At 34.1% G+C, this 144,179-nt stretch overlaps 8 protein-coding genes, 2 long non-coding RNA genes and 2 pseudogenes across 14 annotated transcripts; 7 read left to right on the plus strand and 5 right to left on the minus strand.

Moving 5' to 3' along the window:
• Nucleotides 1–1,469: 1,469 nt before the first annotated feature.
• LOC146958510 (pfkB-like carbohydrate kinase family protein) lies at nt 1,470–6,063 on the minus strand. Of its 2 annotated transcripts, none has more exons than XM_085740032.1 (7): nt 4,858–6,063; nt 3,672–3,880; nt 2,812–3,024; nt 2,525–2,722; nt 2,267–2,407; nt 1,879–1,995; nt 1,470–1,789 (listed from the first exon to the last, which is right to left on the minus strand). In XM_085740032.1, exons 1-7 carry the CDS (start codon nt 4,877–4,879, stop codon nt 1,664–1,666), a joined length of 1,026 nt encoding a protein of 341 aa, XP_085596158.1. In that variant the 5' UTR covers nt 4,880–6,063; the 3' UTR covers nt 1,470–1,663. The 2 variants fall into 2 exon arrangements, with proteins under 2 accessions (XP_085596158.1, XP_085596159.1); XM_085740033.1 differs by lacking the exon at nt 4,858–6,063 and adding an exon at nt 3,974–4,243.
• A 2,559-nt stretch (nt 6,064–8,622) lies between these two features.
• On the minus strand, nt 8,623–12,404 carry LOC146958511 (MADS-box transcription factor 17-like). Its single transcript, XM_085740034.1, has 8 exons — nt 11,998–12,404; nt 10,164–10,248; nt 9,957–10,018; nt 9,769–9,868; nt 9,644–9,685; nt 9,425–9,466; nt 9,173–9,294; nt 8,623–8,969 (listed from the first exon to the last, which is right to left on the minus strand). Exons 1-8 carry the CDS (start codon nt 12,177–12,179, stop codon nt 8,864–8,866), a joined length of 741 nt encoding a protein of 246 aa, XP_085596160.1. The 5' UTR covers nt 12,180–12,404; the 3' UTR covers nt 8,623–8,863.
• A 3,802-nt stretch (nt 12,405–16,206) lies between these two features.
• Nucleotides 16,207–17,959, plus strand: LOC146958512 (uncharacterized). The gene is made up of 3 exons (XM_085752216.1): nt 16,207–16,489; nt 16,719–16,969; nt 17,225–17,959. Exons 1-3 carry the CDS (start codon nt 16,207–16,209, stop codon nt 17,957–17,959), a joined length of 1,269 nt encoding a protein of 422 aa, XP_085608342.1.
• Nucleotides 17,960–18,396: 437 nt separating this feature from the next.
• LOC146958513 (O-fucosyltransferase family protein) lies at nt 18,397–25,044 on the plus strand. 2 transcript variants are annotated; one of them, XM_085740039.1, is made up of 9 exons: nt 18,397–18,572; nt 18,653–18,812; nt 18,901–18,995; nt 19,090–19,160; nt 19,761–19,849; nt 21,789–21,912; nt 22,004–22,287; nt 23,704–23,833; nt 24,013–25,044. In XM_085740039.1, the coding sequence occupies exons 3-9, from the start codon at nt 18,926–18,928 to the stop codon at nt 24,598–24,600; spliced, it is 1,356 nt and encodes a 451-aa protein (XP_085596165.1). In that variant the 5' UTR covers nt 18,397–18,572; nt 18,653–18,812; nt 18,901–18,925; the 3' UTR covers nt 24,601–25,044. The 2 variants fall into 2 exon arrangements, with proteins under 2 accessions (XP_085596165.1, XP_085596164.1); XM_085740038.1 differs by having other exon boundaries at nt 18,901–18,979.
• Nucleotides 25,045–27,263: 2,219 nt separating this feature from the next.
• PGM (phosphoglucomutase) lies at nt 27,264–33,883 on the plus strand. Its single transcript, XM_085740037.1, has 22 exons — nt 27,264–27,609; nt 27,680–27,745; nt 27,861–27,905; nt 27,990–28,082; nt 28,193–28,245; nt 28,430–28,481; nt 28,566–28,634; nt 29,037–29,105; nt 30,703–30,825; nt 30,938–30,990; nt 31,136–31,214; nt 31,307–31,371; nt 31,452–31,519; nt 31,791–31,909; nt 31,989–32,063; nt 32,173–32,288; nt 32,571–32,712; nt 32,871–32,952; nt 33,042–33,088; nt 33,192–33,269; nt 33,362–33,467; nt 33,555–33,883. Exons 1-22 carry the CDS (start codon nt 27,391–27,393, stop codon nt 33,620–33,622), a joined length of 1,887 nt encoding a protein of 628 aa, XP_085596163.1. The 5' UTR covers nt 27,264–27,390; the 3' UTR covers nt 33,623–33,883.
• A 3,985-nt stretch (nt 33,884–37,868) lies between these two features.
• On the plus strand, nt 37,869–38,459 carry LOC146958515 (uncharacterized). The gene is made up of 2 exons (XR_015024659.1): nt 37,869–38,036; nt 38,195–38,459. It is a non-coding gene; the product is annotated as an uncharacterized LOC146958515 (long non-coding RNA).
• Nucleotides 38,460–53,185: 14,726 nt separating this feature from the next.
• LOC146958516 (uncharacterized) lies at nt 53,186–93,410 on the plus strand. The gene is made up of 2 exons (XR_015024660.1): nt 53,186–53,273; nt 92,012–93,410. It is a non-coding gene; the product is annotated as an uncharacterized LOC146958516 (long non-coding RNA).
• On the plus strand, nt 68,435–70,981 carry GA20OX2 (gibberellin 20 oxidase 2). Its single transcript, XM_085740035.1, has 3 exons — nt 68,435–69,116; nt 69,549–69,870; nt 70,436–70,981. Exons 1-3 carry the CDS (start codon nt 68,569–68,571, stop codon nt 70,697–70,699), a joined length of 1,134 nt encoding a protein of 377 aa, XP_085596161.1. The 5' UTR covers nt 68,435–68,568; the 3' UTR covers nt 70,700–70,981.
• On the plus strand, nt 89,023–90,781 carry LOC146958518 (serine carboxypeptidase-like 46). The gene is made up of 4 exons (XM_085740040.1): nt 89,023–89,425; nt 89,536–89,703; nt 90,096–90,200; nt 90,494–90,781. Exons 1-4 carry the CDS (start codon nt 89,236–89,238, stop codon nt 90,601–90,603), a joined length of 573 nt encoding a protein of 190 aa, XP_085596166.1. The 5' UTR covers nt 89,023–89,235; the 3' UTR covers nt 90,604–90,781.
• Nucleotides 93,411–106,937: 13,527 nt separating the features above from the next.
• LOC146958519 (carboxylesterase 1 pseudogene) lies at nt 106,938–108,098 on the minus strand (annotated as a pseudogene). The gene has a single exon (XR_015024662.1). The product of XR_015024662.1 is annotated as a carboxylesterase 1 pseudogene (transcript).
• Nucleotides 108,099–108,813: 715 nt separating this feature from the next.
• Nucleotides 108,814–110,462, minus strand: LOC146958520 (carboxylesterase 1 pseudogene; annotated as a pseudogene). Its single transcript, XR_015024661.1, has one exon. The product of XR_015024661.1 is annotated as a carboxylesterase 1 pseudogene (transcript).
• A 5,587-nt stretch (nt 110,463–116,049) lies between these two features.
• LOC146958521 (PTI1-like tyrosine-protein kinase At3g15890) lies at nt 116,050–118,499 on the minus strand. Its single transcript, XM_085740041.1, has 4 exons — nt 118,331–118,499; nt 118,023–118,179; nt 117,493–117,755; nt 116,050–116,930 (listed from the first exon to the last, which is right to left on the minus strand). Exons 1-4 carry the CDS (start codon nt 118,384–118,386, stop codon nt 116,297–116,299), a joined length of 1,110 nt encoding a protein of 369 aa, XP_085596167.1. The 5' UTR covers nt 118,387–118,499; the 3' UTR covers nt 116,050–116,296.
• Nucleotides 118,500–144,179: the final 25,680 nt, after the last annotated feature.

Consider the following 144,179-nt stretch of genomic DNA (forward strand, 5'->3'; position numbering starts at 1 on the left):
ATCTTAAATAATGAATTTCTAACAATTAAACTACTTGTAAAAAATAAAATAATAATAAATTTTTAAGTACATAAAATTTGTCAATTTAATCTCTACTATTAAAATGTTAAGTACTTGACATGTTTTTATATATTTTATTTTAGGATTAACTTGTCAAATTTCATATGAAATAAATTCAAAAGAGAACGTCCAAAAAAAAAATCAAAAGAGGATGATAGTTTAGAAACTAAATTGATATAAAATATTTATTTGTAAACTTTTTTTTGTTTAAAGAGCCTAATGGTTAAACTCAACCCTAAGTGTTGAAAAGTGGAGAAATGTGATTTCAAACTCATATACCTTTTTTAGACAATCAAACTCATATTCTTGTATATCAAATATCGTTGTAGTTAACATTAAAATCTCGGTTGTACTTACTGTTTCTAAAAGAACTTATTATATATATATATATATATATATATATATATATATATATATATATATATATATATATATAGAGAGAGAGAGAGAGAGAGAGAGAGAGAGAGAGGGACACTAGTAGTTATATACCGATAGTGACTTTTCTTATAATTTGTTATGTTACAAAATATAAGCAAAAATGAGTTAAACAAAACTGATGTATTTTGTTTAAAATTTAGTCTATATACATCAACTTTCTTTGACCCTCTTTTGTTCATATCTTGTAACAGAAGAGTAGTGATTTTTTATTACTATACATCGAATATTTTTTATTACTATACATCGAATATTTTACTGTAATTTGGTAGTGATTTTTATGCTTTTCATTTTAGAGTGTAGTATTTTTATAAAATTTATTTGTTATTTTAATAATACTTTTATAAAAAGCATAATTAATTAATTAAACAAAAAAAAGATAACTAATTGAATTTAATAACTATGCCTTAGACAAACATTGGCCGATCCTTTTTTACATTGTTTGTTTGTTTGTATTTATAGGTAAATGCTAGTAGTTAATCAATTGGTTAAAGGAAGGGGGAATTTAGTAACAGTATAGATGGAATCATATTTCCATATTCATTTTCTTTTAACTTAAAAAAACCTAACACTTTTACACCATCCTGACATATTTGCATAGGCACTAGGCAAAGTGTTCGGTTAAAAGTAATAGGAATGTGATGACTGATGTGATTCATGCGACTTTCAGATCATTGATTAATCCAAATCTGAAATCTGTCAAAGTTTACAAAAATGAACAAAGATAGATATTTATCATTTCTTAATTTTTCTTTCTTGTACCTTGTTAACCAGTGCCCCGGAGGCACTGGTTAAGGAAGCTAAAAGAAGAAATTGTAAGTCAAAAAAGACACTTTAAGTTTTTAATGCATTGATTACACAGCTTTCAATGCAAATATTACTATATTTGCTTCCTTAACTAGTGCCCCGGGGGCACCGGTTAACATTTCCCTTGTTTTATTGCAGAATCTTAAAGTCTACTACAACAATTAATCTGATTCTGAACACTAATCTGTGTTCTCAGCTGCTATGTATGTATAACTATATAAGCCATAGCTTGAGATAGCAACTCAAATTGAACTTATTATGTAATAGAAAAATACAGCCTCGAGGACAATGATACAAAAGAATTGCATCGAATTGCTATAGCTTAAAAAACAAATACTACATTTTATAACAGCTGGGGTTGCTATTTTGCATTGAATTGCAGGACAGCATCTTTTGTAGGTAGTGCAGGAATTGCCCCTCTCTCTGTCACGGTGATCGCACCACATACATTTGCGAAATATAGCGCTTTCTGAAGATGCTCCTCATTCTGCAACATAAAATAACTTCATCAAATTCCGAACGTTCATAACTTTTTTCTGAATAAACAACTAGAATGTGTAAAAATATCTGAATTACCTCGAAAATACTTGGGTCGGAAGCTATGTTGTAGAGAATCCCACTAACAAATGCATCTCCAGCACCAGTTGTGTCAACAGGTTTAACATTGACACCTCCAACTTTGCCCTTAAAATCCTGCACACAAATTTAGTGATCACTACTAGTTGAATGCTGGTCACTCACTTGACAAGATAGTACTGTGAATTATTGAACCTCGAAGCAAACCTTGCTCAAGTTTTACAACCTGCTATTCGTCGTCGAGTATCAAATTTGTTAATTTACATTCGTCACAACCAACATTTCAGTCCACACATCAGAATAAAGAGCAAAGAAAATAATGCAATGAGGGATTATAAAACCTCTTCAGACAATTAAAATCTGAGTTAAATAACTTTGGCAAGCTTACTTTGGTGTAATATCTACAACCCTCTGACCCTTCAGTAACAATTAGAAGTTTGAGATTAGGGTGAAAAAGCTTGTTTAATACAACATCATCATCATAAGGATCATCACCACCAGTCAAAAAAGTAATCTCCTCTTCACTGATCTGCAATAAATAAGAAAATAACACTTCAGATGGACTCCGAGAAAGAAAAAAGAATGACTTGTAATGGCATTTATAAAGCGTATTGTATAAGTAAAAAACTAGACAACTAAAATTTACCTTTATGACATCGGCTAGATCCCATATGCTCATTATACCAGTCCGAGCAGCCTCAGCTGATGGCCATAGTGCCAATCTCAAATTCGGATCATACGAGAGAATGCAATCAGAGTCTTTAGCAATTCTCAAGGCAGCAAGATGAGCTGACTTGCATGGCTCATCAATCAAACTGATGGAACCATAATGGAATATTTTAGCCTGCAATCAGTTTAAGTTAAAATTATACAGACTTAAACCAAAGGTCTTTATGGCCACATTTTATAAACAGAGATGGAAATTCAAGGTACCTTTTCAATGAGGTTATGGTCAAGCTCTGACTTATCCAGAAGCATATCAGCACTAGGATTTCGGAAAAACAAGAACTCGCGTTCGCCATCAGCTCTAAGTGTAACAAAAGCCAATGCGGTTCTGGCATCAGAATCAAACCGCATGCCAGATGTATCAACGTTATTTTGCTTTAAAATATCAGCCAACATATACCCAAATTCATCTGATCCAACCTAAAACACAGATGGTAAGGAATTAAGCTATCACTTTCTCAGCCAATATTGATTCATATTCCTAAAACTTTCTCAGCCAATATTGATTCATATTCCTAAAATTCAGAATTTCTCAGCCAACATAGATTCATATTCCTAAAATTGAGTATACTGCTACAAGAAGTATTATTCCTAGGTACAATCTACAAGTACATGATATTTCTAGGAATATTTTAAAAAATTATTTAATTCAACAATAAAAAAAGAGGAAAAAAGTATAACAGGGTGGAAATGGGATTTATAGTTGGTTAGGTATTAAAGTGATGTCTATTCCATGAGAATAGAAAATAGACGATACGAGTTAAAGATATTCCTCAAAATGAAGGAACTTTAACCAAACATGACAATGTTACATTCCCAAGCTCATTTTTTAGGGAATTTATTTGTATACTTATAAACAAACACACACAGTAGATCAAGCAAAAGTTTATTTTCTCTCTTTTATTCCTTTTTTAAAACAATCATTCAGAGAAGTGAAATCAATTTCAAATAACCTATAAGTCTATAACAATACAGATTTCTTAACTATGGATATTTGAACAAATCAAACATGGAAGGCTTGTAGATAGTAACAAAAAGCCACCTAATAAATAGACATAGATATATACCTTGCCTAGAAATGCAGATGAACCCCCCAACCTAGAGATGCCAACTGCCACGTTAGCGGGAGCACCACCAGGAGCTTTCTTGAAAGCAGGTGCTTCGGCTAGAGACACTCCACCCACTGTAGGCACAAAATCTATTAACAACTCACCAAAACAAACAACCAGTCCACTTGTTTCGTTGTACTCTCCGTTTGTGGGATCATCAGATTTACCTGCAAAACACGAATTGTGGGTTAAGAAAATTTACTGGAAGCACTACAGAAAAGTTTAAAAAAAAAAATAGGACATAATTTCATGTGAAATACCACAAAACATCCTTATGCCAATTAGTATGAAATAAAAGAATCATTTCACATGGGTAACATGACATCCAAAATAGCCAATAGCCAAACTTCATAAAGTACATGTATTTTGAATTCAACTATAACATGGAAAGCTTTACCAACCATGATGACCTTCACATGGAATTGGTGATTAGACAAACCAGTTTGTAACCTAGTTCACAACTAAATTCATTAAAGCTTAATAAAATTCAAAATTTAGACCCTTTTATTAAACTTTATCTTTCACATGTTAAATTCATCACCTAACAAGCAAGCTTAACATATAATCATCTTTTTCATAATAATCAATAATAGTGCTTTAACTTATTTTATTTTTTTGGTATGGCCAAATTATTTAGCAAGAATACATAAATTCATTCTAAAAAGAATATGATCAAAAATTTGAACCTAACTTATTCAATATTAGAAGCTCTTCTATGACAAAATTACATGTTAAAATTATGTAATTTTTTAATTACCCATTTATTTTCCTAATTCAGTGTCAAAAATTAAACCCAGCTCAAATCACATGGATCCCACAAATAACCCCACCATCAGATCTTGACATCAACTACTGTATAGAACACTATGGAAATGGTAATCACAGACACAGAGACCCCACCATTATGATTTTATTTCTATGCATGCAAGCATGGAAATCACAAGAACAAGCGCTATAAAAAGGGGTAAAATTTACTATCTGAGACAATGAAAAAAATCCAATAAAAACAGAAACCCAATATCAGAAAAATCTCAAAGATTCAATCTTTAGCTGAAAAAATCAAGTTCCAATCCAAATAACGAACGAATATACGATGAACACTAAGAAGTAAAAAAAAAAACAAAAGAAAAGAAAGATGAAAAACCTGAGGGGGTAAACTGTGCCATCTGAGGAACCAAAAAAGAGTGTTGGAACTTGGAATTGCAAATGTAGAAGAGGAAAGGCGTGTCTTTGAAGAACGAGTTGAATATGTTAGAGATTACACAATTACACAAAGAAAGAAGGAAGGGATCATGCAATGCAATGAAGAGGTAAATGAGTTGATTTTAAAAGCTTGGAAATTTGTATTCTTCTATTCAAAAGGGAAGATTCGATGATGTGAAGTTGTAAGCAAAAAACAGGATGCTATTTTTTTTCCTTATAGAACATAAATCATTTTTCTCATTAAATAACTCTTTTAAGGGTTTTAGTTATATTATTTTTCAACTCAATCACTATCTTGGCCCTTAAAATTGTAGGATTATAAATTACTCTCTTAGGCTTATAAAACTGCAACTTGATCCTTTAAATTAATGAACAATTGTCGACTTTAGTCATTTTACTAATTCATTATTACCATTAGATATAGGGAAAATTACAATGACCTCCCCTGAAGTTTGTTCAAACGACACAAACTTCCCCTCTAATTTTCTAGTAGACACTAACCTCCCTTAAAGTCTTTTAAAATAGATGGATACCTCCCTTAAGAACATACCACTGTTTGTTTAGTTTAACACTCAAAACATCTTTTCCGTTAGACTTGTAACCAAGCTTCAGTCTCAACTAGAAGATAATGGCAGCTCATGTTTCCGACATTTAGATTCTCTGGCCACGTCTCTCCACCTTCGTAATGAAGTTCTTTCGATTTCTTTGCCTTTGATACTGTCATCGGCTTCAGAATAACACTTACTGCAAGTAACTCATCACGTTGTTATTTTCCATTTATCACTTCTTTCATTACAACCACAGTCGATTTCGATCAAGATATCTCGGTATTGTGTGTGTGTCTCATGTATCTTGGTGGCTTTAGAATCAACAAAGTCTCGCCAATCATTCTACAACATGTCCCCTCTCGTGAGCAACATAGGGGTTTATCTTGATGGGTCTTTTTCTGACAGAATATCTCTAGAGGTAGTTTGAATTTTGAAGATGGGTCGTTTACTCATTTAATATATTCAAAAGTCAGACTCATCTCTTTTTTTCTTCGTTCCCTTTGGCTTGTACTTTGAGTTGTTGGTATATTATGATCAGGTGACTTGTTGTTGTGGCGTCTACAATGAGTGTTGTTTTCTGGCAATGATGAACCTAGATTGGATTGAGGTCGTGGTACAATGGATGAATTTATTGTTGAAATAGATGAAAATCATTTTTTTAATTAAAAATGAAGCATTTTTATTTGTTTTAACGGAAGGTGGATGGAGACTAACGGTAAGGGGTGTTGTTGCTATGTAAAAAAATAGAGGGAAAGTTGGATATATTTACATAAACCTCAAGGGAGGTTTGTGTAATTTCCCCTTAAATATATATATATATATATATATATATATATATATATATATATATATATATATATATATAGAGACCTAAACTTATAGATCTAAATAATAATGAAATGAAAAGGAAATCGTGAACTTATCTCAGTTGATAAGGATAATGCATAATATATGCAATGTCTGGGGTTCGAATCCCAGATATCACCAAAAAAAAAATAATAAAGAAAAGGATAGACATAATTTATAAGACCATCTCTAACGGGAGGGTCTTAACCATTTAAGATTTGGTACCTATTAGGTACCCCCATTGGAGAGAATCTTTTTCATCGTCTTATAAGACCCGGGGTCTTACTTAAGACCCCCACTTTTAAGCGGGACCCTCACTCTTTTAATATTAAAAAATTGAAATGTAATGATTTAATAAAGAAAAGGATAGACATAATTTATAAGACCATCTCTAACGGGAGGGTCTTAACCATTTAAGATTCGGTACCTATTAGGTACCCCCATTGGAGAGAATCTTTTTCATGGTCTTATAAGACCCGGGGTCTTACTTAAGACCCCCACTTTTAAGCGGGACCCTCACTCTTTTAATATTAAAAAATTGAAATGTAATGATTTAAAATTATTGATAATTGATTAGTGGGTCCCATTTAAGAAATTTTTTTGAGATGCTGGGTTGGAAGGATTGAGTTCTTATTAGGTACTACTATTAAAAAATTATAAATAAATGATGTGTACATGTGAGACACATTTAACAACCCAAAAATGGATGTCTCCATTGTGGATGCTCTAAAGCTGCTTTGTTGTGGTAGAAGCGACCCCGCAATCAAATATTATAATTGATTGCAAGGCTCTTGATTAGATGTATTATAACAAGGCGTTGATTTGAATGGTTTTAACATGGCTTTCTATAAACATTTTTTGGATTAGTACTAGGGGAAGATGTTTGTGACTTGCAATAATTAGTTCTATATGGATCTGTTTGGTAAACCCAAAAAAAGAGCTTTTAGCTTTTAGCTTTTAGTTTATAAGCTCATTTGACAAAAAAAGCTCTGTTTGGTAACACTTTAGCTCTGTTTGGTACAACGAGCTTATAGCTTATTTCAGGAGCTTATAAGCTATTTTTCAGAAGCTACTTCAAGTAGCTTTTGAGCTTATAGCTTTTAGCTTCTCATTTTTTCTTCCATATTTACCCTTATTATTCAAAGCAAAAGCTATCAGCTAATTTTACCAAACACTTCAACTAGCTTATCAGCTAAAAGCTATCAGCTAGCTTATCAGCTAAAAGCTAGCTTATCAGCTATCAGCTAATTTTACCAAACAGAGCCATAGTTTCTTATTCTTTGTTGATTAATAAAGATATGTGAGACATTTCCATGTGGAGGATTACAATATAGAGACCCTCTCTTCCTTTACATATGTTTTGTTTGTGGTAAGAGATATTGATTTCTTTGTTTACTACTCGTTTATTTGAAGATGATTTTTTTTTTTTTTCAAGATCATCAAGAGAATCATTTGTTCTAAAGACAATTATGGAGACCTATCAAGAAGATTTTAGTCAATATATACATATTTTGAAGTCAGTATCCAACTCATTATTGATGTTAGACTTGGAGAAGATTATGATATAAAGGAACCAATAAAATGGATGTTGGAACTTAGTATGAAAATTGTTATTTTTGAGATGGACGTCAAGTTGGCTGTGAATGATGTGCAAAAACGTAATTGATTTTTTAAATATTTTTATTTATTTATAAAAGAAACTTGGTTTATTTTTATTATATGCATCAATGAATAATTAACAGAGGTAGGAAATAGATTCCCCCCAATCCCATTGTAAAAAAAAGGGGAAATAGATTCCCCTCATTTATTCATATCTTAAGAAAATTGAATATAATTACCATTGTTGAAATCTTAATCAATCAACTTTAGACCAACATGGCAACATCATTTTGGTTTGAGTGATAATGAGCGCAGATCCCTTAAATAATATCTCAGATTTGAGTTTTATAGATAGATTATCCAATAATTGAAGGAGAAACTTACTTAAATCTCTTGTTACAGATAGTGGTCGTATATAGAAGTTAAATACTTTAGGACATAATTTGTTCTTTACCTACAAGCAGAAATTAAAACCATTTTCTTGACTATGTATCAAATACGCCCTATCTATAATTACATGTTAGTTTGTATAACCATAAACTTCTTATCAATCTACTCCTCCATCAAACCACACTTGTTTAGTTTTTCATGTCTTCAAACTCTATATCTTTGTTATAAATGTGATGTGATGTTCCTTTGGCTTTCCCAGCTCTAGTTGTATACTGTTTTGTATCCTTAAACCATCTTTATAACTACTACACAAGGTGGATTGATTATTATGAGAAAAATAGACCCATCAAATTTTATTTTATCATCGTTTTGCAAATAGACACAGAGGTTAATATGTACACCACCAATTCTGGCATTGGGTTGGCTAGCTAGCTAGCTACAAATACATAATACAATTGAGACTACAATTTCATGCTGGAATTCTGGAAGAAGAAAAAAAATCCCTATTATAAATTAAACCAAATAGGCTCTTATCAGTGAGTATTTTTAGGCATAAATGAAAATTCAAATATTCATCCATCCAAAGTTCTTGTTGCGACTGCTTTGTCCTATGTCAGTCCTTGTATCTGTTGCCTGTCTTTTTGAAGCATCTTGTAGGTGCAGAAACCGCCTGTAACATATTACGCATAAGTCTATATTATATCTGTATTTTAAAATAACTCGATTCTTATTGTATGTTGGTATAAAATTAATTTACATTGATAATGCATCTCATTTTCTCTTTTAATTAAAAGTTTTTGCATTTTTAGCATATGTATGTTCACATGTTTATGTTGTTGCTAAAAAGTAAAAGTGAAAAAAGAAAATACACACCCTGTTGTCACATGTTCAAACGGATTGGCTTGTGCATCAAGCAAATTGGTAATGATATTGTTGTTACTCGAGACGGTGGAATCCGTAGAATTGTCACAAATCTTGGTGTTTATATCTCTATCCTGGAATAAAGTAGCAATGTTTGGAAATTAATGCATACAAATTAATAAAAGGTCACATGAAATCAAGAATTCGAAATATATATACAGCATTCTCTCAAATATATATATATAATGACAATATAATTGATACCTTGGATTCTAATTGTTTGTTGACCTCCTCCACCTTGTGCACCTGCCAATATTTAAATAATGAGAGCTAATTAAAGATTGGTTATGAAATTAAAAATATCCATCTTTCTCTACTCAATTTCATTAGAATAAATGTGAGTTAGAAGTCTCACATTGTTTATAAAATTGAAGGTTGAATACTTTATAAATGTGAGAAACCAAAAATAAAATAATTACATACCTCCTCCCGTAATTCATCAACTCTTTCCATCAGCTTTTGCATCTGAAATTAAAATAACCACATTATCTACACAATTGGTTTGTTCCATTTCAGTCAGAGTTTATATAGTCAAAAAATATATATACTTGGTGTTTTCGAGCTTGAGCAAGCGTTCTCTCCAATTGTTTCTCTAAACTTTGCAAATCTTTTATGCTAAGTGCATTGATTTCTTCCCCCAAAAAATTCCTTAAAAACAAAAAGAGTGTAAAGTAGTGTCCCAGCTAGCATCTTAAACTTCACAAAAAAAAAAAAATTGTCTTATCAGTATCAATACCTTTGTGTCCGGGCAAGAGATTCATGCTTGACTCTGAGCATCAAAAGCTCCTGGTATAAGCCCTGTAATGCACGAAAATGTTCAGAGTAAATTGCTATTCTATTTCAACAAAAAAAAAAGCGAGTAAATTGCTATTTATGAAGCACCCGATTTATGAAAATAAGCATAATCAACTTAATTTGTTACATGGGAGAAAGAAGAGAAAACCTGTGACTCATGTTCTCCTAAGTCACCATTCTCAGACATATTGTTGAAGCAACATTGACGATACTTCTCAATGATTTTGTTCAAGCTGATCAGAATGAACAAGGTATATCAATTATATTGGTTAGTACCATATAATTTTGACTTGAGTTAAATTATTGAAATAAACCGTGAAACAAAAAAAAAAAAAAAGATAATACGTTATAAAAATATAGGGACTAACAACTGCATTCTCGCCCGTTGAATAAAACTAACATCATTGTTTGTATTACAACAAGAGGAATGTTAAAATGCACCCTTATAGTTAAGGCACTTGTTAGTGCATTAAATATAGAAATTTCTTATTGAAAACTTTGTACATTCTTCAAAAAGTTGAAAATTACTTTTTTCAATTATAATTACTATTTGTAAAAATCTTTAACATGTGCTCTTAGAATATAAGCTAGTATGATCCTTAGAACATCTCCAATGACAAATTTGTAAGAAACTCAAATTTAATTTTATAACCGCTATTAAGTTACTCCCACAAATCCACCTCAAACTTACACAACTCAAACACATTTTGATGTTAAAGTCTAACTAAATGGTTGAGTTTAAGTAGTTAGTAAAACTTCATTAAGGTCAAATTATCTTGGAATATTATAGTTCAATCCATGACTAAAATAATCCTTTTTATCGTACTCTACTTGTTTTTTGTCAAAAAAAAAAAAAATACTCTACTAGCTATTCTAGTCAAGGATGTCAATGGGTGGGGTGGGGAGGAGACAAGGAGTACATCTATGTTTCCTCTCTCGCCACTTAAATTGTCCCTCATCCTCATCCCCATTCCCCGTCTTGGAGAGTTTTTCCTCCCTGTCCTCACCCCCGCACATCACCACGGTCCCACAGAGATCCATCGGCATGTAAAAATAACTAAATTTATATTATTTTAAAAAAATTAAAATTTAACATTAAAACAAATATAATATAATTAAGGCAAAAAAAAAATTAAAATTTAACATTAAAACAAATATAATATAATTAAGGCATTACAGTAAACATTACATATAAAAAAATTGCGTAAAATGATAAATAAATATAACATAGGAAATATTTGTATATACCAATATAAAATATATTATACTGAATTGCTCGGGGACGAGTCTCCATGTATCGGGGGGTATGATCGTGTCCCTGCACTATTATCAGAGAATACTTTCTCCCCCATCCCCAATAGAAAAAAATTCTCCGTCTACGTAACTTCAAATTTGATGGTACCCGCTTAGATCCCCATTCAGAGATGAAATTGACACCCCTAATTCCAATCTCAAATAAAGATAAAAAAAAAAAAAAAAAAAGTGCATACTTTTTTAAAATATAATTAAGCTAATATGACTACTTTTGATATAAAGACTCATATCCTAAAATACTACTCTTTAATTTATATATATTTTATTTTTTTAGTGACATTTCATTCTTATGAAACAAATTTTTATGATGGGTACCATTTTTTTTGTTGCAAGAAGATTAATTATATTTACTGAATTTCTTAATGTGTGAAATTAGTTTACTTATAACCAAGACAAGAAGGAATAACTTAGTCAAATGATGAGTGAATGTTGCTAGAACTATCAAGTGGTTGTGCTTTGCCAAACAAGTTGTCTTCTTGAATGACCAATCCACCGGCCGGTAGCTTTTACCTTATGATATTTCTCTTGGCAAACAAAAATGCGCTAAACAGATAATTTTACAACCCCTAGAATATTTTTAATTATGACCAAGCTTGTATTTAAAAAACTAACGAAGAGATAAAAAATTGCTTAAAGATATATATATTAAAAGAAAATGAATTGCTCACTCTGTGGTACTGTATTGAAAAAGCTTGCCAAGACCGGAGAAAATGATAAGAGCAACCTCAGCATCACATAACACAGAAAGTTCAAAGGCTTTCTTCAACAAACCACTTCTTCTCTTTGAAAATGTTACTTGTCTATTGATCTTGTTATGTATTCTCTCCATTACCACCTTCCGTCTTCCCATTTTGCTTTCTCTCTCTCACTCTCTGACCAACTGCAGAAAACGACACATGTATATATAACTAAATATTGAACACCTTTTTCGGTGTTATCATATCCTGATGCTGATAGGGAAACATCGCATGTAGAAACAAAAGTGTAATATTTATTTTGGAAAGAAAAGCCCTTAAATTTATTATCTAGGAAATGTTAACAAATGTATCCGAATATTTTTTTAAAGATGTTAAATAATAAGTTTTTATAAAATGTTGTGTATTCAATATATTAAATATTGAAACTAGTAATATATTAGTCGTTTAAGCGTCCAATTCCATTAATAGAACCGACTCAAAACTTCTAATCAAACACATATTTTTACAATTAGGCAAAACTCTTAAACGATGCCTCTTTATTTCCTCCTAAACTACTTACTAGTAGTTACTACTAGTGCTCTTTATCGGGGCATTCATACCCACCAAAGTTGACCAATGAATTTTGCGGGTAGTGGATACTAATACTTAGGTGACATTGTGGTTGGTGACATTAGTCAACCATAATGTCACAAGTGTTTTTTTTCTCTCTCACTTTTATAAGATTTTTTTTTGTCATTTTGTATACTTGTCATTGTGGTTGGTCAATGCCACAATATCACCAATAATGTCACGTAAGTGCTACCCGAATTTTACCATCACCAAAAAAAGTTGATTGATGAAAGGAGTAATATACGTGATTTGCTTTTTCTTTCATGTGTGAAACACTTATTAGGATATTTGTATTATGGTATTTACCCTAACCTTCCCTAGTAGGAGATGACGCTGATATGCTCCTGATCAGTGGAGCAATGTTCATAGAATTTTGAACATGAAGCTACATGTTACTGTAGATGCCGTTAGTCTATGTTTGTTCTTGTTGTGTTGTGTGAATGTGGCTCCCATCTCTCACGGACACCAAGTCGAATCAATCAATTCTAGTACTACTAGTGGTACTTTTCAATTTTCTTCTCCTTTACATATATTCATTCATGATATATTAACCTACATGTAGGACGTAGGATATTTATTATCTTCTAGTTAATTGGCCATGTTTCAGAACCTCATTGGCTACTTCACTTCGTACCATGGTAATGATTCGTTGGTATAGTATTTAAATGTTGTTGATCCATTAGGGTGTCGACACATTTCAATGCCCACAAGGGTTGCTAATAAGATGACACTTTTTTGTTTGATGTAAGTATGGCCACGTTCCATAGCCTCAGCCGACTGGATAGTGACAGTATATAATTATGTGTGTGCATTGAGAGAGAGTTTTAAGAACAGGACCGAACCTTGGATTGTGCAAACCGCTAAATGGAATTGAGCCACCTCAAGATGTGGATCTAAAAAAAAAATTATAGTCTAAGGCTCTGTTTGGTAAAATTAGCTGATAGCTGATAAGTTAGCTGATAAGCTAGCTGATAGCTTTTAGCCGATAAGCTAGCTGATAGCTTTTAGCTGATAAGCTAGTTGAAGTGTTTGGTAAAATTGGCTGATAGCTTTTGCTTTGAATAATAAGGGTAAATATGGAAGAAAAAATGAGAAGCTAAAAGCTATAAGCTCAAAAGCTACTTGAAGTAGCTTCTGAAAAATAGCTTATAAGCTCCTGAAATAAGCTATAAGCTCGTTGTACCAAATAGAGCTAAAGTGTTACCAAACAGAGCTTTTTTTGTCAAATGAGCTTATAGGCTAAAAGCTAAGAGCTAAAAGCTCTTTTTTTGGGTTTACCAAACAGAGCCTAATAGTACTACTCCCTCCGTCCAGTTTTATCTGAGCCAGTTTGATTTTTCACAAAGATTAAGAAAAATATATAAATAAAGGGGAAAGTGAAATATATTGTATTGGGAATGATGAAAGTAGTATTAATTAGAGTTATATTGTATTGGGAGTGATGAAAGTTGTATTGAAAATTGAAATGACTCAGTTATTTTGAGACACTTTTTTTTAGAAAATGGGTCAGATATTCCGGGACGGAGGGAGTACTAAATGTTAGGTGAGTGTTTTTTTGGGAGGATGGTTTGAGGTTCATCTTACAATTAAATGTAGAAAAATTCACTTCGTTAAGTTCAACATCAAAAATCCAAAATAAAAAATTTGAAAAAAGACTCAACATTTGAAAAAAGAACCAATAAAAAATTTCATTTTAAGAACACATTGTTTAATCATTTTTAACGGCAACAACTGAAGTTGAAATAAATTATGTTTTTTTTTTTATGGGTATTTTGATTGTTTTAACATCAACATTGTTTTCTCCACACAATTTCAATTCTTACCCAAAAAATAACCAAAATACACTTCAACAAAACAATCATTTTTCAGCTTCAGTTGTTAATTATCAGATCGGTTGTTAAAAAATGAACCTTTTACTCCCTCCGTCCCGGAATAACTGACCCATTTTCTAAAAAAAAGTGTCCCAAAATAACTGACCCATTTCAATTTTCAATACAACTTTCATCATTCCCAATACAATATAACACTAAATAATACTACTTTTATCATTCCCAATACAATATATTCCACTTTCCCCTTTATTTATACATTTTTCTTAATATGTGTGAAAAACAAAATTGTGTCAATTAAATTGGGACGGAGGTAGTACTTTTTAAGGTGCATTTCAACTAACTATTTTTTTTTTTATTTTTAAAAGAGAATAAAAGGAGCAACATGTGTTTTTTGTTCTTTTTTAACTGGTGAAGTGAATTTTTTTAGGCAACATGTGTTTTTTGTTCTTTTTTAACTGGTGAAGTGAATTTTTTTAGTTTTGTGTTTATCTAATGGTATTTAATAGTTGTTAAAGATGTCCTCCCGGTGCCAATTTGGGTTGCTTAATTTAGCTTCTTCAAAAAAAATAGTTGTTAAAGATGATGTTTAATCTAGTAATTCGATTGATGGAGAAGAATGGTAATCATGGTGAAGATTTTGTTGCTTTAAAGATTGGTGGGATTATGGATCAGAGGAGGATTAGAGTTTTTTCAAGGTTGTTGGAATGAAGATCCAATGATATACAATGGTTGAGGAGGGGAATGGTGATGATGATGGAAATGGAGATATGTCTATTTATTCTACTTTCCTATAATGGGAATGGTGAGGATGAAGGGGATGAAAATTGCTAGGGTTAGGGTTTATTTTATAGATGATTACTAATTTACTGAATAATTTATAATTTCTTATTCTTATTAAATAGGTTTATTTGATAGTTTTTTTTTTTTGGAAAGAGGTTAGGGTTTTTTTTTTTTATTTGATAGTTTTAAGATATTTAATAAAAATATGGTTACTAATAATGTAAAGGTTTTAATATGTTTTTATAAATATGTCAACTTTACATTTTAGTCCCTATAAAAAATTTCTTCAACTTTTAGTCCCCAAAAGTTTTTCATCTTTACTTTTGGTCCCTCCTTTAAAGTAAACTCATATGTAGAATTCATATTTTTGGATAAAATTTTGCACAAAAATTTATAATATTATAAGAATCTCTCCAAAAAAAATAGAATTTTTTAACAAAACATGAATTAAATATGTACTTTTATATTTTTGGCGGTTAAAAACTCATATTTAATTTATGTTTTGTTTAAAAATTCTAATTTTTTTTTGAGAGATTTTTACAATATTTTACACATTTCTGCACAGTTTCATTAAAAAATACAAAAATTTACTTAAAAGCAGAGACCAAAAGTAGTGATTGAAAATTGTATAGGGGCTAAAAGTTGAAAGAAAATTTTAGAGGAATTAAAACGAAAAGTTGGTATATTTACAGGGAATAAAAACATATTTAACCCATAATATAAAACTAACATCAATGCCAAGTTATGTAGTATGTGAATGGCAAACAAATAAAAAATGTCCACGTGCATGATAGTTTATAAAAGTTATAAAATTTAATATTTAGTACTTACGTGCAAGATCACTACCCTTAATTCCATCTCCGATATCCGCAGTACTACATCTCCTGACAAGTATTTGGGTTTTCCTCTCATTAAAGGCCGCCCCAAGAAAGATGATTTTCTCTTTATAATTAAGAAAATGCAAACAAGATTATCTTCTTGGAAGAATAAGCTCCTCAACAAACCGGGTAGACTTGCTTTAACTTCTTCTGTTTTATCTTCTATTCCTTCTTACTATATGCAGATAAATTGGCTTCCTCAAAGTATTTGTGATAGCATTGATCAAACAACAAGAAATTTCATTTGGCGAGGCTCAAATGGCAAAGGTATTCACTTGGTTGGTTGGGAAAAAATTGCTAAGCCTAAAATCATGGGTGGCTTGGGAATTCGCACAGCTAGAAGAACTAACGTTTGTCTCCTCGGTAAATTAGTTTGGGACATGATTCAGCATTCTACAAAATTATGGGTTCAACTTCTTTCTTATTTATAAGTACTTAACCGCCCCCCACTTTCTTCTTGCCACCGCTCATCCGAGTTGCTCCCCTACTTGGGTAGCCATCATCCGTTCTAAAAACATTCTCTCTGATGGCTTCTCTTGGAGGCATGGTAACGATGCTTCATCCTTTTGGTTCTCTAATTGGAACTTGACAGGTATTCTAGCCACTGATGTCCCGTTTGTCGATATTCATGATCTTCACCTAACCGTCAAGGATGTTCTCAATAGCCCAGTTCCCCACACTAATATTCTCTACACCATGTTACCTCCCGAGGTTGCTAACAATATAAACAACCTCAATGCTCGGTTTAATGAAGCAATCGAAGACTCTGCCATTTGGTCCAGCAACAAAAATGGAGCCTACACAACAAAAAAAGGTTACGAATGGCTTCTCTACCAATCTATGGTTAGTACTAATGCCATTCCCCCTCATTCTTGGTCTTGGATTTGGAAATTGCATCTCCCGGAAAAGTACAAATTCCTTGTCTGGTTGGCCTGTCATGATGCTGTCCCAACACTTTCTTTATTAAGTCACATGAATATCTCCCATTCTGCCTTGTGTACTCGTTACGGTCAGCATGATGAGACCCTTCTTCACTGCATCCGCGACTGCCTGCACTCTTCTAAAGTTTGACGACATATTGGTTTCGGCACTGATGAGTTCTTCGTCAAAAATAACACGCATGCTTGGTTTAAAAATGGTCTTACGGGTCCTCTTTCTCTCGCCTTCTCTGCTGGTCTTTGGTGGGTGTGGCATCATCGCAACCTTATGTGCCTCAACAATGAAGAGTGGTCTCTTACTCGCCTTGCTTTCAATATTCACAATTCCATTGCTGTTAACTGCACCTCCTTCCCTCATTCTTCTCATGCTGCGGACGTGGATAGTGTAGTTAAATGGAATTGTTGTAATCATAATTGTTACATTCTCAATGTCGACGGGAGTTGTCTTGGAAATCCTCAAAGATCCGGTTTTGGTGGCCTCCTTAGAAACCACGCTGGTGGCTTTATCTCTGGCTTCTTCAGATACATTGCTAACTCTGATGATATTCTTCTTGCTGAGCTTTCTGCCATTTTCAATGGTTTACACATGGTTAGAGCTTTGGGTATTACTAATTTTGTGTGCTATTCAGACTCCCTCCATTCTGTTAGTCGCATAAATGGGTCTCCCTTGAAGTTTCATATCTATGCCACCCTTATTCAAGATATCAAGGACATGCTCAACCTCAGCAATACTCCTGTTTTACACACTCTTCGTGAAGGGAATTATTGTGCTGATTTTCTTGCTAAGTTAGGAGCTGCTTCAAATTCTGTGTTGACTACTTATGTTTCACCTCCGGAAGGGTTGTTACTGCTCATTAAGAATGATGCTTGGGGAACCTATTTCCCCAGGGGTTAGCTAGTTTCGTCCCTTTTCTTGTTGTTTTTCTGTCCGTTTCTTTTTCTGTTCTTTTCCCTTGTAACCAAAAAAAAAACCTTTAAACAAAAGAATAAACTTTTAGTTTCGTTCCGTCATAAAAGACCAAAGAAATATATGGAAATGTATGTTTTATTCCATTCTTTCCCCCTTCACTCTATTTCATTATATTTCTAGTTTGCTAATTTAGTGGAAAGGAAAGTGGATAGGGGCAATTACACGAGGTTTTGGACCGATATGTGGATTTCCAAGGGACATTTTGCTCTTTTTCCGAAAACGAAGGTGTATTAGTAAAAAGACTAGGGCGAATAGTAGTCCTTTATTTTCTTTTCCCGATTACTACAGCCCATTTTGAAAACCCACCATCCCATAACCCAATTTCTATTTCTATTTTTATCTCATCAACGAGATTTTGCTTCATCTTACATCTCCCACCACCACTCCTCCACCGTCAACCGCCCTTTCTCAGATCTCCGACACGGTGTCCATTTATCTAACCGTCACCGGCAACCACTGCTCCTCATTCTTCACTGTAAACTCAAAGCACTGAATCCACATAATAAGAGTAGTACTATTAAGTCTCCACCATGAGAAGGTAAATTTTAGACACTGAATCGAATTTGATTTTCGATTTCGATTTCAATTCTCAAAAGTTGAAAATGTCGATTGTTGCAGACCTGGACTTCACCGTCAGAATGGAAGACACATCGGAGGATCAGGATTCAAAGGAATGATTGCGAAGTTATCAATTGCTGCTATCGTACTCTTGATCTGCACGTTCTCATTGTTCTACTCTTCATCAAATGAGAATGTTCAATCCATTTTTCGATCAGAGGTACGTGCAAAATTGTTCAGTTTAAAATCTCTACGAATTTTTGTAATGCGAAATTCAGCGATTTTTTTTTTTGTTTATTGTTGGGCAGATCCGTTTAGAAGAGCTTTGGAGCAATGCTGATTCCGGTGGTTGGCGACCGTCATCGTCGCCGCGTTCTCATTGGCCCCGTATCTATCTGTTCTTGTAGTTACAGACTGTTTCTCATGCAAGAGTTTTTAATTGAGTATGGTTGTTAAAGAATTTTCTGATAATGTGTTATGGTGTTTTTTTTTTCCAGCTCCTCCGAGTAAGACTAATGGCTATTTGCGTGTTCGATGTAACGGTGGACTGAATCAGCAGCGTACTGCAGTTTGTACCCTTTTCATTCTTACTGTAAAATGTGATGGAATTTTATGAGTATATATATAGGGTTGCTATTTTCTATCCTGATTTAGTGCATTCACTGTTAATTAACTAACTGTGTAGTCTATGAAGCCTAGATACTTCTAAATATTGAGAAGTATGGATGTCTGACACAAATCCGATAGACTGATACATGTATTTGACACGTCTCAGATACAAATTCGCGTCCAATACATACCCATCAAGTATCCAATATCGTAGTATTGGATATATTTTTACCTATACTTCTTAGCCATTCTTTTTGGAAATATTTTTACCTATACTTCTCAGATACATCTTTGATACTTCTTACAAAATAGAAACAATACACAGTTGTTATCCATATCTAAGTCGAAATACGATACATTTAAGATATGTCGTACTAACTAAAGACAAAATTGTATGCTTTTGTGACACATTTATAGTAGAAAAAAATAATATATACCGATATAGGTGGGGAAGTTATATGTAACCATGTCTATGAGAAATTAGCTGTAGATTTATATATGTGTGGTGGTTCTTTTGTTCTGTGTATTGTATTTATATATTTGTATTTTAATGCTGTAGATCTCTAATGCTGTTCTTGCTGCGCGGATCATGAATGCTACACTAGTGCTGCCTGAATTGGATGCAAACTCCTTCTGGCATGATGACAGGTATATCTCTAATTGTCTTGAAATTTTTATTCTTAACTTCTGATCCGCAAAACTTGTTCATCAAATTCTCAATTCTTGATTCAAATGGTAGAAGATATGCGAGCTATTTCTTTTTTCTTGAACATAGGAGTATTTGTTGATTCCCAATTTGAATGTGATCACTACTTAACTAGTTAGTTTATTAATTAATAATTACTTTTGTTTATGAATAATAAATAATTACTTGACAAAGCTGTTGTTATTACTTTTATATTTTTTCGGCCAAGTAGCGTAGTGGCTAGAAATTCACCCTTTAAGGTGAAATAGTGGGGAATCTGGGGTTCAAACCCCAGCCCCGGCATACCGTAATATCCCTACCAATTGAGCTAAGCTCACGGGGACAAAGCTGTTGTTATTACTATTAGGCATCTACTAACATATTAGGATACGACGAACTCAACAGTTTGTAGTGAAGGATAATGCTTGTTCTGGTGAAATAATAAAACAAGAAAGACAGAATAGATGTGCTCCGTTGATTATTATTCACCCACTACATGATTTCCATACAACAAGGAGATAACTGTTTTAAACTCTTTACAATGTTCCACGTGCATATTCTTGCGTTTCGTCTCCAACTTCCTCCGTAAAATTTAGAAGCACTCCTGTAGTGAATGCATTACAGTGTATTAATTTTATTATAAATGAAAAACACTTCCACGTATTTAAATACATTGACTTATTATTGAAACATGGGTTTTGCATAAATTTGTGTTTGTGTTTAGTTTGCCTAGAAAAATGTGTTTAACTTATAATAAAAGGTATTTAGTTCTTTTTAACATGTCTACTTAGACCATCCATTGAGAGACCGTATGGTTATATTTGTTGTTACTTCATTGGGAATATATGATATATTATTTTCCCAACACGAAGTTAAAAGATAGTTTCTGGGTAAGTTCTTGTACATCTGATAGCAAGTAATTGCTGGATTAACTTTGTGTCGAAACAATATGCTAGGATTATTATCAGTGGGGAAATTTTCCATTCGATTGACCTTGGGTGCATCTTTTAATAAACAAATTTGAAATGTTTGCATGTGTTCTTAATATCTTATACCATTTGCATGTTCTTAGCAAGGTATCTCAATTTATACTTTTGTATAAAACTAGCATTAGATGCTTGGTCATTTATCAGATGGACTTCTTATTGAAACATGGATTTTGCATAAATTTGTGTTTAGTTTGGCTAGAAAAATGTGTTTTACTTATAAATTTAGTTTTTTTAACATGTCTCCTTAGACCATCCATTGAGAAAGACCTTATGGTCATTTGTTGTTACTTCATAGGGAATAGATGATATATTATTTTCCCCACATAAAGTTAAAAGATAGTTTCTGGTTGAGTTCTTGTACATCTGATAGCAAGTAATTGCTGGATTAACTTTGTGTGTAAACAATATGCTAGGATTACTATCAATGGGGAAATTTGCCATTCACTTGACATTGGGTGCATCTTTTAACAAACAAATTTGAAATGTTTGCATGTGTTCTTATAGCATTTGCATGTTCTTAGCAAGGTATCTCAATTTATACTTCTCTATTAAACTAGCATCAGATGCTTGGTCATTTATCAGATGGATTTATAAGTTGGGTGCTTGTTAATTTTATTTAAGCTTTCCTTGTAGAAATACAGAAATGTGTTTAATCTAGAACAGAAATTGTTCTACTTTTGGCAATTGGCATCCAAAATTCACTTGAATATCCAGACTAAGTTTCTTATATTTAATTGTTTTTGTTTTGGACCTCTTGGTAGTTAGAATCTTATTCTGATTTAGGAGAAGAGGCACCTTTTCTTTGGTTGCAAAGATTCTGGTCTCATCGATTGTTAAATTTGTGATGAATTGGCGTCGCTTTATATGCAATAGGTCATATATTTATTTGTTTGTTTGTTTGTTTTACATGCAGTGGTTTCCATGGTATCTATGATGTTGAGCACTTCATTAGAACACTGAGGTTTGACGTAAAAATTGTAGAAAGCATTCCAGAAAATGAGAAAAATGGCAAAAAGAAGAAATTAAAGGCATTTCAGGTAGATTATAATATTTGGGAATTGATTAGTTTGAAATCATTTTAATTTCCTGGATATTATGTTCAAAACTTCAAATGTTATTTTGAAACAGATCCGCCCCCCTAGAGATGCTCCTATAAGTTGGTATACTACTGATGCTCTCAAGAAAATGAAGGAACATGGTGCCATTTATCTTACTCCCTTTTCACACCGGTTAGCTGAAGAAATTGACAATCCTGAGTACCAAAGGTTGAGGTGTAGAGTTAACTATCATGCTTTAAGATTCAAGCCACATATTATGAAGCTAAGTCAATCAATAGTTGATAAGCTACGTGCACAAGGACCCTTCATGTCCATACATCTTCGGTTTGAGATGGATATGTTGTCATTTGCTGGGTAAGTTATCTACTTATCTTGAATGCATATGCGTTCACATCAATTGAGATATAGGCATTTTGTCATTGCTTTTGTTCGTTGTTGAAGAAAATGCCTGTTTTTCTTTTGATTCAAAGCTATGGATATTTATGCCAATTTTTGTCAGAAAACATTGATCAAAAGCGTGAAATTTCAATCCATCAGTGGATCTGTTGTAGTTCTTTTTTATTGTTTCTAAACATCTCTAATGGCCACTCCAAAGTCCTTTTACTCTTTCTATTTCTGTTGTAGTTCTTTTATATTTCTAAACATCTCTCTAGGAAAATGACATTTTTATTTGACAAATTGTAATTTGCAACTCTTTCGTGGACATACCCAGACGTGTTGTGCACACACTTGATGCTTTCATGCGTATTTGCTTTGTTAGTTTTTTATTTCTTACCAAGGGTACATTTGGCTCTGAACTAGTTGTAGCTACTAGCAATCTTGATGGTATAGTGGATCTGTTTTCTAGCACCATAGCTATAGAGTTATACAAGCAGCCTCATAAATTGTGGTGATTTCTCAAAATCATGGTGTTAACTAGTTTAGTTTCTGTCTGTTTTCCTAGATCCCGGCTCCAGCTGTGTTTGATATAATTAAGTTTTAATCACATTTTTTGGGCTTAACTTAAAGGCCTTATTCTGTAAAGAAGAGATGAAGAGGTTGTCGCAACTTGGGAGGGGTTTGGAGCTAGTAAGGTTATATAAGAAGTGAAATGAGAGAACTTCCATTTTATGGTTGAGTTTAAAGGTTGTCAAACTGAAATCATACCTAGATTGGACCAAGTGTACTGTCAGTTGATGACAAGGAGATTGTTCATTTAGGACATTTGACCAAGAAATTGTATACGGATCACCAGATTTTGTGTCCATTGGTTACACACATAATGGAACAACCTGTTTTCCTCAACTTATTCTTGCTTGTAATGTTTTTCTCAAAGAATGATAAGGCTTTAACCCAATTCCGTATTCTAATCCACTGTCACTTTTTTTAATGCAATTGAAACTTATAATAATAGTATAGAGAATTTCATAAACTTGCTGGCACACTTTCTCCCTTAAACTGTTTTTGAATGTTCTAGTTAACTTTGGCTGCGAGCTTTCAAGTCGTCCCAGTTGATGTGCAGCACATTTATTTGTGCAAAATGCAGAATGTTCTTCTATTTATGAACATAACGTATATTTATTTTCTTAAATATGCATTTGGGATATCTTCCTGTTATGTCCCGAGCGTTTGGCTGTATCTTTATTTGCATGTTCTATGAGTGCTGATCAAAGAGTAGGAATTATAGAATCTGTTTTATTGACGGATAAATAAACTAATTTTTTTCATTCAAAGTATAATTTAATGCTTCTTTCTCTAAATTACTCATGTTAAATGTGAATGTGATTGTAGATGCTTTGATATATTTACACCTGAGGAGCAAAAGATTCTGAAGAAATATCGAGAAGAAAATTTTGCACCTAAAAAACTAGTCTATAATGAAAGAAGAGCCATCGGCAAATGCCCATTGACTCCCGAGGAGGTAAAAATTAGTTTTATTCTGATTATCTTTTAATTGTTTCTTTGTCTGCCTTAGCAAAAAAAAAATTGTTTCTTTGTCTGGCAAATGGTATGCGTGTTGATGATTACAGATTACAAATTTGTTGAAAGTTATGATGCCAATAATTTAATTGGATGTAGATTGATATGTTCTAACTGCAGGTTGGTCTTATTTTGCGTGCATTGGGTTTTGACAATTCTACCAGGATATATCTTGCAGCTGGAGAATTGTTTGGTGGGGATCGATTTATGAATCCATTTCGAAGTTTGTTCCCTAGACTTGAGAATCACAGTTCTGTAGATCACTCTGAAGAGCTTGCTGAGAACACTAGGGGGTTGGCAGGTTCTGCTGTCGATTACATGGTCTGCCTTCTTTCTGACATTTTCATGCCAACCTATGATGGCCCAAGCAACTTTGCAAACAACCTCCTTGGTCATCGCCTTTATTATGGTTTTCGGACTACAATCAGACCTGATAGAAAAGCTCTTGCCCCCATTTTCATTGATAGGGAGAATGGACGAATCCCCGATTTTGATGAGGCCGTTAGGAAAGTAATGCTTAAAACAAACTTTGGTGAACCTCATAAGCGTGTTTCTCCCGAGTCTTTCTATACAAATTCTTGGCCTGAATGCTTCTGTCAAACATCAGCAAAGAACCCAGAAGACAATTGTCCACCCAATGATGTTTTAAATATTCTGCATGATGAATTGGTAAAAGCATCTACAGACACAAACTCTACACAAGCTTGAGTGGATATATAGGGGTTATTTGTGGCTTTGAGCAGATTGATCTTTTATTCCACAGTAATGAACTTCTGTGGGCCAAATTGAAAAAGACCGAACTCCTATTACAGGATCCAGATTTTCAGGTCATATTTGTTGTCCCACATTATTAGTTCTACTGATGGAATGATATAGTCAAATAATAACAAGAGTTCAAGGAGCTGATTTGTATACTCCCCTGATTTAGTTGTGTAGACGATAGAAGGAAGATCATACGGATTGATTGGGTAGAGAGCAATGTCTGGAGTTATACTGTGTACAATGTGCATCCGAAAGGCACTTATATAGTTACCTAGTGACAGATGAAATTTCTGGCATATATGTTAGATATTTGGAGTTCTATATGCAACTAATGATGTGTTGAATATGATTATTTTTGTTTATTAATAATGTAATTTGTTATTCGGCAAATTTCCTACTTGAAACTGATGTTAATGTTATCGAACATTCAAATAAGATGCTACTTAGGAGTAAATGTGAACTTTGTTTCGAAAGACGATTAACATGACTGCCTGTCTTAAGATGTCGAAAAAATGACTGCCTGTCTTAAATTTATAAAAAAAAATTGGTTTTTTTAAATCATTTTTCATTTTTGTAAAACAAAATTCCATACATAACTCTAGAAAGGGCTATGGATGAGGATGGTTGAAATGTAGCTAGTACGTTCAAAACTCAGCTATGTGTATCTTGGTGAAATTTTGACCTGGGATTCAGTGTGCACTTTGCTTATCCTGGAGCTGACTTCTGTTGTACATGACATGTACTTATGGGAATTACTTTTCCCACCCTGTGGGTTTCCTCGCGCGCCTTATTTTTTTCAAAAATGCCCTTGAGTTTTCGGATTTTATAATCCGTAATGGTGTTTTCTTTTGTTAAAGGGTGAAAAACTGAGTAACGGATTTTTCCGGATTTTGTAATCCGGAAACTTTAAAAAATAGGGTGCGTTACATGATGTTTCCGGATTACATAATCCGGAAACCCCCTAAACACCCTTTTTCAATGTAAAACAGTTCGGATTATATAATCCGAACTGTATCAGCACAAATTCTAAACATGTCTGTAACATGGATAGTCATTTTAAGGACAATATTAATCTTTCTAACTCTCATCCTTCAGTTTTTGGGTCATTGTTATCTGTTCTTAGTCAAAAATCGGGTTTTCGGGCTACTTGATCGGATTGTTCCGAAACTTCCCCAGAAAATAAGAAAAAATTCAAGGACCATGACTCCCTTAGAAGGGATTTCTTACGGGTCTCCGCCCCTCAAAATCTAAAATTCCATCGTTTAGACTCATTTTTCATTTTTTTTAATTTTTCATATTCTCAGAAAAATCCGAAAAAATTTGCATTAGTTTGATTTGATTTTTAGAATTTTTTGGTGCCATTTTTATATTTTTATGATTTTATTTGACAGGTTTTTAGCATTTTTTACTTAGTTTTTTTGTTGTTTTTAAAAGCAAAACTCAAAACTGCTGAAATGTGAGAGTCTGATGACTGATTATACATAAGAATTGTCCGGATTATAAAATCCGAAATAGTAAACATAATCCGGATTTTAAAATCCGGAATGCACAGGGACATTTTTAAAATTTTTATAGGGCGTGGGAGAAGGCCATAGGGTGAGAAAAGTAATTCCCTATACTTATATATCATGGGTAAAGTAAAATAAAACTACTTATCATCGAGGAAGTTTTACCCTTTACCTCTACATTTATACCTTCACCCCTACATTTTCTATGAACTGTCAATTTTACCCTCATATATATACAATAATCCTTCTCATTTTTTTCACTTTCCTGATTGTTTATCCCATTCACCCCCACCCACGTTCCTTCTGCTTCCATGATTCAGATTTGAAGGTGTTTCTAACCCATTCTTTTGATATGAATAGAAACACGAACTAGTTTATGTGTACGAAAACAATATTCTTATCTTGTTTGGACAATTGTTAAACATTAATTTTCTTGTATCGTTTTCTTTTCTTGTATTGTTTTCTATTACCCTTTCTTTTGTTTTATTGTTGTTTTTGGTTTTTGAATGGCTGGAATTATGATTGAATTCATCTTTTGGTGTTTAATGATTTGATGGATTAATGTATGTATGAATTTCATGTTTCATGGGGTTTGATAGATGAGAGATTGAATTTGATCTTGAAGAGAATTGTGGTGGACAAAAGGAATGCATAGTATTTCACATCTAGTCGTCCCTGTAACATCCAAAGAAATTAAGAATAAAAAATTGGATGAAAAAAAAATTAAGAAACTCAAACAAATTCCATAAAAGCTTTCAGTTTGACGATCCAAGTAATTTGCAGAACGTTTTCTTTGCGATGTCCAGTATAATTAATAAATTCTGAAAAACGTCTCGACTAAATCATCGATATGTTGAATTTACGTTGGCCCCAAATAAATTTGACCCGTCCAAAATAAATTTTGTACCATATTTGGTCCTCGAATTTAAATGGTTTATGAGAATAAAAAAAAAGGATCTTAATTATCAACCGTTCCTTAATGGAGTATCTTCCAAACTAGGAAAAAAGCACTTGAAAATGAAATGAAATGAAATTATAGTCACGTCACGTGATATTTGGTTGAATCTCAAGATAAGTGTCTCCCAGTTACATGTGGCACATATACAATTTAACACCTCCTAGTCCTATCACACAGACACAAACTAAATACACTCTCTCTTGACTCTTCGAAGAGAAAGTGTTGATCATTACACGGTGTCACTGTACATTCGTGTGCTTAAACCGATCAATGGCTTTCTGTCACAGACTCAACAACTTCACCATTTCTGCGTTCAAACCTCAAACCTCCAATGTCTCACTTTCAATTCAACCTTCCTTCACTCTCCAATCTCCTTCTTCTTCCTTCAAACTTCAAAACTCTTCGTTAAGAGTCCGCTTTAATTCAATCATCAGAGCAACTTCTTCATCCTCTTCTCCTACAACCATTGCTGAACCTCATGGCATTAAGGTTCTTTCTTCTCTTTTTGTCTTTTTTTTTTTTTATAAGTTTTGATTTAACCCTTTCTTTTTTCTTGAAGATTAACTCTATTCCTACCAAACCCATTGAAGGACAAAAAACTGGTACAAGTGGGCTACGAAAAAAGGTTGGTAATTGTTATATTCATTATGTAATGTTTGATAAAAATGTTCACCATTATATTAGTGATGGGCTATGTTATGATTGATAGTAATAGTATACTATATTTGTTTGTTTTGTAGGTGAAAGTGTTTATGCAAGAAAATTACCTTGCAAATTGGATTCAGGTTTGTAAGATTCTGTGCAATGTATGATTACGTGATTTAATGTGTTTTGCTTTGTAAGTGAGTTAAACTTATGTGAATTTATAGGCACTGTTTAATTCATTGCCGCCAGAGGATTACAAAAATGGAGTGTTGGTGTTAGGAGGTGATGGTCGATACTTTAATAGAGAAGCTGCACAGGTTAACCTTTTTGAATGTGTCACCATAGAAATCAAATTTTAATATGTTAAGAAGAAAAAAAAAATGCTTTATTTCTAATTTGTTTCGCTTGCTGTTTTTGTGCATTACAGATAATAATCAAAATTGCTGCTGGAAATGGTGTTGGAAAAATTCTGGTTGGAAAGTAAGTTTCTTAATCAATTGATTTTTCTTGTTAATTGTTACAAGAAAGGATAGGAATTACATGAATCAAGAGCTAGTAAGGGATGGATTGGATAAACATCTGTCTTGGACTAGTGAATGTGCTAATGTTCAATGCAACTTCTTGATATAATTAAGTTGAATATACTTTTTAATTTCTAATACAGGGAAGCGATATTGTCAACACCAGCCGTTTCTGCTGTGATAAGGAAGAGGCAGGCAAGCAGACCATACTCCTTTTTTCCTTAGCATAGTATTTTCAGCAAACTTGTTCATTTTACTCATTTTCTTAAACTTCAACAGGCGAATGGTGGATTTATTATGAGTGCAAGCCATAATCCCGGTGGTCCTGAATATGATTGGGGTATTAAGGTAACTTTCTTAATTAGTTCTCATCCATTTAAAGGTCATGGATCAATTGTGTATTAACTAATACTTATAGATAGTGCTCCCTGAAGTTGCTTGGTTTTATTAGCTTTGGTTAGGACATTGGTTGATACCTTGAAAAGTTTTCGATTCAGAAGTTACTTTATTTTTTGTCGATGTATCGCTAAGGCCCTACTTAGTGGCAAAAAGGCTTGGTTGTTGTTGTTGTTATTGATGCATCGCTAGGGGATTCAGTCATTATGTATCCCATATGCATAATAAATACCGATTTGTCAATACATAGCTTTTCATGTAATGTATTTGTAGTCAATGTCCAGACTCTAGTGTCTGTTATGTGCAAATAAATTAGTTTGTGTTTCTGATAAATGTCTTTGTTGCTGAATCCAGTTTAATTACAGTAGTGGACAACCTGCACCAGAATCCATCACTGACAAGATTTACGGAAACACCCTATCTGTAAGTGTCCCTATATTTAAGTATTCCTTAATATTCCAATCCTTCAGTCTGTTCCTTGAAATGTTTGACTTGCACATGTGTTGCCTTGTTGGAGGATGAAATATTGTGTAATCTTCACCTTATTTACTTTCTTCTCATATAATTTTTACTTTGTAGTAGAATTAATTTCATAAGGGACACTTTTTCCATTTCCTTGAATATCTACTAATAGAAAATGGTTACTATGCACCATTAAGATAGCATAAAGTTTAGCAAAGCTTTTACACCAACATGTACTTTTTGTAATAAAACAGTAGAGAGTCTTCCTAGCCAAAATCTAGTACACTGCAATAGCACGAAGTGTTTGGCAATGCAAAATTCTATGTATTCGATGATTTACAAAATTTGTACTTCGAGATCCCTAAAATTGCTTCATGGTAATGCCCAAAAGTCATTCTTTTTACTCTTAAAATATCCACTTATGATGATTTGTCATTTACACTTTGTGGCGAGGGCTTGGCAGCCTTTCTTTAAATTTTTGCAAAATCTCAGATGTCTTTTTTTGTTTCTTCACTATTGTTTCTCTCTCTTTCTTTGTCTTGGAATTTTTTCCCTCTCTAGAGGTATCGGCTGAATTGTTTGGTGTAGTTATATATGAAATCTATAACATGATTATAACATGATATTACAGAACATAATTAAGGAGTAGATCATCTTTTCTATCTCAATCTCAATATATGACAAATTAACAATGCTCCTAAAGGTTATCCACTTGAACATTCAGGCAACCCGTAACTTCTAACATGAAGAATTGCTGTCCTTAGTTTTATTAATTTCAAAATTGGGTCTAGGTATATTGGTGTTTTTTTTTTTTTTTTTTTTTTGATAAGAGTAACATTGTTGTTTATCTGGTGTGAAGTTTTACTTGATGTCAATGTTAATTTATCGATATTGAAAAGCTGGATCTGTACAACTTATCCTCCATCTCTATACTAGTATTCTCTCAATAAATTATTTCATCACAAGAGGAAAAAAAACTATGAAGTATGATTAAGAACTAATAAAACATTTCCATTCAGGTATTTTTTTAGCCGATCATCTGATTATGTTGAAAGGACATATAAGAATTGCAAGTTTCCTTTTGCATATATCATCCTACCAAGTTTTAAAACATGATTCGTTCAATTCTTACAAACCACATTGCTTATTGTTATTATAGGACTTGTTCTTTTAGAATGTAGGATAGAATTGCATGCCACCACTTGGACTCAAACAGAGATCCTTAGAGCTGCTACCTCAAGCACAACCTTTGATAAAAATAACACTTAGTGCAGTTATTTCACTTCAATAGTTTTTATCCCCTTTAAACAGGGAACCATATGTTGAATGAAAAAACCTCATGAAAGAAATATTAATAATCCATATAAATCCCTACATGGTAATAGTCAGGAAAAAACCTACGAGTAATCAACAAATCCATTGCACACAAAGTTTTGTCCTGGTTTTTTTTGGACAATTAATATAATCCTACAGTTTCTTTGACAAATAAGGTTATCAAATGAATTGAAATCAAAGTTGATATTTTTGTAACTTTTTCATACAATTTCCGTTGACACAGATTTCTGAGATAAAGATTGCTGACATTCCTGACGTTGACTTATCAAATGTTGGGGTTACAAAATTCGGAAGCTTCAGTGTGGAAGTAATAGATCCAGTTTCTGATTATCTGGAGCTATTGGAGGTCAATTTTTTTTTTGCATTATCATAATTCAGTAGAATAATTCATGCAAGCTTGATCTCAGTGTTGTGAGTGTTACTCCAGTTCAGTTTATTTGTTATTGTTTTTTGTGCAGACAGTATTTGATTTTCAGCTAATCAAAGGTCTTATTTCACGGCCAGATTTTAGGTACAATCTTCTTAATATTTGATTATTGCAAATTTTGACTTTACGGGGTTGCATGTTGCTTTGGATCTTGATCACTTTGTTTAAACAGAGTGGGGCTATATCATCTCATGGGATCATAATCTTGAAATTTATTTATTTATTTTAGGTTTACATTTGATGCCATGCATGCAGTTGCTGGTGCTTATGCAACCCCCATCTTTGTGGATAAACTTGGTGCTACTCCGGTATGGTTCTCCCCCTTTAACTCATTTAGGGAGTGGAGAAACAACTTTATATTATGTTGATATTGGATGTTGATGTCAAGTATGCAATGTAGGATTCAATTTCAAATGGAATACCTTTGGAAGATTTTGGACATGGTCATCCTGATCCTAATCTAACGTGAGATTAATATTTTATTTATTAACATTGTGTTTATATTCATTAGCAAACTGTTTCTGATTGTAATGTTTATTGAACAGATATGCAAAGGATCTTGTCAACATTATGTATGCTGAAAATGGACCTGATTTCGGAGCTGCTAGTGATGGTATGAGAGATCAACCCAGCTTGCACATCTTTGGTTTAAGATTTTCACATGTTTTTTCGTATAATTATAGCCCCTGAACTGATGATTAGTTTCATTTTTTTTTCTGTTGCTATTGAATCTTATCTGTACATGTCATAAAAAAATATTGTATTTTTGAAATTTAAACTGTACCATATTTTAGAAGATGTAGTTGATATATACTTGTGCAGCATGTTTTGTCTGCCTTTATGTGTTTCCTTGATGATTTTTATGTATTTGAACTTTTGTTCAGGTGACGGGGATAGAAATATGATTTTAGGAACAAGTTTCTTTGTAACTCCTTCAGACTCTGTAGCGGTTATTGCAGCCAATGCAAAAGAAGCGATTCCATACTTCAAGAACAGTGTTAAGGTAGAAAGTTTATACATACTATTAATAGGCATTCATCGTTGTAAAACAGTAGTGTCATTGTTCTGTATTGCAATTGCAGGGTCTTGCACGATCAATGCCGACGAGTGGTGCTCTAGATAGAGTTGCTGAAAAGTTGAACCTCCCTTTCTTTGAGGTATATTTTGTTATATTATCATCATGATTTTATTTTTGCAATTTGTCCCTCTTAATATTTTAGATGAAGTAATGGTTCTCAAATGACAAAAGACGAACCTTGGATGCAGGTGCCCACTGGTTGGAAATTTTTTGGGAATCTTATGGATGCTGGGAATTTGTCAATTTGCGGGGAAGAGAGTTTTGGAACAGGTTCTGACCACATTCGTGAGAAAGACGGAATCTGGTAAATATTCCACATGTTTCTTCAAAGCATAACATACCTATTGTGTTTCCGTATACCTTTTTTTTAATAGCAAATGTTAGTACAATTACTAGTTATGTTACGGGTGGGGATCGAATGTCTATTATGTTTTATATATCACTCGGACAACCTTGTAAAGGAGATGAGGTGGTCAAAATACATGTCATATTTTTATTGAGAAACAGTGCCACAAGCATAAGTTTTGTGAACTTTTTTACATTTTAACTCTATGTCTTATGTAAGTTGTTTGTTTCCAATTACTAGGGCTGTATTAGCTTGGCTTTCTATTATTGCTCACCGCAACAAAGACACAAAACCAGGGGAGAAATTGATCTCTGTATCTGATGTTGTAAAGGAACATTGGGCAACCTATGGTAGAAATTTCTTTTCTAGATATGACTACGAGGTTGGTATCATTCTTGCAATTGAAGATTTATATGTATAATACTTTTTGGCACTTAATTATTTAGTTTAGTTTTGCTTTGGAATTTCTTAATACCATAAGCTAGGTTAACTGTATATTTCATTTATTTTTCTTTTGATTTTTGACAAATTTAAATATAGGAATGTGAATCCGAAGGGGCCAATAAGATGATAGAGTATCTAAGAGAGTGTCTGTCTAAGAGCAAGCCCGGTGATAAGTATGGTAAGTTACTACAACTTACAAGCACTTTCTTATCATTAGCAGACACTGATCCTGAGCATATTTGAAGTATGATGAGTATTCTTCTACAGGAAGTTATGTCCTCCAGTTTGTAGATGATTTTACATACACTGATCCTGTAAGTTCTTACAATGTGCACAGTCCTATCACGTTCATATTTTTCTTTTCAACTCAAGGTCAAGCAACCGTAGTTCAAAATCTGATTTAATTTAAATATGCAGGTAGATGGAAGTGTGGTATCAAAACAAGGGGTCCGGTTTGTTTTTACGGATGGTTCAAGGATTATTTATCGTTTATCAGTAAGTGACATGTTTATTAGCGCACCATTTCTTTCAAAAAAATTATAAAAAATTAAATATTAAGTGATTATGTACGATGTTTTGTTTTACAGGGAACAGGTTCTGCTGGTGCAACTGTTAGAGTGTATATTGAACAGTTTGAACCAGATGTTTCTAAACACGACCTTGACGCTCAAATTGCCTTGAAACCGTTAATAGGTTATTTTTCGTGTACCAAGATAACGTATAGTAATATAAACTAGTTTGCTTATTTTTCTGTGACTAATTACTCTTAGTATTATGCAGATTTAGCATTATCCGTTTCAAAGCTCAAAGAGTTCACAGGGAGAGAGAAGCCTACAGTCATCACTTAAAAATGTACAAATTCCACAATCAGTCATCAAAATGTACTCCAAGTTGAGTGCATTACGCCTATCCTATCATTACCTGAGATCAAGTTCGGTTTGTCATTTTTCAGTTTTGGTTGTTATACCATTTTGGAGCATAGTCCGCCCTATGTAAAATATGATATTTATATGCACTTATAAGAAATGAAATACCATTGTGTAACTAAATAAATATTAGTATTAATTAATAATATTTAGCTTCTCTGTAAAAGGAGCTTTTGTTTTCAATGTTGTCCCATTTTTCTAAGTTGGGAAACTAGAGTTGCACCTCAAAGCCAGATTTAACACCACCCTCTGCGAACTATGTGTTATCTGCACATGCTGATCCCATTGGAGACATTGCTAGAGAACCCCCCTGATGCTGCTTTGGACGTGCACAGGAAGGGATTGGTGAATGACATTTGTTCGTTATTATTGGTGTCATGCATATTCGTAACATAACGCATATCTCATAATTAATACTTAAAACTGGTGAATCAAATTATGTAAATGGTTATATGATATTGTTTCGGTACACCAAAAAGTCCCACATTGCTTTAGAGTTGAAGACAATGGTAGTTTATATACAACACTTATATTTCTTAGCTCAACTATCAAATGTTATGGGTTTGAGATTGAAACATTTTGTCAGATTAAACCCACGATCAATGTCATCGAATGGTCATGGGTTTGATTTGAAAAATTGTTGGAATGTTAAATCCAATACAATTTTTAATTTCCCTATTTCATAAACTTGGTGATTTTGAACATGTACTTTCTTGTTGGGCAAAAACCGACTGATTTTTCTTTGGAAATACACATATGGATAGCAAAAAATTGTTTTTAGGGTCATGCTAACAAGGGGCACTTGTTAGCTAACAAGTGTCCTAAGGGCATTTGTTAGGGCACTTGTTAAGGTAACCAAAATTAGTAGCTTTACATTGGAAACAATAATTTTTAAATTTTTTACTAGTTGACTTGACCATTTTTTACCATTTTCTAACACAACATTTCTATTTTTGTTCTTTTATCCAATGTCCTAAAGACACTGTTTAACATTTCTCTTGATAAAAAAATGATAAAAAAATTGTATGACAATTATTTAATTTCTGGATGGACAAATCTACAAATGTTGTTGGTTTATGTTAATTTGCAAGGTTTAAACCCTTGACCTTCTGCTTATTACACCTTCGATGTCCTTCAACTTTTTGGTACATGAAAGGTATAAGAAGATGTAATCATATCTAAACTTACACATTTTTCAATATAATGAAAAGTTTAGACGAGTTGAATTTTAGGAGCTCACTAAGGTTAGAGTTAATCTTAAGGTTTAAAGAATGTTGATAGTGATGCTTTCAAATTATCTATCAACAATGTTCTTGATGACAAAGCTTGAATTCATGCTCTTGCATAGTATGATAAACTGGACCTACTTCCAATGATCAAATTTATACTTCTTTTTACAAATATCAAAACTTAAACTTGGTATAATTTGACTCTCTTTCTATTCTCTCAATGTGTATCTGTGTAGAGTGAGAGTTGAAACTTGCAATGATGCACAATAATTAAAAGAGAAAAAGTAGTGTATTCAACTTTTTTTTTAAAGTTTATTTTAGACGCAAAATTACATTTTTTTTAGCTTTTTTAACTAGTTCTCTTATGCATTTGTTAGCATGACTCTAATATTAAAAATTACTAACAATAATATTTTTGTTTGGTTAAGTAGTCTAATGGCTAGAACTCACACATTTTAATATGGAAAAGTAACGTGTCCAGAGATCAGGGGCGTAGCCCTTCATATGGGAGGGGTAGCCTTGGCTACCCCAAAAAAAATATTATTCATGAAGTGGTCGGTATGTATTTATATCCGGCTACTCTAAATAATAAACATTGAGCTACCCCAAATAAATTTAGTTGCAAAAATTAGCATAAATAATAAAGTAAAAAAATTACTACAAGATTGATATATTTATTTGTATTGGTTTGATACTTTCGGTCTCAATAACAACAATAGAGAAACCTCTTTCAACAATAAAAATTATCAAAACAATAATCATAGACAAATTAAATGGACAATGAGTTTCTTGCAAATAACCTATTTATTTACATTTGAAAAGACATTATTAATCTATTATTAAACAGACAATTATTGATGAAATTGGGTTCTTGAAACGCATTTTGCCCAGCGTTTCTAAATAGCGATTTTTATGTTAAGTTCCTAAGATTTGTTAATTTTAGTCCTTAATTTTTTCTTAGAGATTAAATTCAAGACTAAAACCACATTTTTTTTGTAAAATTTTAAAAAACTGAGACAAAAATTGGATAATTTTTTTAAGGACTAAACCTAAAAAATTATAATTTATAGGACTAAAAATATATTTTATCCTTAAATTTAATATGTTTTTTTTTTAAAAAAAAATCTTCTTTATAGTTGGCCCCTGCATAAATTTTTTGCGAGCTTCGCCGCTGCCAGAGATCGAACCCCGACATCTGCATATAATTACAATATGCAATATTCCTACTACCTCTGCATATAATTACAATATGCAATATTCCTACTAACTGAGTTAAGTTCACGGGGATTACTAACAATAATATTAGCCGTTGAAAAAAAAAACTCATCAAATTATTAAAAATACTTTACTTTTATCATAATCAAGTCTCACACACACTTTAAAATCAAAATTTACCACTATGCTCTCTCTCAATGCGTGTAGAGTAAGAGAGTGGAATTAGAAATGAACTCAAATTGAAACTCGCAATCGTGCACAATAATTAAAATTCTTCATATAGATAAGGCATGTGGCATTTCTTGATGGACAGGCATTAGTCATAGTAGACGTGGGGATGGTTATCTGGTTACTTACACCTTATAATATGGACAAATAGTATCTATCTTCTCTCCATTTATGAATCAAACGAGAAACGGATTGTGCTACTCTATTTGTTCTTTTATTTTATTTTTTATATAATTTTTCTTTTAAATTATTGCACATTTTAAAGTAATTTATATATATCCACGCAAGTTTTAAAATAATTATAGCGAAATGTTTCATATGAAAATTCGGTAAGTTAAGTTCCCATAATGTATACATTATCAAAGTTGAAAAGCAACTGGGTCATTGCTACATTAATTTAATTTCCAAGTGCAAGCTAACATACTTTGGATATGACACAATCAAGCACACCTTTTTCTTCAAAACTCCAAAACCAAAATCAAATTTTGATTGTCTCTGCCCCCCAACTTTGATGGTCAAATCTTCCACTAGACCCACCAACAAATAATGGTACAAACATGATTGAAGCAAAGGTGACCAATCTTATAATGGAGATAAAATGAGGATGGAGCTGTGTTTGTCCTAATTGTGACACTGTCTCAATCAAGAAACTATAGTGTTGTTGTTATTGTTGTTACTAAGGTCCAACCTTGTTGAGTATGTCTACTTGATGGGATTTCTCTCATAAGGAAATGCTTCTCAATTACCCTTACCAGCTATTTGTATGACGTAGTGACAACTACTACGCCATCATTCCTTAAAAAAAAAAAAAACTATTACGGAACTGATAAACGTCTTCTCTCTGTCCCTCTTCTCTTACCCAATATTCCTTGTCCTATATGATCTGATGTGGGATATTATGTAGTTTGGAATTTAGGAAATTTTATCATTTGAGTCAATTGTTGGCAAAGAAAAAAATTTGGTAACCATGTTAGTAGCTTGAAGTATCCACCGGTTTCTTTTAAGAAGCTAAATTAGTCCATCAAAATTAACACCAAAGAGAATCGATCCTAAGACATTGAGGAGAGGTATACTCCCAAACCCAAACCAATACCACAAGACCAACTCAAGTGGGTTATTATCCACCAGTTTTATTGATGACTAATCTCTCTGCAAAATTTAGTTGTCACCTTTTAGTGAAAGTCTCTCCTTTCAATCAATTTTTTCAATCTACGTTGTTCGAACCGAAAACCTTACTTAATTAGGGATTTAAATTCAGTTCTATTCAGACCACTGCAATGTTGACAGATGGCAATGAAAATATGATTAAGATATTAGTAAATTTTTCTGGTGAGGGAGTTGACACTTACCAAGTTTGAGATGCCAAACCATATCTGATCATGCTGATCCTGTGATAGTAAAAACATGATTGAAATAATTAAGGTGATTGACACATTGAGAATTTTAGACTAGTAGGCAACAATCTTATCAGGAACATTGTGGCTTTATGTATGTTTAGACTTAAACTCAATTAAAGTATGAAATGAAATAATGGCATGATTTGAGTAATTTTGCTAGAAAGTGCAATTCCTGTCTTTCACCCAAAAGGTTAAGGAATTGAGTGGTGTATTCACATGGAATGGAAAGGTGCACTCCGGCCACAAGAGTGGGGAAGTAATTTAAATGTAACCTTTACAAATATATTTCTTTTGAAACAGTTATATTTAAATTATGGATGTTGGGTATTATTGAATTAGTTTGCACCATGCACATTTAGTTGATTTCCTTTATGAAAATTCGGTAATTCGTATTGTATTTTTTTTTATGGAATGTTTTTTATTAGAGATTCATATGGAGATGTTGCAGCAGCTACTTGGATTGTTGAAGCACTTCCAGATCCTGATGTTGGCGAGCCATTGGGTGTAAGGCTAGCGATTCAGTTTGCTCTCAATATGGGGTTTTTCCAGGTGATGTTTGAAAGTGACTCCCTTAACGTGATCCGTGGTTTTCACAACCTTTCAAATAATCAATCTTACCTTGGTATGGTGGTTGCTGATTGTAATCGTCTTAGTTTCCGTTTTAATTCCTTTTCATTGAGTCATGTTAAACGTAGTGCTAATATGGCGGCTCATTCTTTAGCTAAATTTGCTTTAACTTCCTCGGATACTGTTTGGATTGAGGAATGCCGTCCTTGTATAGTTTCTTCTATTGCAGCAGATTTGGTTCCTTAATGAAATCCTTTTTTCCGTCAAAAAAAAAAAAGAAGATAAAACACAAGTCTCGCATGATATAAAGATAGGCAAAGGCTACGGTGGGAGAACTCTTTAGGTCTCCTACCGTAGGAGACTTGATTTTTTTTTTTGTTGTTTTTAAAATGGATGGCAACCATTGGATGTTTTTAATATTTTTTTAAGACCATAGTATTACCATGCTCTCTTAACACTAGATTTTTTTACGCCATCCTTCTTTCTCCCTCTCGGTGTCTGCTTACTTGCCCACAACCACCACCAACAACAACAACTACAACCTCTCAAATATGTGTTAGTTACAGCAACCTCTTCAATTTTCTCTTGAGTTTTTGCAGATAATTGAGATTGTACTTGTATATTCATATTATTTTGGATTTTTAATCTTCAATCATTGTTCTGGAAACGGTTGTGCAACTATACCAACCTCCGGTGCCTCAACGTGGAAGTAATCACCTCCCATTTTTTAAAATGAAAATCCACGCCCCCCTCTTGCGTGACAACTTTCATAGATGTTGTTCAAACTTGTTTAATTCCAGAAAATTGAAAAATTATAATGCTCACCCATAAACCTTCACAATAGTAAAATATTCATTTGTATGATTTGAATCACGATTATTACGATGAAGATGGTTGTTTGAGCAGATCTTATCAAACCTGATTTTCTTCAGATCTGGAATATTCATCCAATTATTTTGATGTGTGTAATTTATCCTTCTATCCTTGTTCGTTGAAGAAAATACAGGGGTGAGTGGTCGAAAGTTGAAATAGGTTATTGGGAGTAAAGGAAGTGCCCGTTTGGTTCAGCTTTGAATATAATTGATTCTGAGAGAATTGATTCTGATAGAATTGATTCTGACAGAATTGATTCTGAGAGAATTGATTTATGTTTGGATACAATTATGTAGAATTGATTAAACAAAATGATTTATGTTTGGATGCAATTATATAGAATTGCTTTTGAATGTATAATTACTAAAATAGACATAGCTAAAGGAGAATTGATAAAGAATGAGAATTGATAAAGGGCAATAAAGTAAAATAACGTGTTGTAATAATAAAATATACAAACCTATACACGTTGTTCAAGGAGAATTGATTCTAGAAAAGCTAGAAGCTAGGATTTGTAGCTTCATGGAGAATTGCTTTTGGAGGACAAAAGCAATTCTGAAAAGCTGAACCAAACACGTTGTTTTTGGCTTGAATTGCTTTTGGCACTGTAGAGAATTGATTTTGGGCTAGAATTGCTTCTCAGAAGCCAAACCAAACAGGCCCGAAGAAGATTAGGATATATGCAAGGTGTTGCCGTCATCTGGTGTTGTTTTGGTTGAGAGGGTGAAGAAAGTGTGAAAAAATTCTAGTGCGGAGGGATTACAGTAAGATCAATGTTCTTCATCAATCTAATGGCGACAAATGTCATTTTTGTTATAAAAAAAAAAATTAAGTCACAAGCTAGCCACCACTTCCAAACAAAACATATCTTCTGATCTGAGCAGGGTGCCACTATTTAAACACGATTTGAACTAGCAACTAGGCTGAACTTTATAAGTGATACGAAAAGATATGATCATACAACAACAGTACTTCAAAAAACTTGAGTCAACATTGTTAAATCATTGTACGAAAGAATTTCCCACAGACCAAACATTACAAAGTTATATCAAGAATTGTAATCTATTAATAGTTCGTGTTTAGTTCGATTTTTTTAAGATGCCAATATTGTTTCAACTTTCAACATGACTACTTTAAACAGCGAATAATCTTCTTCCACGAGATCTTGTCGGCGATGTGCAATATCCTAAGTCAATATAAATGGAGAAGAATAAGTAGAATTAATATTGGGTATGCCGTATGCATGAGAGTGATCTTTAGCATAATCATGCTTATTCTTGTGGTGGTTATAATTTATAACTAATGGTGAGATCTACACTACCCCTTAATAAATTGGTGATAACTTACCTCCAATGACAAGTAATATTTGCTTTTGAAACGAAGGAGATGAAGATCATATGTTGAAGGAAGAAAATGAAGAAGTTTGATGTTATTGAGATGAAAATGATAACTGATTCTAAGAGTAAAGATGAAGAAACTGAAATTTTTCTTTGTTAGGAGTAAATTACCCGCAATTCATAAGGGGTAATGTAGAACAGACCTAAATTATATCATGCAGCATTTGCTAATTAAATGAACGATGTTCTTGTTCTACATGAACATGACGAGTTGCATTTGTGGTTATCATCCGTTTCATAGTAATTTCACGAAAAGAAAAACTACAACAATATTTTGTGCTGATTTGTTTCCCTTGATCACGTTTTACGTTCATTATGTTGGGTTCAAGTGTGATTAACTAGGTCCACATCAAACTAATGAGTGAACTAGTTTATTTATGGCTTATATATGTTATTAGTCCCTGCAGTTACACCATTTTTTGAGTTTGGTCCCTGCACTTTTTTTTGTTTGGTTTTAGTCCTTTCACTTTATAAAAGAATTGGTTTTGGTCCCTGCCATTAATCAAACGTTAAAAAAAAGTGAAAGTTAACGGAGTGCCACATGGCCCAATCATTGCATGCCATGTGGCACAATAAAAGGAATAATTACAAATTTTATTAGATCAAATAAAGAAATTGAATTATAATATAATTTGTTTTATTGTTATTTTATTAATAATTAGTAACATAATCTTTAAAAACCCAATTCCTCTTGTGTTACGATTTTGTACCATTGCCCTTCGGCCTTCACCCTTCACCATCACAACAACATTATTGATTTTCACTTTTTCTTCTTCACTTATGTTTTTCTTCACCATCAACACATATATTGTCTATAGTATTGTTATTGTAAGTGTTAAGTAGGAATCCTAGTTTGCACAACATAAACGGCAATTGAAGGTTTTTTGTAAGGGGGGGATAGATGAAACTTAGGGTTTTCAATTGAATGAGGTCGTGAAATTGATAGAGAAATTGACTATAACCGATTCTCTAAAGCATCTTCTAGCAAAATTGACTTCGAAATTTGTCTTCAAGGCTCGATGAATTTCGAAAGTTTGCAGTTCAATTGCTAAGAAGAAATGGTGGTGGTGTGTCATATTCTGTTGTAAATACACTAAAAACAGTGGCACCAACACCAAACTTTCAAGAAGAAGAATAATCTATAAGTGTATTGTAACAAGAAATAAGGATAGGATTGAAAATGAGAGAAGCGTAGTTTACAACTCCATTGTAACAGCCTAAACGGTGATGATATGGGATTGGAAGTTTGGAACAGATGATGAACAGTAAGCTAATAATAATAATAATTATAAATCAATTGTTTTATTTTCTTTCTTTCAAAAAAATCAATTGCTTTATTTGATTTAAAATTAAATTTGTAAATGTTTCTTTTTTGCGCCACGTGCCATACAATGATTGGGCCACGTGGCACTCCGTTAACTTTCACTTTTTTTTTAACGTCTGACTAACGGCAGGGACCAAAACCAATTCTTTTATAAAGTGCAAGGACTAAAACCAAGCAAAAAAAAGTGCAGGGACCAAACCCAAAAAATGGTATAACTGCAGGGACTAATGACATATATAAGCCTTTATTTTTTTGTTAATCTTTGGTCGGTTACTGTTCAGGCGCGAAATTTTTTTTTTAATGCCCTTAAATGAAACCAAAAATCCAAAAGTACCCTAGTTGAAACAAAAATACCAAAACTACCATACTTTTGCATAGTTGACCACTATGTCACAAGTGTGACTTGTGACCTACCTATGTCACAAGTTGGACTTGTGAATAACCCTTATGTCTCAATTGCAACTTGCGACATACCCTCTCTCAAAATTTGCAATTTTTTTTGTCCTTATTATATGTCACAAATGGGACTTGTGACATATTTATTTATTTATTTTTCGTTTTTTTCTTTTAATTTAATAGAATTAGTTTTAAAAATTTTAAAAAAATAATTGAAATAAATATTTATGATTTAAGATGACACATTTAAAGGGAGAATACATTCAAACGAAGAATAAATATTTAATGCAATACAGACCAAATGCAATAAAAAATATGCCTAGATTGTTACTGATGTTCAGTATTAATGCAATTTTTTCGGGAATGACCGGTCATCCTACAAATGCCGCATTTTCTCCCCTCATTTTCAACAATGTCCATCTCGGTCCTAATGCGAGTAATTACGGGACGACCTTTCTTTGCTCTGCGCATCGCTGAATCGGGAACCACCTTTGAGCCTACATAAGTTGGCCAATACTGTTGGTGGTGAACCACGTCGAAATGGATATTGTATACATAGTATACACACTCATTCGTAAATTTTTTATCGACAAATGTGAAGGTGAGAAAAACACAAGAAGGGGGGTTGAATTGTGTTTTTAAAAATTCTTCGTTTCTCCTAAAACTGAACACACTTGATCAGAAGCTAAGTGAGACGGCTTCTGAAGTGATTATCAGAATCTAAATGCAGCGGAATAAAACAGAGAGAGAGAAGAAGAACGACACAAAGCAATTATACTGGTTCCTTCCACAATCTGGAAGTAGTCCAGTCCCCCTTGCACTTTCAAGGAGATTTCATTAAGAGTAATATCTGATTACAATTGCTCAAGCACACAAGCAAGAGACTTCCTTTGCTCAAGAACACAATCAAGAGACTTCCTGCTCAAGCATAACTGCAAGAGACTTCTAACTAAACAAAATTACACAGAAAATTGTTTAAGGTTGAACACTTGATATACAATCAGAGGTGCTCACAATACAAATCAGATACAGACTCAATGACTTAAGAATTTCTAAGATAAGACTTTGAGACACAGAAATTTTAAGTGAATGCAGAACAATTTCAGCAAAGGTTTGGCACTTGTATGAGAGTCTTTTGTTTAGCGTTCTTGCATTACCAATTCTCTAAGTCTTCACTCCTTTATATAGAGGTGTGAAAGAGACGTTGTGAAATTGCCAGCACATCAAAGAGTCGTTGTTGAAGCTTGATCTTTCACCAATGATCTTTTGCCTGATTTGGTTGTTGTCCTATGAAGAACCAATTTGAAATCCATTCCTTATCCAAAGGAACATCTATGCAGGCGAAGCCGTATTCTGGAGTTGTTTTCTTGTCTTGTAGCGTGGACACAAAACATAGTAGTGGAGAAGGTGGTTGTACAGTTCGTACAATAGTACAATGTCAACGCTTTCATCCAAATTGCAAGCACATGCCTTCAAACATCTTTGAAATGACCGTTGCAAAATTCCACTAATCTTTTGTTGTGTTTACGAATCCAATAGACAGCTTTTGCAGTGATGATTCTTCAATCCTTGAATCTTTTGCAAATCCAGTTGATCTTCAGCTTCTGGTGAAATGACTTCTGATGAGGCAGCTTCTGATAACATAGCTTCTGATGATGCAGCTTCTGAATGATACAGCTTCTGATAACGCAGCTTCTGATGATGTGGCTTCTGGACCTCTTGTCTTCAGGAGCACTATTCTTCAGGAGCGCTTTACTAACTTCAGGAGTGGCTTTTCTTCAGGAGCACTTTTCTCTTCAGGAGCGAGTTGCCTTCAGAAGCACTAAGCTTCAATTTTTGTTGATTCCTTTAGCTCTTCATTTGCTCATTCAGAACCAATAAATGATGTAACTTTTTAATTAAGGTCCTGTACACTTGAACAAATATTAGCTAATCCAATTTACAATTTTTAATACCATGTTATCATCAAAACTCTTTAAGGTTTATTGTTAAACACATTTTGTTCCAACAATCTCCCCCTTTTTGATGATGACAAACAATAGTATTTAAAATTGATCAATTGTTGTTAATCCAATTAACAAGTTGACTTTGGGGTTCTGAGGTTTGTAAGCTCAGAATCTGAGGTTTGTAAGCTCAAACTCCCCCTGAGTCTGATAGTCTTTAAGGTGAGGTTTGTAAGCTCCCCCTAAGTTCTATCCAGGTTAATTAAATTCATTTTTAGCGCAATAATAATCTTAGAGCTTTAAAATGAAATAAGTTATAGATGAGAAGAGTGGTTCAATTAATTTTATTTGAAATTTGATACTCCCCCTTTTTGATACACCCTTCTTTAGGTAAGACAAAAAGTTATAAGTTTTTCAAAATTTTCAAATATCATTAATGGGGCTCAGAGCCTTTAAATACTATCACATATACTCCCCCTTTTGTCATTATAAAAAAACAAGACAACAAGATTTGAAAAAAAAAATTCAAACAATAAGAGAGTATAATAAAGTATCAGAACCTAAAATCTATTACAAAAAATAAAAAAACCAAGCAATGAGTATATAGATGAACAAAACAAAGTATTCAGGCATTCAAGAATCAGAACCATGAAGGATTCAGAAGCAGTAAGAAACTTAAGATAAGAAGTGATCAGAAGCAAGAAATAGACAGGATTAAACAAACAACAAACAATATATAAACACTAAGGTGTGCAACTAAGGTTTGGTTTGAAGTAGTTTCCTCATCCTCTCCATTTCTTCAGCTTGTTGCTTCAACTGATCTTCAAGAAGTTGTTGCTTCTGGAGAAGCTCCAATTCCCTTTCCTTAGCTTCTTGTTGTTGCTTTGCCATCTTCTGTCTCAGAAGCTTGAACATCCTTCCGTCTCTGGTCAAATATTCCATTTCAGAGAAGAAATGCTTGTTTGCCAGAAGCAGTCTAGGACTTCTGACTCTGAGTCTTTGCTTCAGGTTCTCCATTAACCTTCTTACAGAAGCTTCCTTGATTCTGATGCACTTGGCCTTAACAGCTTCTATTAACTCTGCAGCTCTGTTTTGAAGTGATGTCCATGCTTCTTCATATGCATTGGTGAGATCAATTGTCCTTCTTTGATCCACCAGACCATGCATTTCAGAATGAATCTTGAGTAGCTCATTGTCAATACGTTCAGATTCCAGGATGTCCAGGGGTGGTTGTTCAAGGGTTTCCAGGTCAGAATCATTAAGAGTATTATCTTGAACAAGGATGGATTCTGGAATTGTGAGTTGTTCAGCTTAGGTTGAGGTTGATGGTTGGTCAGGATCAATGTCCATGGGAGTGTGTTGGTGAGAGGATTCTTCTGGTTGTTGGTTAAGTGGGGAGTTGGTTTCAGTTTCGGTTGGTGGTTGATGTGGTGAAGTTGATGTTTGAGAGTTGAGTTGGGGATCAATGTTAGCAGTTGGTGATTGAGGTTGTGGAGGTGATGTGGGTTTGTGTGGTTCAGGTGGTTGTTGATGGGGGCTTTCTGAGACAACCTTTTCAGAAGCAGTTGCTTCTGGAGTTGCTTCAGAGGCTTTCTCTGAGTTGGGTTTGACTAGTGGTAATTCACCTGAATAGTGAAAAGAAAGATTTTCTAAGACAGAAGTGTCTTCTTCTTGCTCAGTTGCTTGTGGTGAAAAGGGTGAGATGGGGGTAGAGGTGACTGGAATCTGACATACCTTGACATCTTCTGAAGTGGTAGCACCAGGTGCTTTTAGAACCGCTTCTGAAGCTTTAACAGCCACTTCCTTGACTTCTTCAGACTTCTCGTGCTCTTTTGCTTTTATCCCATCAAGAGCTTTGTTCAGATGCTCTTCTGTGATGATGGACTCTGATTTGCCCTTACTTCTTTTTATGGGAATAGAAGCAGCCCTAATTCTCTTCTTCTCCATTATATCTGCTAACTTAAAATCAGCAATTTCCTTAGCCATTTTGGCCTTGGCAGGAGTCAGCTCAACCATAGAGATTTTCATATCAACAGGTGCCTTTTTCTTCTTCAGCTTGGGCTCAGCTTCTTCTATTTCCAACTCATCCATAGCTTCATCCAGTTTTTCCTTGTGATAAACTGTTTCAGCTTTCCCTCTCTTTCTCTTAGCAACCTTCTGTTGCTTGCCCTTATCAGTAGCTGCTTCTGATGTAGAAGTACCCTTGACTTTCTTTCTCTTAACAGGAGCAGCTTCCTCCTGAGAGCTCGCATCTTCCTCCAAGACATACTCAGCTACTGATTTAGCCAAGATATCAGGATTACTTTCCTCAAAGATTGAAGGAAAATCCCTGATAATCTTAGTTTCTGCAGTAGTCATCTCTAACTACTTCTCATCTTCAGGAGTTTCCTTGATGAACCTCATAGAACATAAGCTCCTGCTACTGATAGTCCTTTCAGCAGTAGAGACTTCAAAGCAACTATCAGAAGCACTCCTTGTCTTTTTCAAGAAATCCACCACCCTTCCTTGATAAAAGATCTCATATAGCAATCTTCCATAGGGCACTTGTTTCCTTCCTCTAACAGTGCCTTCATTTATAGCCCAGCAGAGATGATCCATGACATATCTTGGGAAATTTATCTTATCCAAAATAGCCATGAAGTAAATTGCTAGCTTCTGTTGGTTGTTAGGTTGATCAGACCCTCATGCTCTTTGAAAGAAGCAATCATTACTGAATTTCACTAACATCCTGTTGTGAATCTTCATTTCAGAAGGCTTAGCATCTTTGTTCCCACCCAGAAGAGTGTTGAAGTAGCCTTTTAGCAGGACATCTTCCTTCTTGACTATTTCTTGAAATCTTCCTTCTGCATCCACTCTACAAGCTTTGGCTATAACATTCTCAGTGATGGTTATAGGAATGCCCATCACTTCAGACCTTATTTCTAAGCTTTCAAAAGAGGTAGGATTCATATCCATGATCATTTTCCCTTTCTTTGACCCAGCTTGTTTACCCATGACCTTTGCAGGCTTTCCATTATACACTTCAGCCCTTAACCAGAAATCCTTGATCAAGTTCACATAAGTTGGCCCATTCAGCATCTTGAAATACTCAGATAGCTTCTGAGTTTCTACCAAACTTTCCATATCTACTTCGTACTTCTTAAGTGAAGCGAAGTCCACCGGTGATTCTATTTGAACTATTAAGGATTTCCATGGAATATCCATAGTCTTCTCTTTGTACACGGACCCAGATTCTGATGTGCCTTGCATGCTTGAAGTAGATTCTGAAACTTTTGAGCTTGATGATGCCATTTGATGATTGAAGAAGATTTGAAGAAGATGATGTTTTTAGGATTCTAGGGTTGAGAGAATGCGCTTACTTCGCAAAAGGTTTGAAAGCAAATGTGTTTGTTGTGAGTGAGTAGTGTGTGAATTGACAAAGTGTTAAAAGTAAAACGATTGCAATTCAAAAGAGACAAACAAACATAACATTAATGACAAAATTGGGGGCGCGTGAAAAGTACTTTCAAAGCTATTAAATCATCATTGCCCTTTTTAGTTATACACCAATACAAACAGGCCACGTCAGAAGTTCACAGAGTAACTACCAAGTTAGTGGGCCAGAAGTTACCATAAAAAGTAACTCCCAACGTTTCCACTAACTCTACTATTCAGAAGCATAAAATCCAGCTTCTGGACTTGAGATGCTGACGTCATCATCAGAAGCGAGTTTTCCTCATAACCTCAATAAAGAGCTTCTGATGGACTACTGCTTCTGAACTAACTTCAGAACCTAAAATCCTATTCAGGAGTAAGCAATCATTTAATCAAACACAAAGTGCATGTTCAAATTTTTCTTTATAAAATCAAATCTTTCAACAGTTAAAGGCTTAGTAAATATATCAGCCCATTGATTTTCAGTATCAATGAATTGTATATCTAAAATTCCTTTTTGAACATAATCTCTGATAAAATGGTGTTTGATTTCAATGTGCTTAGCTCTTGAATACAAAATTGGATTTTTAGACAAACAAATAGCAGCAGTATTATCACAATAAATGGGAATACTGTTAGCAGTTATCTGATAGTCTTCCAACTGATGTTTCATCCAAAGTAGTTGTGTACAACAACTTGCAGCTGAAATGTATTCTGCTTCTGCTGTAGACATAGCAATAGTTGTTTGTCTTTTGCTAGCCCAGGATATAAGATTATCACCCAGAAATTGACAATTGCCACTGGTTGACTTTCTTTCAATCCTATCACCAGCATAATCAGCATCACAGAATCCAATTAGCTTATAATCTAAGGATTTCCTATAAAGGAGTCCAAGATTAGTTGTTCCTTTCAAATACCTGAAGATTCTCTTGACAGCAATCATATGAGATTCTCTAGGATCTGATTGGAATCTTGCACACAAGCATACACTGAATAAAATATCTGGCCTAGATGCAGTAAGGTATAACAAAGAACCAATCATACCTCTATACAGCTTCTGATCAACTTTAGCTCCTTCATCTTCTTTGCTTAAGGTGCACGTAGGGTGCATTGGAGTGTTCATCACTTTACAATCTTCAAGCTTGAACTTCTTCAGAAGCTCCTTTGTATACTTTGATTGATGAACATAGACTCCATCTTTGCATTGATTAATTTGAATGCCCAGGAAGAACTTCAGCTCTCCCATCATGCTCATTTCAAATTCATCCTGCATTAACTTAGAAAATTCCTTGCAAAGAGATGCATTAGTAGAACCAAATATTATATCATAAACATATATTTGCACAACAAGAATATCTTTCCCAGGGGTCCTTCTGAAGAGTGTTGTATCAATCTGTCCTCTTTTAAAATCATTTTTGATTAAGAAATTACTTAGTCTATCATACCAAGCTCTGGGAGCTTGTTTCAAGCCATATAGTGATTTCTTCAGTTTAAAAACATGGTCAGGATATTTAATATCCTCAAATCCAGGAGGTTGCTTGACATACACTTCTTCTTCTATGACGCCATTAAGAAATGCACTCTTGACATCCATTTGATACAATATTATGCCATGATTAACTGCATAGGAAAGAAGTAACCTGATTGCTTCCAATCTTGCAACTGGAGCAAATGTTTCAGTGTAATCAATGCCTTCTTGTTGACTATACCCTTGTGCAACAACATTCAACTTGTTTCTGAATACCCATTTTGTTCCAATAATGTTCTTGTGCTGAGGTTTGGGTACCAGATCCCACACATCATTTCTTTGAAATTGATTCAACTCTTCTTGCATAGCTAAGATCCATCCATCATCTGATAGTGCTTCATCAACTGTTGTAGGTTCAATCATTGAGATCAGTCCAATCATTGATTCTTCTTGTCTAAAGTAAGATCTTGTTCTTCTTGGACTATCTTTGTTTCCAATGATTAGCTCCTCGGGATGTGAAGACTTGTGTTTGAAAGTGTTTCTGGGAGGATCTACTTGATGTGAGCCATCTTGTGCTTCATCAGAAGCAGTTTCATTTTGCGCTTCTGATGTGGGTTCAGCTTCTGGACTTTCTTCAGATTCAGCTATCTGATCAGGTTCTGGAGTAGCTTCAGGAACCTGTATCTCTGCAACATTTTCACCCTGCTTTGAATTTTTATCTTCAAGCTCTTTGTCATCAAATTTAACTTACATAGATTCTTCAACACAGAGTGTCTCTGAATTATACACTCTGTATGCCTTTGACCTTTCAGAGTAACCTAAGAAGATTCCTCTTTGGGCATTGGCATCAAATTTCTTTTGGTAGAGCTTGTTGTTCAGAATGTAACATGTACATCCAAATTGATGAAAGTAAGAGATATTGGGTTTTCTTCCTTTAAAGAGTTCATATGCTGTTTTCTCCAAAATAGGTCTAATATAGATCCTGTTTTGAACATAACATGCTGTATTCACTGCTTCTGCCCAAAAATGTTTAGCCAAATTGTTTTCATGGATCATGGTTCTGGCCATTTCTTGTAAAGTTCTATTCTTTCTCTCTACAACCCCATTTTGTTGTGGAGTTCTAGGAGAGGAGAATTCATGGATAATTCCATGTTTTTCACAAAAAGCTTCAAATGGCTCATTTTCAAATTCTCCACCATGATCACTTCTGATTTTCAAAATCTTTGACTCTTTTTCAGTTTGAATTTGTGTGCAGAAGTTACTGAATACCTCATATGCATGATCCTTACTTTTCAGGAATTTCACCCAAGTCCATCTGCTGTAATCATCAACAATGACTAATCCATATTTACTTCCATACAAGGATGCAGTACTCACTGGTCCAAATAAATCAATGTGAAGTAGTTCTAAGGGTCTTGAGGTTGAAACAATGTCTTTGGTTTTAAAAGATGATTTCACAATTTTCCCTCTCTGACATGCACCACAGAGTGCATCTGAATGATAGTCAATGTTTGGTAGCCCTTTGACAAGTTGTAACTTACTAAGCTTAGAGATTAACCTCCAGTTAGCATGTCCCAACCTTCTGTGCCACATCCATTTCTTATCATTCACTGATAGAAGGTAAATCACCTTCTGATCAGCTAGTTTAGAAAAATTGATTTTATAGACATTATCAACTCTCTTTCCCTTGAACACAATGGATTTGTCTTCCTTGTTGATTACTGTACAGTTGGTTTTCTCAAAAAGCACATCATAACCATTATCACAAAATTGACTAATGCTCAAAAGGTTACGTTCAAGACCATCTACCAACCATACATTATTAATTGAGGTAGATGAATTAGCAATAGTTCCTGTACCTATGATCTTGCCTGACTGGTTGCCTCCAAATTTCACATTTCCTCCCTCTTTCATTGTTAGTCTGAGAAAACTGGACTTTTCTCCTGTCATGTGTCTTGAGCAACCGCTGTCTAGGTACCATGATCTTTGCTTTGGTGCTGCTCTTAGACATACCTGCATCATTGACATTTTCAGATTTAGGTACCCATTGTCCTATGGGTCCTGGAAGGTTAGTGCTTAAGGCTTTACTCTTCGCTCCTTGTACCTTGTGCTGTGAGTTGGGTTGCTTCTGATTAACCATTACCTTTGGTTTTGGTACTTCAGAAGCAGTAACTGTCTTCTTCTGAAACTTAGACTTCAGAACCTCAGATTTTGGTTTCACCAGACTCTGAGGTACAGGTTCTGATCTTTTCAGGATCCTGATCTTTGAAGTCTTGGAATCAGATTTGATCATAGCCTTTGACTTAGAGTTCTTTGGTTTTGAAGTAATCTTAGCCTTAGAACTAGAAGCTTCAGGTTCTGATTGAACAACAGTTTCCAACTCAGCACCTTCAGGTACAAAGAAGGTTTTCAGACCTTCCTTGATGCATTCACAACAAGATTTTAGATTGGTTTTCTCAAGTTTCACTTCTGGAAAACCAATTCCTCTGCCATTGTTCTTGTAAATGCTATAAATCATAGAAGCCACTCTGCTTCTGTCAATGCCAGATATAATAAAATCTTCAAGAGCAATTTCATGGTTACTTAAAGATTTTTCATTACACTTTTCTTGTAGCTTCTGACATAAGAACCTGAGCTGATCTTCATACGTTTTACACATGAAGTCAAAGCCCCTAAGTCCTTGCTCAGAAGCTTTCAGATCCAATAGAGTTGATTTTTGCTGTTTCACCAAATCAGCATATTTTTCTTTTAAATCCTTCAACTCATTGGTTCTTACTTCAAAATGTGTAAGAAGTTCTTTAAGTGACTCAACAAGTTCATCTCTGAGAATTTTGGAATATACCTCATTTTCATCTTCTGAGTCTGAATCTGATCCAGCTTCTGAAGTTGCTGTTGCTACCAGTTCAACAGCTACCTTTGCATCTTCATCAGCTTCCTTTTTATCAGATCCAGATTCACTTCCCAAATCATCCCAGGTTGCCATTAAACTCTGCTTGATCTGCTTCTTGAATTTGCTTGGTTTGAATGTAGACCTCTTTGACTTGTCCTTTGACTTTTCTCTTTGAAGATCAGGGCATTCATCAATGAAATGTCCAGGCTTCTTACAGTTGAAGCATCCCTTCTGATCTTCTTTCCTTGAGCTTCTGGAGTTACTCCTCTTGGTTAAAAACTTTCTGTTCTTATTGGCCAGATATTGAAGTCTGTTTGAGAGCATGGCCATTTCAGCAGCATCTGGTTCAGAATCTAAACTTGATTGATCTTCCTCTTCAGATTCAACCACTTTGAGAGCTTTTGATGACTTGCCTTTGGATGGAAGAGCTATTGATTTACTCTTCTTAGTAGACTCATGTTCATTAAGACTTAACTCATGAACTTTGAGAGAACTAACAAGATCTTCGACACTTAAAGTGTTTAAATCTTTAGCTTCCTCAATGGCAGTCACCTTTGGTCTCCATCTTGCAGATAAGCTTCTGAGTATCTTGCTCACATGGTCAGAAGCAACATAGCTCTTCTTTAGAATTTGTAGCCCAGAGACTAAGGTTTGAAACCTTGAGTACATCTCCTCAATAGTTTCATCATCCTTCATCTTGAATAACTCGTACTGATGTACAAGCATGAGAGCTTTAGCTTCTTTGACCTTCTTGCTGCCTTCGTAGTTTGAACAGAGTGAAGCAAACATAGCTTTAGCAGTGGATTTGTCACTCATCTTCATGTACTCTGCTTTGGGTATAGCAGTGACAAGAGCTCCTCTGATAATATGATGCTTCTTGTAGAGTTTCTTCAACTCAGGAGTATGTTTCTTTCTATCCACAGCAGCTCCTTCTTCATCAAGGACTAAATCACCAACACCATCTTACAGAATATCCCATAATTCTTCATCTAGGCTCATGATATAACTGTAAAAGTTGGTCTTCCACCAAGAAAATTCTTCAGCATCTCCATTGAATTTTGGAATCTTTCCAACACTGGATTTCTTACTATCACTATAATCATGTGAGACATGTTTATAGCTAGTATCATCAGAACCAGTAGGAGGAGGAGTAGACATGTTTTTCTCAGATCTTTGACTGTTGCACGGTTAAGTGTTACACAACAGACCAGGGCTCTAGATACCAATTGAAGGTGAGAAAAACACAAGAAGGGGGGTTGAATTGTGTTTTTAAAAATTATTCGTTTCTCCTAAAACTGAACGCACTTGATCAGAAGCTAAGTGAGACGGCTTCTGAAGTGATTATCAGAATCTAAATGCAGCGGAATAAAACAGAGAGAGAAGAAGAACGACACAAAGCAATTATACTGGTTCCTTCCACAATCCGGAAGTAGTCCAGTCCCCCTTGCACTTCCAAGGAGATTTCACTAAGAGTAATATCTGATTACAATTGCTCAAGCACACAAGCAAGAGACTTCCTTTGCTCAAGCACACAAGCAAGAGACTTCATTTGCTCAAGAACACAATCAAGAGACTTCCTGCTCAAGCACAACTGCAAGAGACTTCTAACTAAACAAAATTACACAGAAAATTGTTTAAGGTTGAACACTTGATATACAATCAGAGGTGCTCACAATACAAATCAGATACAGACTCAATGACTTAAGAATTTCTAAGATAAGACTTTGAGACACAGAAATTCTAAGTGAATGCAGAACAATTTCAGCAGAGGTTTGGCACTTGTATGAGAGTCTTTTGTTTAGCGTTCTTGCATTACCAATTCTCTAAGTCTTCACTCCTTTATATAGAGGTGTGAAAGAGACGTTGTGAAATTGCCAGCACATCAAAGAGTCGTTGTTGAAGCTTGATCTTTCACCAATGATCTTTTGCCTGATTTGGTTGTTGTCCTATGAAGAACCAATTTGAAATCCATTCCTTATCCAAAGGAACATCTATGCAGGCAAAGCCGTATTCTGAAGTTGTTTTCTTGTCTTGTAGCGTGGACACAAAACAGAGTAGTGGAGAAGGTGGTTGTACAGTTCGTACAATAGTACAATGTCAACGCTTTCATCCAAATTGCAAGCACATGCCTTCAAACATCTTTGAAATGACCGTTGCAAAATTCCACTAATCTTTTGTTGTGTTTTCGAATCCAATAGACAGCTTTTGCATTGATGATTCTTCGATCCTTGAATCTTTTGCAAATCCAGTTGATCTTCAGCTTCTGGTGAAATGACTTCTGATGAGGCAGCTTCTGATAACATAGCTTTTGATGATGCAGCTTCTGATAACGCAGCTTCTGATGATGTGGCTTCTGGACCTCTTGTCTTCAGGAGCACTATTCTTCAGGAGCGCTTTACTAACTTCAGGAGCGGCTTTTCTTCAGGAGCACTTTTCTCTTCAGGAGCGAGTTGCCTTCAGAAGCACTAAGCTTCAATTTTTTGTTGATTCCTTTAGCTCTTCATTTGCTCATTCAGAACCAATAAATGATGTAACTTTTTAATTAAGGTCCTATACACTTGAACAAATATTAGCTAGTCCAATTTACAATTTTTAATACCTTGTTATCATCAAAACTCTTTAAGGTTTATTGTTAAACACATTTTGTTCCAACAAAATGTTTTATAGTCGTAGCTAAAACTAGAACATGCGGCAATGACATGTGAGCAAGGTAAGTGTAATGCCCTGAATTTTCCACAGACGCACCATTTACTTTGCAGGTCGACCTTGTATTCTCCCATCACATATGGGAGTTGCGCCCTATCCCCCATGTCACAAAATGGACTTACGACCTATATCTTTCTTCATTTGTCTTTTTATGCCAAATCTGCCACGCGTGAGAGACCAAGTCCACTCATCAACGATTATTTAGATCAAGCCGGGTTTTGGGAGATTAGTCAATTAGACAATTATAAAATGGATTTGCATCTCTTAACTGCTCTGGTTGAAAGGTGGAGGCCCGAAACACACACTTTTCATCTTCCAACCAGGGTCGTCCCTGTAAAATAGGAGGCTCGACTCTCTTTTTAAAATAGTCCCCTAGTAAAATAAAACATAATTTTTTTGTGTAGCTAAACTTCATTAAAAAAAATCAGAATCAGAAGAACTTCTAAACATGAAAGGAATTAAAAAAGAAAAGGATACAACGCATATTTTTTTTTATTTAAATGGGGGGTGGGTATTAGACTTAATTTTTAGTTTGAGGCCCGTAGTATTTGGAGGCCCGACCTGGTTGAGCACCTTGCACTGCCCCAAGGTCGGGCCTACTTCCAACGGGTGAATGCACAATCACGTTAGAGGATGTCTACATGTTACTTGGTTTACCTTACGGTGGACGTGTCGTTACAGGAAAACCTTATATTGATTGGGAAGAGTGTTCTGATTTGTTGGGATTGGAAATGCCAATTGAACATACGAAAAGTTACCAATTATCGTTAACATTCTTGACTGATAACCTGAATTACGGTCTAACACAAGATTCGTCTGTTGAGTATAAAATAAAATGTACAAGGAGGTACATTCTCTGGCTCATCGGGGCTTTTTTGTTTCCAAATTCATCTGGTAAGTTTGTGCATAACCTATGGACATGAGGTAAGTTTGTGCACAACCTTATATTTATTCTTCATTTGAATGTATTGTCCCTTTAAATGTGTCATCTTAAATCATAAATATTTATTTCAATTATTTTTTTAAAAATTTTAAAACTAATTCTATTAAATTAAAAGAAAAAAACGAAAAATAAATAAATAAATATGTCACAAGTCCCACTTGTGACATATAATAAGGACAAAAAAAATTGCAAATTTTGAGAGAGGGTAAGTTGCAATTGAGACATAGGGGGTATGTCACAAGTCCAACTTGTGACATAGGTAGGTCACAAGTCACACTTGTGACATAGTGGTCAACTATGCAAAAGTAGGGTAATTTTGGGGTGGCATTTAGCCTGGGAAAGGAACATTTTTCCCATCATGGGAAAGTTTGATTTTTTACCTACAACTGCCTGTGTATCACCTGCTGTGATTTTAATTTTTTTTTAATAAAAACATATTATAATGGCAAATATTGAGAAAGTACTTTTCTGAATCACCTCACATAAAATCGCTCACTACACCCCCTTTTGTCATGATTCAATTGTCCATTATTGCAACAAAAAATTAAAACAAACGCTCATAAAAAAAATGATTCAGTTGTCCGTCATTGCAACTCTTCTTCTCGTTGCCCCATCTTTCTTCTTGTTCCTCTTCTTTTCTTCCTCCACCAAATTATATATACCATTTTGTTTGCCGCTAGTGAAATCTGTTTTGTTCCGTGTTCGCAAATGCTGAGAATTCAGAAAAGGAAACAAATAAGACAACTCTTATCGGCGGCTTCACAGGTAGTTGTATGTGTTGGATATTTGTATGTTGGCTTCACTTTTGCCTAAAACAAATATTCACTTCAGATGTGGAACACAATGTTCCAACATCAAGAGTTGTTCTGTATGTTCTGGGCTTGACCTATGTTTACGCACGCGCTTGCTTGATTGAAGGAATCCACACCAGCATGTGTTGGTATGAACCGTGTGCAATTATGAAGAGATCAGAACATATGTGATTTCTTAAGGAATTGTTAAAATGACTTAGGAAAGTATTTTTAAGGTGACTTTTAATGAGCCTACTTTCTAAGAGTTTCCATATCCGTCCATATTGCTTAATGAAGAAGTCACTGATCCGATCTGAAGCATGATTGAAGGAATGACACGCCTTGCTTCAGTATATAAAGGAGGCTGCAAGACCTGAAGAATGATTCAAGACATTGGTTTACAAAATAGAGTTTTGTTTAGGTTTTGAGTCTTATATCTTGTGAGTCTTTCGTGTATCATCTTGATACATGTTTAGGACTGTGCTTTGAGTTGTAATATTGTACACTACTCCAAAGCTTTTAAGCAAGGAGCTAGGTAGATTGTGAAATGCATCTAAGCTTTTAAGCAAGGTTGCAAGTTGTTATTTTTGAGGGTAACCTCATTTGATTTGAGTCTGTAATTTGGGAATCACAGGGGATTGTGATCTGTTGTAAGGGAGTGAGATGGGATCTCAGATCTAGGAGTTCCTAGGTTGAAGTCTAGTTGGGGTAGGTTCTAGGCCTTAAGTGCAAACGTGGTTTGCTGAGAGCTTTTGATACGGACTGCACTAGTGGATTTCCTTCCTGGCTTGGTAGCCCCCAGAGTAGGTGACGTTGCACCGAACTGGGTTAACAATTTCTCTGTGCCTCTTTTTCTTTCTTGTCTGTTATTCTGTTTTTATTATGTTTGTGATTGTTAGCTTAATGTTCTAAACATCTTATACAACATCTATTTACTGTGTCCTGTGTTGGAACATCGTTTGGAACATCGTAAGTCTAACGTGCCAAAATTTCAGTATGGTTATCGGATCCGAAACCAGTTTAGGCCTCATCCGAATCCTGATTAGGTTTTTTTTTTAAAAAAGATTGTTGTTGTTTGATACACATTGAAATTTGGGATTTTCGATTAAAAAAATGGTGATGTATCATGAAAGACGAGGCATTAATGGTTTTTTTTTTACGTTAATGGTGTTTTTTTTAAGCTAATGGCGTTAATTTGTTTAAATTTACGTTAATGGCGTTAATTTGTTTAAAGTGAATTTAAAATAAATAGTTTGTCAAAAAAAAACAGCGCTAAGACAAATAATACAAGCGTTAGTCATTTTTGACTTAAACAAAATGTTAATCTCCATAAAAAAGTGTTAATTATTTTTGTATACGTGGGGTTTCGTATGGCCCATCTTTAAAAACATAAAAATCGATTTATAGAAAAACAATTTTTCAAAGGAATTTATAGATAAACAATTCTGTGTGGGGTCTCATTTTTTGTTTATCAACAAGTTGTAAAGAGGTAACAGATGAAAGATCTGGACCATTCAATTAAAAAAATAATAAATCTTTGGCTGAAACACTCACTTTCCCATGATGTTCATGGGAAAAAGTTTCCTTTCCCATACTAAACTCCACCTAATTTTGGTATTTTTGTTTCAACCAGGGTACTTTTGGATATTTGGTTTCATTTAAGGGCATTAAAAAAAAAATTCGTTCAGGCACCCTCCTGGGTATTCCTCAACTATTAGTTACACTTTTTGTTTGGGAAGTTAATCTGGCTTTAGGTTCTGTCACTATCAGAGCATCTTTAATGCTAATTGCTTAAAAGTTCCTTATTTTTTACGATATGTTGTCTATTATATCTTTCTTTTTGCATCTGTCTAATATACTCTTTTTTTTAACGCTTTTTGTGTGTGGTTATCATTAGACCATCTCGAATGAGAAGATCTTAAGATCCTATATCTATTAGGTATTTTCATTGGAGAGAATTTTTTTCAGGGTCTTATAAGATCCGGAGTCTTGCTTAAGACCCTTATTTTTAAGCGGGATCCTCACTCTTTTAATATTAAAAAATTGAAATGTAATGATATAAAGGTATTGATAGTTGATTAGTGGGTCACATTTAAGAAATTTTTGTGAGGTGAAAGGTTTGAGGGATTGAGTTCTTATTAGGTACTACTATTAAAAAATTATAAATAAGTGATGTGTACACGTGAGACTCATTTAAGAACCCAAAAATAGGTGTCTCCATTGTGCATCCACAATGGAGACACCCATTTTTGGGTTTCTTAAATGGGTCCCACGTGTACACATCACATATTTATAATTTTTTTAATAGGAGTACCTAATAAGCACTCAATCACTCCAACCCAGATCTCACACAAAGTTCTTAAATGAAACCCACTAATCAACTATCAATAACTTTATATCATTATATTTTAATTTTTTAATATTAAAAGAGTGTGGATCCCGCTTAAAAGTGGAGGTCTTAAGTAAGACCCCGGGTCTTATAAGACCCTGAAAAAAATTCTCTCCATTGGAGGTACCTAATAGGTACCGTTAAGACCCTTCCAATGGAGATGGTCTTAAACTGTGAAGGGGAAGATTTGTAAGAAATTCATCCATAGTTGATAGATAGAGTACTACATTCAAAGTCATTTTTTTTCACGTTCTTGGAATTTATCATTGACTCTAGAAAATTTTACGTACATTGATAAAATCATGGATAATATATTGTACAAAGTCTCTTGAAATTGTGAAATCGTTCACTATCACACTCATGCTATCCACATCTCCCCACTATATACAGGGGAGTGTGAATCAAAGCAATTACTTCCACATATCTCCACTATTTATGGGAAGAAAATATCAGAGATTTAAAGGAAAAAGAGATTGTGGGATTTTTTTTCTTTCAGATTTGAGGATTTTTTTTTTCTCTCAGATTTCAGATTTGAGGGATTCCTACATTTGGAGATTTTGGTATTTTGAGGATTTAGGGAAGAAAATAGCTATCAAGAGTATAACGTTTTTTTTAGTATTCTTGTACTCTGTCAAATTGCTCCCTATAACATGGCATCTATGTAAACACGGTGTTACAAGAACTATAAAACATGGATTTCGACACGGACACTGAAACATAGACACCGTTAATTTAAAAAATACAAGACACCAACGTCTCTCTCTCTCTCTCTCTCTCTCTCTCTCTCTCTCTCTCTCTCTCTCTCTCTCTCTCTCTCTCTCTCTCTCTCTCTCTCTCTCTCTCTCTATATATATATATATATATATATATATATATATATATATATATATATAAATCAGCGAAAACATTGTGAATCAAAATATATACATATGCATCTAAACTGAGCAATTTGTTTCATTTAAAAAAAAATTTAGATCAAAGTATGATAATGTTTGACATTTTATTTATCCATCTACTATCGAAAAAACTTTAAAACTTGTAATCAAATTGAATGTCTTTAAGCCCTCAACGATTAACATTGCTCAAAAACATTTTAAACTCTTGCAATTGTGTTTGAGATTTGTCTAAGAAATTTCTAAACAAAAAAAGAAGAACAATTTTTTATGAGACACTTGTTTGTGTTGTCTGATATTTATTGTACAAGTGTCATGCGAATGTTGATATCGATGTTGCCCGTCCCTAATTAGCGAGATAAGACTTGTTGTTGTTGTTGTTGTTGTTGTTGTTGTTGTTGTTGTTGTCTCTTTAAGTATGGTCTTGAATATAAACAACATAGGCTAAATTGCACCAGGGGTCCTTTATGTTAGAGGTTTGTAACAGATTAATCCTTTAAGTTATTTTGGTCACACATAATTCCTTTAAGTTTGAAGTTTGTAACAGATTGATCCTTTAAGTTATTTTGGTCACACATAAGTTCTTTAAGTTTGTAAACATCTTCGATTTAGTCCTTCTGCCACGTCATCATTTTTGTAATATTTGGTTAATAGAAGGACTAAATTGAAAACATTTATAAACTTAAAGAACTTATGTGTGACCAAAATAACTTAAATGATCAATCTCTTACAAACCCCAAACTTAAAGGACTTATGTGTGACCAAAATAACTTAAATGACCAGTCTATTACAAACTTTAAACTTAAAGGACTCATGATGTAATGTAGCCAACAACATAAAAGTCATGTTTTGTAATCTCATATAAACAAAATTCATAACATGGAACACTATATCTATGTCACATTGTTTTATTTTGATGTGTCAATTGTGAGTTAAAAGTTTCACATTGAGTGAGGTGACTCATATATTTAATCGTAAGTTTTGGATGAAGATGTGACGTCCAAACTCAAATGTAAGGATTCTCTTAGTTCAATATGATAATTCATCATTCCACCCTATTATTTATGCCTTTTCTAGAAGTTTCAACAATTGTATAGAGTTTGGTTCAATTGATTCGGTAAAGGAGCGAAAATGATTCATGATGTTAAATCTAGAATGTGAAAAGTCTCACACTTGAGCGGGAGAATATTTACATGTTAAATATGAACTAAAGTTCTATTTACGATAAAAGAGTGTGAGTGATTTGACATGTATACCTGGAACTGGATTTCCTGCCGTAACTGCTTCACGCAGTTACACGCAATAGTTAATCTCAGCAGTAGAAAAGTAATATAACGGTTCAGATTTGTTTGACCAGTTTTCACGCAGTTTGATCTCAGCCACCGATTAAAGATCAGACGGTTGAGATTAACTACTGCGTGTAACCGCGTGAAACAGTTACAGGAGGAAATCCAGGTCCACGAATGTCTTGACATTTTAGATACAATGATCTCAAAATTCACTTGTTTTGTTTATGACGATCCACCCAATTAATTTAGGCTCCACCATCATTTCACAACACTTTTATCCTTCTATAATATTGAGCTGATATCAACATAAAAAGTTTTCTGCAAATATGAATCTACAGAACTATACCATACTAGTGTGTTAACCCGTGCAATGCACGGGTGATAGACCATTATTTTTCAATCTCAACTTGTTTTATTTTTTTTATTTGTTGATGAAAATTATTTATCCCGTGAATTTTTAAATATGTCCGTATCTTTTTTGCCGCAATGATGACAAATATGTGTCTCATATTATATTTATGTTTATTAATGATAAATATATGTCTCGTGTCTTTGTGCATAAAAGAAAAATATATTTATGGGTTTTAGATCATCGTCGGTGAAGCGTCACCCCGACTGTCCTCTCACAGTCTTGGTGTGAGTTGATTATGTTGTGGTCACTGGTTTCATTTAACGTCGTCGTTGTCTTTGTACTGCTCTGACATTGACGCGGTTATGAGTTAGTTTTTTGAGATGAATTATGTCAGATCATGAGTTTTTCGATCTGGTTTTTGCTATGTTTTTTTCGTTTGTGTTTTTGACATTTGTTTTTGTTTTGTTTCGTGGAGATGAAGATGGGTGGTGACTTTGTCCTGGCTCTGTGATTTGGTCTGAAAATCTTGAATCTGGTTTTTTGATTGAAAATCTTGGTTATTTAGTTCTAGCGTTGTTTTGTTGGATGCATATCTTGATTCAACATGACTTGTTTTATATTGATGTTGCTTCAAAGGGCTAGGTGCGTAGATGCTCCGTATTGACGGTAATAGTCGTTCATCATACTTAAAAGATTTTATCCTCTATGGTTGCTTCTTGCGTCATTGGTGAACTGTGATAGATTTCTATTGTTTGTTCATCCCTCGATCTGGACTTCGGCTGAAGTTTCAAGACCACCGTGAATCTGTGGATTCGGTTCGTAATTGGTTGTTTTGGCTCGAATGGGGGTTTATGGCTTACTAATACTTAGAAGCTAGGGAGTTGTTGGAACTTGAGTCCTTTCTATGTTGGCAGACGATCCATACGCCTATTTAAATGCTTAAAAAATTCACACTGCGTTTATTTGCAATTTGATTCCGCACCCCTACGTGCGTTTGTGGATTGTTTGTGGTAGTGGTTGTTTAGGTTATTCTCTTTTATTACCATTTTTGTACTGAATTGTTGGGTTTTGCTTTTGTGGTTTATTGGGTCATGTCCTTGCTCCTTAGTCTTGTACTTCCTTCTCTTCTAATTTAATTTTTACTTCGATTATAAAAATGAAAAATATTTTCCTTCAAAAAGAATGAAAAATATTTGACTCATAATTTTTTATGTATCAATAATAAATATTTGTCATATGTTTTTTTTTTTTTATAAAAACTTATTAAAATTTTTGATAAATACTTGTCCCGTACTTTTTTATGTATGAGTTATAAATATTTTCTTGTGTTTTTTAATATTTGTCTAGTGTTTTCTTAATATTTATCAATTAATTCATATAGAAAGTAACTCATGCGCATAGAGGTTAGCTAACATTTGTTTAGTCCTTTATTTTTTTGTTTGTTCACTTCTCTTCCTAATAGCATTAACCTAGATTACATAAGAAATAAGTAAGGCTTGCATAACTTTGGATTATGTCTTTTTGAAAATGTGTTGATCTAGTTTCCCTTTTCTTTCTTCGTATTTCTAATTTTTTTTCCTTAATGAATTTGGGTAATGCTTCTAGCATCACTTTTTTTTAGGGAACATCTAGCATCACCTTTGTTTCATAAAAATAATAATATTTACCAATAACAAATATTTTTCCCATGTTATTTTTTTAGGATTCAGTGATTATAGTTGTGCCGTATTTTTTTAGGATTCCCATGTTATTTTATTTATATTTGTAATAAAATAATTATATGTATGGTTTGTACAACTTAATGACATGTGCCATTGATTTAAATAGATGAAAGAGGAATGTCATGTTGATTATCTATTTAAACTATGCCCGAATGTATATATAGGAGATAGGAGATTTGAATTCGAAATAGCGTCATATATGCCTAAATACACTAATCAACACTCTTTCTCTCCACAATTATAAGAGTAGCATAATTTTTAATATTTTTTTAATAACTCATATATCGACTCAAGATTATATTATTAAATAACATATGTATGTCCCCGTGAGCTTAGCTCAGTTGGTAAGGACAATGCATAATATATGCAAGGTCTGGGGTTCAAACCTCGGACACAACTAAAAAATAACATATGTATTAGTGTACATCCTACAAAAAACAGATGTATTGTACTATTGAATTGTCTTCTAATAAATTATTTACGTTTGAATAGTGTACATCCTACAAAAAACAGATGTATTGTACTATTGAATTGTCTTGTAATAAATTATTTACGTTTGAAATTTGTTTTTTTTAACGGTAAGATGAAGAAAAAAAAATCTACACTCATTTATAATATAGCGAGGAAGGTAAATAAAGTTTGATAGCTTGTTCTTTTGTTCCAACCAGTAAATAAATTTACACTCGAGTCAAATACATTTTTTTTTAAGATTTGTCAAATAATTTGTTATATAAATAAAAGATATGTCCCGTGATTTTATAATATTTATTAGTAATAAGTTGTTAACTTGTCCAGCGTTTTTATTGACAAAACTTGTCCAAAGTTTTTTGGCGAGGGATAATTATTTTTCCCGTATTTTTAATATATTAAGAACTATGCTTTTTTTTTAAATATTTATCAACGAAAAATATTCATCTCTTGTTTTTTTATGTTTCCTTTCAATTCAAATGGATACATGTGTAAAATAATTTTATCCCGTCAATGTAAAGTGATTAAACTCGTTTTCATATTTATTTTTTATGTAATTGATAAATCAAATAAATGTAATTAGTTTATCTTTATATTTAACTGTTAGTAGAATATTAACATATTTTGTTTTTGACTTTTTGGATGCCATAAATGATAATTAATATTGAACAAATGCTATAAATAAAATTGTTTATGTTTATATTCCTTGTAGTGCCACTTGTACATTTTCTATATGTATTTGAGCTTAGCATGCCATGTGTAATTCTCATTTCAACCATCCTCAAATGTATGTTAGAGAGATAGCATAATGCTTTACTGCCAAATCACAAATTGATGTGTGTAGATTTGGAATCCCTTAAAAAATAACCGGATGTCGCAACCCTTGCTCAAGCATCCCGCCCCCACCCACCCTCCCACAGGTGATCTCTACATATATAAGCATATATGCTTGCTATTAAGTTACCATAGCTAACAAATGCTTCCACAAATTAAAAGATGCGTTATCCTCTTTTGATAGGACTCGTCATTCTTGAGCGGGGGCTCACAATATTTTTCAATTAAATTAATCATTCTTGCACACGTTTTTTTAATAATAAGTGAAACTCATACTTTTTTTAATTTTAAAAATTAAAATATAATGATACAAAGTTATTGATAATTGATTAGTGAGTCTCATTTAAAAAATTTGTGTGCGATGTTGGATTGAAGAAATTGAATGCTTATTATATACTACTATTAAAAATTATAAATAAATGATGTGTATACAAGACTTATTTAAATACCTTAAAATGAGTGTCTCTAAATTCAAGTCATAGAGAAAATAATTATTTATTTAATCTTGAGAGTAAAGACGTCCATAGTGGACACAAGTCATTTGTAGTTACTTCCACATTTGACTTTTACAATTTGCATCAAGTTTCCCGTTTTTGTTTCATCTGAAAAGGTAGTGGGGTCTCTCTAAGTCGGGTGGCACTTTGGTGACATAATGTCACCGTGACATTAAATTTGGACCACACAACACACACCTTTGTGTGACTCAGATTTAATGTCACCCATACAACACATCTGAACCACACAACACAAATTTTTGTGTGGTCCAGATTTAATGTCACCGTGACATTATGTCACTGAAGTATTATCCCTCTAAGTCGAGGGTATGAAAATAGCATTGTGCACTAACGATTTTAAGATGTCATCCAAGCATACTTTCTCATTCTATAAAGAGAAAGTGAGTATGTGTCGAGTAATGTATGGTTGTAATTTTTCATACTTTGTACTTCATAATTAATGCCCTTAATCTGATACATTTGACATATTATACTTATGGAAAATGTTAACTTGTGCCATTGAGGCACAAGATAATGATCTTAAAATAGAATATAAAAATAAATATTGCATTGAAAATATAAGTTTTGAAGTTTTTAAGGTTATAAATGCACAATTTTCAAGATTAAGTTTCTACATTTAGTTTCTTATCTTGTGCCTTTAGGGCACAAGTTAACAAGACCCTATACTTATTCATAAAACGCACAAAGTTATATGTTAACAAAATCCATCTTTTTCCTTGTCCAAAAAAAAAAAAAATCCATCTCCATCGCCATTTGCACTTTACAATAAAGAAAGTTTTGTTCGAGGTGGAAGTACATATAGCAAGAATGGAATAATTTCTTTGCAAGATATTTATTTTCCAGAATGGATTGAATCAGGAACCTCCAAAAATATAATTTTTACTCATTTTCATCACTTGCATGCTATAAGCTTTAACTAAGCCAGCTCATTTTGCCTGTCTTTTTCTTTGTAATACAACTATATTATCTTATTGAAAAATAAAAGAAGATTCAAATTCACGACAATTATCTCACATTGGATCCCTTTCTCAAAATTCAGGGCATATTTGCATAAGCTATCTTTTAACATAATATATATATTTCACAGCATTTTGAGCATAATTCAGCAGTATAAAATTAACATGCAAGATGAGAATTATTTGGATCGTACATACTTTATTGAAATTATATCTCGAATCAATGTAAGACTTTTTTTTTCTTCCAATACTCACGCATATATTGGGTCTGATGAAAATTTAATACAAATTTGAAATATGCTTTAATACCAACTTATGCTACAAGTTAACTTAATTGTACAAACCATAGGAGTTGAGTTAGACCAATGGTCAAAATTTTAATATGATATCAATGTATATCATAGTTTCATTGGACATTCCACAAATGTTAAATCCTTAATATTGCAGCATGGAGAGTCTCATCTATCTATCTATCTATCTATCTATCTATTATATAATAATGATATGACATGAATTGTGGTTATAAGTGAAGACAACTCTCACCTCATAATGCTTTTGAGGTTGAGTTATGCCAAAACTTTTAAAAAAAAAAATCATTACTGTTGGGATCTTGAATTTTTTTCATCCGAGAGTCTAAAATTCAAAGTAATTCTCTAGGAAAATATTCAAATATTTCGACTGAAATAACTAAAATAAAAATACGCATTATACTGTTTTTTCGATTTTTTGTGTGTATATAAGTATCACTATACATTACGTTAATAAAGACAAATTCATAACATAATTGAGAATGAAAGATGAATGTACTTCAAAATAAGATTCTCAAGACAATAAACAAAAAGCAACCAACATAAGAGTTATTAATTTTCAATATATATTCAGAAAAAAATTCGTATGCTTGTTGTCTCTTCTCCGGACAGATGTTCACACACAATTGTATACGGTATACGGGTAAGAACTAAACTAATGATTTGATGAATTCGAAGATCCAATTCAAACTAATTAATTATTTTTTTTATATTATGATCCATATCAAATCAACCCTGTCTTCTATTTGTTAGGGTACGAGTTTCTCGTCGTTCACTATCTATTTGTTAGGGTACGAGTTTCTCGTCGTTCACTATCTATCACCCGCACCTCAAAGTTTGACACTTTATTAGTGATGCTCAAACCAGCACACTATATTCTTTTTTTCCCCTTTCATTTGACACTTTATTAGTGGTTTTATTTTAGCTTATTTTTCTTGATCAAAAATTTTTTAGCTTGTTTTTTGGTGTTAATAGTATAAAAGTCTATAATGTTTGATTAAAAGTTACTTTTTTTTTTGGACATTTTTAAATAAATTTCTTAAATTTGTAAAAATTTCAATTCGATCGAATCAAACCAAATCATTTGATTCGTCATCAGTTTGGTTTGAATTTGGTAAGAAAAGATTGAAAAAATCAAATCAAACCAATTACTTTTTATTAGTTCAAATTTATTTATTTTTTGATGTTTTTAAATAAGTTTCTTAAGTTTGTAAGAATTTCAATTCGATCAAACCAAACTAAATCATCTCGTTCTTCATCAGTTTGGTTTGAATTTTGTGAGAAAAGATTGCAAAAATCAAACCAAACCAATAATTTTTTATTGGTTCAAATTTATTTTCTGTAAAAACTGAACCAACACACCCTTAGTATAGGGTCCAATATTCGTTGTTGTAAAGAAATACTACAGTTTCACACAGATTGCTATCGTAGCCATTGAATGCATATTCTTTAACCTTATCAAACCATCCAATGGTTAAGATCAAGGAAGGAAATCAATTGTAAGAACTTCAAAAAAAAAATTAAAATGATTTTTATGATAGTAAACAAACGAAAATTAGTTTCAATTTTTATTTTCTTTGCAAAAATCTCTATACAGACATCTCTAAAATTTTTTAAAGCAAAATAATTATCTTTGAAGCCAAAACAAATATACTCCGTTCGTTTGATATGCTAAAAAATAAAGGTCTGGACATGACAAATTCAATTGTACTATATTTGATTGTAAAATTGTTCCCGAGATTTGATAAACAATGGACAAGGGCCAGACAAAAACTGAAATTCTTTTCCTTCACAAAGCCACAACACATTTTTTTTTTCCGGTCTCAAATACAAATTATCTAAAATACAAAAATAACATTTTGTCAATGTTGTTGTATAAGAAAAAAATTGTTGGTTTGCCATGTGCTTTTCTGTTTTTTTTTTGAATAAAGTGCTTTTCTGTTTTATGTTGTTATGTTGGGTATTTATCAAAACAAAAAATGGTAGGAGCACTTCCTTATTAGCACACTCTTTAACATTCACTCTTTTATCGGATAAAATTCATGTAAGTGAAATTTATCTCTATAATGTGTTATCCACGTAGATTCCATCAAATAAGAGAGTGAACGCGCGTCTTATCAAAACACTTTAAACAATACAACTTCAAGTGTGGGTAAGTGTGTGCGCGCGTGTGCTACTGTTAGTATCTCTGCTTATATAAGATTCCAAAGTTTGTTCCAAGATTTCCCAAACAAACGGCCTTGGCGTTTCTTTCATCTCATCTATCAACTTATTTTCATTCCCTCTCCTCGTGATAACAACTACTCTTTCTCTCTCTTGATCATAGCAACAATTTCTGTATTATTAACAACTAATTAATGCAATGGCAATAGAATGCATAACAAGCATGCCTCAACAACTACCAAACCAAGAAACCAAAGAACAAGAAAAACCACTAGTTTTTGATGCATCAGTTCTCAAACACCAAGTTAATCTACCAACACAATTCATTTGGCCTGATGAAGAACAAGCTTGTTTAAACGTACCTGAACTTGATGTACCGTTCATTGATTTGGGAGGTTTTCTCTCAGGTGATCCAGTTGCAGCAATGGAAGCATCAAAGGTTGTTGGTGAAGCATGTCAAAAACATGGTTTTTTTCTTGTTGTCAATCATGGAATTGATGAAAAGTTGATATCTGATGCTCATGTTTTCATGGATGATTTTTTTGAGCTTCCCCTGTCTCAGAAACAGAGAGCTCAGAGAAAAACAGGGGAGCACTGTGGTTATGCTAGTAGTTTCACTGGCAGATTCTCTTCCAAACTTCCATGGAAAGAGACACTTTCGTTTCAATTCTCAGCTGATGAAAAATCACCAAATCTTGTCAGAGACTATTTGTGCAACACAATGGGCAATGAGTTTGAGAAATTTGGGTAATATAAAAATGTCACATTTTTTCTTCTTTCATTTTTTGTTGTTAATTGCTGTTTCTTTTTAATTGTCGCATTTGTTTTTCGAAAAAATTTGTTTCTATTTTTGCGTGTCAAAGAGTTTAGTGACAAATTAACTTAACACATATTAAGTGGGAAAAAGTGACGTAACACTGGTTAGAAACTGCATCCCAGCACATAAAATGTCTCTGCATTTTTACCATCTAAAGTGCACTTATAATACAAATTTGTTTCTTTGTATATGCCAAATTTATCAACAACAATTTGTTACAGAAAAATGTAAATAGTTAAAGTACTATAGAAAAAGATAAATAATTTCATAAAAAATATCCAAGTTTAATAATTTTCTTAGCAACTCACTCATGTTTCAATAATTTTGTCAAATCATGTTCTTACTAGCTATATTTCATACAGGGAGGTTTATCAAGACTACTGCAAAGCTATGAGCAATCTTTCTTTAGGTATAATGGAGATTCTAGGAATGAGCCTTGGAGTTGGTAAAGCTCATTTTAGGGAATTTTTTGAAGAGAATAGTTCAATAATGAGGCTCAATTACTATCCTACTTGTCAAAAACCTGAGCTCACTCTAGGCACTGGACCTCATTGTGATCCAACATCTTTAACCATTCTTCACCAGGATCAAGTAGGTGGCTTGCAAGTTTATGTTGACGATCAATGGCATTCCATTAGCCCACATTTCAATGCTTTTGTTGTCAATATTGGTGATACTTTCATGGTATGTTGCTCTTTCAATATTTGGTGCAATTTCTATCCATTATTAATATTATTATGTAAAATAAAGCAATGACCTCTAATTATACGAGACAAAATTTTAAAAGTTAGGGTTCTCTTCATTTACAAAATGATTTTAGTAGAATGCTGATTACATAAATAATATTATATATTTTTCTCTCTCCTACTTTAACCATGTTGTAAATAGAGATAATTCAGACATGTTTCTAGTTAGCCGATTGTATCTTTCTCTTTCTACAATCAACTTTATGGTGCATCCGATTGTAGACTCTTAAATTGAGAGAGATAAACTTTTACTCTCCAAATCGAACAATCTGGAATTGACTGCACCTAAAAGTCAACTATATAGGATCCATATTCACGCTCGATTTTTAGTTTTTCAAATTTCTGCCCTACTTTTTTTTACTAGGCATATGTTGTTGCATGGGATCTTATTACAAAAAGAAAAAAAATGAATTTTTGTTGGAAAATAGTAAATAGATTGTTTTACAATGAGTTTTACTATCATATTTCTCAAGTTAAACCTAATTTAGTTTTGTATTGATTAGGCACTTTCAAATGGGAGATACAAGAGCTGTTTGCATAGGGCAGTGGTAAACAGCGAAAAGACAAGGAAATCTCTTGCTTTCTTTTTGTGTCCATTAAGTGATAAAGTGGTAACTCCACCATGTGAATTGGTGGACAATTACAACCCAAGGATCTACCCTGATTTCACATGGTCTATGTTGCTTGAGTTTACTCAGAAGCACTACAGAGCTGATATCAAAACACTTGAAGCATTTGCCAAGTGGGTTCAATGTAAAAGCACATGATCATGTGGAAAGTTATTTGAGGGAATGAAATTGAGATGAAGGAAAAGACAGGAGGGAGTTAGTTTCTTCATGTTTTGTGTATGGTAACATTAGTGATTTGAGTGATGAATGAACGAACACAACAAGGAAGTTAAAATAGTTCAAAGGAATCAATAAGAAAAATTGTGAGGTGATTCATGTAATTTTTATTTGATGATATATTATTATAGAAGGGATCGAAGCAACTTTTTCTAAATGGAAAATGTAACTTTCAAAGGTGAATGAGATATTTGGCTAACGACATATAGGATTGCATCATATTATGTTCGGTTGTGGACAAAGTTTTGGTCCACTACAAACACGATTACATCTAAGTGATAAAATAAGGGGCCCTTGAGTCAGTTCAAGTCAAGTCATGTTGTTTACTAGACTTACACTTGATTTTTTATAAAATAACAAAAAAAATAAAGGGAAAAAAAAAATAGTTTGGATCAAAGTTATAGGGAATAGTTTTGAATTTAATAAACTTGAATAAAATTATAAGATGTAAATTATTTTTATCCTATTTATTTATTTATTTATTTATTTATCTGAATGCTTAATTTGAAGCAAACATCATAACTTTATTATCATTCAAATGGAATACTATATTTTCATATCAATACTTACAACTTTTGGATCGGATTAAGTGCTAGAAACTCTTTATTTTTAGATAAGAACGCTAGAAAATCCAGACTATGTTAGTCATGTTATGCATAGTCAATCTCAAATTCGGGTAAAAGGGGAGATTGTGTTAGACCTTGGTAATATACGTAAAACTTTGTCAGCAACACATTGTATAGCTCAAGTACAGTGTCAAATGAGCAAGGGTCTCGGCATCACCGCTTGGATGTAGTGAAAAATAAGCAAGAGTACTTCCTGGATTTTCCTGAATGGTTGTGGGTAAAAAAAGTTAGTTCATGAGCGTATGATTCGTTTTGGAACATGAAATATATGCATTCTTACAACAAAAAAAAAAAGTCTATGGAAATAGTGGACAATATGATTAGAGAAGGATTAATTTTATGCGCCTACAAGAAACTAAGTGGGTGGACCAAAAGGCGAAATAATTAGACAATTGAGATTTTAAGCTTTGGTACATGGACAAAGTTAGATCAAGAAATGGATAGGCATTATTATTGACAAGGAGTGAAAGAAGGATATTGAGATGTAAAGAGTGTAGGAGATCAACCACGGACAAACTAAAATTTATAGTAGAACAAGATACCTTTAATATTATTGGTACTTACACACCTCAGGTTAGGTTAGTAGATCACCTTTTTAAATGAATTTTGGGGAAGAGTTAAAAGCTTATTTCAACATATACAACTAAAGTTTTTTCTATGAGGAGATCTAAATAGGCATATATGAAATGTATCAAGAGGTTTTGAGGGCTTGCACATGGGTTATGGCCTCGATGATGTTAAAGCAAATGGTAATTCCATCTTGGTTTTTTTACGACTTTTGACCTTATTATATCTAATGCGTGCTTTAACAAAATAGAGAAACATCTTATCATATGGGGGGGGGGGGGGGGGGGGGGGGGTGACATGTTCTCAAATGATTTTTTTTTTCTTTCTTATTAGGCGATAAGACAAAAAGATTTGTTTCGACTGTAAAGTCATACTTGGAGAGAGATTGACTATTCAACATAATGTATTAGTTATGGATGTTGAAGGTGAGAAAAACACAAGAATGAAGGGTTGAATTGTGTTAGCTTTTTTCTTCTTTTTAAACTAAGTTCAAAGTCTAGAGTCTGATAGAGTTCAGAGTTTGGAACAATGTTTAGAGTCTAATGCAGCGGATAAAGTAAATAGAGAGAGAGAGAGAGAGAGAGAGAGAGGAGAAAGACACAAAGCAATTATCCTGGTTCCTTCCACAATTCAAAAGTAGTCCAGTCCCCCTTGTACTTCCAAGGAGATTTCACTACAATCCGATCTGATTACAAATGCTCAAGCACACAAACAAGAGACTTCCTATGCTCAAGCAAAAAAGCAAGAGACTTCTAAACAAACAAATTATAAAGAAATAAGTTTGGTTTGAACATTTGATATACAATCAGTGGTGTTCACAATACAAAACAAATTGGACACCTACGACTTTAGAATTTCTAAGATATGAAAGTTGTTAAGAAATTCTAAGTGTTAGATGCACAACAATTTCAGCAGAGTTTTGACACGGTTAAAATGTTGTTGAGTCTATACTAATCTTCAAGTCTTCATTCATTTATATAGAGGTATGAAAGAGACGTTGTAGAGGTGCCAGCACATCAAAGAGTCGTTACTGAAGCTTGATCAATCACCAATGATTTGTTGCTTGATTTTGTTAATGTCTTAGGAAGAAATAATTTGAAAACCATTCCTTATATGGAGAATTAACCAGCAGAGACACAGTTGTAGCTTGTACTATTGTCCTTTCTCTGACCTCCTTCAGCGGATAAGCATCCAATGTCTTCTAATTCCTTTGAAACAGTCGTTGCTCCAATCTTCTATTCCTTCTGCAAACTTGTGTCTTCAAATAACCAATTTAACTAACTCAAGGTTCTTCATATCAGACTCTGATGAACTTCAGACTCTAGGTGACTTCAGACTCTGGTAGTCAGCTTCTAATGGTCTTCAGACTCTGACTTGCAACAAAGCTTATCTTGTAAATTCTTTTACTCTCAAATGTTCTTCGAGAACCAATACCTTGTTAAGACTTATAAATTTTAGTATATGGTCCTGCACACTTGAACAAATATTAACATATCCAATTGAACTTTTAATACCTTGTCATCATCAAAACTTAAGGTGGCAATGTAAACACATTTTGTTCAACAGATGTAAGGTTTGAGAGGATTAGATCTTTCACCTTTTAATTTTTTATTTTTTTTGAAAATACAAAGAATGAATTAAAATACAAGTTATGATAAGCATAAGGTGTATAAAAGATATAGAGAGACATAAACTTCAAACGTGTATAAATATGTTGAAAAATATTGAAAACTAAAAAACATATCAAGTTACAACCGTTCCAAAATAAGAAAACATAATTTAATAAATATTTAAAATCAACTAACAAACCTAAATATTAAAAAAATAAATGATATAATTCAACTCATTTGATTCATGAAATAACCTTGACAAGTCGATTATTGAGTTTTAAACTATGTCATAGTTGGCTTGGCAAATTGACATGACAACAAGGAAAGAAAGAAACAAATTTTGCAAATAGATATATTGACACCATCACAAAACACCAAAAATTAAACATGATTTCTCTTGGTTAATTTTCTTTCACTTTTATTTATGTATTAAGAGAGGTGGCATTTAGCCTGGGAATTGAAACTTTTTTCCCACCATGGGAAAGTGCCATTTTTCAGGACAGTTGACAGTAGGCAACCTGTTTAGGAAAAAACAAATAAAAATGAAATTAGTTTTTTAATACATTACTACTGCACCTCCCCTTTCTCCATCTACATCTCTAACGTTCAATCATCTTGCCATGGGTGATGTTGCAGCTGAGTTTGCACACTACAATTGATAGGTTGAATAGTTTGCACAATACAATTTGCACCTCCATTGTCTCTTGTTTATCGCTATTTCCACCACCTTTCCAATGTGAACGTCTAGTTCTCATGGTTATTATGTGCCACTCTGGTTCTGTTCTTAAGATGATGCTCCTATGTACTTTCGTGGTGGTTGAAGAAGTATAAATTTCAGGAACAAAATTATAAGGGGAGTAATTTTCTCTTTTTAAGTTGAATTTGATTGAATATAGCAAGAAAGTAAAAAATAGAAGATGAAACTAATAAAAAAAATTGATGCATAGTTCTTAAGTTTAATTGTTTTTTATGATTTTAATTATGGCTTCACCTCTTTTAATTATTTTGTTTGTGCTTTGAGTTTGAGTTTTTAAAAACTCAGGAGAGTATGAGATGGTAAATAAAGAACAACAACATTGTGACTCTGAGTAGAAAGAATGAGGTGGGGTCCACGTCTTATTACAAAAAAATCAATAAATCAAACAAATGCAAAATTGATATTTAATTATTTGGTGGGGTCAGATTTTTTGTTACACAATAACCATCAAAAAGTATTAACAATTACTAGGTAATTAATCTTGACCATCTAAATAAAAAACTATTATATCAATGGCTAAAAATGCAACTTTCCCATCATAAAAAAAAAATTACGTATCTATTTTCATACTAAACCCCGGTGGCATTTAGGGTGGGTTGGGGAAAGAGTTTCCCACCATAAAAAAGTTAATTTTGACCATTAGATTAAATCAAGTCCACACTCTTATCATACTCTCTCAACACTATAATTTTTTTTAAACAATCTTCTTCAGCTCTCAGCTTCTTCCCTCTCTCCAGTTACAATCTCGTCCCTAATGCTTTCTCTCACATGGTCTTCGATCTCTCCCTTTGGCACCAACATCACCATCACCTGTTGCTTCCTCGTCCATCCTCAGGCGGTTTTTTTCAACCTGCAAGTTCTCCGGCGCCGGTGTCGGTTCCGGCGGTGGCGACAGTTTTGGGTTGAAACGGTTACAAAACCACCACATTCATCATCAACATTTTTTTCTAAAAAAAAAACCCAACAAATTTGTGCTTTCAACAAATTTCAGATCTAAGTTTTTTAAACTAGTAATTATTCTGGGAAAGTTGTTTTAACATTATTGAGTTGAAATGGGTGAAGTTACAAGCGTAAGAAATATTCAATACCCATCTGAATGGAACCTCATAAGATTCAAGACCCATTGCAATTTGAAGTTGTCACTGAAAACTGTCACGGTAGCGAAACAAACATAATCAGTGGATTTGGGTTCCTTTGATTGAAGTTATGAAGATTATTTTTTTTAGATTGCAACTCATGAAATTGTTTTAATAATTGGTTCCATAAAAAGCTTGTTTCTTAATTGCAACACATGAATAATTTGTTTGAATCATTTTAATTTTCTGGGCATTTTAAAAATAAAAAAAAAACATGGAGAAGATGAACAGGGTTGTAGTTTCATGGTGGATAAGATGTTGGTGTTGATGGTTCGTCTCTGATGTGGCTGGTGAGTGGGAGTAGGAGGAGAGAGAAGGATGGTGAGGTGAGTGAGTGAGGAAAAATAATATAGTGTGCACAACCCATGATAAAATGGGTACTCCTCTCTAATCTAGTGGTAAAAAAATACTTTCCCATAATGGGAAACTCTTCCTCTCACCCACCCTAAATGCCACCCTAAACCCCACCAGGGAGTATATAATAGGTTTTCCTCTTCTCACTTTATTTTGGCTACATCATCAATTTTGATTTGAAGGCACAGCCGCCAGAAGTAAGGACAATGACAGTCTCATTCCCGAACACTCTCCCAAAAGCCCTGCATCAGGTGGAATCCTTTAGTTGTTCGTTCTGGCATCCCTGGCACATTTTTTCTGTTGTGTATAGAAAACAAATATATTAGAGAAAACACACCAATCATGTTTAAAAGATCAATAAAAATTGGCTACGTGTGATGATTTTTTTTGTGAGGTTTGTCATGACCTTGGTAAGCCTCTCAAACTCAACTCATTTGTTCCTATGAGCTTTGTTTAGTTGATAAGGATAATGCATAAAATATACAAAGGTCTGAGGTTCGAATACCGGACACCACAAAAAAAAACTCAACTCATTTGTAAACAAAAAAATATCGTTTAAAAGTACATCGGATCACATAATTTATCCAAACTCTCTAGTTATTGATTGAAGCAAATTTAGGACGGTAAATCTGTGGAAATCAAAATCCGGAGAACCAACTAGCAATTTGTTAAACTTATTAAATTTTAAGTATACTAATGTATTTACCCGGCATTGCTCGGATTAGATATATAATTGACGATGCGCAAAATTTGGTATGCATAGTATTCGCAAATAAAATTGACCACAGACCAATATGGGATAAATATCTTAATAGTACACACAAATAGAATAAAAAAAAACGTATTTTAAGTACATGTAAATCAATAAATGCATAAGCGGATGAAATTAACTGGATTTAGTGAATTATTAACACATATAAAATTAAAAAACATTTTTTAAATACCCAGACACGTAGAAATCCGTACCCGTTATTAAATTAGCAAAATTATACAATAGTCGTATTACTTAAATAAAAAATTTCTCGTCATGAAATTAAATACAATGAATTTCTTAATTAATGATTTTTGTTTGATTAGTCATTTGTTGTCAAAGTGAAAGCGTGTGGTATAATATTTTTGTCTTATCAAAATAGAATGAATAAGTCCAAGAGGTGTCTACTCAATAGTAAAAACTTGACTCTAGCTTCAAGAGACATTGTCCAAATCTCGCATGGAACAATTGTAAAATGATCATTAGAGCCACAATTATTAATAATAAAATTTTAGGAATAAAATCTACATAACTTCAATTATTTTACAATAATGCATTTTTTTGTGTAAAATATAATTTTACACGTTGATATTTGCAAATACTTTAATATCAACTAATACTCGTCTAGTGGATATTCATACGAATGTGAGAATGACATAAATATCATTTTTATCAATAGAGAGAGTTAACTACTATTAGAGCTGTCAAAATGGGCCGGGCCCAACGGGCCGGCCCGAAAGCCCGAATAAAATGCAGGGCCTGGGCCGAATAATTGCAGCCCGAATTTTTTCAGGGCTTTTTAGCCCGGCCCGAAAAAGCCCGTAGCCCGTTAGGGCCGGCCCGTTCGGGCTCCGGGCGGCCCGCCAGCCCGCCAAAAAATACCTTTTTTTTTTGTTTTTGTTTTTTTGTGTGGTCTATATATATATATTTTTTTTATACTGGTATCATTGTTCTCAATACCATGTTCATGCACAGGAAAAGGTCTATTAATTAGACCATTACTCACACTGGTACTATTAGCATTTATTGATTTGAATGTTTTTATTATTCCCACCTGCAATGTTTTTGAACCATTTTGTCTGAACCTTTCTGAGTAAACCAGGAGAGGAGATGGCATGCATATAGTATAACTTCTTCATCAGGCATCAATAAGAGTTCCCGAAGGCCAGGCAATGCTGGTAGCATCTGAAAAAGATAACAGGAGAGCATGCAGTTGGAGAAGAGAAGATTACAAACAATGTTCCATTATTTGATACATTTGATACAATACAACGCACAGCACAGAAACCTGCTAAACCAAAACAGAAACTTATAAGCACATAAACCTCCCTAAATACAACACAGCAGCAACAAAAGCTTGCCTCTAAACAGCCAAAAATGATCCTATTATCTGATATTGTCACATGATCCATTATTTATTTATTACATTGCAGTCCTTAAAAAATGAAAAAAAAAAAAAAACAGATACGTCCGGGCTCGGGCTGGCCCGTTAGCCCGGGAGCCCGTATCGGGCCGGGCCCGGGCTCAATTATTCTAGCCCATATTTAAAGCGGGCTTTTCAGCCCGGCCCTAAAAAGCCCGTTACCCGGTCGGGCCGGGCCTAAACGGGCCGGGCCGCCCGTTTTGACAGCTCTAACTACTATGTATACCTGAGGAGATCTATTATCATCCATGATCATAGTAAAGTAACACATCATTAAAAAGAAATAATCTCAAAGTATAAAGAGAAGAAAAGAAAAAAAAGGTATCGATAAAGTCCAAAGAATAAAACAAACCTTACGATATATAATTTCAAAATTGGTAAATGTCTATTTGACTTTCAAAATTGCTGCAACAAATTTTTCTTAATATATAAGAAAATAAACATCCAAGAAGGACACATGAAAGAAACAATGATAAATTTAACTTTTTCTATTGTTGCTCGACAAATGAAAATGGTCAACATCATTTTTTTTCTTATATGTCACAAAGCATAGTAAAATAAAATCAAAATATACTAAAAAATAAATGAGTACCTTTCACTCTTTATTCTCAGTAGAAAAAAGAAATACTCATACAAAAAATAAAAATTAATGAGTTGAAAAAAAAACAACATAGATATTAGAAAAATTATACTCAGAGGAAAATTGTCAAAGATAAATATTTTTTTTGAACAAAAAGATAGATATTATAAAGCATGAAAAAAAAACCCCAATAAATAAAATGGTTGAAGATTGTTGGGGAAAAAGAATAGTAATTTTTATATGGAAGAAATAATAAAATATATTACAACATGAATAAAACCCGTAAAAAGTGTGAGAATAATATAAGTGCTTAGTTTTCATGAAAAAAAAATTATAAGTGATTTTATATATATATATATATATATATATATATATATATATATATATATATAGAGAGAGAGAGAGAGAGAGAGAGAGAGGGGGGGGGGGGGGGAGGAGAGAGAGAATATAGAAGTTTTTCAATGACAATATATATAGGAGGTTAACAAAATATATTACGCTAAAATTAAATTACAAAGTAATAAAAACAAACAGATAAAATATTTGGACTATTCTTAAAAAAAAATATTTGGACTATAAAATTAATGTAGATATGGATTATTTGTTGAGATGTTTATGCCAGATAGAAAAATGAATTTTCGAAAAATAAAACATAAATGTTAACATGGGAGTGAACGTGCATAAACAATTGTTATTTTTCATTAGAATACCTACAAAATAAAAATTCATAGGGAGGTGGTTCTATTGCATCAAATAGATCCATTGTGAGATAAAAAAATACATGAACATCATAAAATTATTTTTAGTAAATGTAAATTAAATATATGACTCATTTTTTTTATAGATTAGAAAAATGATTTTGACATTCTATAATTTAGATATTATTTTTTAGAGACTTTATTAAAAAGTATAATCAATTTTGTGTTTATTTATCAGAATAACAATAACTTCTTAAAAAATCAATTTAATTTAAATTTTAAAAACTTTATTAAAAAGTATAATCAATTTTGTGTTTATTTATCTTAATAACAATAAATTCTTAAAAAAACAATTTAATTTAATTTTTTTTTTTTGTGGTGGTTGAGGTTTAAACTCGGACCTTGCATATATTATGCATTGTCCCTACCAACCGAGCTAAGCTCACGAGGACAATTTAATTTAATTTGATACAACTACATAAAATGAACTTTTTGTTACAAAATTACTTTCATATTTGATACCTATTTTCTCCACCGTCCCATAAAAAACATAATCTTAGTATATTTTAATTTGAAATAGTTTTTTTATTTTATTTGTGGATCCTGGTTTTAAAGAAAAAACAATAACAAAGAGAAATAATGTTCTTTAAAGTGATCTTTTTTAAAAGTTATAACGAACAACCCCCATAGACCCTCTTTGTAAATTTTTTGAATAAAAATGATTTTGACATTCAATAATTTAGAGAATTTTTTACTAAATAACATTAAAATATAAACATAACATGTTTGACATTCAAAAATCATACTGGTCCTTAACTTTCACAAATAGTTTTCGGTAGTATGAGTTTTTTAGTGGATATGATGAAAATTCAAAGAAATATTTGAAAATTCGAAGAAAAAAATCAATTTTAAAATATAATAACAAATTTTCCTTCAATTTTTTTAACAAATTTGTAAATTCAAAAACAAATAAAAAGCTACATTTATTGAAACAAATAATGCTAAAATTGAGGCATCCATTAATTCATTAAACCAAAAATTATTTAACAAATGACGTGAAATATTTAATGGATAGAATTGAAAGTATTATATATGGTTTGCTGAGATATTTATGCTATATAAAATATTAGGAATTCAAATAAAAAATTAAATAAAAGATTTAGTGGATAAGATCAAAAGTTTGTTGAAATATTTATGCAAAATAAAATATTGATTTTAAAAAATAAAAAATAATAAAAATATTGAGAATAAACGTGGAAACGGCATGTGGCATAAAAAAACTTTACTTTATATATATACTATTATTGATTTAGCAAGTCAACTTTGCTTTAATTAGTTCAGTAAGTATGGCTTAAATGATAAAAAGGTTGTTGTAATATTTGATATAAGAAGTGAAGGTTAAAATCTGTTTTTTTCGTGTTTTTGTTTGGTACAAAAGTTTTGCCCTACATCAATGTTAATTAAATTATTGTTCCCATCCCTACTTTTTTTATTTGTTATTTAATTATCATATTACACCAGTCAATTAATCTCGTTGAATCTTAAAATTAACAAGATCAAGTCTATCTGCTAGCTATAAGCTATAAACTCTAGAGCTACCGCACCTTGGTGTTGATTGAAATATGTTTATGTCTTATCTGATGAATTACATTGCTATAAAGGACAAAAATGCTCAATAATTTTTCCATTGTGCAGCTAGCTAGCTAGTAATGTAATCGTAGTATATAAGTAGCATTGTACCCCTCCTTGATTATTGAGATACGAAAATAATTTTTTAATAAGACAAAAACAGAAGATAAGTATAATTTTTACTTCAAAAATATAAAGATAAAGAATACTTTACTAAGCCTTGAATGCTTACAAAATGAGCTGCTAGTGGCTAAGTTGGCCATTTTAGAAACATAAGGACCATAAAACGACAAGAAAACATGATCGGGTCGAGTTGGAAATGGTGATATCTCGTGTTCTTTTCCTCACTATAATATAATTGTTTGAAAGCTTATATCTTATTCTAATTTACTTCAAATCTCATTCCACAATTACGTGTCATCATATCCAACATACATAAAGGTTAAACCAAACGCATTAATATAATCTAATTTCTTCCATGAATTTGTCTTATAGGGTGATAGTGAGGTTGGTGAAAGAAACGACAAATCTTTAACATATTTATATCCATTTCATGATTCATGAGTTGATGGCCTTTCTAGAGTCCTTTGTAAGAGAAAGGAGCTGTTGTAATTTGTGAATGTGTTGCTATATGACTTTTATTCAAACTTGTTACGATTTATAGTTATCCATTAAATTCAAGACATCTTTATATAATACAAAAGCATACATCTATAAGTGATAGTACATGTGGCATCTTCTTGCTCTTCATCTTATTTAATGCTTTTCTATCAACCAATCAAAATGGATATTGAATCATTTATTTTTTATTAGCCAATCAAAATGGAGGATGACTCATTTATTTTTAATGAGCCAATCAAAATTGATTATGACATGATTTTTTTCCCTATATATAGAGACAATTTGTTTTTCATTGTTTTCATCTACATCTTCCTCCCATAAAAAATCATTGTTTTCAATCGCGTCCCCCTTTCTTTTATTTGTTTATTTCTTAATTTTTATTGTTTGTTTAAGATTTATTATTCTTATGTTATTTTTTATTGTGATATCTTATGTTGTTATTTTCTATGCATATGCATGTTCTCTTTTAAATTTTTCTTTTGGTGTTTGTTTCTATATTATTTGTTTTTCATCGAATCTCTATTTATGTTTCTATTTTCTTTTTTATATACCAAAAAAAATAGTTTTTATGGCTCCTTTGATTTATTTAAAACAGACAACAACAAAACTAATATTTTATAATTAAAAAAATAGATATTTGAGTGGACAAAGTTAATTAATTGATGTGCGTATAAATAAAAAATAAAAACAAGACCTTGCATTAGTATATAGTGTTTTTGATTTTTTTTAGTTTTATTTCCTTCATCCTTATGAAATATTTAAATGAATTTATACTATTATTAAAAACAATATTCTAATTAAAGATTATTAAATTATTATATTTTTTTAAGGAAAAAATATTACAACACCATATCTTTGTATTCATTCTTTCTTTAAGGAGCATTCATTCTATTATTAAAACTTATAATCACAGATGCTTTAAAATCGATTCCATATTTAATTCTTTCCACAATATTCGTTCCATCCTTACTTCTACGGAAAAACATTTCTTTCAAAACACTTCTACAAACTTAAAAAATTAAAATTGATTGATTTTGAAATTATAATCATAGTAATTTAAAAAATAAATATGAAAACCATGTATTTTGGCTCAAGTTGTTTATGAACTCCATCAAATAATTTTTTTTCTAGGAGAACCCGAATTTTAGTCACTTCGTTGTTGAACTCTTCTCTTAGACAATCCACAATGGTGGGTGCTTCACTTATTTAGCACCATATTAAATAGGCACCCTCATTGTGGAGTATAATATTTGGATGCCTATGGAGAAGGGTGACTATGGAAGCACCCTGTATCTCTTCACTTTTTGTGGACCCTATTTAATCAATCATAATGAATTAAATAAATTTTTGTTGAAATGTAATGATATAAAATTATTTGTGAAACCTATTTAGTAATTTCTTTTGTGGTGCTGGGTTGGAGAAAATTGGTGCTTATTAAGTACTATTGTAAAATGAGTGATGTGGACAAAAGGGTCTCATTTAAGCACTTAAATCGGGTGCTCTGTTGTGGATGGTCTTAGGAGCCATAGAGTTAAAAAACAAAAAATATAAAGACACATAAATACCCATTATTATTATTTTAGGGAATAAATGCTCATTATCATTTTTCCTAAAAATAATCATACAATATAGAACAATATAATTTCCACTAAACGGCATTTATTACTTTTCTAAGAATAATGAGATTGAATATGTCATCATATTTTTACACCTATTCCTTTTTAAAAAAAAATGATATTGCATCGGTTTGTACTACATACAAATTTGATTCTATTTAATGATTTTTTTTTGTTCATGCTACTAACAAAGTTCGATTTTGTTATACGATAAAGGATCAAGTTGCACTAACTTAGAAAGTTAAGAGATCAATTTGACTTATATTAAAATTAAGGGACCAAACTGAAATTTTAAAATAAGTTCATGGATCAAATTGACCAATTTTAAAGTTTTGGGACTAAATTGAATTTTAAAATTAGTTACAGAGCCAAAGTGACATTTAAGCCAAAGAAAAAAAATTAACAATATGGAAAAATCATATAATTATAGAAATAGTAATAACAACAACATTTAAAAGGAGAATTGAATGATATTATTAGTATTAATATTTGCTATCATTTTTTTTTTTTAAATATGGTAACATGTCTTTGATTTTTTTTTTTATAAGTTAATACTAAATTACTAATAGTAGCATTACCGATGAAGGCAGACCCAATTGTTAAGTAATTGACTTAACTGGAAGGTAATTGATTCAACTTATCGTGCTTGCGCGAGGACTTCTTTAGTGAATGATTTACAACTTTAAGCCATGAGATTTGTTCTGACTGCGATGAGCTTCCAAAGCCTAACTCATCTAAACATTTTGTCATAATTTTTTTTTTAATTGTAAGTTTAGAAAATAAAAATAAAATTGTAAAGCCTCAACTTTTTGATTTAAAATGAAAGCCTAAATTTTAGCATATTCTAAAAAAAAAATATTATTCGAAAACATTTTTTAGGAAAGATTATTCAATAAAATTGAAAAATGATATAATTATAGAAATAATAATAACAAAGCTTTGAGGAAGAACCGAATGTTCCCCAAAATTAAATTTGAGCAACAACCGATGATTCTTTAAATTTCAATTTTACTAATTTTTTGTAAAGTTTGTATTGAATTTTATTTTTTAAAGTATGTTGTATCCTTTTAATAGCATAATGCATGTAAATGTCTTTTAATAACAATTTTTTTAATGCATTTATGTCTAATTTTATAAAGAAAAATGTACATGGGATAACTCTTTAATGATCATTGCACTATGACGATTTTTTAGGTATAATATTTAACGAAGTTATAGAAAACAAAAAACACAATGAATTTATTTTTAATAAAAAAAATATGTCGACGAATGTTGATTTTGTGAAAGGTGTGGAATTTGATTTCATCTATCTCCATTGATACTAGCAGTGCTCAAAATTCAGAAACTCTAAATCTAAAGTTTGTCTTTTTACTACTAGACTAAACCCTAAGAGTTGGAAAATCACAATTAACTATACTAAATCCTAGGAGTTTATCATAACTCGGGACTTCCAGCGGAGCCTACATTGGATTGGATAATCATGTTAAGCCAATAGAAATCACACAAGTTAATTTGACACTACATCTTCACACAGAAGCTTAAAGCCCTAGACATATGGTCATCTCATTTATATGTTGATCAAATTCTACTCTTTCTTCCAATATGTAGAACGTTAACTCACACTTCATACATTAACATATTTTAATCAAGTGTATGATTTTATGCGTTCATAATTGTGTCACGTAGTCATAAAAAGTAAAATAGAGACACAAACATGTTCAAAAATGTGGGTTGGTGGTGATTTTATGTATGTAGGTTTATGTTCCTTTCTTTCATGAGAAGGGATAAATGAAATTAGAAGCAAAATGAATACGAAAAAGGGCATTGAATATGAGAGAAATGATAAGAGAAAAAGATATGTATTGTGTTTTCTGTCATGAGAATAGACTTTGAAACCTCTAAATCCAAAGTTTGTCTTTTTACCACCAGATTAAACCCTTAGAGTCGGAAAATCACAATGAACTAGAAAATGCATTTGTAATTCAAATTAATCATGATAAATAGCATATTCATTATACATGAACCACCTCTCATCTTGGGTTTTTACTAAAAAAAATTATTGGTTTAGTTGTTCTTGATTATTGGAATGACACGATCAAACACATTTTCAAAAGTTGTTGGTAATTTAATGAGTTTGTTGAAAGGGTTGAGAATTTCTCGATAATTAATTTACCAAAACATTAGACTCAATTAAAAACACACCACATCATTTAAAAACATAATAAACATGTATGTTGTCAACTTAGCATAACATAAAAGTGCTTTTTCAAGGTTAAATCCTACCAAATACAAAAATAAAAGAATTTGAAATAATACAAGTTGAATGAAATAAATGGTATGAAAGAGAACAACATGGAAAAACTTAAATTTAATATTTTCCAGAAGAAAAATTAGACTAAACCAAAAAAGTGTCACATCATTTTAATTTTTTTAATATGCATGTATTTTATCAACTTAGCATAATACATATTCATTTGTCTATTGTAAAATCCCATCAAATGCCAAAAGTAAATGAATTTGAAAAAAATTAAGGTTGAATAAAAAATATAGCATTAAAGCGAATGACATCTAATAACTAAAATTTAAGATAAAAAAAATCAAACAAATGACTTTCAAAAACAAACAAATCAGTTTATCATAATGTTAGGCCCTCCAGTAGAGCCTACATTAGGTTGAATAATCATGTTCTGCCAGTAGCAACCAAACAAGTTAGATTGACACTACATCTTCACCAAAAAACCTTAAGACACTAGGTTGATGGGTCATCTCATTTCTATCTTGATCAAAATCCACTCTTTCATCTAATACGTAGAATGTTAACTCTATGATTACATGCGTTCTTAATTATGTGACACAATTATGGAAAGTAAAATAGAAACACAACATGTTCAAAAATTTGGGTTGATGATGATTTCATGGATGTATGTTTATGTTCATTTCTTTCACGAGAAGAGATAAAAAAATTATAAGAAACAAAATGAATACGAAAAAGAACATTGGATATGAGAGAAATGATAAGAGAAAAACATATGTAGTGTGTTTTGTCCATACGAGAATAGTGAATAATACGAGTTGTCATTAATTTTATAGATTTGTTGAAGAAGTCGAGGAATCTTGAGTAATTATTTTACCAACAAATTAGACTTAATTAAAAAAATTCAATATCATTTTAAAATGTTTAATAAGCATGTATTTTGTAAACTCATAAAACATCTACATTTAAATGTTCTTTAAAATTTACTCCTGTGTTCATGCAAAACTTTAACTCACACTTGACATATTAACATTTCTTCCTCAAGTATGAGACTCTTTGCATCTGTGATCTACCACCTTGAACCACTCCAGCTTTCCCCACAAAGTTGAATCGGATAGAGAGGAACTACACAAATGAGAACGATACCACATTTTCACCCAATATTTTAAGGCACTAAGTGTATGAATTTTGTCACTTATATGTTGTTCAACCTTCAATCTTCTACTCAATGTTACACTATAACCTACACTTGATACATCACAATATTATCTCCCTCAAATATGAAGAAATTCTAGCCCGTGCTTGGCACGGGTGTCCATACTAGTGAATGTATAAAACTATATGTTTAAAAAGAAATATATGCATTATATTAATTAGATGATGAGCTTGCGATAGCTTCTAATTCGATTGTTTTGTTTCATGTGTTGTTTTGTTTGGAAGGTTTACGGCTCTAAATTCTCAACTTCTCTCTAATATATATGCATGCATATATATGATATTCTTTTGATGTTAATTTTTTGGTATTGAAAAGAAGGGGTCCTAATAATCTGAAGTTTGACTGAAAAGTAAGTGGAAACTGATAAAAATATGTTCAACCCATAAATTTAGTCATGAGAAAGTCATAGTTTTAAATATCTTGAGAGAGAACTTTGCCGCCTATTACTTTTCTACACGATCTGAGAAATAAATTTATGTAGGAGCATGTAGACGATACATGTTAAAAAATAATAATTAGAAGTATTGAATTTGATCTCTGACCTTTTATTGGTGGAAAATGTATACATGGACAACATGTATGTTAAAACGTAGAGGTGTGCATAAACCAACGTTTTAAAAATCGGATTGAAGATCAAACTTGTGAGACCTCTTGATTAAGGTTTAGTCGGTTGACTATTAGGGTTCAATTTCCGATTGAACTGGTTGGTCTGATCTGATTTTTAAAACATTTGTATAAACAAAAAAAAGTCCCTATTTAATAACCGATTTCATGACCAAATTATTTCTGTCTAGCGAGCAATTTCGCAATATAATTTTGTAATTGGTCTATAAATCATTCACAAATTGATTTTGTTACCAAGATAGAGAATGGTTGCAAAATATCGCCAAACCACAAATTACCAACGTTTAATGACTAAATTGACATTTTTGTTCTCTAAATAAGTCGGTATATGACAGTTATTTTTGTAGATGCTGGACATCGTATATATGCAACATATATATAAGGAATCACTGACAGATGCATGCATTTGTCATGTATTTGAGTACAGGCCCCCTTTTGTGTTTTTTTGGGTTTGAATTACTTATACAAAGTCACATTAGAGATGACCGGGAGGTTTTAACTTTTCTGAATAGATAAAAAAATTAATTAATTCTTTAAAAAAAAAAGATAAAAAAATTAATATTTTCAGCTAAGGTTCATTATATTTGAAGTTTATAAACGCACATCTGAATTCTTAATTATTAATTAATTAATTAATTAATTAATTAATTCATAAACGCTCGAAAACTTGTTTGTCTAATTTTAGATAGAAGCTATAGAAATGTGTCTCTTGCTACATTTCTTTATCACCATATGAAAGGAAGAAGCGAAATGCAGTAATAGGAAGGAGGAAAAATGAAAAACAAACATTTTTCAGTATTCTACTTGATACATATAGTGGTAGTGTATGGCAAAACAGAAAACAGAGTCTATTCACAAAGTCCAAAATAATTCTAAATTAGTAAATGACTCAACCAAGGCTAAGAAGTGCAAACACCCTATGCTTAATACCTTTATTAGATTTGGGCCATGTATAACATTTAACCTCTCTTTTAGGTTGAGATATCGTATCTTTTTCCATCCTACAAGTTTTCAGATTATATAATTCAAAAAGTGTAAAATACCCTCTAAAACATGTTAAAAAAAAACCTCCAAAATCTTTCATTTTTCGAATCTTATAATCCGAATAGGGTGCACAAGAAGGTTGGAGGGTGGAAAACGAAAAAATCCCTTGAAATAGTGTATGTTGGAGTAATCTGCATCTCGTGAAGCCCAATTAGCAAGAGTTGCAAGAAAATTGTTCCTTTCCCTTTCATTTTTGCTCATTTCCACCCCGAACTTCCAAACTTAACCTCAACGCAAGTTAACTCACGCTTGGTACCCAGCGTGAGTTAACTTGCACTGCCTATAACTAACGACAGTTAACTGCCGCCGAGAAAATATCCTCACGGGACTTAAGTCCCACTGACTTAAAACTATTTATAACTCAACCTCTTTCAATAGCTTGTTAATAGATGAACTTATAAAAGTCAGCAAGAAGTGTACCTCTGACATGTTTATAGTGGAACCGGCAATTGAAGAAGCCACATGGCTATATTTTGCAGGCATTGATTATGTAACAGGGAAGAGTATTGGATATATATTTGTGTGTGTGCAGGCGCGCACGTACGCACGCACGTGTGTGCATGTTGAAAATAATATTTAATATAGACATTATTTATCAGGTTTTAGAGATCATAAAATAACAAAATAATATTGACATGATATAAATATAAATTAATTTTTTACTTTTGCAAATTTTAATTACACACTAGTTGTCTTAATATATGAACAACCGACATCGAATTCGATTGATAGGAATCTGAAGGCAACAAGAATTTAAGGTTCAAATAACCAATAAAATACCTAGCATTCAAATCGAACTTACAACATAAACTATGACTCTTTATTTGTATACCACTTGAAATTCGAGTGAACATGTTTATGAAATTTGACGTACGAAAAATATTTTCAAAGATAAAAATATGAGGCTTAATACGGGGCCTAAAAAACTCGGAGGCCTAAAACCCTTGCTTTAATGGCAGCCCCCTTAGACCAGCCCTGCTCATCCCACACCTTTTTTCTTTTGTTGAGAAAACAGGTTTCTGCTTCCTCTTCAACAATGGTCTTCTCTATTCGCACCGGTTTCTGCCTATTTCTACTGGTGTCGGCATTCATGGTGTTTTTGGCTTACTACTTGATCCCGGATCCGGATCTTCATCCTCAAGGTAAACTTTTGACCTAATCTACAATTATGTTTACTTCTTCTCAACCTTCCTGTTGTTGTTGTTATTGTTGTTGTTGTTATCACCAATTCTTTTTCTGTTAAAAAACTTAGGATCTGAAGCCGACAAGGTGATCCGTTTACTTGATCAGCTTGAGGTTCCAACAGTTTTTTTTGGATACATCACTCTTGATGAAGTCAACCAAATGAGCCACTTCTACTATTTTGTAGAATCTGAGGTTGATGCTGCATCAAAACCTATAGTCCTATGGTTAAATGAAGGTAAATAGTATTACTCAACTCTTCATTAATTTATATCATTCATTTGATTTTTCTCACTTTATCCATTTTAATCCGACTCTACTTCTCTCTTTAACCACTTGTTACTTTTGATTGCTCTGTTGTAAAGATAACTGTTAGTCTAAGTTGCACTAAGTATGTTTCTTTTGATTTGGGTTGTTAATTAGTCTTGGTCTGAATGAGATTAGTTATTAAGGGATGACTTGATGATTATTGATTACACTTTAAAAGTTCAAGTACTAAAGGAATGCTTGACGAAGATTAAAATGAGAATGGAAGCATGGAATTAGTTTACTGTTTTTGAAATTAGTATATTAATTTGATTTTGTAAACAAACACTTCTCTGATTATGTTTATTTCTTTGGATTTCAAAGGACCTGACTGTTCTTCTATTAGCCAAGGAGCATTTGCTGAACATGGTCCTTTCAAGCCCACCAAAAAGGGTGGTCTAGTAAAAAATTGGTACAGCTGGAACCGAGGTAACCCCGACCCAATTTCTATTGCATGTTTGTTTAAGTTTGCTTATACTAAAAATTAATTTTCTAATTAAATTTCTTCCTTATTGCGCAATGGCCAATATGTTGTATTTGGAATCCCCTGCAGGTGTTGGCTTCTCATACTCCGCCAACACCTCTGATTATTTCATGGTGACCGATGAGAGGACATGTTTTTATAACAAAATCAATCAATATTTCACTTTAATTTTGAATTTAGATTTCAACAATTCTGTTTCACTTGATACCTGATACCTAACTCTAACTCTGTTTTGCAGCAAGGGATGCCCTTATTTTCCTCCAAGCTTGGGTTACCAAGTTCCAAAAGTACCAGAGTAGCGATTTTTTCATTACCGGAGAAAGCTATGCATGTAGTTTATTTACTTAATGATTGTTAATTATTTAAATTTGAAATTTCTGTTTAATACAACTCATACTTGTTTTCTGGGCATTGGGCTCCCCAGATCACAAAGCTCATTCTCGAGACCAAACCAAGCTTCAATTTGAAGGGGATAGTTGTAAGTATATTTGATATGATTAATTTTAAATTAATTAATTAATTAATACTCTCTCCATTCTCTTTTATAAGCGTTGTCAAAAAAAAAAACAAACTTCTTTTGATTTAATAAAAAAAATACAGACATTTACAAAAATAACCCTTCATGTAAACAACATTTGTGTTCATCTCCCTTTATGCATTCACTTCTCAAAAAATGAACTCTCCTGCTATGTTTTTTTCTTTTCTTTCTGCTTAGTTATTGTTTGCCAATTTTTTATTTTGATTTGCCTACGCCAGCTGTTTTTGAAGTGTATATACTTAAGTTGAACTTGGAATGATCTTATCTCTCTTTTCTTATTCCATTGCTGCCTAGAACTCTTTTTTTATTAGCAGCTGCTTACAACTATAACTAATCACTGCATGACCACAAGTGACATGGGGAATTGTTGGTTGTTAATACAACTTACAACTAATTAAAGGTGGTATTAGAAAATTATACTTTAATTTACTGAAGGGTGTTGTGGAATGAAAAACTTAAAAAAATTGTAAAGAGAGAAGTAGAGTTAGATTGAAGTGGTTAAAGTGAGAAAAATAAAATGAATGATATAAATTAATTAATAGTTGAGTAATACTATTTAGCTCAATTTAACCATATGACTACCGGTTTTGATGCAACATCAACCTCGGATTCTACAAAATTGTAGAAGAGGCTCCTTTGGTTGACTTCATCAACAATAATGTATCCAAAAAACTGTTGGAAGTCAACCTCAGGTTGATCTGGTAAGTCAACCTCAAGTTGATCTGGTAAACGGTTCACCTTGTAGGCTTTAGATCCTAAGTATTTTAACAGAAAAAGAATCGGTATACAAATGGAGTAGAAATAAGCAGAAACCAGTGCGAATAGAGAAGACCATTGTTGAAGGGGAAGCAGAAACCTGTTTTCTCAAAAAAAAAAAAAAGGAGTGGGATGAGCAGGCCGTTCTAAGGGGGTTGCCATTCAAACAAGGGTATACAAATGGTATACAAATGAAGAGTCATAGTTTATGTTGTACAAATGAAGGGTTGCCATTGAAATCGAACTTACAACATAAACTTTGAAAATATTTTTTGTACATCAAATTTCGTAAATATGTTCACTCGAATTTCAAGTGGTATACAAATGAAGAGTCATAGTTTATGTTGTAAGTTCGATTTCAATGCTAGGGATTTTATTGGTTATTTGAACCTTAAATTCTTTTTTTCTTCAGATTCCTATCAATCGAATTCGATGTCGGTTGTTCATATATTAAGACTGAAGGTGAGAAAAACACAAGAAGGGGGGTTGAATTGTGTTTTAGAAAAATTCTTCGTTTCTCCTAAAAACTGAACACACTGATCAGAAGCTAAGTGAGACAGCTTCTGAAGTGATAATCAGAATCTAAATGCAGCGGAATAAAACAGAGAGAGAGAGAAGAAGAACGACACAAAGCAATTATACTGGTTCCTTCCACAATCCGGAAGTAGTCCAGTCCCCCTTGCACTTCCAAGGAGATTTCACTATGAGTAATATCTGATTACAAATGCTCAAGCACACAAGCAAGAGACTTCCAATGCTCAAGCACACAAGCAAGAGACTTCCTTTGCTCAAGAACACAATCAAGAGACTTCCTGCTCAAGCACAACTGCAAGAGACTTCCTAACTAAACAAAATTACACAGAAAATTGTTTAAGGTTGAACACTTGATATACAATCAGAGGTGCTCACAATACAAATCAGATACAGACTCAATGGACTTAAGAATTTCTAAGATATGACTTGAGACACAGAAATTCTAAGTGAATGCAGAACAATTTCAGCAGAGGTTTGGTACTTGTGAAAATCTTGTGAGTCTTTCGTTCAGCGTTCTTGCATTACCAAATCTCTAGGTCTTCACTCCTTTATATAGAGGTGTGAAAGAGACGTTGTGAAATTGCCAGCGCACCAAAGAGTCGTTGTTGAAGCTTGATCTTTCACCAATGATATATTGTCTGATTTGGTTGTTGTCCTATGAAGAACAAATTTGAAATCCATTCCTTATCCAAAGGAACATCTATGCAGGCGAAACCGTATTCTGGAGCTGTTTTCTTGTCCTGTAGCGTGGACACAAAACAGAGTAGTGGAGAACGTGGTTGTACAATTCGTACAAAGTACAATGTCAACGCTTTCGTCCAAATTGCAAACACACGCCTTCAAACACCTTTGAAATGACCGTTGCAAACTCCACTAATCCTTTGTTTGTGTTTTCAAATCCAATAGACAGCTTTTGCATTGATAATTCTTCAATTCTTGATTCTTTGCAAATCCAGTTGATATTCAGCTTCTGGTGAAATGGCTTCTGATGAGGCAGCTTCTGATGATGCAGCTTCTGATGATATGACTTCTGCAGCTTCTGATGACGCAGCTTCTGATGATGTGGCTTCTGGACCTCTTGTCTTCAGAAGCACTATTCTTCAGGAGCAGCTTACTTCAGGAGCGCTATTTCTTCAGGAGCAGCTTGACTTCAGGAGCGCTTTTTCTCTTCAGTAGCAAGTTGCCTTCAGGAGCGTCCAAGCTTCAAATTTTTGTTGTTTCCATAGCTCTTTATTTGCTCATTCAGAACCAATGATGATGTAACTTTATAATTATGGTCCTGTACACTTGAACAAATATTAGCTAGTCCAATTTACAATTTTTAATACCTTGTTATCATCAAAACCCTTTAAGGTTCATTGTTAAACACATTTTGTTCCAACAATCTCCCCCTTTTTGATGATGACAAACAAAAGTATTTAAAATTGATCAATTGTTGTTAATCTAATTAACAAGTTGACTTTGGGGTTCTGAGGTTTGTAAGCTCAGAATCTGAGGTTTGTAAGCTCAAACTCCCCCTGAGTCTGATAGTCTTTAAGGTGAGGTTTGTAAGCTCCCCCTAAGTTCTATCCAGGTTAATTAAATTCATTTTTCGCGCAATAAAATTATCAGAGCTTAAAAACAAAATTGAATCATTGAAAGAATTAACTTATAGATAAGAAGAATGGTTCAATTAATTTTACTTGAATTTTGATACTCCTTCGTTCGTTCATAGCTTATACCAATAAGGTAAGAAAAGATGATAGAAGTTTTTCAAAAATTTCAAATGCCATTAATGGGGCTCAGAGCCTTTAAATACTTGTCACATATACTCCCCCTTTTGTCATTATCAAAAAAAATCAAAATAAGCATAAAAGACAAAAAGATTTGAGAAAAACTCAAACAAAAGAGAGTATAAAAGAAAGTGAACTAAATAAGTCAGAGCAAAATATATGAACATGTATATCAATTGTCAGAAGCAGCTAAACAGTCAGAATCAGTAAGCATTCAGAAGCAAAGAGAATTAAATCAGAATGGTTTCAGAAGCAAGGACTAGGAATTTAAAACAAACAACAAACAAAAAGAAAAACACAAGGGTGTGCAACTAAGTGTTGGTTTGATGTTGTTTCTTCATCTCCTCCATTTCTTCAATCTTCTTCTGCAACAGTTCTTCAAGCTGTTGTTGCCTCTGGAGAAGAGCCTGTTCCCTTTCCTTAGCTTCTTGCTGCTGCTGTGCCATCTGTTTCTTCAGAAGCTTACACAACCTGGCTTCTCTGGTCAAGTAGTCCGTTTCTGAAAAGAAAGGCTGGTTTGCCAGGAGCAGTGTAGAACTTCTTACTCTGAGACTCTGATTCAGATGCTCCATTAACTTCCTGACAGAAGCTTCCTTGCTTCTGATGCACTTAGCCCTTATGCTTTCAATTAGCTCAGTTGCCCGGTTCTGAAGAGATGCCCAGGAGTCATCATATGCACTTGTGAGATCAATTGTCCTTCGTTGATCCACAAGATTATGCAACTGACTCAGGATTGAGAGAAGCTCAGAATTAATATATCTAGATTCCAGGATGTTTGAGGGTGGTTGTTCAAGGATTTCAAGATCAGAATCACTGATTTCCAAATCTTGAACAGGGTTAGGAACTGGAATGGTAAAGTGTGTTTGTGTGTTTGAAGATGAAGGCTGGTCAGAGGCAATGTGAGTGGTAGAGGTTGAGGCTTGAACATTGACTAGAGAGATGTCAACATCCATGGGAGTTGGTTCTGGGGAGTGTTCAGGTAAAGGTTGAAATTCAGTTTTAGTTGGTGGTTGTTGTGGTGAAGATGATGTTTGAGTGTTGAGTTGGGGGTCAATGGCAGCTGTTGGTGATTGTGGGGGTGTTGTGGGTTTATGTGGTTCAGGTGTTTGTTGATGGGGGTTTTCTGAAACAACATTTTCAGAAGCAGCTGCTTCTGGAGTTGCTTCAGAGGCCTTTTCTGAAGTAAATTTGTCTATGGGTAACTCACCTGAGTAGTGGAGAGCAAGATTGTCTAAGACAGAAGTGTCTTCTATTGGTTCAGGTGCTGATGGTGAAGAGGGTGAAATGGGGAGAGAGGTGACTGGAATCTGAATTACCTGATCTGCAGGGCCAGCTTCAGAAGTGATCTTTTGTGGATCAGCAGCTTGAGGAACTACTTCTGAAGTTCCCTCTTCTGGAGCATTTTCAAAAATGAGCATCATATCGTCTTCCTCATTGTCTTCAGTAGGCTTACCAGCAATGGCTCTTACTTCAGCCAATTTATCTTTGTAGAACCTATCACAATCTTCCAATCCCAAGGCCTTGAGCTTTTCATCTCTTTGATGAATGTATTGTGCTTTTTGTTCCTTTCTGTCTGATATAAGATCAGAAGCACGTTCATCTGCCATCCTTTTCCTTATTGGAGTCATCTCAACCATAGGACTCACAAGTTGAAGGGGAGCCTTCTTCTTCTTCAGCTTGGGATCAGCCTCTTCTTTCTCCATTTCTTCAAGAGCTTCCTCCAGCTGCTCTTGGGTGATTACCAAATCTGCCTTACCTTTTCTTCTTTTCTGAGGAATAGAGGCAGCACCAACTTTCTGCATCTTTCCTTTTTCCTTGATAGAAACAGGTTTAGCAGCTTCTGACTCAGTACTAGTTCTGGCCTTCTTTCCTTTAGTAGGAGCAGCATCAGATTCAGAACTAGTTCTGGCCCTTTTCCCTTTAGGTGCATCAGAAACAGCAGCTTCTGACACAGCAACTGCTTTGGCCTTCTTGCCTTTCCCTTTAGCAAGAGCAGCTTCCTCCTGAGACCTCGCATCTTCCTCCAAGACGTACTCAGCTACTAATCTAGCTAAGTGTTCAGGATTACTTTCCTTAACTATGGAAGGAAAGTCCCTGATAATCTCAGATTCTTCTGTGGTCAACTCCAACCATTTCTCATCTTTAGGAGCTGTCTTGAAAAAGTGCATTGAATGCAAAGTCTTGCTACTGATAGTCTTCTCTGCAGTAGAAACTTCGAAGCATTTATCAGAAGCATCCCTTGTTCTTCTCAACAAATCCAGCACCTTCCCTTGATAAAAGATCTCAGAGAGCAATCTTCCATAGGGCACTTGTTTCCTTCCTTTGACTGTGCTTTCATTAATAGCCCAGCAGAGATGATCCAATACATATCTTGGAAAGTTTATCTTTTCCAGATTGGTCATGAAGTAGATTGCTAGCTTCTGTTGGTTGTTGGGTTGATCAGACCCACCTGCTCTTTGAAAGAAGCAATCGTTGCTGAATTTCACCAACATTCTATTGTGAATCTCCATTTCAGAAGGCTTAGCATCTTTGTTACCACCCAGAAGAGTGTTGTAGTAGTTTTGCAGCAGGACATCATCCTTCTTAACAATTTCTTGAAACCTCCCTTCTGCATCCATTCTACAAGCTTTAGCAACAATCTCCTCTGTGATGATTACGGGAATACCCATCACTTCAGACCTTATCTCAAGGCTACTGAAGGAAGTGGGATTCAACTCAATCTCCTTCTTTCCTTTCTTCGACCCAGCTGGTTTATCTGCTGCCTTCACAGACTTTCTATTGACAATTTCAGCCCTTAACCAGAAATCTTTGACCAAGTTCACATATGTTGGCCCATTTAGCATGTTGAAGTAGCCAGACAGTTTCTGAGTTTCTACGTAGCCTTCCATGTCCACTTCGTACTTCTTGAGTGAAGTGAAGTCCACTGGTGATTCTACTTGGACGATTAAGGATTTCCATGGAATATCCATAGTCTTCTCTTTGTAGATGGACCCAGATTCTGATACGCTTTGCTTGTTTGATGTAGATTCTGAAACTTTTGAGCTTGATGATGCCATTTGATGATTGACGAAGATTTGAAGAAGATGAAGATTTTAGGGTTCTAAGGTTGAGAGAATGCGCTTACTTCGCAAGAGGTTTGAGAGCAAATGTGTTTGTTGTGAGTGAGTAGTGTGTGAATTGACAAAGTGTTAAAAGTAAAACGATTGCAATTCAAAAGAGACAAACAAACATAACATTAATGACAAAATTGGGGGCGCGTGAAAAGTACTTTCAAAGCTTTTAAATCATCATTGCCCTTTTAGTTATACACCAACACATACAGGCCACGTAAGAAGTTCACAGAGTAACTACCAAGTTAGTGGGCCAGAAGTTACTTTTTAAAAGGTAACTTCCAACGTTTCCACTAATTCAACTATTCAGAAGCAACAAATCCAGCTTCTGGACTTCAGATGCTGTCGTCATCATCAGAAGCGAGTTTTCCTCAGAACCTCAATAAAGAGCTTCTGATGGACTACCGCTTCTGAACTAACTTCAGAACCTAAAATCCTATTCAGGAGCAAGCAAGCATTTAATCAGATACAAAGTGCATGTTCAAATTTTTCTTTATAAAATCAAATCTTTCAACAGTTAAAGGCTTAGTAAATATATCAGCCCATTGATTTTCAGTATCAATGAATTGTATATCTAAAATTCCTTTTTGAACATAATCTCTGATAAAATGGTGTTTGATTTCAATGTGCTTCGCTCTTGAATGCAAAATTGGATTTTTAGACAAACAAATAGCAGCAGTATTATCACAATAAATGGGAATACTGTTAGCAGTTATCTGATAATCTTCCAACTGATGTTTCATCCAAAGTAGTTGTGTACAACAACTTGCAGCTGAAATGTATTCTGCTTCTGCTGTAGACATAGCAATAGTTGTTTGTCTTTTGCTAGCCCAGGATATAAGATTATCACCCAGAAATTGACAATTGCCACTGGTTGACTTTCTTTCAATCCTATCACCAGCATAATCAGCATCACAGAATCCAATTAGCTTATAATCTAAGGATTTCCTATAAAGGAGTCCAAGATTGGTCGTTCCTTTCAAATATCTGAAGATTCTCTTGACAGCAGTCATATGAGATTCTCTAGGATCTGATTGGAATCTTGCACACAAGCATACACTGAATAAAATATCTGGCCTAGATGCAGTGAGGTATAACAAAGAACCAATCATACCTCTATACAGCTTCTGATCTACTTTAGCTCCTTCATCTTCTTTGCTTAAGGTGCACGTAGGGTGCATTGGAGTGTTCATCACTTTACAATCTTCAAGTTTGAACTTCTTCAGAAGCTCCTTTGTGTACTTTGATTGATGAACATAGACTCCATCTTTGCATTGATTGATTTGAATGCCCAGGAAGAACTTCAGCTCTCCCATCATGCTCATTTCAAATTCATCCTGCATTAACTCAGAAAATTCCTTGCAAAGAGATGCATTAGTAGAACCAAATATTATATCATCAACATATATTTGCACAACAAGAATATCTTTCTCAAGGGTCCTTCTGAAGAGTGTAGTATCAACCTGTCCTCTTTTAAAATCATTTTTGATTAAGAAATTACTTAGTCTATCATACCAAGCTCTGGGAGCTTGTTTCAAGCCATATAGTGATTTCTTCAGTTTAAAAACATGGTCAGGATATTTAATATCCTCAAATCCAGGAGGTTGCTTGACATACACTTCTTCTTCTATGACACCATTTAGAAATGCACTCTTGACATCCATTTGATATAATATTATGCCATGATTAACTGCATAGGAAAGAAGTAACCTGATTGCTTCCAATCTTGCAACTGGAGCAAACGTTTCAGTGTAATCAATGCCTTCTTGTTGACTATACCCTTGTGCAACAAGTCTGGCTTTGTTTCTTGTTACTTCACCTTGCTCATTCAGCTTGTTTCTGAATACCCATTTTGTTCCAATAATGTTCTTGTGCTGAGGTTTGGGTACCAGATCCCACACATCATTTCTTTGAAATTGATTCAACTCTTCTTGCATAGCTAGGATCCATCCATCATCTGATAGTGCTTCATCAACTGTTGTAGGTTCAATCATTGAGATTAGTCCAATCATTGACTCTTCTTGTCTGAAATGTGATCTTGTTCTTCTTGGACTATCTTTGTTACCAATGATTAGCTCTTCAGGATGTGAAGACTTGTGTTTGAATGTGTTTCTGGGAGGATCTGCTTGATGTGAGCCATCTTGTGCTTCATCAGAAGCAGCTTCATCTTGTGCTTCTGATGTGGGTTCAGTTTCTGAACTATCTTCAGATTCAGCTATCTGATCAGGTTCTGGAGTAGCTTCAGGAACCTGTATCTCTGCAGAACTTTCACCTTGCTTTGAAGTTTTATCTTCAAGCTCCTTGTCATCAAATTTAACGTGCATAGATTCTTCAACACAAAGTGTTTCTGAATTATACACTCTGTATGCCTTTGACCTTTCAGAGTAACCTAAAAAGATTCCTCTTTGGGCCTTGGCATCAAATTTCTTTAGGTAGAGCTTGTTGTTCAGAATGTAACATGTACATCCAAATTGATGAAAGTAAGAGATATTGGGTTTTCTTCCTTTAAAGAGTTCATATGCTGTTTTCTCCAAAATAGGTCTAATATAGATCCTGTTTTGAACATAGCATGCTGTATTCACTGCTTCTGCCCAAAAATGTTTTGGTAAATTGTTTTCATGAATCATGGTTCTGGCCATTTCTTGTAAGGTTCTATTCTTTCTCTCTACAACCCCATTTTGTTGTGGTGTTCTAGGAGAAGAGAACTCATGGAAAATTCCATGTTTTTCACAAAAAGCTTCAAATGGCTCATTTTCAAATTCTCCACCATGATCACTTCTGACTTTCAAAATTTTTGATTCTTTTTCAGATTGAATTTGAGTGCAGAAGCTACTGAATACATCACACGCAACATCTTTACTCTTTATGAATTTCACCCAAGTCCATCTGCTGTAATCATCAACAATGACTAATCCATATCTACTTCCATATAGGGATGCAGTACTCACTGGTCCAAATAAATCAATATGGAGTAATTCTAAAGGTCTTGAGGTTGAAACAATGTCTTTGGTTTTAAAAGATGATTTCACAATTTTCCCTCTGACATGCACCACAGAGTGCATCTGAATGATAGTCAATGTCTGGTAGCCCTTTCACAAGTTGTAACTTACTAAGCTTAGAGATTAACCTCCAGTTAGCATGTCCCAACCTTCTGTGCCACATCCATTTCTTATCATTCACTGATAGTAGGCACATCACCTTCTGATCAGCCAGTTCAGAAAAATTGATTTTATAGACATTGTCAACTCTCTTTCCTTTGAACACAATGGATTTGTCTTCCTTGTTGATTACTGTACAGTTGGGTTTTTCAAAAAACACATCATAACCATTATCACAAAATTGACTAATGCTCAAAAGGTTATGTTCAAGACCATCTACCAACCATACATTATTAATTGAGGTAGAGGAGTTACCAATAGTTCCTGTACCTATGATCTTGCCTGACTGGTTGCCTCCAAATTTCACATTTCCTCCCTCTTTCATTGTTAGGCTGAGGAACATGGACTTGTCTCCTGTCATGTGTCTTGAGCAACCACTGTCTAGGTACCATGATCTTTGCTTTGGCACTGCTCTTAGACATACCTGCATCATTGACATTTTTAGATTTAGGTACCCATTGTTCTATGGGTCCTGGAAGGTTAGTACTTAAGGCTTTACTCTTCACTTCTTGTACCTTGTGCTGTGAGTTGGGTTGCTTCTGATTAACCATCACCTTAGGTTTTGGTACTTCAGAAGCAGTAACTGTCTTCTTCTGAAACTTAGACTTCAGAACCCCAGATTTTGGTTTCACCAGACTCTGAGGAATAGGTTCTGATCTTTTCAGGATCCTAACCTTTGAAGTTTTGGAATCAGATTTGATCATAGCCTTTGACTTAGAGTTCTTTGGCTTTGAAGTAATCTTAGCCTTAGAACTAGAAGCTTCAGGTTCTGATTGAACAACAGTTTCCAACTCAGCCCCTTCTGGTACAAAGAATGTTTTCAGACCTTCCTTGATGCATTCACAACAAGACTTTAGATTGGTTTTCTCCAGTTTCACTTCTGGAAAGCCAATTCCTCTGCCATTGTTCTTGTAAATGCTATAAATCATAGAAGCCACTCTGCTTCTGTCAATGCCAGATATAATAAAATCTTCAAGAGCAATTTCATGGTTACTTAAAGGTTTTTCATTACACTTTTCTTGTAGCTTCTGACATAAGAACCTGAGCTGATCTTCATATGTTTTACACATGAAGTCAAAGCCCCTAAGTCCTTGTTCAGAAGCTTTCAGATCCAATAAAGTTGATTTTTGCTGTTGTACCAAATCAGCATATTTTTCTTTTAAATCCTTCAACTCATTGGTTCTTACTTCAAAATGTGTAAGAAGTTCTTTAAGTGACTCAACAAGTTCATCTCTGGGAATTTTGGAATATACCTCGTTTTCATCTTCTGAGTCTGAATCTGACCCAGCTTCTGAAGTTGCTGTTGCTACCAACCCAACAGCTACCTTTGCATCTTCATCAGCTTCCTCTTTATCAGATCCAGATTCACTACCCAAATCATCCCAGGTTGCCATTAAACTCTGCTTAATCTGCTTCTTGAATTTGCTTGGTTTGAATGTAGACCTCTTTGACTTGTCCTTTGACTTTTCTCTTTGAAGATCAGGGCATTCAGCAATGAAGTGACCTGGCTTCTTACAGTTGAAGCATCCCTTCTGATCTTCTTTCCTTGAGCTTCTGGAGTTACCCCTTCTGGAGAGAAACTTTCTGTTCTTCTTGGCCAGATATTGAAGTCTGTTTGAGAGCATGGCCATTTCTGCAGCATCTGGTTCAGAATCTGAACTTGACTGTTCTTCCTCTTCAGATTCAACCACTTTGAGAGCTTTTGATGACTTGCCTTTGGATGGAAGAGCTATTGATTTACTCTTTTTAGTAGACTCATGTTCATTAAGACTTAACTCATGAACTTTGAGAGAACTAACAAGATCTTCGACTCTTAAAGTGTTTAAATCTTTAGCTTCCTCAATGGCAGTCACCTTCGGTCTCCATCTGGCAGGTAAGCTTCTGAGAATCTTGCTTACATGATCAGAAGCAACATAGCTCTTCTTTAGAATCTGTAGACCAGAAACTAAGGTTTGAAACCTTGAGTACATCTCCTCAATAGTTTCATCATCCTTCATTTTGAATAACTCATACTGATGTACAAGCAGGAGAGCCTTTGCTTCTTTGACCTTCTTGCTCCCTTCATAATTTGAACAGAGAGAAGCAAACATAGCTTTAGCAGTGGATTTGTCACTCATCTTCATGTATTCTGCTTTGGGTATGGCAGTGACAAGAGCTCCTCTGATAATATGATGCTTCTTGTAAAGTTTCCTCAGTTCTGGAGTATGTTTCTTTCTATCCACAGCAGCTCCTTCTTCATCAAGGACTAAATCACCAACACCATCTTCCAGAATATCCCATAATTCTTCATCTAGGCTCATGATGTAACTGTAAAAGTTGGTCTTCCACCAAGAGAACTCTTCAGCATCTCCATTGAACTTTGGAACTTTTCCAATACTGGTTTTCTTACTATCACTATAATCATGTGAAACATTTTTATAGCTAGTATCACTAGAACCAGAACCATTAGGAGGAGGAGTAGTCATGTTTTTCTCAGATCTTTAACTGTTGCACGGTTAAGTGTTACACAACAGACCAAGGCTCTAGATACCAATTGAAGGTGAGAAAAACACAAGAAGGGGGGTTGAATTGTGTTTTAGAAAAATTCTTCGTTTCTCCTAAAAACTGAACACACTGATCAGAAGCTAAGTGAGACAGCTTCTGAAGTGATAATCAGAATCTAAATGCAGCGGAATAAAACAGAGAGAGAGAAGAAGAACGACACAAAGCAATTATACTGGTTCCTTCCACAATCCGGAAGTAGTCCAGTCCCCCTTGCACTTCCAAGGAGATTTCACTATGAGTAATATCTGATTACAAATGCTCAAGCACACAAGCAAGAGACTTCCAATGCTCAAGCACACAAGCAAGAGACTTCCTTTGCTCAAGAACACAATCAAGAGACTTCCTGCTCAAGCACAACTGCAAGAGACTTCCTAACTAAACAAAATTACACAGAAAATTGTTTAAGGTTGAACACTTGATATACAATCAGAGGTGCTCACAATACAAATCAGATACAGACTCAATGGACTTAAGAATTTCTAAGATATGACTTGAGACACAGAAATTCTAAGTGAATGCAGAACAATTTCAGCAGAGGTTTGGTACTTGTGAAAATCTTGTGAGTCTTTCGTTCAGCGTTCTTGCATTACCAAATCTCTAGGTCTTCACTCCTTTATATAGAGGTGTGAAAGAGACGTTGTGAAATTGCCAGCGCACCAAAGAGTCGTTGTTGAAGCTTGATCTTTCACCAATGATATATTGCCTGATTTGGTTGTTGTCCTATGAAGAACAAATTTGAAATCCATTCCTTATCCAAAGGAACATCTATGCAGGCGAAACCGTATTCTGGAGCTGTTTTCTTGTCCTGTAGCGTGGACACAAAACAGAGTAGTAGAGAACGTGGTTGTACAATTCGTACAAAGTACAATGTCAACGCTTTCGTCCAAATTGCAAACACACGCCTTCAAACACCTTTGAAATGACCGTTGCAAACTCCACTAATCCTTTGTTTGTGTTTTCAAATCCAATAGACAGCTTTTGCATTGATAATTCTTCAATTCTTGATTCTTTGCAAATCCAGTTGATATTCAGCTTCTGGTGAAATGGCTTCTGATGAGGCAGCTTCTGATGATGCAGCTTCTGATGATATGACTTCTGCAGCTTCTGATGACGCAGCTTCTGATGATGTGGCTTCTGGACCTCTTGTCTTCAGAAGCACTATTCTTCAGGAGCAGCTTACTTCAGGAGCGCTATTTCTTCAGGAGCAGCTTGACTTCAGGAGCGCTTTTTCTCTTCAGTAGCAAGTTGCCTTCAGGAGCGTCCAAGCTTCAAATTTTTGTTGTTTCCATATCTCTTTATTTGCTCATTCAGAACCAATGATGATGTAACTTTATAATTATGGTCCTGTACACTTGAACAAATATTAGCTAGTCCAATTTACAATTTTTAATACCTTGTTATCATCAAAACCCTTTAAGGTTCATTGTTAAACACATTTTGTTCCAACAAAGACAACTAGTGTGTGATTAAAATTTGTAAAAGTAAAAAAATTAATTTATATTTGTAACATTTCAATATTATTTTGTTATTTTATAATCTCTAACAATTGGTAAATAATATCTATATTAATATTATTTTAAACATGCACACACGTGCGTACGTGTGCACGCGTGCACACACCCACACGAATATATATATATATATATATATATATATATATATATATATATATATATATATATATATATAGTAAAAAGGTCGCCCACTAACGGAAACTTTAATAAGACATATTCTTTTCTCTTGTTAAGTTTCTTCTTTACTTTTTATATCAAAAATGTATTTATGTGCTAATTGAACTCTTAGAGAACGATTAAAATTTTAATCTTTTGTATTTCTTATAAAATAGGATTTTTTTTTGTCCACATTTTAATTTGGTCTACGTAGTTGGGAACATTATTGGATGAAAATAAAATTGTAGTATTGGATGAAATTTAAAACATTGCAGAAAATATGTCGTGTTTTAGCTTTTTAATTTGATTTTAACATCGAAAACAAAAAAATTATTGTTTAGAAAACCGCACCAACTGATCTAATCCAAACCGCATTGGTTTGGTTCAGATTTTATTTTAAAAGTCAACCAAACAAAACCAAACCGCATACTTATTTATCTTGCGGTTCGGATGACTTTTATCCTCAAAACCTAACCAAACCGCACCGCGAACACCCCTAGTTATAATGCATCTCATTTTATTCATGTGGTCCCACCACAATAAGTCACCACCTTGACATGAAGGAATTAGAGCACGTGATTGGAGGAAGGGATATTGGGTTCTAAAGAAGGCTATATATAATATAAGCGAACATAGAGCAAGAACAACAGAGTTGGAAAACGAAAGGAGAAAATACGATTGACGAGAACACACACTGAGAGCTGCAGCTTAGAGGACCAATTGAAGGGTGATTTAACCGGCTTTGATCATCATTCAATTGCAATTTTATGTGTAATTCTCAGTTCTCTTTTAGCTTTCACAAACATTATGAGTAGTTAATTTTCCCATTGTTAGGGATGAGTTATATTGGCAAAAATCTTGTATGATGATCTGATTACTTTAATCTGAATGAATTCTTACATGTTATTTATTTAATTTCTAATCTTAATGCTTTTTATTGTTTGATCAACTTTAAATTGATCTATGATTTACAATTTGAAACGAGAGTGAAATTTATGAATGCTTGAGATTTAGTATTCTTGCCTTCGTAGTCTAGACATAGATGCGAACCCTTGAAATCATAATACTTATCGGTCGAAAAGAACATTTTTGATGGGCAATTTGTTAGCATATATTTTCGCCAGTGGATTTCGGCAGGAAATACGAAGGCTTAAAGTTGAAAAATTATCTAAGTCCAAGATAGAAGTTTGATGGTTTCAATAGGCCATCGTTTTGACTAAAGAAGATTTCAAATCCTTTTTGTAGAAGCAAATTCAAAGGTTCAAACACGTGGGAAACATGCAGAAGTTGGTCTATGCAGTTATTTTTTCTTATGTATATACAGTAGTTTTTCATAGGAAAAAGGGGTCACAAATCACTTATAGAGAATTCTAAAAACTAAAAGTACCCAGCGTAGAGGGAAAAGAGTCACAAAATGTATGTAATGATTTGCTGAACCATCTTTTCATTAATGCAATGCAATTTACTTTTCTTTAAATTTTCTTTGCTTTTAGATTCTAAGTCTTTTACTGTTTTGATTTTAAACATCATTTCTGTTTCCGTCAAAAGGCAATTACCTTCATCATATAAACATTTTTTTTCTTCATCTTGTTCATAAGCAAACACATGAATATGATGAACACTCATACATTTTATGGAAAAAGATTGCACAACATGTCATAGGATTTCTAGTTTGATCCTTCAAGTAATATTTTAAAACTAGTCTTCTTGTTTACCAAAAACACCGGTAAACAGTTGACTTGTGACCTTTGAGTGTGCTCGTCTCAAGGTCTCAATTTCAATTCTCCTAGATGGCAATTTCGGTAGGCCACTTTGACTTATTAAAAAAATAAAATAAAACTATGGAGCACTTCCCTTCAATATCTCATAGGCCCATCAAAAAATGTGGGAGATAACTCTTGAAGTTTTTTTTTTTTTTTAAATTTTTAATTTTAGCATATTTAGGAGATAACTTCCAGAGGACATTTTTCAACATAAAAAAAATAATATTAAGGGGACTTAAAAAAAATCATCTTCACTATGACACAATAGAAGACCCAAGGCTTCATGAAGAGGTTCAAGCCCAAATGAGTTGAAGAACTGTAAAGTATGAACAACCAATAAATTTAGACTCTTTCTTATACCCTTACAATTGAAAATTTGTTTTTCTCACATTAGTTATTTCCTAAACACATATGGAAATGACTGTTTTTTTCTCTAGCGGTAGTTAACTACCGCCGACCACAAAGGTAGCTAACTATCATTGGGTTCATTTAAGTATTTTCTGTATTTTTAGGAAGTTATGGATGTTAAAATTAACAATTTTCCTTACACTTATCCACCCTATATTATTTCGAATTTTATGTTCCGAAGGGTTAAAAACAAGCAAAATCCCTTCATTTTTTTTCTTTCGAATTTTAGGATCTAAAATGTAGGGCGCATGAGTAATTAGAGGACCGAAAAGAAATTTAGGGAAATTTTTTCAGCTAGATGGATTTGTAAATGGACAAACACTCATTTTGTTTGTGTACTTAGGTACTAAATTGAGCAACGAAAAAATATTTAAGAATCAAAATATCATATTTGAGGAATAAAATAACTAACTATAAACACACTCGAAATTTGTTTATAATTTCTATACGTTTAGAAAGGAAAAAAACAGTATCCGTACATTCATAACCAAAGGTTGTTTACCCTTTGTACAATTTTATTTTTGATAGTTGCTACATATGTACCATCAATATCATATAATAATTCCTCAAAAACAAATATTATCATCTAAGATTATTAATTCAGGACAGAATGAAATCTTTGATTAGGTCGTGCAATTGCTTTTGCTTGATGAGATTACGAACTTCTGCCCCATGACAACCCCCTGCTGTAAAACTCCTCACCACCACCACACCCTTCTCTTCCATCACTCTTGCCAATGCCATCTGATGATCTATCAATGGATCCCCTTCACACCCACTCACCAACACCCTCCAACCAAGCTTCCTCACCCGATCCAAAACTCCAACACCATCCCCAACCGTTGGATTACAATACTCATGATCACGGTCAACTCCAACCGGCAATGCTAGTTCCCACATCAAGTCACACACATGAGGTGGCAAAACGGCATCACTCGACAGCCTCAACTCCGACGCCATCCTCTTGGTCCCACCAAAAAATGGTTGACACATTATAAACCCTCTTATCTGAATAGGCTTCAAATAATCATGATTAAGATTAGTCTCTACAGCTGCACGTAGACATGTCCGGTATGTTATATTTGCTCCGGCACTACTTCCCATGATGTAACAATTGGAATAATCAGCATAGTTTCTCAACCAATCATCTGATTGGTTTTTTATCCAAAGCATCGCTTCCATAGCATCATCGTATGCAGCCGGTAAGCGATGTTCTGGAGCAAGACGGTAATCAACTGATACGACAATGGAGTTAACGTCATTTGCGAGGTTTGAACAATAATTGTGAAGAAAATCTGAGGCTGCACTGAAGAGGATGAAACCACCACCGTGAAAATAAACGATGAGAGGGAGCTTGGAGGTGTGTTCAACTTCAAGTGCTTTGCGGGGTAGAAATATTCGAGCTGAGGTGTTGTGTGAAGGGTTGATGATGATGTCTTTCGTGAGAACCGAGATTGGAAGGTCGGGATTTGATGATGGTGAGGTGTGTGGGTCTTCACGTAATCGTGTGATTGTGCCGTTGGGATTTAAGGTGATTTTGAGATGGAGGAAGGGATCGATGGGTTCAGGTGAGAAGGGTTGACCTGACATGGTAGAGCTTTGTTCAAAGTCCCTTGCACTAATAATTCATCAATTAATATTTCTCTTTTCTTCCGACAGCAAAGGTTTTAACGTCAAGAGAGGTTATATAAGTCCTACATTTATCAAACTAATGGCTTCGAATCTTCCGTTATTTTTTAGAGGAAATAATAAAGAAATACTGCACTCCAAACAAATTTAATAATATCTAAAAATATAAATGCAGGCCAATTAAGATCATGACACAAATTAATACTCAAATCAATCTAAATAAAATTTGTTCTTCACGAAGTTCAACAATATTTTTGACCCTGTAGTTGCTGACGTGTTCACTAAAAGTTATGATGTACCAATAATATGTCAATGTGGAAAAAATGGTAGAGCGAGCGTAAATAATTTTGGGTCAAATTAATTTCCATCTCTCCTTTCTTCTTAATTTCTCATCTATAAAATAAAATGACTCGAACCAGTCTCTCTATTTTTCAGCTCAAATAAATCTTTAATGTATGATGGTGTCTCATTTTATTTCTTACTCATCTTAAAAAAACTAAAATTAGCCCATTTTTGGACAATTTTTTTTGTGTGCATTCGACATATATTAAATTAAAAAAGTTGATCATTGACACCTTCAAAAGGATACCATACATATTGACAAATTTAAAAGTACTCCCAACAATAGCTAATTCAAAATAATTCAGGTTCTTTTGTTGAACACCACACACAAACATGTGAAAAACTTAGGATCTTTTCATTCATTTCTTACCAATACAAGATAGTAGTACTACCACTACTAGTTCTTTCTTTTCTAGCAGTGATAGCTTTATTTAGATTTTTGACATAATGCAAGGTACACGACAAAGTATATGGCTAGATGACTCATAATTCAGGGCAGCATTTTGGTGTCATTAATGACACCGTGCCATTATATCTGGACCATTAATGATATTAAGATAGATGTGTTGTGTGACCCAGATACAATGACAATGTATTTGTATGACCCAGATTTAATGGCACGGTGCCATTAATGGCACCAAAGTGCTACCCTATAATTCATGATCAATGAAGACTGTTGACTAAATCGAACACCTTTTGAGACATAGAAGCATCACCGACAAAAATACCATGTCTACCCCCACTATAAAACTGTCCAACTACATTGACACTTTTACCCTCAAGCAACTTCACCAATTCCCTCTGACGATCCACAAGTTGATCCCCATCACACCCAAAAACCACAACTTTCCAACCAAACAACCTTATCTTCTCCAAAACCTTATCTCCACCGTTCACCGTTGGATTACAATACACATAATCACGATCAACTCCTAAAGGTAAAGACAAATTCCACATTGAATCAGTAACAATCAACGGTAAATTCAAATCCTTCTCAAGTCTTGTCTCAGACGCTGTCCTCTTGTTCCCACCAAAAAACGGTTGAATTAATATCAACCCTTTGATATTAACAGGTTTAATCTCATCTACTATTGCAGCTGCACGTAGACCCGCGGTGTATGCGATATTACCTCCAGCACTTTCTCCCATGAGATAAACACGTGAGTAATCAGCATGGTGTGTTAACCATGGATCTTTTGAGGTTTTGATCCAATGAAGAATCTCCACGGAGTCTTCATAGGCTGCCGGAAGACGGTGTTCCGGTGCAAGGCGATATTCGAGTGAAACAACTACGGAGTGAGTGTGATTAGCGAGGTTGGAGCAGAAGTTGTGAAAATAAGTTGAAGCGGCGCTGTAAAAGATGAAGCCACCACCGTGGTAGAAAACAATGAGTGGTAGTTTTTTTGAGGTTGGTTTGTGGGGTAGGTAGATTCTAGCCCAAGTGTGTTTAGATGGGTTTAGGGTTAGGTCTTTGGAGAGGGAGGGTGTAGGAAGATTGGGATCTTGTGAGGGTGGGGATTGTGGGTATTTGTCTAAGCGTGTTATGGTTCCGTTTGGGTTGTGGATTAGGTTGAGTACTTTGTATGGATCCATGGAGGAGGATGTGTTTACATTAACAAGTAAGAGAAGGAGATGTAAGGAAAGTATAGTAGCAGTAATGTGTAGTGATACTGATACAGACATGGCCAGTGCTGTGATTAGTTAATGGAGAAGAAATAGATCATGTGATAGATCGAAGTCAAAGAAAAACTACTACTTGATTGAATGTGTGACATAAAACAACATCATTACAGTCTTCGAATTTATCTAAATTGGGAAAATAAATTTTAGTGTTTTTTCTGTGATTTTATAGATTAAATTTGACAAGTAAAAAATATATTAAAGGATTTAAATGACTAATCAGAAAACCAAAGCAAGTAATTAAGAATATCCAATAACGTGTTTGCTACTTTAATTTTGATGCATTCGTAATTTATAATAATAACAATAAGAATTAAAATGAATATTTATCCGATAAATAATGGTTTGGAGGGTTGTGTAGATAGGTAGTGACAATTGACGACAGCTAGCAAGTAACTAGGGGACAAAATCTTAGTAATGTGGTTCAGAATGGGTGGAATTGGAATCTAATCTAATGTGTTGGAAACGTACTACTGCCTAGTGGGGAAGAATACTGGATCATATTGTGGTTGATGACATTTGTGACATTGATCAACTACAATGTCACAAGTGTACAAAGAAACAAAAAATATTGTAAATGAGAAAGAAGAAAGACACTTGTGACATTGTGGTTGGTCAATGTCACAATGTCACCAACCACAATATCACACAAGTACAAATACAATCCCATATGGTGCCACTAAATCCATAACCATATGTGTGTATTTAGATATCACTACTGTGGAAAAAAAAAATTAAGTGTTTAATGTCAAGAAATGGTTTAACTCAAATGATTAATAAATTTCAATTATAACAAATTATCTGAAAGAATTTAAATTTGATTTTTGATGGAAACAATTTTTGTTTAAGTTTTACTTGCATCCATAACGAACTCCAAATTACTAGAGTTTCATTGAATCGGATGGATTAACACAAAAAAAATTAAGTGTTTAATATTAAGAAATGATTTAACTCAAATGATTAATAAGTTTCAATTATAACGAATTATCCGAAAGAATCTAAATTTGATTTTTGATGGGAACAATTTTTGTTCAAGTTTTACTTGCATCCATGTCAAACTCCAAATTACTAGAGTTTCATTGAATGAGATGGGTTAAAAAAAATGGTAATAGTATTGGTTCCCATGATGAAAGTACAACCTCCATATGCATAAAATATTTGGTAGTTTATTCCCTTGTTGATTTGATGATGCTTAGTCTTGTTTTGGCTTCAATTTTTTTCTTTTGTCTGAAGTAGTTCAATACGTCTAAAGGGTCAAGCTTTGTTCTTAATTGACCTATTTGTCTTATGCTTGTTAAGCATTGTAGCTTCTTTTAAGTAGGGATGGACAAAAAAAACCAAAAAACCGAACTGAATTGCTGAACTGAATAATTAAAAAAACTGAACCATTACAAACAGTTCTCAAACTGAACTGAAACAGTTCAGTCCAGTTCGATTCGAAACAGTTCAGTTCAGTAACTAAAATTCAATTTTGTTTGTTTTTTTTTCATATTTTTTTCAAAGGTATCAATAGTTCGGATCAGTTCAGTTCGAAATACAAACAATTCAGTTATTTTAAATTTAGCAAACAGTTCAGTTTAATTCGGTTCAGTTTTCATCTCGAATTCAACCATGCCCACCCCTATGGTTAAGTTTTGGATATGGATTCTACTTAATGCTAAGTGTTCATTGTTACTTATTTTAGGGGTGTGACGCATCAATATGAATAATGTCAGCAGATGCAGATCCAAACAAAATTGTTAAAGGACGCGACGTAAATTGACATGGTAAAAAGTGTATTAAAAAAATGAACGTCATTCAATAGTTTATGTGCAGATATAACAGCATTAGCTACAAGAGATATCGTGTCTTTACCTGGAGGACGTAAATACGATGTTCCAAATAGACGTGATGAATCTGGAAGGCGAGTTTTATGGAACAATTTGGTGATGCCATTATGAAGATGGGATATATAATATATTGATGTGTTAGAAGGAAATGAAGGAGAGATTAAAAAGAATTGCAGTGTTATCAATTCCAAGTAGTTGTTGGTAATATTAAGATTTGTATTTTGCATATATGAATTAATTATGTGTGCTTGTTATTGAGCAAGGTAGTTCTCATTTTGAAGGAAGGAAATAAGTATAATATTATGAAAGACTATAGACATTTGACATATATTTGGATTTATTCTAATAAAATAAAGTTTTAAATTTTAATGTATGTGTTCTTAAAAATAAAATAATTGGGGTTTTGTTTTTTCATAATTTTTTTTGTAGAGATCAAAATTTTTCATGTGTTTATTGTATAAATCACTACATATCAATACATACCACAAATCATATTACGTTGTTAGTAAATACGTTATAAATACCAGTGTCCAGACGGGCACTCCCGTGCCTGTCTGTCCGCTTTTTCTACTGCATTAAAGTACTTACAACATATATATTGTACTAGAGAAATGATATTTTGACAATCACTTTTTGACAACTTTTGGACAACTTTCTCTCTCATACTCACATGATGTTGTTATCCTCTCTCTTCCTTTTTCTCTCTCCAATGTTTTTGACCAATAAGAAGTGAGAAAAACAAGGTTGTCAACAAAGTTGTCATCAAATGGATGTCAAAATATCATTACTCATTGTACTATGTTTAGTTGTATAAATTAATAAGTAGTATGTATACACAAATATATTTTATTTTACTCTCGTGGCAGTCAATTCGTTTTTTTATATTATGCTAACGTTTGCATATATTTGAAGAGTTAAATGGTAATGCAATGGAGATTTGTGTACAAAAGTAATTCCACATAACAAATAGAATTGAAAATCAGATGATCATACTCACAAATGTGAGTGTTTGCAAGTCATTTGTGATTTGGCAGGGGTAACATATCAAGAAATTTGCTTTGGACTTAGCACAAAGGATAAAAAAGATATATAGCTTCAATTTTGGTAGAGCTATAAGAAATTAAAAGTTAGGTCACCACACAAAATGAGATGGATGTAAGAGTTTTACTTTAAGGAAAACAAATCAATGCAATGCTCTACTTTTTTTTTTTTTTGAGGGGGATGTTTCGTAATACATTTTCATCTCGTGAATGTAACCTTACATATAATTTGAAAGCAAAGACACGTCTGTGTCTCACAATTAATGGTGCTTCATTAGCTTCTCCGATAGTTTATAGATGTGTGTAATGCGACTCAAGCCTTTTTCTCTTCTACATGTGACACAGATCCCTTCTACTTTGTTGATGACCTTTTTATTTTTTGCATCGTTACATGTCCTCAAGATATAACAACAGACAACACTTTTAACATGTTGTATAATTTATGTCTTGTACAATATTTGATAGGCAAAAAGTTATTTGTCTTCTTAAGCATTGCCATTCAACTTCTTCCTCTTCTTGAGGTTCTTCACAAAAAAGCACATAGAAAATGAGTGTTCGTGTCATACACTCACTGCCAATTAAAACACTTAAAGAGAAAGCAAAGTGTGAGAAAAACAATATGAGATTTAAATAAATAAAAAACCATTAATTGGATATCATATATATTTTTCGATGAATTGTGAAGAACTAAATAGAGGAAACGTTTCATAAAACTACACCAATGCTAACCTAGATCTTCATTGTGTCTGCAAAATTTAACCGATTTTGTAAAAAAAAAAAAAAATCCCATCTCCAGCTAATTCTAATCTTACACAACTCCAGGCTTTATTAAAGTATATGATTTTGGTTGAATTAAACTTACCCAAGACAATGCCAATCCACCACATCTGCTCGCCGCAGTCTTGAATCGTACAAATTTTATTTTTCTCTTTTGGTGCACCTCTACACATTGAAATCACCCTAAATTGCTATCACCTTATCTTTACCGTTAAGACAACCACACCCCATTCCCATGCCTGCTTCGTACGAAATGAGTTATAGAGATGAGTGGTCCCTAACCCCTTATTTTATGTTACATTGACTCTCAAGTATTGGAGAATTCTCCACAATTAGGATACCTTTTTTGGCTGTGTACAATAAATCAAAACAAAGTCTCACCAGGAAACATAGTTTATCAATCCTACAACAAAGACTTCAATAAATATCTCAAAAGAATGTCACACTTAATCCTTCCACCTTACTTCAAAGCTTTCGGTAGCACCTGTCATTCAAAACCAACTCATCAGATCAAAACATGTAAAAAAGGAATTATACTGATATTAAGAATATTGCAGTGTACTCCTTAATGTTTCAGGTTCGATTCTCCTCGATGGCAATTTGGGTGGGCTAATTTAACTTCTAAAAAAATTAAAAATATTGTAGTATTTTTTTATACGTAAAACCCTCGGTTGCAAATTGTTATCTCTCAAATTTGTCAAACCCACATTCATTGTTTATCTTCAATCTTGTTAGTGTGTTGATATTCACTTACATATGAAGAAAACTAATTGAAAAGGAAATAAAAAGTCACTGGAAAAGTAATAAACTACTATCAAGCTAAAAATAAGAGCAGTTGCATCAGCGTGAGTGAAAAATAGTGATGATTAACACTCCACTCCACCTCTCAAAATGGATCAGATCAAAGAGTTTTTAATGGATCAAGAGGATTATGATGCACTCAAACAAACACAACAAATAAGGAAGCAATTAAGATTAAAATTAAGCAATAACAAATAACAGAAAGTGAAAACTATAGTAGGAACAAAAGGAGTTGACAGTTTATGAAACAAAAATACTTGTCTTACTGATGGCAACTTCTCTTATGTGCAAGGTTCTTCTTCCTTCAATTGTAGTACTCTTCCCATCACATTCTCTATACGTTCTAATGGTTGTTAAAGTATCTCTTAAACATCTGTATAATACTCTTCAGATTTTGGAAGGATTTGAAATTAACAAACAAAAACCGGTTTGTGTTTGAATAATCACGTTAATATATCTGTCTTAATCATGTTATTGTGAAATATTATTCTGGAATTTTAATTAAAGAGGATTTTGAACCCTATCAATTCTCTATTTAATTGCTAGTTACTGTGTTTTAAGTTTTCTGCAGCATATACTCTAAATTTGTATGATTTCTGATTTTTCCCCTATCAAATGCTTTCAAATGAGGACCAAACCTATAACAGAAATCATGAAATAAAGATTGAAGAAATGAGCATAACATAAAAGGAAGCCCGTAACACAATTTTTGTGGATCCTTGTTGTTGTTGCGGCCATATCTTGTGCTCATGTTTACTCCGACACTGCAAGCAGCCATTCCACTATGTACTGCTTTTTAATGGTAGCCAAAACCACCACAATCTGATCATCTCCTTATCTTTTTCTCGTGTTTTTATATTCATCATTACCCTATATTGTATCTTTCTCCCTTTTAGGTTCAATATTCTTAGATGTAGTTTTGAGGTTGAAGAGTAAAATTATAAGTAAACGGAAAATGGACAAAATTCATCAATAAACAGAAAATTTAAAATAACAAACAAATTGTGATTCCATTGTTAACAAATCAACGGTAGTGGAGAGAAGAAATCAAAATACTAAACCTTGATATTGTGTGGCTTCTTTCTCTATCCATTTTTATATCCTCTTGTTTCTTCTTCTCTTTGTCCGTCTTTCATTTCCAATTTATAAGATATTTCACTCCATCCCTTTCCTCGTACTCTCTCTCCTTTTCCCATACACACACATGTTTTCATTAAGGATTTGAATTGAGAAAAGCCAACAGTTATTTTACAGTTTCATATCTGTGTTTTTTTGGAATATTTGCAATACTTGAAGGGTAAAATAGAAAAGAAAATAGGCTACGCCAAAACTAAATATTGCCTTTATTAATAGTTATAGATATGAGATACATATTAAGTTAAAAGGAAACCAAAATTATAAAAAAAAAAAAAAAACACTGTTAATATATACTTGTTAACGCAATAAAAAAAAAACGAACAGACAAATATTATACATCTAACATAATATTGTCTTTAGAAATGAATTATATAACCTTGACATTTGGTATGAGTCATAGTCTCATACGGCCATACAAACAACTAGAAATTTAATTAAATATAATAAAGATGATCAAGGCCAACAAGATACCTACAAATATACTAAATTTTTATCTTAGTTTTTCTCAATCATGGAGATGTATTTTAAATTTCAACAAGCAGACACTAAAATATCATCTCATTTTGCGCCTATCATTGTCATTTAGTATTTTCAAATTGTTGGACTGCATTGTTACAAACTCTTCATAGTTTTCATCATTTTCTTCATCATGTCCCTTATTGCTACTCAAATTTGGAATCTCTCTTTTTCTCTTTGAAACACCATCCTTAAGCCATTCCACCACCTCTATCATACTAGGCCTTTTATCAGGACTACTATCAGTGCACCTCACAGCTATCATAATCACTGATTTCAATTGCTCTAAATCAAAATTCCCTTTCAATTTTGGATCAGCAATATGTTTAAAAACACCCTTTTGGACATATGGTGTGACCCATTGAACAATGTCCCTTTTTATTCCACCAGGTAATTTTTCAATTGGTTTCTTGGCACTTATAATCTCCAAAAGCAAAATTCCAAAGCTATAAACATCACAACTCTCAGAAACCTTACCCCACATAGCATATTCTGGTGCCAAATAACCAAGTGTGCCTTTAACCCTTGTTGTAAGATGGCTTACACCTGCTGGTATCAGCTTTGCAAAACCAAAATCAGCTACCTTGGCTTGAAATTCTGTGTCTAATAGAACATTGCTTGCCTTTATGTCTCTATGAATTATGTGAGGATTTGCTTCATGGTGCAAATACCTTGATAAAATAAAAAAATTGTCATAGACGGCAAATAAAAGTTCAACTTGTTTTGAAAACCATATATTATTCTATAAAAGAAATATGAATAGACTAATACAAATAGAAGAAATATAATAAGGTACATAATTAAATAAATTATGGTCCCAAACATATGCTTATTAGAATCTATCTACCGGTATAAGCACATGTGAGACTGTTTTGGAGAGCTTATGCAAACTACTTTAGTACTTATGACATGTCTATAAGTTTTTTTTAGTTTTTCCATAAGTTCTTAGGATAACTTATGAAACCAACTAAAACTTATACGAAAACAGTAAGCACTTATGTTATATTACGAACCTGAGACCTTGAAGGGGAGCACACTCTCGAATCTCAAGGCAATACCATCAGACCAATTCAAATGAGTTTATGTTATATACGTTTAATTAAATTGTTTATTCAAACAGAACTTTAATCAAGAAGATATGTTCAAATATCTAGCAGGCAAGCATCAAAGAGAAAGAGGAACTATTGTAGGATAGATTGTAATAGTAGAGAAGTGAAATTAAGGTTTACTCACGCTAAACCTTCAGCTGCACCAACTGTTATGCTCATTCTTCTAGGCCAATCTAGTAAACAATCTGAAGCAAGTTGACCATGTAAATGAGTGAGCAAGCTATGATTAGGCATGTAATCATACACAATTAACCTTTCATCTCCTCCTGCATAGAATCCCCTCAATCCTAACAAATTCTTATGCCTAACCCTTCCTAGTACTTCCACTTCAACTGCAAATTCCATCTCTGCTTTTGCAGTCATTGTCTTCAACCGCTTCACAGCAATCTACATATATATGTTCCATTCATTAGCCATTTTGTGCATCATAAGTGTCACAAAAAATATATCATACCTTAAGAGTTTATCATCAACAAAAGAAACTCTAAATTGTACCACGTAGGTAGCTCAGTTAGTGAGTTTAGGGACATAAAAAAAAAAAAAAAATTAAGCTCGAGGTCTTGAATTTGATCTCGAAAACTAATACAACGACTAACTTACTAATATTTGTCTATAAAAAAATAATCAAAATTTAACGAGATAAAATTTAATTGCCTCGACGCCTTTACTTGTTTGACCCCAATATACACTTCCAAATCCACCTTCTCCAATCTTGTTGTCTTGATGAAAGTTGTTTGTTGCACGAAGCAACTCTTTCAAGGTGTATCTTTCCCATGGATAGTCCCTAATATTTTTCTTGTCATCAACATTCCTATAAAAATTGAAGATAAAACAAACATAACAAAAATCAAGTGTTCATTAGATGATTATCTAACATCAAGAGCAAGAATAAAATGATAACGATTATTATAATCTAATAAAATGTGTGGACATAAAATGGATGGGTTTGCATGAATGCATACCGTTTATGGCTTTGCTCTTCATTAGAGAGAAAACAACATAAACATTTCAAGGGCATATTTCTTTGTGATAGAATCTCTAACTTGGATGGTATTTAGAATCTAAATTTCCTATTGGAAAATAGATGAATAATATTAAGAAGTTTTTGGTGGTGAGTGTAAGAGTTGGAATGGGAAATTTAGATTTACAAGAAAGAATCAAAAATATATCGGCAAATGCAAAGAAACAACAAGAAATAAGAAAATGACTTACGAAGAGGACAAAGGGCTGCCTTGAAAGTCAAGGACTCTAATAGGTTAATAGTAGAGACGCAAGCAAATTCAATGAGTATTATATGTCTCAATTGCCTTAATAGTAGAGACACAGGCCAATTCATTGAGTATTATATATACTCTCAAGGGTATATACTAGTGTATGCAAGCTTTTGTCAAGCAACATATTCCATTGGAAATGTCACACATTTATTTAATATTCCATTTAGTTAAAATACTCTTTAGTTTTAAAAATTTAATCTCTAGATGGTGACACAATAATTAACAATTATTCTTTTTAATTTATGATAGTACAGCTTAAGATTGACCATCGATAAGTTCTGTCAATACAACCTAAAAACTTGGATGCTAATGAAGCATGTTAAAGGATCGGCTTCTAATTAGCTGTGGCTAGCCCATATACTATAGTTATAGGACAAATTCTTATTTATCCATGAACAAAAGTTGGGAGAGCTCAGTGATCTGAGTCATGATATTAATCAAAACCATTTATGTGTCTTCCGTTGTTTATAACATAAATAGTAAAAATTAATAAATAGTTTTGATTGATATCAACTTATATGGGTAATCTTTACCACCTTTTATTGACGAGTAATGTAGTTGTCACCTAATTATATAGATATGATAGATATATGTTATAGAGTTAAAAAGAATCACCATGGGTAAATTATGCTTTTGGGACAAGTTCCATCAAAATAGGGGTCCAATGAGGGCTTTTGGTCTAATTGATATAAAATTAAGATAAGGTTGCTAAAAACTATTTTACAACATTTTGATATATATAAAAGACGTTTTTTTTAATCAATATATTGTAAAAATAAAAATATCATCTTACAAATTACAAAAGGTAAATATAGGAAAATTGTTCTTTAAGCACCCACAGTTTGACATCTTAAACAGGCAAAAAGTACTTATAACAGTAGTTAATTGTCGTTTTGAATTCAAGACGTTGTGAATTAGGTTACTAATATGAAAATGCATATATGAAATACTACTTCACCTTTAATTTAGAGCGCGTTTGTTACCGTTTTATTAAGAAGAAAAAAACATTTTTACGGTTAAAAGTATTGCATCTGTTTGTTACAATTTTTAAAAATAACCAGAATCTAAACAAAATCTAAAAACAACTTCAAATGTCAAGATGATAAGAGTAACTTCTCAAAAAATATATTTTATTTAGAGGAGAGAGAAAATAAGAGTTAAAAGATTGAACTAATTTTATAACAAAATTAATCCCTTTTAAGGAACTAACTAAATTAATCCCTTTTATATAGTTGTATTCAAACAATCTAAATTATTTTTATTTTATTAAAAAGTGATCTTTGTTACAATAAACAAAAATAAAATAGATTCTATTTTTTTTATTTATAAAATATCTAAATTATTCGATGTCAAAATCATTTTTATTTTAATATGTAGCAAATGAACCCTTAATACTACGGCCTCAATTTAATATACCCAACGGTTTGTTAATCATTTAGAATCCTAATAATTACTCATGCTCATCATTCTTATTTCTTTTTTATTCAAACAAACTAAATTATTTTTATTTTATTAAAAAGTGATTTTTATTACGGTAAACAAACACAAAATAAATTCTAATTTTTTTATAAAATATTTAAAATATTCAATATCAAAATCATTTTTATTTTAATTCGTAGCAAACAGGTCCTTAATGCTACCCTCAATTTAATATACCCAACGGTATGCTAATCTTTAAAATCCTAATAATTACTCATGCTCTTCATTCTTATTTCATTTTTTAAGGAAAAATCGCAATTTTTCATTAAAAATCAATGTCGGGATTATTAAGAGGTACATCATTAAAAATATGGGGGCTAATTAAGAAAGTGACATTCGTTTGTCTTCGACTAAACTTCACCTTGTAGTTTTTAAAATAAGAGTTACAACTTCTCCTACATTCATCTATAATTGCTCCAAATTTTAAATTGCTACCTTTATTGAAATAATCTACAAGTTTCTTTGCATCTAACTCAAAATCCACATTTATAAGGTTTAGTTCATGCATCCATTGAATATCATGAGAAAATCCTAGCACTACACCAACATCCGACGAACACACCTGATTCGCCACAACGTCTTAGCCCTTATCAAATTCCTAGAATTGTCCCGAATACACAAATCAAATTCAACACAGTTTGATACCTCCTATCATTCATATTTCTTAGCTTGCCCAACTCACTGCACTTATGATGAACTGGACATCACATAACGTAACATGAGAAATAAAAAACGATAATTATGCATGTGAGGAAATTAGAGGAACTCTCTATGTTAGCAACACAACTTATTGACATTTTCATCGACAAAGTCATACTCTATTCGTTCCTTTTTAATTGTCATATTTTGACTTTTTACATAAATCAAGACAACAAATATTTTTATCATTTTTGATACAATAATTTATCTTTTTCCTATAATAACTTTAATCATTTAATATTTTATTTCATACTCTCTACAATAAATATCTAAGGATAATATAGGTAAAACAACATTTAACGATGTATTGTATTTTGAAAATGACACTTAATTAAAAACAAATTTATGCAAAAGTGACAATTAGTATAAAGGAATGGAAGGAGTATTAAGCAACATGATTTAAAAAGGCAGTTAAGTGTCATTGAAACCGGGGTTAACAGTGTTTTATCTTGGTTTTCGGGTGTCAAACATTGATTACGTTTGAACCTTTCTAACCGGTGATATCTTATTTTTTCTTGGGAAGGGAAAAAGTAAGCAAAACCCTTGAGAATCGAGGTCCGGGAGTTGTTTTCGCTATGGGAAGGTGTTAGGCACCCATAACGACTATAGTAACCTATAGGAACCGTCTTTAATTTCTACGCGTGCGCTTTATTTTTAAATGCTATTTTGAAAGAAAATATTTATACCTAAGAGTTTCTAAGTGAAGAATTGGAGGGAGAAGAATGTTTTTTGGATTTTTATTTTAGTTGAATTGAAGGAATTTTGTTCCTTGCCTACGTACCCGTTTAAGGGATCAAATCCACCGTAGTTCTCTCTCTAAAAATGTTTTTGTTTTTGTTGGTTGATTTTAAGTTTGAAAATGGATTTTGAAGAATAGAAAGAGGCCTCAAGGGCATGAGATTAGGAAATTGTGAGGTTTGATTAGTGATTTGCAAAAGAAGTCAAAGTTTGATTATTTTCATTGGATTTTTGATTAAGAAAACAAAAGGAAAATTCAATGGGGTTTTGGACCCCAAGGTTTATTGTGAAAATGATTTTGAGTGAAGTTGTTCACATTTGTTTGGAAGATTGGTTTTTTCTAAGTGTAAATCCTAGGCATTCATCTAAACATACAATCCTAAACATACATCTAAACATGCATATTCTAGCTATATAGTGATGTGTGTGCATGTGTCGGTGCTTGTGTCGGTGTACATCATTAGAGTCCATTGTCCTTTACATCATACCCTAGATACATTCTATGGCCTCTTTGCCAAGAAATTAAAAGCATGAAAGTAAAATATTACAAGAACTCCTAATTATTACATTCTAATTTTTTTGCATGAAATTGAAACTTAAAGTGCAAGAAATTAAAGTGGAGAAAGATAAGAGATGAAAGTATGATGTGAAATGCTATGGAAATGAGACATGAAACAAGAAAGGTTAGTAGCATGAGTGGGATAAGAACAACATACTAAAGGCATAGTAAAGGAAATGTGACTTGAAAATGAAGTAACAAGCAAAATTAACCAAAAGTGATAAAAGAAACTTGGCATTTTAATACAATTCTAAAGCAAGGTTAAAGGCCTAATCCTCATGATATTAGTGAAGTTTTGAGTGACTTGGTTCAAGAAAAAGAAACATGAGAATTAAGGTCATTAACCATACCCAAAGATCATAAAGGTTGCAAGTTTTTTTATACACTTTATTTCACAAGATAGCTTCACATCATTTACTAACATAAACTTCACACAAAAAAAACTATACCAAGACAGCAAGCATACACCACTTTTAATAGGTAAACGCTCTCCAAAGATTACATATTCAAAGCCACATTTATGCACCAAAACTCAAGAATAAAACCACATCACAATATTCACAAGAAACATAACAAAAAGTGCACAAATTAACAAAACACGAACACATATATTTTGAAGCAAGTTTCAACATGTATCAAATGCCAAAAATTGATCGCGACAACTTCACAAAATTTTTTAGAAATTTTTACCAAGATTTGAACAAAAAATTAACACATGGAATTAATAAAAGACCAAAATATTTTTCACATGTTGTGATCAAGATTTGGCACGTAAAATACATCAAAATTATCAAAAAAAGCATCAAAGAAAACTACTGGAATTTTTGTGGAATTTTTAAAGAACTTTTCGAGTGCACAGGGGTGCAAAAAGCAACGCTGGGTGGTGCAAACAGCAACAGAACTAGCAAGAAATAAACAAGCAAAACGTTGGGCCTAAAGGCTGGGTATGGGTAAGATCCAATAGGCTTGGTTAATGTGAGCACACAAAAAACAAACGGTTCCCTCTTCTTCTTCTTCGCAAACGCAGAAGCTCCCTCTCTCTAAACTCTCAACCTCGTCCCCCTCCAACAATCTTCCGGCGGCGGTTGGCCGGCCAGGGGTGGCGGCGCCGCCGCCTGGACCTCTCTTTCCTCTCGAACAACTTCTTTCTCTCTCTAGAAGCCTGCCGCCCTTACCAAAGGTCTAGTGACGGAAAATTGCTCCGATGCGGCGGTCGGAGCTCCGACGTCAACCATTCTTTAAAGTTTCTACATCATTTTACTCGGAATTTCGTCTTCTCTTTAAATCAGGAACTAATTTTCACATACAATTCAAAATAAGGCCTAGTTCCTCAAGAATCAAATTTTGGAAAGAAAAGGAACAATAAACACGCGAGAAGCAGAGGTCAGTTTGTTACCTTTTGCGATTCGAATTCTGGCCGGTATGTGAACGGTTTCCTTTATCTTCTTTCTTGCGACACTTCTGATTTCGGTTTGGTTCCTTGAAGCTTTGGTTCCGTTTTTCGCAATTTCGCCGTTACGCCATTGTTGCCGTTGCGTTTTTCGCGTGAGCTTGTTGTTCCAAATTGCTTCAGCTTCGTGTTTCAATTCCAATTCCTCTTTGTTCTTAGCTTGCCGATTTTTGGTGATTGTTGAAGATTGAAGATTGTTGATGTTGTTGATGGATGATGATGATGATTGTTGAAGGTTGAAGTGGTGGTTTTGATGGAGGTTTAAGGTGAAGATTGATGAAGGTGGTGGTGGTTTGTGGTGGTGGAAAGAGGTTGATGAGTTTGTTAGGGTGGTTGAGGAGTTTGTTAGGGTGGTTGTGTGGTTAGTTAGGGAGGAGGAGTGGTGGAGAAATAGTTGGTTGTGGTGGTGGAAAAATGAAAGAAAAAGTTAGTTACGTGAGAGAGAAGAGAAGAGGGAAAAGAAAGAAGTTTTTTGTGACTTTTTTGTGGAAAATATAAAAATGATTGGTGAATGAAAAATTGACCATGGTTTGACTTATATAGGTGATGTGGGAAAGCTTGGACCAATTGGAATGAGACATGTGGCACTTGGATCTAACAAACTTTTAAAGACCAATAACATTTGGACACATGGCACTTGGATCTAACAAACTTTTAAAAACCAATAACAAATGGACACATGGCACTTGGACTCTAACAACTTAAAAGGGATTAAAACGTAAATAACAAAAGTGCGCGGACTAAAATGAAAATTAAAACTAAAATTGAATTGAAAAAGTAAATTGAAAATTAACGTAAAGCGAGACGATTAAAAGCAACAAAGCAGATTAAAATGAATCAGAGATTTTATGTGAAATGACCAAAATGCCCCTGGAGGCTTAAAACGACTAAAAACGACTCAAATGCAATTTTAAAATGATTTTTTAACAAGGGATTAAAGCAAGAGCTTATTCAAACAAATTAAAAGACCCAGAGACAAATTTTAGAATTTAAACAGGGTTTTAACACATGAAAAGACTAAAATGCCCCTAGGGGCAAAACTGACTCGAAATGACTCCAAACGCAATTTTTGGAAAGGGTTTTGACATAGAAAGAAACAAAGACTTATTCAAACTATTTGAAAGGACTCAACCAAATTTTTAAAAGACTGAAAGAAATTTTAACACAGGAAATGACTAAAATGCCCCTAGGGCTAAATTGACTAAAAAAATGACCTAACTAATATTTTTTTGAAATGAATTTTGACATGAGATTGAAACAAGGAAAGACTCAAACAATTTTCAAAGATTAAAATGAGTTGAATGCAGGAAATGACTAAAATACCCTTTTATGTGAATTTTGCAAATAACATTGAAATAAAATGCAGAGAAAGATGCAATTGATCAAAGACATATCAAATGACTTATAATGCAAGAAAAGAAGAATTAAACAAGTATTTTTAGGTCCAAAATTAGGGTATAACAGCTGCCCCTATTTAAGTTTCTTTGTCCGGAGAGTCAAAAGACGAAGTCTTAGAATTGACGGGACGAAGATACTTAAATATTAACATTTGCACTGCTTTTGGACATAAAAATACGCTTTCAGATTTTCAAAAACATGAATGCCATGCAACATTTCATTTATGAATGCAAGACAATCGAACCGGAATCTACGGGCTGTGTCACACCACCAAGGGATTTATAGACATCAAGGTAGAAAGAACGGGCAACAAATAGACAGGTACAGATTTTCAAACAAACACGAATGCCATGCAACATTTCATTTATGAATGCAAGACAATCGAACCGGAATCTACGGGCTGTGTCACACCACCAAGGGATTTATAGACATCAAGGTAGAAAGAACGGGCAACAAATAGACAGGTACAGATTTTCAAACAAACACGAATGCCATGCAACATTTCATTTATGAATGCAAGACAATCGAACCGGAATCTACGGGCTGTGTCACACCACCAAGGGATTTATAGACATCAAGGTAGAAAGAACGGGCAAAAAATAGACAGGTACAAGCTGTTCTTTGGATCGAACTTGCCACTTGACCGAGAGATACAAACAAGAGACGGGTACAAGCTGTTCTTTGGATCGAACTTGCCACTTGACCGAGAGATACAAACAAGAGACGGGTACAAGCTGTTCTTTGGATCGAACTTGCCACTTGACCGAGGAAATGCAAACAAGAAACGGGTACAAGCTGTTCTTTGGATCGAACTTGCCACTTGACCGGAAATACAAACAAGAAACGGGTACAAGCTGTTCTTTGGATCGAACTTGCCACTTGACCGAGGAAATACAAACAAGAAACGGGTACAAGCTGTTCTTTGGATCGAACTTGCCACTTGACCGAGAGAATACAAACAAAAGATAGGTACAAGCTGTTCTTTGGATCGAACTTGCCACTTGACCGGAAACATAGACATATATGCAGGTACAAGCTGTTCTTTGGATCGAACTTGCCACTTGACCAGTTAACAAGATACAAATTGAAAGTCTGGTTTAACAAGATACCAATTGAGGGTAAATTGTCATTGACTTGATTTGAAAATAGACATGACCATTTTTGTTGGCCCAAAAGTAAATTGACATTGATTTGAACTGAATTGACAGTTGAAATTGACATTGATTTGAACTGAATTGACAGTTGAAATTGACATCAGCATTGACATTGACATTGACATTGGCATTGACATTGACATTGACATTGACATTGACATTGACATTGGCATTGACATTGGCATTGACATTGGCATTTGACATTAACATTGACATTGACATTGACATTGGCATTGGCATTTGACATTAACATTGACATTGACATTGACATTAGCATTTGACATTAACATTGACATTGACATTGACATTGGCATTGGCATTTGACATTAACATTGACATTGACATTGGCATTTGACATTAACATTGACATTCGACATTAACATTGACATTGACATTGGCATTTGACATTAACATTGACATTGACATTGGCATTTGACATTAACATTGACATTGACATTGGCATTAGCATTTGACATTAACATTGACATTGACATTGACATTTGACATTGACATTGGCATTTGACATTGACATTGGCATTTGACATTAACATTGACATTGACATTGGCATTAGCATTTGACATTAACATTGACATTGACATTGACATTGGCATTGGCATTTGACATTAACATTGACATTGAATTTTGGCAGCTGACAGTTGGATATGCAACATGTATGTATGGTATAGCAAGATTATTGGATGTATGAGCACATAAAATGCATGATTATGCATGTATGAATGCTTGAAATGCATGATTGATTGGCAGTTGGACAGAGAAAGTTTCACAGAGATAGACAAAACATTGGAAGATTGGGCACGTAGTGGCTCGCGCTGCAACATATTCACAGGGGGAAAACCTCTTTGGAGAGACCGTCGTTGAGAGACGTATCGAAACCATGGCTGAGGGCAATAAAACTTGTAAAGGAGGACCCTTGGAAGGTTCTTGGATACAGGTCGCCGTTGCTAGGCGTGTCAGTGCTGGGTAAACATTGGATGTTCGCATCTGTGGTCAATGCTTTTTCAATATTTCATTCTTTCATTTTTCATTTTCAAACCCCATTTTTGCCTGAACCGCCCTTTCGGGTTTTCGATTCACCGGGGAATAAGATTCTTTTCATTGCCCCATTTTTGCCTGAATTGCCTTCATAGGTTGTCATTCAGCGGGGTGCTCATTTTTGCCTAAGCCGCCCTTTCGGGTTTTCAACTTAGCGAGCTTTTCATTTTCATTTTTCAATTTTTCTTTTCATTTTCATTCTGTTTTTCATTCTTGCCATTGACCACAGATCATCCTGGGGAGTGACCTGCTTGTAACATGTATTGAAATAGACATTGATATTCATTCATTCATGCATGTTTCATTGAAATGTACCCTGTTGCTCAGGTTTGCTTTCAAAATAGACAGAAAAAGATTTTTTAATTTTCAAAAATGTTTGTTTCAGACTTTGACATTATCAAATAGAAAGAAAATATTCTGTATAAAGCATTGAAAGTAGAAAGACAATAGAATTTCAAACAATAGAAAGGCTCAAATTGATGTAGAAGAGTGAAAGTCAGCCAAGGGCATGACTCCACGGATTTACAAAGCTTGGAAAATGGTAATTTTATTGGTTGGTGATACATTGAACACGATGACCGCTACATTTCATAGAAATTTTGAATTCACAAGTACAGAAGCTTCTGATGAAGATGATCATTGACAGTTGCAGATGCCCCAAGGGGTGATGGTGATTTGCCGGATATAGTTACTTGTCTTTTATCAACCTCATTTTTGCATGAACCGCCCTTTCGGGTTTTCGGCTCATCGAGGCGCTCATTCTTGCCTGAGTTGCGTACAATCTCAGCGAGCTTTTTCATATATTTGTTTTTTTTGTCCCTAACTTTTGCCTGGATCGCCCTTTCGGGTTTTCGATCCACCGGGAAGCGCATTTTTGCCTAGGCCGCCCTTTCGGGTTTTCGACCTACCACGCTGTTCTTTTCTTTTTAGACAAAGTATTTCTTGACTATATCGGCATTAACAGGATTTGGAAGCTCAACACCATCCATGTGTGTAAGAATCAAAGCACCACCAGAGAAAGCCTTCTTGACGACATAAGGACCTTCATAGTTAGGTGTCCACTTGCCCCTTGGGTCGGGTTGCTGACTTATTCTTCTTTTCAATACAAGTTCGCCTTCCTTGAACTCTCGAGGTCGGACTTTCTTGTCAAAAGCATTCTTCATTCGCACTTGATACAACTGTCCATGAGTCATAGCATTCATACGTTTCTCTTCAATCAGATTCAATTGATCATACCGACTTTGACACCATTCAGCCTCAGTTAACTTTGCTTCCATGATCACTCGAAGAGATGGAATCTCCACTTCCAGGGGGAGAACTGCTTCCATGCCATATACCAGAGAGAAAGGAGTTGCCCCGGTTGAACTGCGCACTGTAGTACGGTAACCATGCAAGGCAAATGGTAGCATTTCATGCCAGTTCTTGTAAGTGGTGACCATCTTCTGAACAATCTTCTTGATGTTCTTGTTAGCGGCCTCAACTGCACCATTCATCTGAGGTCTATACGGAGAAGAGTTGTGATGTTCAATTTTGAATTCTTCACATAAAGCTTGCATCATGCTATTGTTCAGATTGGAACCATTGTCAGTGATGATCTTGTTGGGAACACCATATCGACAGATGATATTATTCTTGATAAACTTGACAACCACTTGCTTGGTCACATTAGCATAGGAAGCAGCTTCAACCCACTTGGTGAAATAGTCAATTGCCACTAGAATGAAACGATGTCCATTGGAAGCTTTTGGTTCGATTCTTCCGATCATGTCAATGCCCCACATAGAGAAAGGCCATGGGGAAGAGATAACATTGAGAGCATGTGGAGGCACGTGAATCTTATCAGCATAAACTTGACATTTGTGGCATCTTTTGGCATGTCTGTGGCAGTCACGCTCCATGGTTATCCAGTAATAGCCGGCTCTTAACAGCTTTCTTGACATGGTGTGACCCGAAGCATGGGTCCCAAAGGTACCATCATGTACATCATGCATCAACTTCTCAGCTTCTTGTTTGTCAACACATCTTAACAAGACCATATCATAGTTCCTCTTGTATAGGATTTCTCCGTCCAGAAGGAATTTGCTAGCCCACCGTCTCAGAGTCTTTTTATCCCTGTTGGAAGCACCAGGTGGATATTCACGGTTCTGCAAGAATTGCTTGATGTTGTGATACCAAGGCTTCTTATCATTCACATCTTTATCAGCTTGATCTGGTACATTTTCAATGGTAAACACGTGAGCGGGTCTATCAAGACGCTGCACTTTGATTACAGGCACATCATTCCAGTGATTGACACGAAACATAGAGGATAAAGTGGCAAGAGCGTCAGCCATCTGATTTTCATCCCGAGGGATATGGTGCAGCTCAACCTTTGTAAAGTATGTCAACAAACGTCTTGCATAGTCACGGTAAGGGATCAGCTTCTCATGATGAGTCTCCCATTCACCCTTTATCTGATTAATAACAAGTGCAGAATCTCCATAGATGTCAAGGTGCTTAATTCTCAGATCGAGGGCTTCTTCAATGCCCAAGATGCATGCTTCGTATTCAGCTATGTTGTTTGTGCAGTCAAAGGTTATTCGAGCGGTGAAAGGAATGTGGTGCCCCTGCGGAGTTACAATGATGGCCCCAATTCCTTTACCATAAACATTAACAGCACCATCAAACACCAATCCCCATTTGCTATTGGGATCTGGCCCTTCATTGATCAGTGGCTCTTCACAGTCCTTTGCCTTCAGATACATAACTTCTTCATCAGGGAAATCAAATTTAATTGGCTGGTAATCATCAAGAGGTTGACAAGCAAGATGCTCGGCAAGGACACTTCCTTTGATTGCTTTCTGAGCTTTGTACACAATATCATATTCAGACAACAACATTTGCCAACGCGCAATCTTTCCAGTAACAGCAGGCTTTTCAAAGATGTACTTGATTGGATCCATTCGGGATATCAACCAAGTTGTATGATTCACCATATAATGACGCAGGCGTTTGGCAGCCCAAGCTAAGGCACAACATGTCTTTTCAAGCGTTGTATACCGAGTCTCACAGTCGGTGAACTTCTTGCTCAGATAGTAGATGGCATGCTCTTTCTTACCAGTCTCATCTTGCTGACCGAGAACACAACCCACTGAATCATCTAACACTGACAGATACATAATCAAAGGTCTTCCTTCCACTGGTGGGACAAGGATAGGTGGCTCCAACAGGTATTCTTTAATGCTATCAAAAGCTTCCTGACATTCATCATTCCATACGACAGGCTGGTTCTTTCTGAGCAATTTGAAAATTGGTCCACAAGTAGTGGTCATGTGAGATATAAATCTTGAAATGTAATTCAGACGTCCGAGGAAACCTCTGACTTGCTTCTCAGTTTGAGGGGCCGGCATCTCTCTGATGGCTCGGACTTTGTCAGGATCAACTTCAATGCCTCTTTGGCTGACAATGAAGCCTAGCAACTTTCCAGATCGTACACCAAATGTACACTTGTTAGGATTCAACCGCAGCTTGTATTTTCTTAGTCTTTCAAACATCTTTTCCAAATACACAACATGCTGTTCTTCATCATTTGACTTCACAATCATATCATCAACATATACTTCAATCTCTTTGTGAATCATATCATGAAATAGGGTGGTCATGCCCCTTTGATAGGTAGCACCAGCGTTTATCAAGCCAAACGGCATCACTTTATAACAGAACGTTCCCCATGGAGTGATGAAGGACGTCTTTTCTCTATCTTCAGGTGACATTCGTATCTGATTATAACCAGAGAAACCGTCCATAAAGGAGAACACTTTGGATTGAGCAGTACTGTCAACAAGCACATCAATATGAGGCAATGGAAAGTTATCTTTCGGACTGGCTTTATTCAGATCTCTGTAATCAACACACATTCGAACTTTCCCATCTTTCTTTGGTACTGGTACGATGTTGGCAATCCACTCAGGGTATTCAGCTGTCATGAGGAAACCCGCATCAATTTGCTTTTGTACTTCAGCCTTGATCTTAAGAGCCATGTCTGGACGAGACCTTCTCAATTTCTGTTTGACAGGAGGACATTCAGGCCTTGTTGGTATCCGATGTTCCACAATCTTGGGATCTAGACCCGGCATATCTTCATAGGACCATGCAAAGACATCCGGATAATCATGGAGGAGCTGAATAATCTTCTTTTTCACCTCTGGCTCAAGTGCAGCACCGATCTTGATCTCTCGCTTGTTCTCTTCAGTACCCAGGTTGACGAGTTCAATCTCTTCCTGATGAGGCTGAATGGCTCGTCTTTCTTGCTCAAGCAGTCGAGTGATCTCATACGGTATCTCTTCATAATCATCATCCTCATCTTCTGCTTCATATACAGGGAATTCAAAATTTGGAGGAACCATAGGGTCACTGTGTTCAACGGGTTTATTATGGTTCAATCTGCATAATATGATTGGGATGATTTTAGGAAAATGTTTTTTATGCAGATTTTTGAAATTAATAAGAAAAATACCGATGTTTTGGTTTTTTCTGGCATTACCATTATTTCCAAGAAAAAGGCACTAAAAAGTAAAAAACAAAGAGTCGTGAGAAAAACGACAACTTTTTATTGATAACGGCAATGCCGAAACAAACAGCCCTTACAATGATATCACTTTCGCCTTGGGCAGAGCGAAAGGATTGTTATTTTGAAAACAAAAAACATGAGCAACAAAACACATTACATGGAAGCATGCATGACTAAAGGAACATCAATGGCTTCCCAATTTCTCACAGTGCCTCCTGGTATAACAAAGGTAGGCACGTAACCACCTCCAGCAGCATCTTCAGTAATAGCATTGATGAACCCAGCACTGTAAAAGGTTCCCTTTGAAACAGCAGATGTCGGGGAGAATCCGAGGCCCTCTTTACGCTTGTTTTCCAAGATCTGAATCACTTTGCCCCAGCCAGCAGCTTGCCCTGCTTGAACAGCCTTCTGGGCATCTTTCAGTGAGGCCATGCTAGCACCAGCCCTCCGGGGTTCTGCGCCCTCAACGGTCAATCCTTGAAACGACGTTCCTTCTGCGGACCCTGCTTCAACACAAGAGAAAGATGATACTTGGCTAACCAGAAATGCCTCCTCACCATATACAGTGACAACCTTACCGTTCCTCATGAACTTGAGCTTCTGATGCAAAGTGGATGTGACTGCTCCAGCGTCATGGATCCATGGCCTTCCGAGGAGACAACTGTAGGAAGCATTGATGTCCATAACTTGGAAAGTAATCTGAAATGTCTCGGGACCAACGGTAATTGGCAAGTCCACTTCCCCGAGAACATCCTTGCGGGATCCGTCAAAAGCTTTAACCAGATAGCTGCTACCCCTCAGGGAAATTCCATGATGGCCCAATTGCCTTAGTGTGGATTCAGGCATTACATTCAGAGACGATCCAGTGTCCACCAATACATTGGATATCATATCAGACCCACAGTGCACCGAGATATGTAGAGCCAAGTTGTGGCGTTTCCCCGCTTCGGGGAGCTCATCGTCGCCGAACCCCAAGTTGTTGCAGGCAGTAATATTACTCACTATCCCATCAAACTGATCCACAGAGACTTCGTGGTCAACATAAGCTTGCTCTAGTATCTTCATTAACACCTTCCTGTGAGCTTCTGAGCTCATAAGTAAAGACAAGATGGATATCTTTGATGGGGTTTGTAGCAGCTGGTCAACAATCTTATAGTCACTTTTCTTGATAAGCCTCAGGATTTCGTCCAGATTGGACTCTTCAATAGATTGGCCTGCTGGGCCGGTGTTCTTGTCAACAGGGGGAGCAACTGGTGGTGCTATTGTGGCAATAGGTGTGACCACCTGCTTTTGAAACAAGGGTGGACGGACTTTCCCACTTCTCAGAGCTGTAACTTCACTAGCAACATTATCAACTGTAGCTGGGGATATGAGAGGCACCTCCACTCCATTCTCTATCATGGTTGCATTGTATTTGTAGGGAATTGCTTTGGTAGAGGTATAAGATACCGGACCAGGTAACCTGATCACCAAAGGTTCAACATTCTTTGCCTGGGATACACTTTCAACAGGAGAGTCATGGAACACTGGCACAATCACACATACATCACTGGTAATCAAGTACTTGTTATCCATCAGACTCTGGATATCATTTTGCACAACACAACAGCCCATGGGATTTTGCAAACATTCCGAACAAGAATCATGATCATGTTTGAACAGAGAAGCCTGGCAAAGTTTGACATGTAATGGCACCAAGGGAGTAACAACACTGCGGACATCCAGCACGGGATCCTCTTGAGGAACAGGGACCCTTTCAAAAGCCTCAATCATATTAACAGCATGATTTGGAAGCGGGTTGTCAAGAACATGAGGAGCACTATTCTCAAAAGTCAACCGTCCCTTTTCTATTAGGTCTTTCACAATATATTTCAGAGCAAGGCAACCCTCAACATCGTGGCCCTGAGCACCCTGATGGAATGCACATGTTAGGTCCTGTCGGAACCTGGGAGGCAATGGATTAGGCGGAGGCTTGCCTGGTCTAGTGACACAGTGTCCCTTGGCCAGTAGAGTTGGGAGCAGCTCACCATACCGCATTGGTATTGGTGGAAAAGAAGGTTTGGGTCGGGGACCCTGTTGTTGCTGCTGTTGCTGTTGAGCAGGAGGCTGTTGTTGTACTTGTTGGGCAATGGCGTTAACGGGCACTGGTGGTTGACCCGGTGGCAGAGGATATTGCTGGTAGAATGGTGGGAAGAAAGGATGCTGAGAGTACTGCATGTAGTGATAGGGCATAGGTAATTGTGTAGCAGCTGCAGATGGGTTACCAGACACCATCCCTACATCAGATTCTTTCTTCTTATGATGACCATTACCGTACTTCTTTGGTGCACTGTTTGAAGATTCACCTTTCTCAAGGACAATAATACCATCCCGGACGGCCTCCTCTAGGCGAGTTCCCATGGTAACCATATCAGAGAAGTTGTTTGGGGCAGAGACTATCATTCTCTCTTTATATTCCTTCTTCAGAGTCTTCAGGAATGTCTGTGTTAACTCTTCCTCATCAAGTCGAGGAGAAACACGGGCAGCTGCCCCTCTCCATCTTTGAGCATATTCTCGGAAGGTTTCATCTGATTTCTGAGACAAGGCTTTAAGAGAGTCTCTATTTGGCCTCAGACGGGTATTGAATTCATATTGACTCTCAAAAGCAGCAGCCAGATCCTCAAAAGTATGGATGTTGTCTTTGCTCAAACTAGTATACCAATCTGCTGCATCATCTGTCAAGCTACTCTGAAAGCAATGGATCATCAGTGCATCATTGTCTGCATAGTTAGCCATCTTCCGGACATACCGGATGACATGGTTGTGTGGACAAGAAGTTCCATTGTACTTGTCAAATTCTGGCTCTTTGAATTTCTTAGGAACCTCAAATCGGGATACCAAGCATAGATCACGAGCTTTAGTAGGAGCACCATTGCTTCCCCGGCTAGCCTTGACCTCACGGAGTTCTCCAGCCAACTCCATCAACTGTCTTCTCATAGCTTCCATTGCGGGATCTTGTCCACGCGAAGTGTCAACATCAATCACCTGCTGTACAGTGTGTACAACAGGGTCGGTAACAACAGTGGTCACCTGAGGCATAGCAGTAGATACAGGAATCTGTCCTTGACCAGCAATACCAGAGACACCAGCAGCAGTATTAGGAGAGTAGTAAGCGGAGAGGCCATAAGGACGGCCGTTGGGCATAACAAACCGAGCATCAGTAGCCACAGTAGACAGTGGGATAGATGGAATTGTTTCAGTAGTAGCTGGAATAGATGTGGCTGGTTGTTCCTGTGCAGCCATCATAGTGGACATAGCGTCATGAGCCTTGGCCAAGTCTTCCCTCATAGCAGCCAGTTCGGCACGGAGCTGAGCATTCTCTTCTTCAAAGTTAGCCATGATTCTTCTCTTGTAAAATCTTGTTTGATGAATTCTATCTGGTTGATACACTTTGCGAGCACGAGCCACTTTTCAGACTGCGGCGGACAAAACCAGGAGGCAATAAGCACGAGAGAAGCTTTTTGTGACCAATGAATGCATATGATGCATGAAATGTGTAAATGCATATGCGAAAAGATTCTTTTTATGTGTTATCGAAGGGTTTTAAACAAACTAGAAATTTGTAAACATTACTAAACAACAATTAACATAAACAGGAACAAACAACCAACATATAGTTTTACAAAACGATTCCCTTTGAAATGCTAAGCCAAGGGATAGACTTTGAAATGTAAAACAACATAAACAACTGGAAATAACAACAGGGAAAGAAATCCTCAAGCATAGGAGGTGGAAGCATCATCCTCAGACTCAGACTCAGACTCATAGTCGCAGTATCGTGCATAGAAATCCCGGGCCCCCCTAGCTCTCTTGGAGTCCCTCATAAGCAGCCTATCTTTCTCCTCAATCTCTCTCCTAGCCTTAGCTAACTCTTTCTTCAGTGTCAAGACCTCATGAGTCTTCTGCTCATCCTTTCCATCCAAAGTCATGATCAAGTTCTCAGCCTCATAATATCTAGCTCTCCACTGATGCTTCTCCCGACTCTCCATAGCTAGATGCTCCTGATACATCTCCTGGGTAGGTGGGAGTAGAGGCAAAGGCATGGTAGGAATAGTTGCAGACACATATCTCATAGAGGGGTAAGGCGTACCAGCCTCCTCAGCTCGGCTTATCACCCACTGTGTATAGGCCCCATGAGCGATACCGGACCTCACACCCATATGCTTCACCTCTTTCTTCCGAAGCTTGGTCCAAGCTTGCATGAAATCTTCTCTAATTCCGGTGGGAGCATTGGAGTAGTGAAAGAAGTAAGGAGCTGTAGCAAGATTGATGGGTTTATCTTTCATCGGGAAACCAAATTGTCGCAAAGCAAGCTCCGGGTTATAGTTGATTCCACCCCGGGTACCAAGAAGAGGTACATTAAGAAACTTTCCACCACCGAAGATGATTTCCTTGACCCTAGAAGCGGGAGTGAGCCAAACCACTTCATTAGGAGTGAGAGCCATAATCCTTTGTGAAATAGACCAATTCCTCGGATTGTCGTGGAAAGACTGCGGAAGGTGCGAAATAAACCACCTATAGAGGAGAGGCACACAACAAAGAATGTATCCACGACCCTTGCTGGAACGATCGTGAATAGCATGGTATTTGTCAGCTAGTAAAGTAGGAACCGGATTCTTGGAGTGGAAGATCATAATAGCATTCATGTCCACGAAGCCATCCAGATTCGGAAAGAGAATAAGCCCATAGATGAGAAGTGCAAGAATAGCCTCGAGAGTGTCCTGACAAGCGGTATTGAGGTTGGCTTTCCCAAGAAGATACTCTGAAGTGAACCCTCGGATGTGTGCCTTAGTGACAAGATTCTTGGAGACATCGGTGGTCTTGAGATAGAGATCTTTAGCAATAACCAATGGAGGAAGAGGATTTTCAGGTCCTGAGAAAGGTATCCCCTTAGCAATAGATAAACCCATCAAGGAAGAATAAGCCTCTAGAGTAGGCACCAACTGAAAGTCTGGAAAAGTGAAGCACCGATACCCCGGATCATAGAATTGCACTAGAGTGTGCACAAGCTTCTCATCCACATTAGTATGGAGAATAGGAAGTAAAGCCCCATAACGGCGTCGGAAACCAGTCGGATCCTCAATCTTGAGTGCCAAATCCCTCAAACTAGCCAAATCCACCTCCTTGAACTTGTAGGATTTAGTCATCTTCATCCCTACAATGTTTACAATTTCAACTTGTCTAAGCCCTTCGATAACAATGCATGACAAAAAGTTTATGCATGTATGCATGTATGCATGAATGCATGATTATGTTCAAGTTCGGAGAAAACATGGTGGGTTTGAAGTTCAAAGTCGAGGAGTCATAGGTGGACACGGTGTCCGGTGAAACTAGGGTTTTAGGATAATAGTAACCGGGTTCTAAAAAGGTTCCCAAGTTGCAACCTCTCCGACGTATCTCACGGTGTCACGAGACAAACACTCGCTCCATGATTATACGTGGAAGGTCTAACTTGAGTGTAGTATCGCGTGACGACTAAAACTCGAGACGACACTCGGTTTAGCCTCCGCACTACATCCTAGAAAATGGCCATGGATGGGTTTGGTTATCTACGGTTCATAGCGTCATAGAACAATTAGAAGTAAAGTGCCTAAACGCGACAACTCGCGCCGACAACATCACCTCCAAAATGCCTCAGCTATGTGGGATTGATCGCATAATCCAAAACACGAGGCAACCCCCGGAATGAATTGTCGATTATATCCCCCCTAAATCCTAAGTTCACTCAGCCCGGGTGCAGGACTTTTGATATTCTCACCCCACACGTTTGCAAGAAATTAAACATTTATTCACATAGGAAAGCAAGTAAAGGAAGCAAGTAAAAATACAAGCGCAAGCGTGGAAATAAAGACTAGGCGTAACTCTCGAATACCCCCAGCGGAGTCGCCAGCTGTTTTATCTTGGTTTTCGGGTGTCAAACATTGATTACGTTTGAACCTTTCTAACCGGTGATATCTTATTTTTTCTTGGGAAGGGAAAAAGTAAGCAAAACCCTTGAGAATCGAGGTCCGGGAGTTGTTTTCGCTATGGGAAGGTGTTAGGCACCCATAACGACTATAGTAACCTATAGGAACCGTCTTTAATTTCTACGCGCGCGCTTTATTTTTAAATGCTATTTTGAAAGAAAATATTTATACCTAAGAGTTTCTAAGTGAAGAATTGGAGGGAGAAGAATGTTTTTTGGATTTTTATTTTAGTTGAATTGAAGGAATTTTGTTCCTTGCCTACGTACCCGTTTAAGGGATCAAATCCACCGTAGTTCTCTCTCTAAAAATGTTTTTGTTTTTGTTGGTTGATTTTAAGTTTGAAAATGGATTTTGAAGAATAGAAAGAGGCCTCAAGGGCATGAGATTAGGAAATTGTGAGGTTTGATTAGTGATTTGCAAAAGAAGTCAAAGTTTGATTATTTTCATTGGATTTTTGATTAAGAAAACAAAAGGAAAATTCAATGGGGTTTTGGACCCCAAGGTTTATTGTGAAAATGATTTTGAGTGAAGTTGTTCACATTTGTTTGGAAGATTGGTTTTTTCTAAGTGTAAATCCTAGGCATTCATCTAAACATACAATCCTAAACATACATCTAAACATGCATATTCTAGCTATATAGTGATGTGTGTGCATGTGTCGGTGCTTGTGTCGGTGTACATCATTAGAGTCCATTGTCCTTTACATCATACCCTAGATACATTCTATGGCCTCTTTGCCAAGAAATTAAAAGCATGAAAGTAAAATATTACAAGAACTCCTAATTATTACATTCTAATTTTTTTGCATGAAATTGAAACTTAAAGTGCAAGAAATTAAAGTGGAGAAAGATAAGAGATGAAAGTATGATGTGAAATGCTATGGAAATGAGACATGAAACAAGAAAGGTTAGTAGCATGAGTGGGATAAGAACAACATACTAAAGGCATAGTAAAGGAAATGTGACTTGAAAATGAAGTAACAAGCAAAATTAACCAAAAGTGATAAAAGAAACTTGGCATTTTAATACAATTCTAAAGCAAGGTTAAAGGCCTAATCCTCATGATATTAGTGAAGTTTTGAGTGACTTGGTTCAAGAAAAAGAAACATGAGAATTAAGGTCATTAACCATACCCAAAGATCATAAAGGTTGCAAGTTTTTTTATACACTTTATTTCACAAGATAGCTTCACATCATTTACTAACATAAACTTCACACAAAAAAAACTATACCAAGACAGCAAGCATACACCACTTTTAATAGGTAAACGCTCTCCAAAGATTACATATTCAAAGCCACATTTATGCACCAAAACTCAAGAATAAAACCACATCACAATATTCACAAGAAACATAACAAAAAGTGCACAAATTAACAAAACACGAACACATATATTTTGAAGCAAGTTTCAACATGTATCAAATGCCAAAAATTGATCGCGACAACTTCACAAAATTTTTTAGAAATTTTTACCAAGATTTGAACAAAAAATTAACACATGGAATTAATAAAAGACCAAAATATTTTTCACATGTTGTGATCAAGATTTGGCACGTAAAATACATCAAAATTATCAAAAAAAGCATCAAAGAAAACTACTGGAATTTTTGTGGAATTTTTAAAGAACTTTTCGAGTGCACAGGGGTGCAAAAAGCAACGCTGGGTGGTGCAAACAGCAACAGAACTAGCAAGAAATAAACAAGCAAAACGTTGGGCCTAAAGGCTGGGTATGGGTAAGATCCAATAGGCTTGGTTAATGTGAGCACACAAAAAACAAACGGTTCCCTCTTCTTCTTCTTCGCAAACGCAGAAGCTCCTTCTCTCTAAACTCTCAACCTCGTCCCCCTCCAACAATCTTCCGGCGGCGGTTGGCCGGCCAGGGGTGGCGGCGCCGCCGCCTGGACCTCTCTTTCCTCTCGAACAACTTCTTTCTCTCTCTAGAAGCCTGCCGCCCTTACCAAAGGTCTAGTGACGGAAAATTGCTCCGATGCGGCGGTCGGAGCTCCGACGTCAACCATTCTTTAAAGTTTCTACATCATTTTACTCGGAATTTCGTCTTCTCTTTAAATCAGGAACTAATTTTCACATACAATTCAAAATAAGGCCTAGTTCCTCAAGAATCAAATTTTGGAAAGAAAAGGAACAATAAACACGCGAGAAGCAGAGGTCAGTTTGTTACCTTTTGCGATTCGAATTCTGGCCGGTATATGAACGGTTTCCTTTATCTTCTTTCTTGCGACACTTCTGATTTCGGTTTGGTTCCTTGAAGCTTTGGTTCCGTTTTTCGCAATTTCGCCGTTACGCCATTGTTGCCGTTGCGTTTTTCGCGTGAGCTTGTTGTTCCAAATTGCTTCAGCTTCGTGTTTCAATTCCAATTCCTCTTTGTTCTTAGCTTGCCGATTTTTGGTGATTGTTGAAGATTGAAGATTGTTGATGTTGTTGATGGATGATGATGATGATTGTTGAAGGTTGAAGTGGTGGTTTTGATGGAGGTTTAAGGTGAAGATTGATGAAGGTGGTGGTGGTTTGTGGTGGTGGAAAGAGGTTGATGAGTTTGTTAGGGTGGTTGAGGAGTTTGTTAGGGTGGTTGTGTGGTTAGTTAGGGAGGAGGAGTGGTGGAGAAATAGTTGGTTGTGGTGGTGGAAAAATGAAAGAAAAAGTTAGTTACGTGAGAGAGAAGAGAAGAGGGAAAAGAAAGAAGTTTTTTGTGACTTTTTTGTGGAAAATATAAAAATGATTGGTGAATGAAAAATTGACCATGGTTTGACTTATATAGGTGATGTGGGAAAGCTTGGACCAATTGGAATGAGACATGTGGCACTTGGATCTAACAAACTTTTAAAGACCAATAACATTTGGACACATGGCACTTGGACTCTAACAACTTAAAAGGGATTAAAACGTAAATAACAAAAGTGCGCGGACTAAAATGAAAATTAAAACTAAAATTGAATTGAAAAAGTAAATTGAAAATTAACGTAAAGCGAGACGATTAAAAGCAACAAAGCAGATTAAAATGAATCAGAGATTTTATGTGAAATGACCAAAATGCCCCTGGAGGCTTAAAACGACTAAAAACGACTCAAATGCAATTTTAAAATGATTTTTTAACAAGGGATTAAAGCAAGAGCTTATTCAAACAAATTAAAAGACCCAGAGACAAATTTTAGAATTTAAACAGGGTTTTAACACATGAAAAGACTAAAATGCCCCTAGGGGCAAAACTGACTCGAAATGACTCCAAACGCAATTTTTGGAAAGGGTTTTGACATAGAAAGAAACAAAGACTTATTCAAACTATTTGAAAGGACTCAACCAAATTTTTAAAAGACTGAAAGAAATTTTAACACAGGAAATGACTAAAATGCCCCTAGGGCTAAATTGACTAAAAAAATGACCTAACTAATATTTTTTTGAAATGAATTTTGACATGAGATTGAAACAAGGAAAGACTCAAACAATTTTCAAAGATTAAAATGAGTTGAATGCAGGAAATGACTAAAATACCCTTTTATGTGAATTTTGCAAATAACATTGAAATAAAATGCAGAGAAAGATGCAATTGATCAAAGACATATCAAATGACTTATAATGCAAGAAAAGAAGAATTAAACAAGTATTTTTAGGTCCAAAATTAGGGTATAACAAACAGTCCAATAGGGATAAGATGTCAGACACCAAATAATGGAGGTTTAAAGAGTAATTTTCAAATATAGAGATAGTTAATTGATGAAACTACTGTCAACAGCCTAAATGGTATGCATAATGAGGGAACTGCATTTTTTTTCATTTATTTATTTTTAATTTCATAAACAAATCATTTAGTAGTTTCTAAGTCAATTTTAAATTTCGTCTAAAAAAAAGTAAATTTTAGATTTAAAAATATTTATAAACCGGTTAAATATATAACAATTTTACTCTTCTTTTTTTGGAAGAATATAACATTTTTACTTAGTTATAAGGTTTAGAATTGATATTTTCTAGACTCTTTTTTATTAAAAAAGTAAAGAATTTCACTTTCCATTTAAATTTTCTTTTTTGTTTTTTTATCACTTTATATAAAGCTCATATATATTTTATTAAAAAAGTAAAGGATTTTATTTTCCATTTCAATTCTTTTTGTTTTTTTATCACTTTAAACAATGCTCATGTATATTTGCTAGAAGAATAGAATAAATGAATATGTATTATATGTGTGTGTACGGACAAACACATAGCAATAAATCAGAGTGATTTTTGGCCCGACTTTGACGGTTTGAATTGGTAGTGAATAAATCGTAGGCTAAATTTGAAGGAAAATGTTGTTCCCACATCGGCCTTTGCTATAAAACATCAGTAAATTAAACATTTATCCCCATCAGCAGTTAATTGTCGTCAGATCTATGCCTAAAAAAATGTCACTTCGGCAGTTAACTGATGTCGGTGAGTTTTTTAGCAATCCCAAAAGTGGGAACAACAATCATCAAATTTGAAAGTATAATATAAGATTGTTTCTCTTTTTACCCCACACTTCTAACATAAGTTGCAAAATCTCCTCTTTTTTTTACATGTTAAATTGGGACCTCTAAAGTGTAGGATGGAAAAAGAAATTGAAGTATTATAGATTCAAGTATTACAAATCGATGTTAGTTTGTAAAGGGTTTATTTTACGGAAATGCTTAATCTCGCGACACTTATTTTCACGATAGACTCACGACATTTATTTTGAGTGGATAGCTGCGTTTTGGCTTAGTAATCATCACACATGACACAAGTGCAAAAGCGGTTGTTACTTACTCAATTACCTTTTTTTATTTTTTTAAGGGGAACCTTTTTTGTGCAAAAGCGGTTACTTACTCAATTACCTTTTTTTATTTTTTTAAGGGGAACCTTTTTTGTTTTTGTTTTTGAAGAGATACTCCATGACTTTTATTATTGGAATAGAAAATAAAAATATAGTTATAAAAAAGAAAGTAAATTAATTTTTAGTAAATTCTTAGATACCCTAAAGTTTGGTTGAGTATCGGTATCCTACGGGCAAAATTCTTTCAAATGTTTTTTAAATAAATAAATATAAAAATATAATATGACACTGAATAATTGAATGATGTGTACATATCAAACTAGACTTCAGGATACAATCGTGTTCACCTTAACTTTTATGTATTGATAGTGTAAATTTTTTATTAAGACATTCAATCAAATCACGCCAAAAAAAATTACACTTTAAATGTATACAAATTAGACATATTTTGGCTTAATTGCATGCTTGAACCCTTATGCTTATTTTAAGGTTTAAGTTGGTCCAAAACGTTACTCACGTAGGAATAAGTTAGTCCCTTCCGCGGCATGATGCTGAGTTTAATAAAACAAAAAAAATTAAAAAATGTATTAAAACTGACTTTTTAAATAAGTTAAATTTCATCACTCATATTGTCAACCTAAATCTTTAAACGGTTGAGTGACGGAAGGGATTAACTTACTTCAATGTGAGTAACATTTTCCATCAACTTGAAACTTTTAAAATATAAGGGATTAACTTAAAACTTAAAATTCTTGTACCAAATAAAAAAAAACTTAAAACTTAAAATAAACATCAGAGACCAAACATGTCATTAAAACTCTTTAAAAAAAAAAATGTCATTAAACCAAAATTAAACTAAAAAATAACAAAACAAACTTGTAAAAATTTAATGTGTTTAAAAACTTGTAAATATTGAATGTTAGTGTGCACTAAAAAAATTGAAAGCTAGTAGCCTATACATGTTAAAAGTACGCTCGGGATAAATTCGCGAGGTTATTTTCGCTATATATAGCACTCCCCTTTATTTTATGTGCTTTGGGCTCACAAATATTCACGGAACAAGGTTCAGTTTAGTGGTAAACATACAGATAAGGTTTTGAACTGAAGCTAGTATTATTCAAAAGATGTAAATGTAAACTTTTTCTGCAAATGTTCTTGAGTCTTAAAATTTTATTTGCTTTAGATTTAGACATCATCGTGTCACATGTAATTTTTGCTTTAAGAAAAATAAGAAAATGTAAGAATATTTGGTTGGTTGTTAGGGCTTCAAATATCCCATTTGACTATTATTGTGGATTCTGTAATCTTTTTCGTATTTTTTTAATCCATGGTACCTGCCGCCATATAAAGGTTCTATTTTATTGATATTTTTGTTTTGGGAATTGCTCTATGTTTTTTAAACTAGTTAGATATTAGGTCTAAGGACCGACTATTTCAAGAAGTCTAATTTCACTATTTACATGGGAAGTTCTATTTAAAGCCCGAATAAAATTTTGTATAAATTAGTCCATTGAAATTGATAATGAAGAAATCAAACCTGATATATTAGAAGGAGCACGTCTCAAGATTTCAAGCCAACATCACCAAAATATTTCTATTTCTTTTACGTTTACTTTTTTTCAATAAAAGAAATTAATATTCAAATTGAATATTAGTTTTTCTTTGGTTTT

This window comes from Medicago sativa, chromosome 1, assembly GCF_051527215.1.
Source record: "Medicago sativa cultivar Bolivia chromosome 1, Bolivia_mono, whole genome shotgun sequence".
In the NCBI taxonomy this organism is placed as follows: Eukaryota; Viridiplantae; Streptophyta; class Magnoliopsida; order Fabales; family Fabaceae; genus Medicago; species Medicago sativa.

What these genes read in the sequence shown, in the direction of transcription:
- GA20OX2 (XM_085740035.1), top strand. Translation starts at nt 68,569, where the DNA reads ATGGCAATAGAATGCATAACAAGCATGCCTCAACAACTACCAAACCAA. An exon ending in AATGAGTTTGAGAAATTTGG is followed by an intron (nt 69,117 to 69,548) that starts GTAATATAAAAA and finishes TATTTCATACAG; the next exon opens with GGAGGTTTATCAAGACTACT. An exon ending in ATATTGGTGATACTTTCATG is followed by an intron (nt 69,871 to 70,435) that starts GTATGTTGCTCT and finishes TGTATTGATTAG; the next exon opens with GCACTTTCAAATGGGAGATA.
- LOC146958518 (XM_085740040.1), top strand. Translation starts at nt 89,236, where the DNA reads ATGGCAGCCCCCTTAGACCAGCCCTGCTCATCCCACACCTTTTTTCTT. An exon ending in AGTCCTATGGTTAAATGAAG is followed by an intron (nt 89,704 to 90,095) that starts GTAAATAGTATT and finishes TGGATTTCAAAG; the next exon opens with GACCTGACTGTTCTTCTATT. An exon ending in TTGGTACAGCTGGAACCGAG is followed by an intron (nt 90,201 to 90,493) that starts GTAACCCCGACC and finishes TCTGTTTTGCAG; the next exon opens with CAAGGGATGCCCTTATTTTC.
- LOC146958513 (XM_085740038.1), top strand. An exon ending in GCCGCGTTCTCATTGGCCCC is followed by an intron (nt 18,980 to 19,089) that starts GTATCTATCTGT and finishes TTTTTTTTCCAG; the next exon opens with CTCCTCCGAGTAAGACTAAT. An exon ending in AGAAATTAAAGGCATTTCAG is followed by an intron (nt 21,913 to 22,003) that starts GTAGATTATAAT and finishes ATTTTGAAACAG; the next exon opens with ATCCGCCCCCCTAGAGATGC.
- PGM (XM_085740037.1), top strand. Translation starts at nt 27,391, where the DNA reads ATGGCTTTCTGTCACAGACTCAACAACTTCACCATTTCTGCGTTCAAA. An exon ending in ACCTTGCAAATTGGATTCAG is followed by an intron (nt 27,906 to 27,989) that starts GTTTGTAAGATT and finishes GTGAATTTATAG; the next exon opens with GCACTGTTTAATTCATTGCC. An exon ending in CAAGCCCGGTGATAAGTATG is followed by an intron (nt 32,953 to 33,041) that starts GTAAGTTACTAC and finishes ATTCTTCTACAG; the next exon opens with GAAGTTATGTCCTCCAGTTT.
- LOC146958512 (XM_085752216.1), top strand. Translation starts at nt 16,207, where the DNA reads ATGCAAACAAGATTATCTTCTTGGAAGAATAAGCTCCTCAACAAACCG. An exon ending in AACTAACGTTTGTCTCCTCG is followed by an intron (nt 16,490 to 16,718) that starts GTAAATTAGTTT and finishes GGAACTTGACAG; the next exon opens with GTATTCTAGCCACTGATGTC. An exon ending in GGCTTCTCTACCAATCTATG is followed by an intron (nt 16,970 to 17,224) that starts GTTAGTACTAAT and finishes GGCACTGATGAG; the next exon opens with TTCTTCGTCAAAAATAACAC.
- LOC146958510 (XM_085740032.1), bottom strand. Translation starts at nt 4,879, where the DNA reads ATGGCACAGTTTACCCCCTCAG. An exon ending in ATCTAGCCGATGTCATAAAG is followed by an intron (nt 2,408 to 2,524) that starts GTAAATTTTAGT and finishes TATTTATTGCAG; the next exon opens with ATCAGTGAAGAGGAGATTAC. An exon ending in CCGACCCAAGTATTTTCGAG is followed by an intron (nt 1,790 to 1,878) that starts GTAATTCAGATA and finishes TTTATGTTGCAG; the next exon opens with AATGAGGAGCATCTTCAGAA.
- LOC146958511 (XM_085740034.1), bottom strand. Translation starts at nt 12,179, where the DNA reads ATGGGAAGACGGAAGGTGGTAATGGAGAGAATACATAACAAGATCAAT. An exon ending in TTTCAATACAGTACCACAGA is followed by an intron (nt 10,249 to 11,997) that starts GTGAGCAATTCA and finishes CATTCTGATCAG; the next exon opens with CTTGAACAAAATCATTGAGA. An exon ending in CTCAAGCTCGAAAACACCAA is followed by an intron (nt 9,686 to 9,768) that starts GTATATATATTT and finishes TTTTAATTTCAG; the next exon opens with ATGCAAAAGCTGATGGAAAG.
- LOC146958521 (XM_085740041.1), bottom strand. Translation starts at nt 118,386, where the DNA reads ATGCCCTTGAAATGTTTATGTTGTTTTCTCTCTAATGAAGAGCAAAGC. An exon ending in AAACAAGTAAAGGCGTCGAG is followed by an intron (nt 117,756 to 118,022) that starts GCAATTAAATTT and finishes ATATATATGTAG; the next exon opens with ATTGCTGTGAAGCGGTTGAA. An exon ending in GGTGCAGCTGAAGGTTTAGC is followed by an intron (nt 116,931 to 117,492) that starts GTGAGTAAACCT and finishes TATTTTATCAAG; the next exon opens with GTATTTGCACCATGAAGCAA.